The sequence below is a fragment of the Vitis vinifera genome, chromosome 15 (assembly GCF_030704535.1).
Source record: "Vitis vinifera cultivar Pinot Noir 40024 chromosome 15, ASM3070453v1".
Taxonomy (NCBI): domain Eukaryota; kingdom Viridiplantae; phylum Streptophyta; class Magnoliopsida; order Vitales; family Vitaceae; genus Vitis; species Vitis vinifera.
In genome coordinates, this window is record NC_081819.1 from 18,940,358 (window position 1) to 19,061,710 (window position 121,353).

At 35.4% G+C, this 121,353-nt stretch overlaps 21 protein-coding genes, 1 long non-coding RNA gene and 2 other non-coding genes across 52 annotated transcripts; 15 read left to right on the forward strand and 9 right to left on the reverse strand.

Annotated features, from left to right (window-relative positions):
• Window positions 1-2,220: 2,220 nt before the first annotated feature.
• LOC100264212 (uncharacterized) lies at window positions 2,221-10,505 on the forward strand. Of its 3 annotated transcripts, none has more exons than XM_010663282.3 (14): window positions 2,221-2,492; window positions 2,567-2,882; window positions 4,682-4,773; window positions 4,886-4,905; window positions 5,038-5,278; window positions 5,411-5,506; window positions 5,608-5,723; window positions 5,851-5,931; window positions 6,387-6,510; window positions 7,041-7,090; window positions 8,060-8,150; window positions 8,972-9,007; window positions 9,314-9,411; window positions 10,116-10,505. In XM_010663282.3, exons 2-14 carry the CDS (start codon window positions 2,569-2,571, stop codon window positions 10,230-10,232), a joined length of 1,476 nt encoding a protein of 491 aa, XP_010661584.1. In that variant the 5' UTR covers window positions 2,221-2,492; window positions 2,567-2,568; the 3' UTR covers window positions 10,233-10,505. The 3 variants fall into 3 exon arrangements, with proteins under 3 accessions (XP_010661584.1, XP_059599135.1, XP_059599136.1); XM_059743152.1 differs by lacking the exon at window positions 10,116-10,505 and having other exon boundaries at window positions 2,275-2,371; window positions 2,442-2,492; window positions 9,314-9,832; XM_059743153.1 differs by lacking the exon at window positions 10,116-10,505 and having other exon boundaries at window positions 2,436-2,492; window positions 9,314-9,832.
• Window positions 10,506-10,969: 464 nt separating this feature from the next.
• On the forward strand, window positions 10,970-14,610 carry LOC100265961 (serine/threonine-protein kinase Aurora-3). Its single transcript, XM_002270426.5, has 6 exons — window positions 10,970-11,288; window positions 11,526-11,768; window positions 12,185-12,280; window positions 13,743-13,957; window positions 14,058-14,130; window positions 14,221-14,610. Exons 1-6 carry the CDS (start codon window positions 11,172-11,174, stop codon window positions 14,320-14,322), a joined length of 846 nt encoding a protein of 281 aa, XP_002270462.1. The 5' UTR covers window positions 10,970-11,171; the 3' UTR covers window positions 14,323-14,610.
• Window positions 14,611-15,215: 605 nt separating this feature from the next.
• Window positions 15,216-15,289, forward strand: TRNAV-AAC (transfer RNA valine (anticodon AAC)). Its single transcript has one exon. It is a non-coding gene; the product is annotated as a tRNA-Val (tRNA).
• A 1,179-nt stretch (window positions 15,290-16,468) lies between these two features.
• On the reverse strand, window positions 16,469-20,851 carry LOC100242152 (growth-regulating factor 3). 4 transcript variants are annotated; one of them, XM_019225619.2, is made up of 4 exons: window positions 20,726-20,851; window positions 20,002-20,262; window positions 18,721-19,458; window positions 16,469-17,148 (listed from the first exon to the last, which is right to left on the reverse strand). In XM_019225619.2, exons 2-4 carry the CDS (start codon window positions 20,108-20,110, stop codon window positions 16,787-16,789), a joined length of 1,209 nt encoding a protein of 402 aa, XP_019081164.1. In that variant the 5' UTR covers window positions 20,111-20,262; window positions 20,726-20,851; the 3' UTR covers window positions 16,469-16,786. The 4 variants fall into 4 exon arrangements, with proteins under 4 accessions (XP_019081164.1, XP_010661582.1, XP_010661583.1 ...); XM_010663280.3 differs by having other exon boundaries at window positions 20,363-20,745; XM_010663281.3 differs by lacking the exon at window positions 20,726-20,851 and adding an exon at window positions 20,384-20,718.
• Window positions 20,852-22,168: 1,317 nt separating this feature from the next.
• LOC100243647 (fasciclin-like arabinogalactan protein 10) lies at window positions 22,169-23,752 on the forward strand. The gene has a single exon (XM_002270390.5). The coding sequence runs from the start codon at window positions 22,237-22,239 to the stop codon at window positions 23,485-23,487; it is 1,251 nt and encodes a 416-aa protein (XP_002270426.2). The 5' UTR covers window positions 22,169-22,236; the 3' UTR covers window positions 23,488-23,752.
• Window positions 23,753-28,386: 4,634 nt separating this feature from the next.
• Window positions 28,387-34,510, forward strand: LOC100254117 (uncharacterized). Its single transcript, XM_002270306.4, has 7 exons — window positions 28,387-28,752; window positions 29,525-29,973; window positions 31,824-31,938; window positions 32,447-33,118; window positions 33,436-33,513; window positions 33,814-33,924; window positions 34,165-34,510. The coding sequence occupies exons 1-7, from the start codon at window positions 28,444-28,446 to the stop codon at window positions 34,435-34,437; spliced, it is 2,007 nt and encodes a 668-aa protein (XP_002270342.1). The 5' UTR covers window positions 28,387-28,443; the 3' UTR covers window positions 34,438-34,510.
• Window positions 34,511-34,838: 328 nt separating this feature from the next.
• On the reverse strand, window positions 34,839-36,694 carry LOC100259238 (uncharacterized). The gene is made up of 4 exons (XM_002270270.4): window positions 36,373-36,694; window positions 35,720-35,956; window positions 35,419-35,636; window positions 34,839-35,281 (listed from the first exon to the last, which is right to left on the reverse strand). Exons 1-4 carry the CDS (start codon window positions 36,520-36,522, stop codon window positions 35,062-35,064), a joined length of 825 nt encoding a protein of 274 aa, XP_002270306.1. The 5' UTR covers window positions 36,523-36,694; the 3' UTR covers window positions 34,839-35,061.
• A 648-nt stretch (window positions 36,695-37,342) lies between these two features.
• LOC100247290 (peptidyl-prolyl cis-trans isomerase CYP18-1) lies at window positions 37,343-40,193 on the forward strand. The gene is made up of 5 exons (XM_002274547.4): window positions 37,343-37,453; window positions 37,548-37,622; window positions 38,618-38,779; window positions 39,260-39,418; window positions 39,913-40,193. Exons 1-5 carry the CDS (start codon window positions 37,451-37,453, stop codon window positions 39,994-39,996), a joined length of 483 nt encoding a protein of 160 aa, XP_002274583.1. The 5' UTR covers window positions 37,343-37,450; the 3' UTR covers window positions 39,997-40,193.
• A 107-nt stretch (window positions 40,194-40,300) lies between these two features.
• On the forward strand, window positions 40,301-45,690 carry LOC100264412 (ribosomal RNA small subunit methyltransferase, chloroplastic). Its single transcript, XM_002270238.5, has 10 exons — window positions 40,301-40,917; window positions 41,149-41,298; window positions 41,872-41,928; window positions 42,440-42,538; window positions 43,032-43,127; window positions 43,842-43,926; window positions 44,410-44,462; window positions 44,731-44,814; window positions 45,122-45,232; window positions 45,312-45,690. Exons 1-10 carry the CDS (start codon window positions 40,711-40,713, stop codon window positions 45,375-45,377), a joined length of 1,008 nt encoding a protein of 335 aa, XP_002270274.1. The 5' UTR covers window positions 40,301-40,710; the 3' UTR covers window positions 45,378-45,690.
• Window positions 45,642-46,260, reverse strand: LOC100242127 (uncharacterized). The gene has a single exon (XM_002270199.5). It carries the CDS (start codon window positions 46,258-46,260, stop codon window positions 45,835-45,837), a length of 426 nt encoding a protein of 141 aa, XP_002270235.1. The 3' UTR covers window positions 45,642-45,834.
• Window positions 46,261-46,739: 479 nt separating this feature from the next.
• LOC100252411 (protein-ribulosamine 3-kinase, chloroplastic) lies at window positions 46,740-50,535 on the reverse strand. Its single transcript, XM_002274407.5, has 9 exons — window positions 50,322-50,535; window positions 49,348-49,501; window positions 49,151-49,241; window positions 48,983-49,057; window positions 48,823-48,911; window positions 48,605-48,723; window positions 47,857-47,997; window positions 47,180-47,256; window positions 46,740-47,030 (listed from the first exon to the last, which is right to left on the reverse strand). Exons 1-9 carry the CDS (start codon window positions 50,419-50,421, stop codon window positions 46,884-46,886), a joined length of 993 nt encoding a protein of 330 aa, XP_002274443.1. The 5' UTR covers window positions 50,422-50,535; the 3' UTR covers window positions 46,740-46,883.
• A 2,635-nt stretch (window positions 50,536-53,170) lies between these two features.
• On the forward strand, window positions 53,171-55,506 carry LOC104881889 (uncharacterized). Its single transcript, XM_010663398.1, has 2 exons — window positions 53,171-53,526; window positions 53,616-55,506. The coding sequence occupies exons 1-2, from the start codon at window positions 53,171-53,173 to the stop codon at window positions 55,504-55,506; spliced, it is 2,247 nt and encodes a 748-aa protein (XP_010661700.1).
• Window positions 55,507-61,991: 6,485 nt separating this feature from the next.
• LOC100262644 (pentatricopeptide repeat-containing protein At2g29760, chloroplastic) lies at window positions 61,992-64,055 on the forward strand. The gene has a single exon (XM_019225559.1). The coding sequence runs from the start codon at window positions 61,992-61,994 to the stop codon at window positions 64,053-64,055; it is 2,064 nt and encodes a 687-aa protein (XP_019081104.1).
• Window positions 64,056-64,268: 213 nt separating this feature from the next.
• LOC100267800 (RING-H2 finger protein ATL38) lies at window positions 64,269-67,259 on the reverse strand. The gene is made up of 3 exons (XM_002270022.5): window positions 66,364-67,259; window positions 65,586-65,683; window positions 64,269-65,039 (listed from the first exon to the last, which is right to left on the reverse strand). Exons 1-3 carry the CDS (start codon window positions 66,517-66,519, stop codon window positions 64,688-64,690), a joined length of 606 nt encoding a protein of 201 aa, XP_002270058.1. The 5' UTR covers window positions 66,520-67,259; the 3' UTR covers window positions 64,269-64,687.
• A 4,164-nt stretch (window positions 67,260-71,423) lies between these two features.
• LOC100257538 (xyloglucan endotransglucosylase/hydrolase protein 19) lies at window positions 71,424-77,291 on the reverse strand. 6 transcript variants are annotated; one of them, XM_059743105.1, is made up of 3 exons: window positions 77,194-77,281; window positions 73,629-73,978; window positions 71,424-72,368 (listed from the first exon to the last, which is right to left on the reverse strand). In XM_059743105.1, exon 3 carries the CDS (start codon window positions 72,274-72,276, stop codon window positions 71,650-71,652), a length of 627 nt encoding a protein of 208 aa, XP_059599088.1. In that variant the 5' UTR covers window positions 72,277-72,368; window positions 73,629-73,978; window positions 77,194-77,281; the 3' UTR covers window positions 71,424-71,649. The 6 variants fall into 6 exon arrangements, with proteins under 6 accessions (XP_059599088.1, XP_059599086.1, XP_059599087.1 ...); XM_059743103.1 differs by having other exon boundaries at window positions 71,424-72,418; XM_059743104.1 differs by lacking the exon at window positions 77,194-77,281 and adding an exon at window positions 74,354-74,450.
• LOC104881869 (ethylene-responsive transcription factor RAP2-13) lies at window positions 74,527-75,342 on the forward strand. The gene has a single exon (XM_019225560.1). The coding sequence runs from the start codon at window positions 74,527-74,529 to the stop codon at window positions 75,340-75,342; it is 816 nt and encodes a 271-aa protein (XP_019081105.1).
• A 2,978-nt stretch (window positions 77,292-80,269) lies between the features above and the next one.
• LOC100262670 (serine/arginine-rich splicing factor RS41) lies at window positions 80,270-85,362 on the forward strand. Of its 3 annotated transcripts, none has more exons than XM_010663276.3 (6): window positions 80,270-80,476; window positions 81,903-83,446; window positions 83,662-83,774; window positions 84,049-84,284; window positions 84,601-84,867; window positions 85,014-85,362. In XM_010663276.3, exons 2-6 carry the CDS (start codon window positions 83,422-83,424, stop codon window positions 85,048-85,050), a joined length of 678 nt encoding a protein of 225 aa, XP_010661578.1. In that variant the 5' UTR covers window positions 80,270-80,476; window positions 81,903-83,421; the 3' UTR covers window positions 85,051-85,362. The 3 variants fall into 3 exon arrangements, with proteins under 3 accessions (XP_010661578.1, XP_002273751.1, XP_010661580.1); XM_002273715.5 differs by having other exon boundaries at window positions 80,274-80,476; window positions 81,903-82,045; XM_010663278.3 differs by lacking the exon at window positions 80,270-80,476 and having other exon boundaries at window positions 81,930-82,045; window positions 83,204-83,446.
• On the forward strand, window positions 81,443-81,516 carry TRNAV-CAC (transfer RNA valine (anticodon CAC)). The gene has a single exon. It is a non-coding gene; the product is annotated as a tRNA-Val (tRNA).
• Window positions 85,363-87,423: 2,061 nt separating the features above from the next.
• Window positions 87,424-91,127, forward strand: LOC100250612 (vacuolar protein 8). 10 transcript variants are annotated; one of them, XM_010663269.3, is made up of 4 exons: window positions 87,424-87,657; window positions 87,935-88,027; window positions 88,243-88,311; window positions 89,230-91,127. In XM_010663269.3, exon 4 carries the CDS (start codon window positions 89,275-89,277, stop codon window positions 90,955-90,957), a length of 1,683 nt encoding a protein of 560 aa, XP_010661571.1. In that variant the 5' UTR covers window positions 87,424-87,657; window positions 87,935-88,027; window positions 88,243-88,311; window positions 89,230-89,274; the 3' UTR covers window positions 90,958-91,127. The 10 variants fall into 10 exon arrangements, with proteins under 10 accessions (XP_010661571.1, XP_010661572.1, XP_010661573.1 ...); XM_059743128.1 differs by having other exon boundaries at window positions 87,531-87,636; XM_059743130.1 differs by having other exon boundaries at window positions 87,537-87,657; window positions 88,240-88,311; window positions 89,245-91,127.
• Window positions 91,128-94,193: 3,066 nt separating this feature from the next.
• Window positions 94,194-98,489, forward strand: LOC100267827 (peroxisomal membrane protein 11C). Of its 2 annotated transcripts, none has more exons than XM_010663265.3 (8): window positions 94,194-94,575; window positions 96,564-96,773; window positions 97,013-97,087; window positions 97,168-97,242; window positions 97,347-97,427; window positions 97,552-97,626; window positions 97,736-97,909; window positions 98,258-98,489. In XM_010663265.3, exons 2-8 carry the CDS (start codon window positions 96,582-96,584, stop codon window positions 98,291-98,293), a joined length of 708 nt encoding a protein of 235 aa, XP_010661567.1. In that variant the 5' UTR covers window positions 94,194-94,575; window positions 96,564-96,581; the 3' UTR covers window positions 98,294-98,489. The 2 variants fall into 2 exon arrangements, with proteins under 2 accessions (XP_010661567.1, XP_002273596.1); XM_002273560.4 differs by having other exon boundaries at window positions 94,415-94,687.
• Window positions 98,490-98,552: 63 nt separating this feature from the next.
• LOC104881868 (probable transcriptional regulator SLK2) lies at window positions 98,553-105,731 on the forward strand. Of its 2 annotated transcripts, none has more exons than XM_059743127.1 (9): window positions 98,553-98,693; window positions 101,551-102,252; window positions 102,798-102,957; window positions 103,104-103,315; window positions 103,407-103,475; window positions 103,574-103,674; window positions 103,975-104,041; window positions 104,170-104,239; window positions 104,423-105,731. In XM_059743127.1, exons 2-9 carry the CDS (start codon window positions 101,617-101,619, stop codon window positions 105,298-105,300), a joined length of 2,193 nt encoding a protein of 730 aa, XP_059599110.1. In that variant the 5' UTR covers window positions 98,553-98,693; window positions 101,551-101,616; the 3' UTR covers window positions 105,301-105,731. The 2 variants fall into 2 exon arrangements, with proteins under 2 accessions (XP_059599110.1, XP_010661569.1); XM_010663267.3 differs by having other exon boundaries at window positions 103,978-104,041.
• LOC132255201 (uncharacterized) lies at window positions 104,216-106,191 on the reverse strand. Its single transcript, XR_009467838.1, has 2 exons — window positions 105,743-106,191; window positions 104,216-105,663 (listed from the first exon to the last, which is right to left on the reverse strand). It is a non-coding gene; the product is annotated as an uncharacterized LOC132255201 (long non-coding RNA).
• Window positions 106,192-107,078: 887 nt separating this feature from the next.
• LOC100245516 (F-box protein At4g00755) lies at window positions 107,079-112,597 on the reverse strand. 6 transcript variants are annotated; one of them, XM_010663263.3, is made up of 7 exons: window positions 112,350-112,486; window positions 111,571-111,625; window positions 111,292-111,474; window positions 110,164-110,580; window positions 109,825-110,060; window positions 108,909-109,027; window positions 107,079-107,454 (listed from the first exon to the last, which is right to left on the reverse strand). In XM_010663263.3, the coding sequence occupies exons 3-7, from the start codon at window positions 111,416-111,418 to the stop codon at window positions 107,163-107,165; spliced, it is 1,191 nt and encodes a 396-aa protein (XP_010661565.1). In that variant the 5' UTR covers window positions 111,419-111,474; window positions 111,571-111,625; window positions 112,350-112,486; the 3' UTR covers window positions 107,079-107,162. The 6 variants fall into 6 exon arrangements, with proteins under 6 accessions (XP_010661565.1, XP_010661566.1, XP_059599114.1 ...); XM_010663264.3 differs by having other exon boundaries at window positions 111,571-111,621; window positions 112,350-112,457; XM_059743131.1 differs by lacking the exon at window positions 112,350-112,486 and adding an exon at window positions 112,214-112,322.
• Window positions 112,598-117,532: 4,935 nt separating this feature from the next.
• On the reverse strand, window positions 117,533-121,146 carry LOC100243753 (F-box protein PP2-A13). Its single transcript, XM_002269797.4, has 3 exons — window positions 120,618-121,146; window positions 120,073-120,191; window positions 117,533-118,302 (listed from the first exon to the last, which is right to left on the reverse strand). Exons 1-3 carry the CDS (start codon window positions 120,942-120,944, stop codon window positions 117,879-117,881), a joined length of 870 nt encoding a protein of 289 aa, XP_002269833.1. The 5' UTR covers window positions 120,945-121,146; the 3' UTR covers window positions 117,533-117,878.
• Window positions 121,147-121,353: the final 207 nt, after the last annotated feature.

A 121,353-nucleotide genomic window follows, 5' to 3' on the forward strand; every position in this document is an offset into this window, starting at 1 on the left:
TGCCATTAGAGCACATATTTTGGCTCCAATCAGCAAGCATTGTTTAAATCTCTGAAATCCACACAAACACGGATATGCCCATTCTTTTTCTTAATTGGAACGATGTTCGCAATCCATGTCGGGTACTTTACCTCTCTAATGAAACCAACTTCAATCAATTTTTCAATTTCAGTTTCTATTTGCGAAACAAGTTCTAGTTGACATCGTCTTTGGGCTTGCTTAATCAATCGGACACCATGCTTTACCATGAGTTGATGTACTGCAACTTTTGGATCAAGACCTGTCATTTCTTTGTATGACCATGCAAAGACATCTTTATAATCGAGTAACAACTCAAAATAATTTTTCTCTTCAAAGGAACTTAGAAGCATACTTACATAGATTGGCCTTGGGTTTTCATTTGTTCCTAAATTGAGCTCTTTTAACTCATCTACATTAGTTTGCCCCCCCCCCCCCCCCCCCCCCCTCCTCGTCTTCCCCTGGTTCATCTTCTGAAAATTCTGAATTAGAGTCAACTTGCACTGTGACATGGTAGCTAATGCACATCAAACTTTCTTCAATATCTTTAGGGCATCCCTTGTTTGACTGTTTGGTGATCACGATGGTACGTCGTTTTACTTTTAACAAACCATTAGTACAAATTTCCCAAGTTGAATGGCGTTTCATCCTTGATGGGATTAAACTTCTTGTCTTTGCATCCTCCTTTAGTTCAATACACTGTTTCTTAATGGGATTTCATCACCATGACCTTCGGGGTAGAGTCTCAATCCTTTGCTATATTGACCTTTGTAGGATATGTGCTAAATTCCATTTTACTTGGTTAAAATCGCCCAACCTAGTGAACACTGAAGCTTGTGTAATTAGAGCTTCAATCCGATCAAATACTGAAATTCGAGGAAGAGAATTTTACCCATTACTCTCTTCCATATCTTTTACAATGATATGTTGTGTACTTGCCTTAGTCTTCTTAGTCTTAGCTAAAATTTTGATAGGCTTGAAAGGTACAAACCCTAAACCTGCCCTAGAAGGTTTGACTACATACCCTTGTTGTTTCAATTTCTTTTGAGTTTCGTTAAGGCCATGCATCTTTTCACCTGTAGTCTCGAGGCTAAGTTCTCCTTATCGTGATGACAAAGTGAAGTCATACCCTGCCTTGGCTAATCACTTATAAGCCTTAGGGTTGAACCCCTCATCTATTATTTTACCGGGAAAGAAGTCTTGCTTTGTTTGATCTCTTGAGGATTTGACGAATTTTTGTGTCTCATCCCTAGAGATAAGTTGTAAGTTTAGAAAGGGAATGGTCGCATCTTCCTTTAAGACCTGAAGGTCCCCATTTTCCAATCTTCAAGGTTGTACTTCGTTTTTGTCTTCTATGAAAGGTGGTTAACCCTCACTTCGTTGAAATCTTGGGATGTACCTAAACATTAGGGAAGTAGTGACAATCATCAAGTCCGGTGTCGATTTTTTTGAGGATTTCTTTTTTTCTTCAATTCAAGTCATCACTGGTTGTGAAATTTCCTCTTCTAATGTCGACTTACACTGCTCAACTTTCCCTTAAGTTTAGCTTTCCCAATGGAGAGAATGATCGTAGGAAGAACTTCCTCCGTAGCATCATTTTCTATGTAAAATTTAGTGTCAGTAAAATAAGACTTGACTTCTGTAAATGGCTTAGTATCAACCTCTACTTTCTTAAAAAATATATTTATCTTTATATAAAAATAAAATAATAGATAATATAATTAAATTTAATATTTTTTTAATTATTTTAAAATTATATAAATGGAATATTAGTATATAGAAGAATATAAATTATAAGTATTATAAAATATTAAGAGTTCGTTTGATAATGATTTTAAGAAGCGTTTTTAATTTTTCTAACATTTGAAAACTTGTATTTTTCAAATATTATAAAAATTAAAAATAGTTACTAGAATCACTGCTAAACACATTCTAAATTAGGTTCAAGTTAACCTATCAAAATCAAACCGTAGTTTAAGTTCATGTTAAAAAAACCTAACTCAAATATAACCCGAATATTAAAAATACTTGTCGAAGTTATTTTAAGTACGTAGCTAAGCTCGGTTGTTGGCACATTCCACTAAATCACGTCAATTATAGCATTAGAAAAATGGAAATTAGTGAGGTACAAATGTTATATGGATTGAACCTTTGGTAAGTTAGTCAAATCTAAGAAAAGATTGAAAATCATAATCCTATGATTTATCGAGGAATATGTTTTTTTATTTTAAAAGCAAGAAACGAAATTAGAACTATGTGAAAGTTCCCGTCTTTCTTTTGCTACCTCCAGAACATCAGGCGGGCATTTCTCCAATAACGTGTTTGGATCTATCCTGGAGGGAGTAAAGCAATGGTCTGATAAAAACTGGTGAAAATCCAGCCAGGCTTTTTCTCAGGACTGATTTCGTAGTTTTCACTTTCAGGGAATCCCAGTGATCAAAGCGCCGGAAAATTCTCACGTTTTCTGGAAAATGGTAGGAAAATCTCTCTCTAATTGTCTTTCTCTTTGTCTTTCAGTTTCTCAACTTTGTCTTCAATTTTGTCTCAGTCATGAGTTTCCTCAAAGGCATCATTGATTCTCTGGGCTCCATCTTCTCTGATTCTACTTCTCCGGACGAGGCTCAGTCAAGCCCTAATTTTTCCGATAATGGGGCGATGGACGGCGTCGTCGGAACTGGCGTTTCGAACCAGCGGATTGCGTATAAGCTAAAAGGCTATTACGATTTGGCGACGGAGGAAATTGCCAAGGCTGTTAGGGCAGAAGAGTGGGGTTTGGTCGATGATGCAATTGTTCATTACAAGAATGCGCAGCGTATATTGATCGAAGCCAGTTCGACTAGTACACCTTCTTTTATCAGTTCTAGGTAATGAGAAATTTACATGAATTGATGTATTGTTCCTGCCCTTTTTTCTTTTGCAAATTATTTAGCTTGTACGGTTCTCTTGTATCTGTTATTTCGATAGTAAGATATTTGGATTGGTGTGAATTGATGAATGTAGACTGGGCTGAAGCACCTTCCTTCATCAGCTCTGGTAGTTAAAATTTGACATGAATTGATGGGTTATTTGTGTTCTATTGCAAATTTATGTGGTTTTTGTGAATTGAACTTCTAAGGTTTGATGAAATATTCCGTTTTGAACATGCATTCATATTTTGTTGGAGAATCACAAAATTTACACGAAGAATTAAACCAAAGTGGTTTGATCAGTCTCCCCATTTTCATCAGGTCTACATATTAAAAAAAAAAAAAAATTGATGCAAATTATTGAATTTTCGTACTTTGTTGCATAGCTATGCGGTTGATGATTTGACTTAGTGATTCTTTTTTTTTTTTTTATAAGTAAAGCAAATTGTACTAAAACAGAGGCGATAAGCTACAAAGCATACAGGGGGTATACAAAGCAACTAACACCTCTCAAAACAAAAAGAAGACTAACAGAGCCTCACCACCCCTTAATTGGACGCTAGCCACTCCAAGAACCCTATGAGGGATAGACATGCCTCTCCAATATACAATCTAGCCCAACTCCATAAATCACAAACAAAAGAATTCTTAAGCTTTTGAATATCTAACACTCCCACCCTAAAAGCAAGTCTATTTCTCTCCTTCCAAACCGTCCAAAAAATACACAATGGTATGGATTTCCATATCTTTTTCCTTTTCTTCCCCACAAAAGGGCCCCTCCAGCTAGTTAAGACCTCTTTTACAGTTTCTGGAAAGACCCACTACACACCTGATAACCCAAGGACAATATTCCAAAGAACTCTGACCACTATACAGTGAATAAGTATATGATTTGACTTAGTGATTCTTGGTACTTGAGCATGATGGAAAATTGAATGGTGGGTGATCTTTCAGTTTGAATTTCAAGTTTTTGTTATGCGGAGTGCAGTGTGATCCCTTTTCTTTCTTTCTTTCTTTCTTTTTTTTTTTTTGGGTTTTGATGGATTGGGATTAGTAATTGCTATCATGTAGTAAAATTAAGAACAAAGAGGTGTGTTCTTTTGAATTGAATTCATCCTACATAATGTTGGTAGAGTGTTATATCTTGATTTAAAATTTTGTGATTTTGATGTATTGAGCCTGGTGATTGTTGTTATGTATGATTAAAGAGAAAGATATGGTGTGTAATCTTTTAATCAGGTTTCAAGTTTTTCAAATGTGGGCCAGAGCATCAAATTTTAGCACAAGGTCTTTCCATTTTGGAGAATTAAACTCAGTTTCTGAGTTAATGGCAAGTTATCATTCAATTTGAATTTCGTATTAGTTGGGCAATTCAACTTTGTCCAGCATTGCAATTTTCTTAGAGACAAGAAAATGCATTAACTTGGGAATGTTGGTGATCATGTGGGTTCAACCTGGTCCTTATTGTTAACACCTACACACTTTACCAATTTAGCAAGTTTTCTTTAGCAAGAGCAAAATGTTAAGAAGAAATCCTCCAAACATGCATATATGAATGTTTTTGTGGTGAATCCTTCTAGTTATCGTATTCTATGAAGCTTGGATTGAATTTTTGAAAGTGAATTTACTTTTTTTCCTTGATGCTGGATCTAGTTCCTACAAGAATAGGAAAGGAGAATAAAATTTGGAATTTATGATTGTATGGAGTTAAAGTTAGTGGTCTAATTCCAAACTCTGTTTTATTTCTCTCATGACAGTGAACAAGAGAAGGTGAAATCTTATCGTCAAAAGATATCAAAATGGCAGGGTCAAGTTGCAGAGAGACTTGAAATTTTAATCAGGCGAGCAGGTTCAACACTCGTGCTGATGCAACTTTATTACCTTTATTGTTTTTTAACAGTAATATGGATTTTAGAAGAGTGCTTATATTTTCTATTGTTACTATCTTTCTCTCTCTCTAGGTGGCACATCCACAAACAAGGTATGGACTAATCTGAATAAAGTGTAAGTGTGAATATTACATTTCTTATGAGTATTTCTGTGATTTAAGCGGTAAAACGCTGATTGATTGTAAATTTTCTGTTCCTGTGTGATCTATGTTGTTACTGTGCAGAACACCTTAGCTGACACAAAACCTGCTACAACTTCTTCAACAAAATCTAATGCTAGAACAGATGTATTACAAAAGTCTCCACTTACCAATAGGCGCAGCCCCATTATGAGGAGTCAGTCAGATAAAGTTGTAAGCTCAAAACCTGTACAAGAATCTGGTCATGGCTATGATGCAAAATTGGTTGAAATGATAAACACTGTGATTGTGGACAGAAGTCCTTCTGTTAAATGGGATGATGTTGGTTAGAAACTATACCATATTTTCTTTTTACTTTTTGTTTTTGTTTTTTACTTTTATGTTCCTTTTTATTTTCAATTTTATGGATTAGAATTACAAACTTACTCATCCAATTTTGTTTTCTCCTTCTGGGCAGCTGGTCTTGAAAAGGCAAAGCAGGCATTATTGGAAATGGTTATTCTACCAACTAAAAGAAAAGACCTGTTCACTGGCCTTAGAAGGCCTGCTAGAGGTGATGTTTTGGAAGGCTATTGCCTTCATTAAAACAACATTGTAGTACTGTAGCATTGTAAGATCTTATTTCATGAAAAACCTTCTGGATTTTTTTAACAGGTCTACTTCTCTTTGGTCCACCTGGTAATGGAAAGACCATGCTTGCCAAGGCTGTTGCTTCAGAGTCAGCGGCAACATTTTTTAATGTTTCTGCATCTTCCCTTACATCAAAGTGGGTATGTGTCTGCCCTCAGTGTATCCGTTTTTTTTTTTTTTTTTTTTTTTTTCTAATAGGGTTATTATTTTGATGTTTTTCTAACCCGGTTGAAGGAATTCTAATAAGTTTCCCTTAAACTGAAATAGGTGGGAGAGGGTGAAAAACTTGTCCGGACTCTGTTCATGGTTGCTATTTCCAGGCAACCATCAGTGATTTTCATGGATGAAGTACGCTACTCTTGTAAACTCCATTATGAAGGATGATCTAAAACATGCCGTGCATCATTTGTTTTCTATGAGTTTATTCTGCTCGGATGTATGCTATTGTTGCATGTCAAAGTAAATTCTTAATTTGAAAAATGAATTACAACATTCAAATATAACTTCTTTTCCTACAGCTGTTGGTGAATCTAACTTCAATCTTATGTTATAACCATCATTAAGTTAGGGTAAAATTTGTCTATTTCACATTCAGCTACTTTTTGTGTACTTATCACCACAAAAGTGCCACCATCATTACTCCTAGTTCTTATTTTTCTACTCTATCCATAGTCCAACCAGGATTCAAGGCATTGTTGTTGGGCTGATTCTCCTTTTCTTATAGTTCTTTCTTCATTTGTTGTTTATATTTGCATTTTTGATTTGCAACATGCAGAATAATTTTGTTCTTTTCTTGCCAATAGATTGATAGCATTATGTCAACAAGGATGACAAACGAGAACGAGGCAAGCAGGAGGTTGAAGTCAGAGTTTCTGGTACAGTTTGATGGGGTCACTTCTAATCCTGATGATCTTGTAATTGTAATTGGTGAGCTTACTTCTTAACAAGGGTCATCCCAATTATAAAGGATCAGCTACTTGGATGGATGAATTCTTTTTGCAATTTTGCTCAGTATAGGACCACACATTGCAACTTTACAGGCTATGGTCTCATTTCTCACAGTAATGACCTCCTTATTACAACAATGTTTGGAGTGGGATGGTTGTTTGAATTTATTGTTTTTTTCCTTTTTTTTCCCCCATTTTTCTGTCTCTTTTTTTTTTTTTTTTCATTTTTTCTTTTCTTTTTGGTTGGGATGAGGAAGGGGATTAGGTTGGCCTAATTAAAGAACAAAAACCTATTAAGGGTGTATTTCAAGTAAGCAAAGTTTGTCTCCACTATACCCCACAAATGTCTGAAACCTTTGTGAAAACTCTTAACAGAACAAGGAAATGAGACCTGTTTTTCATTTCCTGTATGTGGCACTAAGAAAATTGTGCTCGAGTATATTAACATAATATGCTGGAGTAAATAGCCATTTCATTTTGTAAATTTACCCCATTTCTATGTTAATGCAGGTGCAACTAATAAACCACAAGAATTGGATGATGCAGTTCTTAGGAGATTGGTTAGTATTTGTTGTTTTAACTGCTGCAGCTTACTTGTTTAGGAACTTGAATTATGAATACTGGTAGAAACTGCCACCAGGATGTATTTTTATGGTTCAAGCGAAATTGTGGTAGTGATACAAATATGCTATTGCAATTGGACAGACATTCAATTTGATTCAGTATACTGTCTTTTGTAAATTTCTTTCATTTTTTTTCATCATGGCATCAATGTTTTTCCTCCTGATGCAACCGCCTAGGTTCCAATTGTGTCCAAGATTGCCAAATGCCTTACTTATTATAAATATGAGCCTGGGCATTCACATGAGACACACCAATGACACTACCCTAATATTGCCTGCAGAATGCCAAAGCAGTTAGTCTTTGTTGGATTAGAGGTAGATAGAGGGAATGCCAATTTCATTTCAGTCTTACTTGAAGCCATCAGCTGAATCCAGTTTCTTTTCCAAATTGGACCATGTCAATTGGATGAGTTGGTAAGGCATATGTCGCACCTAATTGTTGGGTGCCCAACCACCTTGCCCTGATAAAAAGCCTAGGCACCTGAGAGAGACACCTTCATTGTTATGACTCTGTATTTGCTGAGTTGGCCATGTACTCATGGTTTTTTGAAAGATTTTAATACAGAAGCCAAATTGGTTTGATCAATTTTTTTCTTCTGTTGGTGGGGGAATGGGGAGGCTCCCACTCCAAACCATTGCCATCTGAGCCAGCTTTAGGAGCAATGCGGAAGCAAGAATATGGCAATGACTTAATTTATATGTTTAAAATGGATTTGTCATTTTCTCTCTCTGCTTTTTTCCTTTGTTTGAAATTTTTTATATTGTTGACAAAAATCCTAGTGAAGTTTTAATATTGAATTGCCCTTCCGATCATTCTTAATTTGGGAGCTGTATCAAGGCTTTCTTGTCTCAAGTTGTTTTTATAGTTACCTTAGTGACACAGTTTCATGTGATACCCTGAACCAGGTAAAGAGAATATACGTACCATTACCAGATGAAAATGTCAGGAGGCTTCTTCTAAAACACAAACTTAAAGGCCAAGCATTTTCCTTACCTGGTAAGAATTTTTTTTTTTTTTTCCATGACTTATATTTGATATATGTTGTTTTAATAGGATTAATCTAGTATCATTTGGTATACATTAAAAATAATAATAATAAAGAATGAAAAATAAATTCAAAAAAAAAAAAAAAAAAGACATGTTCCTTTTCAGTTCTCACACTCATATTTGGATTCTACTGTTGGTTTGGGTGTGTCTGGGTGTCTGATCCTTCTAATCCCAGGATTTAGGACACAGGGACACAACAATAAGTACTGAGTAGGCAATATATCTCTTTTCCTTTTCAAATTGGAAGTTGTTCCTTGTGTTTTTGAAATGTCTAGGGGATGATTTTTCTTGCGTTCTTTATAAAGAGAGGATATTGAAAATTGTCAGTTGGCAGCTCATTTGGACATTGCTTGCTCAACTGTTTTCTTCACATCATCTTGCTCTTCATTCTGTGTATACAAACAAAATGCAGATAAGAAAAGGACAAAGAGCCATGGATGTGTAGAGTAAAAAAATCAAAGACACAAACTAGAAACTACTTACAAGAATCTACAAAAGAAAAAACCAGACAACTATAGTCAAGTGAAGAAGCCAGCTTAGTTGGGGCTCTTGAATTTCACACCTCCCAGACAACTGCTTTTCAGTTGTAAAAGGATTTCTTGGGGTATTATTGGATGTACTGAACATTTTTCCCTTTTTCTTGCATGGCTGAAGTCTTTTGTCAATGCATCTTCCACACATCTTTATTGTACTAGATTGCATGTTGGATGAGGTTTATTATGATTTTGACTTTGGTGGAATAACAATCTAGTTCTCATTTTCTTCAACAGGTGGAGATCTAGAAAGACTTGTGCAGGAGACAGAAGGTAAGATAATTGCCAGTTCCTTAGCTCCTGGAATAGAGTGCTGATTGATTGGGAATGATTATAGATGATTCAATTCAATGGTGAACCATCAATCTTTAAAACCAAGTCACATGGTGTTTTACTCCTTTGGTCAATTCATGCAGTGGTTACAGGCTTTCAGCCAGTTACTTATGCCACTAGGACTCATAATAAAAGTAGCCAGAGTCATTGCTCATAGCGAATATGTTTTTAACACAAACCAGGCCTTGATCAACACTTTCACGAACCAATTTTTGTTCTTGTCTAAATATATGGTATTGTATATAGGATATTCTGGAAGTGATCTACAAGCCTTGTGTGAAGAAGCTGCGATGATGCCAATTAGAGAGCTGGGTACAAATATTCTGACTGTCAAAGCTAATCAGGTATCCCATCTAGAAATTGTTGCTTGCCATTTTGTGAATCTGTTACTGACTTTTCGTCTCATGGAAATGATGCTGCTTTTGTGTGTTAAGGGAAAACTAAGATATGCTACAGTTTCCCTGCTTGGTTCTATTTTTGTGTACCTGTTTTTTTCCAATGCAATTTATCAAGATCAAATACCATGAAACCTTTGCCCCACTGTTGCTTTTATTTTCCACTTGTCATGTAGTTCCTAACACCACAACATCTTTAACTTCTAGTGTCAAAATTGATGGGTATATTTTGTGAAGTATTAAATTTTGATTTTTTACTTCTGAAGTTTTCCTCACCCTTATTCACATAGGCCAGTGGCCACCATGATCACCAAAATCAACTTGAAATGAAATTATATGTTAAGATCTCAAAACTCCCAGATAAACCAGGCTCAGAGAACCTAGTGAATGGGGTGGGATAAATTTTCATTGGACATCCAACTCTCTTCTTAAATTTCAAAATCAAAGAATAGGAGTCTGTTCTTTGATTGGATTTATATGAACTCTGACTCGATAAAAGCTTTTTCATTTGCAACACATGCATCTGAGGTTACTTCCACTTTTCAGAAGATCAATTTCAGCCTCACACTCTAAACATAAATGCCAGGAACATTTTTGTGTAGAATTCATTTGGAAGGTTCTTTGACATGGTATGCTGTATGTTGTTTGACCAGGTAAGGCCACTAAGATATGGAGATTTTCAGAAGGCAATGACTGTTATTAGACCCAGCTTACAGAAAGGCAAGTGGCAAGAGCTTGAAGACTGGAACCAGGAATTTGGCTCCAATTAAACGCCTGCTACGACTTGAACTGGCTTGTAATGTGTTTCAAAGCAAGCCTTGTTCGTTTGGCTGCTGACAGCCGAGAAAAAACCAATCCAATAAATAAATAAAATGCAAAAAAAAAAAAGGAAAAAAGAAAAAAAGCAGCAGGTGTAAATGTCTCACCACCGTACAACCTAAGCCCTCTCCCAAGCTCAAACTTCAGTGTAGCTGTGTAATATATGACTTTTATATATTTGATTTAAACTGATGGGAATAGATGAAAGGCCTTTCCCTTTTTTCTTTTTCTTTTTCTTTTTTCTTTTTTTTTTCCAAAAAATTAGGAATTCGATAAGTCTTTTTTTTTTAATTAGCCATTAAATGGACTTATCTTCCAAAAATCATGTGTTTTTTTTACTATATTATTGAAAATACAAGTAAAAGGATTCTTTTGATTCGTATCAAAATACTAAATTTATCATAGTAAAAATGTTTCCAATAAAAAGTGAAGTGGATATGGTTAAGCATTCGAAGAGTTTGGCAGTGGGAATGGAAATGAGAATGGCAGTGGGAATGAGGTGAATTATATTGAAGAGAGGAATTAAAATACCATTGAAAATTAGATTTAATTTTTATAATAATGAATTTTTTTTTGTTATTCGTATTCATATTTTATAAAATAATCCAAATATATTTATGAATGGAATGGAATATATTTTCCCATTTCATTAAATAAAAAAAAAGGGGGAGGGGGCTAAATTTAAATAAGAGAAATGAAGAATTTTAGTGCTGACGTGGCATTGAAAAAGAGATGAAGCCGTTGGAGGAGTTAGCAACCGGCTGTGCCGGTCAGACCACCCTTAAATCCCATGAACTTTCAAAAAAACAGAGGTTCCCTCCCAAATCTCCTTCTTCGTACCTTCTCTCTGGATTTGAATTCCCATCTCTCGGATTCTCCCAGGAACAAAAATGCGTGAAGAACCCTCTCAAAAACAGCAGAAACAATGGTCTTTAGACGACTTCGAGATCGGAAAACCTCTCGGCAGAGGCAAATTCGGCAGAGTCTATCTCGCCCGAGAAATCAAGGTATTTTCCACTTCCAAAACCTACCCTTGCTTTTTACCACAAATTTTCTTGCCAACCAAACGGAAAATGAAGTTGTCTTTTCTTTTCTTTTTTTTGGTCCCCTGATTTTACCTATCCCAATTTTCCCGTTCTCAAATGGTCCCGATCCGCTTTTTCCAGAGATTTAAATGTTACAATAGGTTGCGGTTGAGAATTCTGCTGTAGAATTAGTCATTTCTAATTTGATTTGGTTTGCAGAGCAAGTATGTAGTGGCATTAAAGGTGATATTCAAGGCGCAGATTGAGAAGTACAGGCTTCATCACCAGCTGAAGAGAGAGATGGAGATTCAGACCAGTCTTTGTCACCCAAACGTACTGCGTCTCTATGGTTGGTTTCATGATTCCGAGAGAATCTTTTTGATTCTTGAATACTGTTATGGGGGAGAGCTCTATAGGGAGTTAAGGAAGACTGGTTATCTCACTGAAAAGCAAGCCGCCACGGTCTGACAATGATCCCTATCTCTATATGTTTATGTTTAAATTTACCTAGTGTTTGGTTACTGAGAAAAGGCCGGAAATTAAAAACCAGGGATTTTTGTTAATTGGGACCTAGGAAAATACAATGTCCACTGAAAGCCTAAATCAAATGTGTCGCCTCAAAGCATTGGAAAACATTAGGGTTTAGGTCCCAAGTTTATTTTCTTTTCTTCTCTACAGATTTTTCGGTGACAAAATAGGTGTATGAAGCTTAATCGAGTGGAGGATGCTGTTTTCTTTGGTCCCAATCACTTTAACTACAAATCCAATATCATAATTCAAATCATCTTCTCCATACATTTTCTAGGCCATCAAATGAGGCTAGAGTTTTTCAGCTATATTCTATTTTGGGTTAATGACTTCTTTTCTGTCAAATTTAGTACATTGCAAGCCTCACACAAGCATTAGCATACTGCCATGAGAAGCATGTGATTCACAGGGATATCAAGCCTGAGAATTTGTTGCTAGATCACGAGGTACGCTCGTGAATTCTACTTCTTGTCTTTTCCCTACTAATTGGAACTGGTTATTTTTAGCTTATGAAATTTAAAATTATATATCTTAGTTTTGATGGATGATAAAGTGAATGATGCTATGCTTCAATAAAAATGGTCTGTATCTTGGTCCATAAATGGGTGAATATTCAAAGCATTTTATTTCTGGCCTAATTCAGTTTTCTCCATATTCTGGTTCTTATGCAAGTAGAGTCGGTTTCAGATTCTTTTCTGTTTGGTAAGCCTGAATTTTTCAAAATTCCTCAGTTCTCCATCTAAAATTTCAGCCATTTTCTATTTTCTAGACTAATATACTACTATGGTTAAATTTTATTGAATACAGTCAGAACTTTACAAAAAGAAAGCAGCTGCTCATATATGTCTTAGAGCCCGTTTGGGAGTAATTTTGATTAAAGTGATTTTACTTTGTGGTGCTTTTTATGATTCTCTGGGTTTTTAAAAGTGATTTCCAGAAGTTTGCTAAACACCTAACTTCTGCAAGGAAACACTTCCAAGAAGCTGCTCATATATGTCTTAGAGCCCATTTGAGAGTAATTTTGATTAAAGTGATTTTACTTTGTGGTGCTTTTTTATGATTCTCTGGGTTTTTAAAAGTGATTTCCAAAAGTTTGCTAAACACCTAACTTCTGCAAGGAAACACTTCCAAGCATTAGGAAGCACTTCTAACTCTCTCTCAAAGTTGTTCTTAAATGGGCTCTTGGTTTGCTCCAAATTTAATTGGCACGTATACTAAATTTTGAATTAATCCTATCTTTTGCCTAAATTTGGTAAATTTTGCAATTACACCACATGTTTGTATCTTATAGAAAAAAACTACACCCTGTTTGTATAACTTCATTTGGGGATTATTTGCATTTAGCTTCTGTTTATACAATTTTGGCTGCAGAAATCATACAAAGGCTGTGGTTTTTTCTTCATTATACAAATAAAGCAATTGTTTTTCTTTATTTCCATGTAAGGAAATGAGAGATGGCATAGGAAAATTTTCATCATACTTTATGTTTGTTGTTTGTGAGAAATAGTTTGGGGTGGTACCACAGTTTCAATTACTCAATGTCAAGATTCACTGCTGTTGTCCAATCCTCAGCTGTGATTTCAGATGCAGGCTGTCGAAAACAGAAAACATCCTCTTCTAGGATATTTTCTGTTATCTGATTTTGCAGCAACTAAACATTTTGAAATTAAAAAGTGCTGCTCTGTTAGCATTTTGGAAATGCTTGCATTGCATTTGAGTGCCTAAACCATGTCATTTCCGCTTCTTAAAGCAAGAAAGCTACTCATAATATACTAACCAATGATGTAACAATTTAGTTTGCAAAACCTACACCTACATTACCGCTTTGTTTATCCAAAAGTTCAAAATATATTAATGAATTTTGTGCTTGAAATCAAGTAATTCTCCATCATTCTTTTACATTTGCAGGGTCGACTGAAAATTGCGGACTTTGGATGGTCTGTACAATCAACAAACAAGAGACGAACCATGTGTGGAACTTTGGACTATCTTGCACCAGAAATGGTGGAGAACAAAGCTCATGACTATGCAGTTGATAACTGGACTCTGGGAATCCTATGTTATGAGTTCCTGTATGGTGTCCCTCCATTTGAGGCAGAAAGCCAGAGTGATACATTTAAACGGTGAGGGAAGGATATCTATTTTGCATCATTTATCATGGATTAGGATATAGATTAAACTGGCTCGAACATAGATAATGAAATAAGTTGGAGTTGTACACAGGATAATGAAGGTTGACCTGAGCTTCCCTTCCAACCCCCATGTCTCAGCCGAAGCTAAAAATCTCATTAGCCGGGTAAGTTTGGTCATGAACATCTACATATATGTTTATGGATAAAAAGAGATTTAATAACCATTATAATAACGAATGTGGAGATTTGTGCAGCTTCTGGTGAAGGATTCTTCAAAAAGGCTCTCTCTTCAGAAGATCATGGAGCATCCTTGGATAATCAAGAATGCAAATCCTACGGGTACCTGCAACAAATAGCAGCATAGTTTCATGCTACATCTAACAGTATAAACATTTTGGTAAAACAAAGCTTTTTTTCAGATCACTGTAACCTGCAATCCTCATTGTATCCAACATCTGCACAAAGATCAAGAGGCATTGGATTTGTTAATTCTGAAATCCAACCTTTAGTTTATTGTATAACTCTACTCTTAGCTGCAACTTCCCTTTTTTCTTCCTTTCTGTTCATAGAAGGCTGCAACTTTGGATTGCATTTATAAACCTTAATGGTTAAAACCATTACTGGGAAGCATTTTTCCCTCTCCACCTTTCTTTTCAATCTAAAGTTCTGTGAAAACCATATTGCTGTGCTCTGTGGTATGAAGAAGTGAAAAGCCAAATATGTAGAGATACAAAGGCTTAAATTCATGATAGAATGTGCCTAGTAGTAGACATCTGAATTGGAAGAATTGATTAAATTTTCCCATATTTTAGCAGGATGAGTGGATTCTTGAACGAGGGCTTCTGCCATTCAGCTCAAAACTGAAATATTTTCCAAGAGAATTTCATGCTGTGGAAACATTAGTCTTCCCATCAGGGAGGTACAAAGCATTGCTGATATAAGAATCCATCACAATAACTTCCCACTTTTCTATATTCAATTGGTCAGTTCCTGGCTTCCAACCAAAATTTTGAGCAGTCTTTTTACTTGGCTCAAGTCCCTTTTGAGAAACAATCTTGTGGCCACTTCTTATAAATTTTGTTATTGTGTTAAAAAAAATGTGAAGTAAATAAAATTATTTTCCATTCATAATCCTCCCCAAACCGGTTCGAGCTTCTTTCAAACCCACCCTGATAGTGGTGGATACAAAAACACTCGCCTCATGTCATCCAATATTTCTTTACATAAAGTTCTCAGTTCAAGTCTCAACGGTGTCGTGGTGTAGTTGGTTATCACGTCAGTCTAACACACTGAAGGTCTCCGGTTCAAGTCCGGGCGACGCCAATTTCTTCTTTTGCTACATTACGCTTGTGCATCCAATACTGTTTTTCTCATTTTACATACATTCTTTCGCCTACAAAGAGAGTCGATATCCATCATATCCTTACTCTCTTACTCTCTTCTATGACAATAACTTCAGGTTTGAATCCATCAAGAAAATATCTCAACATTGTTTACACATCTTTAGATTCAATGATGTTTTCACCTAAGTTGTAACTTACACTATGTCACTAGGCTTAACATACTCGTTCATCTCCATTTTATCCTTTCAAACCAAGAGGTCAACATTTGTATCTCGTCCAAACTCACCACAAAAACATCCTCATGTGTGATAGTTAAAATATCTTGAGTCTTTTTAGACTCACAATTTAGAAAATACACTAAACCGCCTGCCTGGGTATTATTGATTTCATTGATCTTATTGTCAATTTTAACCTATTCTTAATTAGGTTTAATTTCACTGGTGAATCTACCAGTGTCATCTACAGGACAGGCATTGATGATAATCACCCAAATTCCACCACATTCCATATTTATTCATCTTACACTTTTAGAAAGACCTGCCAAATGGGCCCATGGATTTTTCTATAATTAAAAATCCAAAATCCATTGGCAATGCACTCACTCTAAAGCCTTCAGGTAGAGCCATGAGAAGTGAGAACGATGAACTCTAGCCATAAGCATGGAGGGATGGCGAAGCTGCAGGCTTCTACCGGCACATACTGCAACAGCTGATGAAAACACCACATTCCAAATCATACTTCAGCTTCTGTAAATTCCACTCTCAATCAAACCTTTGAGATACAATTTTGCAACAAGAGAAACTCATGATGATTACAGATGGAAGAAGAAGCATTAGGGGTCTTGTTTAGAAGAAAACATAGATTGCTTCTTAAATAAGAAGCTGTATTTAGGAAATAATAGGGATAAAAGGAAATATATTACATTAAAATTACTAATCCTGATGTTTAGAAGGGAGGGAATTTGGATAAGGACATAAGATTGAAAATTCTCCTTCTATTTCCCTTATGATGAGCAGCCCCTTCACTGGACACAAAAAGGCGGTTTTTCGTATGTCCTGTCTTTAATACCACAGATCCAAGGGGTTACAGAAGCTTTTGATAAACACAGCCAGCAGAAGTCAAAAGAAAGAGCATGAATCACCTTTCGAAAAAGGGTGTGTGAAGCAAAATGAAGCTGAGGCTCATATAGAAGGAAGCAATGGCATATATATACAAAACAAACATGAGATTTAAGCAGAACAAAATCAACATTTTCAAAGGATATATAGTGCCCACAAAAATGTCTTTCCCCATTAAAAGAACCAAAAAAAAATATGAAAGAAACCCTATTTTCCATGTTCAGGACAACCCCATCAGAAACTGGTCTCAGAACCAAGGGTAAAACCAAGAAGGGGGGCAAAAGGAAAATACCAAGGAGGTTCAGTATTCCACTCAGCATATTATGGCAAGAGCCCAACATCTATGAAAGGTTACTAGTTTAATTGGTGATTGTGGTTTCGCTGCTGCTGCTGGCAGTAGGACTTTCTCCGTCATGGGATATTGTTTGGGGATTTGCTGGGATTGAGATGGAGAGATTGGTGTTCAAATTTATGGAAATGCGAGTTTTGTTGGGTATGGTAGGGGGACGGCAATTACTATGAATGGCAGCTGAAACTGCAACTGATTGAGAGACTCCAACATGTTTTTTGGCACCTCTGTGCATGTGCCGGACACAATATTTCTGATCAGGCACAACATCCCTGCTACATCGCCATTTCTTCCCATCTGTTCTTCTGCATCTCCCCGGTTCAGGTTCTGCATAGTTTCTGTAATCGAAGCATGAGCTACTGCAACCCATAACTGGAAACAATAACAAGCAGCAAACAAACCCCATTACTCATTCTCACAAGAACCCAACATCACAAATGAAATCAGTTAAAAAGAGCTCTACTATTCAACTTAAATTCTCACTAAGAAATCTAACAGACAACATCAGAAAGAAATATCTGAATGTCCCAACTGGTTGTCGGAGGGACAGGAAAGAGGAGAGATCTTTTAATATCATCACAATTCAACCCATAAGTCTTAAATTTCAAAATTCCGTTCTTTGCAGAAAAATATGGAGCATAAAAGTGGGTAGGGAAAGCACCTCAAATCTCTTCCAAAGATTTATAGAAAGCAAGAGAGAACAGAGAAAATGAAATTAGCACATGCACATTAGTGACAACCAAGCATATTACTCGATTAGTATGAATAATGGGTGTCAAAGCAGAAGAATCCAAACATATAAATTTGACATCATTTAAATACAACAATCATTCTTAAAATAAATGTTATGGACTAAGGAGTCAACCATTCCAATTGTGAATGTATGGTTCATCAACCATATACCCTGCCAATCCAAATTTAAAATCAAAACCTAAATTCTATGCTAAATAAGCATGATTTTAAAAACTTGTGTATTGAGTTATAACTAGAAGTTTACAGAGCATATTCAAACAACACAGAATATTTGGTGCAAAGACCCATTAGGTCCATGGACACCAACCCTAACTTGTATCTGTTTTAAGAAACCTCAGGTAGTAATTATCAGACCTATTGGCGACAGACAGTCTGCTCTTGCAAACAAAATTAAGGCTCAAAGCCGCAGAAATAGCGTACATACTACCTGCCAAGTAATTACTTCTCAGACTCCACGCGTGCAAGTAGTGCAACAGCCAAAATTACAACATGGTGGTGGTATAGGCTACAAAAAAATTCCTTATTTTGGTTGGCTATGTAAATTTCCTATGCTTTTCAAGTCTTAGTCAAGCCTGAAATAGCGCTTTTCTGTGCACTGTACTCATACAATTTTTACAAAAAAAAATCAGCATTTATTTTATATCATAAAATCAATGATCAAAATCTCTTAACAGGACCCAAAATGCATAAACAAAAGCATATAACTTGATCATGATGCAAGGTTATCTGTTTGGACAAAAATCATTTTGATCTTCCAGTACAAAATATTCAATCAACCAAAACAATGGACTTCCACTAGAGCGTAACTAACTAAAATGCATCACTTCTACAAGGTAAGAAAATAAAATTCCAGTTTACCTTTTAGCATTCCATGACCAATCATTTCAGGAAAAGAAAGCCAGGAAGATATGCTAAAAACATATTCACTGAAAAGATAAAATGACATCCTCAACGAGGTAAGATCATCGAAGATCAAGATATCCCTTCAAATGGTAAAGGGAGATCAGGTTATTCCTACCATGCCATCTTCTGATGACTAAAACAACCCCTCAAGACCTTGAAAATTGTTCTTCAAACATACGGTGTGAAGAGTGTGTGTGTGTGTGCACGCGTGCGTATGCATATTTGTGTTTGCGTGTCTGTGAGTGAAACTTTGAAATGAGAATCGCTCTTCAGTCTTACTGGTCTCACCTTGAAGAACACTCTTAGGGGAGAAGTCCAATCCTGGAGACACATTACTACCAACATTATTGTCGTTTCCATTGTTTCTGCTTCTGTTGATGTTGTCACTGGCACGGTTGCGACCATTTTCCTCATCCATGTTATCAGTTCTTTTCCTTTTGCTGTTGTTGTTGGAGGTGGTGGAAACAGCCATGTTCATAATGGTGGTAAAGTCTTTGCTGTCATTAGCATTGTCACTGCTTTCATTCTTGGTAATGGCTGCTAAGGCCAATGACGTAGTGTTGAAGTTTTTGTTGCCATTAAAGTAGTTCCTTTCTTTGTCGCTAATGGCAGCGGCAGTGGTAGCAGAGGTCTGTTTATTTCCACTAAAATTGGTCTCTCTTTGATTATTGTTGTTGTTGGTGGTGGTGGTGGTGGTGGCAGTGTTATTGCCAGTGCTGGTATTATTGGAAGAGGGGGCCATGAGTTGAAGACTTAGGGGGACTGCAATGGTGAGATCGGTTTTTGAATTCTCGGACTCCATACTCGAATTGAAGGTTGGTCTTGTAACATGAGAAGCAATTGCAGGAGCTTCCACAGGCTTTCTTGAACGCTGGCGGCCACGGTGCATGTGCCGCTCACAGTACTTCTGGTCTGGAACCACATCCTTACTGCACCTCCATTTCTTCCCATCTGTTCTCCTACACCTTCCTGGTTCAGGATCCATGACGTTCCTATAATCAAATCCCTGAGGACTGAAACCTATGACTGAATAGAAAAGGGAAGGCAAATCAAATTTCTGAACCAATTCAGTAGAATCAAACTGGAATCAATCTATTGATGTAAAAAATAAAATAAAATAAAATAAAACTCATCTTAAATTTAAAGACTTACAAATGTAATCTGATCCCAAAAGCAGAACCCAGGAAAAAGAATATCAAATAAATCCAGAGTAACAAAGCTTAGTCATCCTACTTGGCTAAAACCCTTCTCAAATTCCAAGAGTCATGAACATAAACCCATTTTTCAAAATACAAAACCACAACAAATTTTCTCAAATAAATGCACAGAAGCAGACACAAATAAAACTAATTAGTATAAAATCATCTCAAAACACAAAATTAGATATCATGGCTTCTCAGATAAATTCCCAGAAAAAAAATCGAACTCAATCTAATAAACATAAATCAATATCAAATTTCAACCCAAAAACCCAAAAACAACAAAAAAGACGCGACCCTAACCGGCTAAAATCATTCTTTAAAAAAAAATAAGCCAGAAGACTTACAAAAACCTCGCAATTTGACTTACAACTTGGATATTGCTTATAAATCCCACCGTCAGTGGACCCAAAAGAGCTTGCCACACTCTTCCAAATTGGAAGAACAAGATGAACAGGAACAGGGAGACCAGCTACCATGTACTTCGAAATGAGAGATTGCTGCTCAAGCTCACGCAACTGTGCAGGCGTGAACCCAGACTTTCCTTGCTTGATCACAGTGCTCTGCCCAGACCCAACACCAATCCCAAGACCAAGCTTAATCGATGGTGATGCCGTGTCCCAGCTCGTCCCTGCAAACCCGCCAAAAAAAAAAAAAAATCAAATCAAATCAAATCAAACGAACGAATACTCACAAACAATCAAGACCCACGGAGAGCCAAAATAGAGAACCCGAGTCTCCAGAAGCAATACACCGAAGCGGTTGTGCCTCCATTCTCGCATGGGTCTCAGGAACAGACTAAAAACCAAAGCTACTGTCGTTTTATAGAAAGATAGTATGCGTTTGAGAGAGAGAGAGAGTGGGTTGCAGCTGCAGAAACATCAAAAACAGATCTGAAACCACTGAGAGAGAGAGAGAACGAGGGGAACTATAAAGAAGGAGAGAGTGACAAGCGAAATGAAACTGATATTGCAAAAGTGTTTTTCAAAAGTGTTTTTGAAAAGCAAAAAAACAAAAAACACACTCAAATGAGACTGGTCATTTCTAGAGCGAGAAAACAGTCTAGGCAGAGATTAAAGTGTGTGATGTCGGACCTCTCTGACACGCCCCTCAGCCTTTTCGGCAGTCTCGGCAGGCGAAATTCAGATGAAATGCGTGCTCCCCTCTTTCACTTTCCTCCCCTCTGCTCATCCGTGGCTCACACGGCGCTCTGAGGTGGCGAGTGGCACTTGTTCTTCACGCGTCTTGTCAGTGTGCTTGTCTGGCATGATCTGACACGTCACCCCCTTCAGTTACGTGGGCCCCGATTATCTACCATGCATTAGGTGGAGCCCTGTTTCGGACTGCCACTGACAGGTGCGCTACTGTTGCGTCAGAAAAGTGTCTGCTTCTGACCCCCTGTTTAACGCTTCTCTCTGACGGGTTGGGCCGAAGATGAACCCAAGCCCAAGCCTAAAACCGTGCTGGGGTTCAGTTGGGCAATGCTTCCTTCGAGCCCCGGCCCAAACTTTCCACACAAGACCAGCCGACTTGTGCTGAACCTGAAAATCAGCCCATTTTTAACGTTGTTTACAATAGTGCACGTGTAAAGACAGAAATAGCCCAAAAAGAAAAGAAAATGAGTCCAAAAGACTTGCACTATAAGACTAATGAGATATGTTATGTAATTTTTATATATGCTCTGAAAACATATTGCCATGCCACGTCAGATTTCAAAGCTACACTAAGAAGGTAAGAGAGCTGATGGTCAATGAATATGAAAACTTGTCTCTTTAACTTCCAAGTTAACATGCTCTTACTATTATCCTCATGTTCCAGTTTTGTAACAAGTCAGCAAGTGATGATCTATCTGGCTTTGGTCCAGCCGAGCATTCGAGCTCAATGAGCTGTAATTCTATAAGCCAGCTAAGTCCCATCATCTTTCAAAGGTGAAAATAATTTATAAACTGAATAAGTTATTTAATTGATTTGTCCACAAAGACACAGGCAAGATTAATAATTCCTCTATAAATTTAAGAAGCATATGGGCGGTTGACGAATCTAGGACAACTCATGTTGAAATATTATTCTCGGTGTATAGCAGGCCTCAAATCTAGAGCCCAATTCTATTCATTCTAATCCTGCAGAATTGGGCCTACTTTAATTAGGCCCAAAAGGCAAAAGTCAAAGCACCAGGTCAAAGACTCAAAGGCAGCAAAACAATCATCGTATTCTGTAAGCACGAAGTTACATAAACCAGGGTTGGTTTGAGCCTGGACGCATGAGTTAACAACCGTTATTAAACCCAAGTAACCGTTACTTGAAAATCAAGCCGTTAAGTTGTAAAAAAACATAAAAAGGTGAGGGGCATCATCGTAATTTAACGTAAAAGGAATGGTGTATGCCAATGCCAGAGTGCCACTGAGTCACCTACCTTTAGATTTCCAGCTGTGACAAAAAAATGCTGCTTCTCACATGGCCCCTCCAACCGCTAACTATGGTTAACTTTACTCCACTGCTGTAACCATAGTTACCCCCAAATCTCTCTTTTAACTCCTATGTCCTTCTCCCATTTCTTCACTCTCTCTCCCTCACCCACAGCTCTGCCAAGTTGCTAACGTCCACCATGGGTGCATTACACCTCCTCGTCTTGGCTCTCTCCACGCTCGCCGTTTCCGTCAGAGCTCACAATATTACCGATATGCTCTCTCCCTTCCCGGAGTACAGCCTCTACAACAGCTACCTCAGCCAAACTAAGCTTGCCGACGAGATCAACAGTCGCCAAACACTCACCTGCCTTGTCCTCAACAATGCCGCTATGTCTGCGCTGGCCGGGAAACACCCCCTCTCCGTCATCAAAAAGGCTCTCATGCTCCTCGTGGTTTTGGACTACTACGACGGCAAAAAGCTCCACGAAATCTCCGATGGCACCACTCTTTCCACCACTCTCTACCAAACCACCGGTAATGCTCCTGGTAATCTTGGTTTTGTAAACATTACAGATCTGAAAGGTGGCAAGGTCGGTTTCGGCTCGGCGGCTCCCGGCTCCAAGCTTGACTCGAGTTACACGAAGAGTGTTAAGCAGATCCCGTACAATATCTCGGTTCTTGAGATCAGCGCGCCGATCATTGCGCCGGGGCTTCTGACGGCTCCGGCTCCGTCGGCTTCTGATGTGAACATTACGGGTTTGCTTGAGAAAGCTGGATGCAAGACGTTTGCGTCGTTGCTTGTGTCGACTGGTGTGATCAAGATCTATGAGTCAGCGGTGGAGAAAGGTTTAACTGTTTTCGCGCCTAATGATGAGGCTTTCAAAGCTGATGGTGTGCCTGATCTGACCAAGCTCACCAATGCTGAGCTGGTGACGCTTTTGCAGTATCATGCTGTCGCTGCATACAGTCCGATAGGGTCGTTGAAGACTAGCAAAGATCCGATCAGCACGCTTGCAACTAGCGGCGCAGGGAAGTACGATCTGACAGTGTCCACCGCCGGAGATTCCGTTACCCTGAAGACCGGCGTGGACTCGTCCAGAGTAGCCGACACCGTGCTTGACGCTACGCCACTCTGCCTCTTCACCGTTGACAACTTACTCCTCCCGACCGAGTTGTTCGGAAAATCTCCATCTCCGGCACCTGCACCGGAACCAGTGTCATCCCCCTCCCCAACTCCAGCGGTCTCTCCAAGCCCGTCACCAGCTGCCGAAGCACCTACACCCGTCTCCTCCCCTCCAGCTCCACCGATGGAGTCGCCGGAAGGCTCTCCGTCAGATGCCCCTGCTGAATCAGAAAACAGCACGACGGACAAATCGGCCGTCGACGTCACCGCTCCGGCAGTGTTGAAACTACTCGCCACGGTCATTTTCACGGTTCTGTTGTCCTGAATAGTAATTTCCTTGGATTGTTAATTTATTTCACTTTATTTTTCCACGGTTTTCCCTTTTTCTTACTTTCAGCTTGGGTAGAGAGTTTTTTGTTCTTTTGTTTTTAATTTATTTTCAACAATATTTATGGTTGGGGTGGGGTGCAGCGATGAAGCTGCGCATTTTAGCAGCACAGGGCAGTGGAAATGATAGTGAGGACAGTGGACACAGGGGTTGTTGATTGTATTTGTTCAGCTTTTTTTCTATGAGAAACATGTTGTTATTATCGGGTGTTTCGCACTGTATTATTTTAATCCAAAATTTTCTTGGATATAGCCATGATGGGTGGAAACCAAGGGCGTGGATTGCAGGATCTGACAGGAGCCATGTGATGGCATGTGGACCACCGTTTTCCCCACTCGCATTCAGTGGCAGCCATCTATGGATTAAACAGCGTTCATTTTCTCCGCGTAGCCACTTATTTTGGCCAGTGATAATGGCTTCTTCTTTCTTTTAAAAAAAAAAATTGTCGGTGAGGACAGAGAATGCCCAAAGATTCTTGTCTTTAAAATGTGGTGTTATGCTTATAAATAGAAATTAAAACCATGAATGGTCTAGATTGGAGGAGACCTCCAAATCATGTATTAACGAGAAGTCACTGGAACCTTCCCGAACAAAAGACCTCAATTGAAACGGACGAGTTTGTGAGAAAACTAAATAAAATCAGAGTGTGGAGGTGGAGTCCAGTTATTATTACCTGGCATTTATTAGGTTTTGGCCTCTCCCTCTGGTTTTTGCTATGTGGTCCACCTAATAACACTGGGTGATGAATCGAGGTGTTCTTGATTTGGAACATACAAGCTGGGCCAACTGAAAATAAATTTGCTCACATCCATCCAAAATATTTATATTTATTAGGAAATTGTTAGGTCACGGATTTATGGTCAAATCCAACCATGAATTAAGCTACAATATATAAGATCAAGATAGAAAATAAATGGACTCAAGGTATTATTCAATAAGATGAAAGTAGGGTACCAAATGATAAGATCAAATTGCATACATGTGATTATTTTTATTTTTCAATGGGTGCCAAATAATAAAATCTAAGTTATTCAACTATAGTGTAAATACATTGATTAAGGTATAAATAAATGATACCAAAATAAATAAATTCAATTGGACCAAAATATAAATGAGGTACAAAATATTTTTTTTGTTTTGATAAATAAAGAGTTTAAATTGAATTAAGAAGAGCTATCAAAAGAGCCGTTGCAACAGTGAACTAGAAACAAATCTCCTTTGACCATCAAGATCTGAATAAAGGAAAAATAAAATAATGTCTTAAACAAGTACCCGATCATTCAAAAAAAACTTATTAAAATCGATAGATAATCATCTATAAACAATTTAAACTCTCACTAAAGATATTAAATAAAATCCTTTTTGACCTATGCAAATAAAAAAACTTCATTATCGAATATAATTTTGTTTCTTATCTTCCGAAACCATTCAGAATAAACACGAAAAGTTTGTTCTTCAAACCTTCTTATGTTTTTTGTCCACAAAAAAGCTATATCACTCCGATAGAGTCTTTGTAATTTATGAAGATAACGCCTAAGATATCCAAAAAGTATAAAAAGTAATTCTCATAAAACCCTTATTTTTTCACAACGAAGAGGATATGATCATTGTGATATTAAGTATAATGAACCTTACTAATGTGAGGAGGCTATGAGTTGGAACCCATTAGTAAAAATAGAATTCTATGATTTTGAAAACAAAATCTACCCATTGTTTTGGATCACCGACAAGGTATAAAAAAGATATATAAATTTAAACTCCTTCATTAAATATGAAAAAATCCCTCAAAACTATTGACCTAATTGGCTTGGTTTCAACCACAGAACCTTGTTGACCCTCAAAATTCTATAAAACCCATTTCCCAAACATTAAAAAAAACAGAGACTTGGACATGGGAATATTCCAAAAGGAATAAGCAATTCATCTGCATATAAATAGATATGACCAATGACAAAACTCTGTTTGTATGATAATGGTGTCTGGCTTTGCCACAGTTGGATCCCACTACCAGGATCATGGTAGGGCATATCTCAAAGTGTGTGGTGTGTAATGGATATTTGGGTTTATCTTCAAGTCAAATTTCGAAATAGAGTTACTAGAAACCATCAAGTGCAGCTTCAAATTCAAGGAAAATGCTAAGCTAGTTCCTAGAAAAAGAAGTGGAGCTTCAAATTCAAGGAAAATGTTAGAAATGTCGTATCTATAAAACAAAATATTCGATGGTGGAATATGGGTACAAACTTAACTCCATTCACCACTACGACACGAACCCACATATTTTTCATGGATTTTGATTGATTATTAACGAGTTTTTGTTGATGTCGAGTCAACTGGATTCAGATCCGTCCAATTTCATTGGAGTTTGATGAACTTTTTCCCTACACAGAAGGATGGTCGGGGCATGCCCCTCTAAAGCTTAAGTCATAAATCAACGAGGATAACTCTAATTATTTTTAGGGAGAAAATGAGTGTATGTGTATACCTTGTTCGTGCTTCTTAAGGGGTTTATATAGAGTTGATAGCACTGTTATTATCTTTCTTGTAATGATGATTGCCCGGCAAAAATCGAGCCTTGATAGGACAATCAATGTCGTTATTGTGGCGCATATTGGGCAATCACATCTAGTAAGGGCGACTAATTGGTGTCATTTGTTGACCGTCATGCCAAAATCTCGAATTGTGTAGCTGACTGTCCTTTTAGTTTGTCAATGTTTGAGATTGTGTGTAACAATTAATTAACATTGACTTTTGGATGTAAATGACGTCTAGTCCGCCGCTTAGACGTCAGGCGTTTAGGCTGTCACTCAAACATCAGGCATCTAGTCCGACGCTCAAACATCAGGCATCTAAACTGACGCTCAAATATCAGGTGCGGTTGACCACGTATGACATAAATCTTGAAGACTTAACTGGATTGATTTACCTGTTTGACAGATCCAGCTAGTTTGGTCTGTCCATTCCGTCTGACATTGTGGAAGAAGGAAAATTTCTCACTTCTGGTGCCAAATGAAACTTATCTTGGTTTAGACAAAGTGATCCCAGATGGGTTATATGTTTGCCTTAGTCAACCAAAGAGTCTTGAGTCTGAGAATGACACATGGAGGGAAGCCCCGCAATTTTGATCAACACATATAACCTGTTTAATAAACAAATAATTTTTGAATCAATATGCATAATATGAATTCAACCATTTAATAATTTTATTATTAACTTAATTATATATTTAAATTATTTAATTCATATTTGATTCATTTTAAATTTGCTTTTAAATAAATATGTTAATTAAATTATAAACATGTTTTATCGAAAAATTAATCATATAAACATATATAAACCTAACTCGATTAAGATGACTTGATTATTAAATAAATAATACGACGTATTATTTCTTTAATAATTAAGTAATATTTAAGTATATGTTTTTTATACAATTATTATTCAGTTGGGTTTAAGTTGAGTTATATAATAAAATACCTAAACTTTGACACAACATGAAACACACGATCCACCAACACGAATTGTCACCATATTACAAATGAATAGAATTAAGATATAAAGATGCAAATAAATAAAATTAAGATATAAATAATAAAACCTACAAATGGATAAGTTTACTTTGGTTTAGTGTTTTTTTTTTCTTTCAGTTTCTCAATTTGACGGTGGCATTGGCTGTGTGATGAATCAGATGGGAACTGGAAAGGGGTAATTTGGATTGAGGCCGAATTTGGGATTTTACTTCAAAAAATAAAATAAAATAAAATTGCAAGGCAAAATAATTTAAAAATAAATAAAAAATGCCAACTCGTTTATTTTAAATAAAATTTATTTTAATACAAATTTAAAATATTTAAAATTCGGTGACAATAATTACCCAGTGAACTCTCCGTCTGAAAGTCCTATACAATCTATCCTATACAATATTTGCTTTCTTAAAACAGAAAAAATAAAGCATGCTTGTTGAGTATTTTTGAAAACGGTTTAAAATATAATTTTTGACAACAGTTTTTGAAAATAATTCTTTAATCTTTAGTAAAACAAAAATCGATTTAGAAACATAAATATTTTTAAATATATTTTAAAAATAATTTTTATATCTAATATTTTATTTTTTATCATTCAAAAAGATGTTTTATACTATTCCGTCACAGTCTTTTTAGTTTATATTAATTATTTGTTAAAAATAAAAATGTATTTTATTTTATTTTAAAAAATATAATTTGAAACACTAAAAGAAAGAATAACTTGTTGGAAAAAGTATTGTAATTTTTATATAATATATAAGAAGTTTTTTAGACTTTCTTAGGTTGATAATGATTTTTAAATATTATCTTTTCAAATTTGGAGTATTATCAAATTTTTACTATCTTAAATTTTAAATTTTTAAAAGTAATTACTTAATATTTTGATAAATGCACGTTTTAACCCTTATGAGTTCATAATTTTATCAAAATTTTCCCTTGAAAATGATAAATAAAAAGGGTAGGGATGGTATATAATAAAACCTCGGTAAAATATTTAAAAAAAATATTTTTAAGAGAATCATAATATTTTTTTTAGAAAATATTATAAGTGAATTTTTATTTTTTTTAAATTTTACTAAATATTTTATTTTTTTTAAATACTTTTTATGATAAAAGCATTTTTTTAATGATTAAAAGTAATAGTAATTTTACTAATTTATATATAAATTAAAATGATTCTTTGAAATTTATCTAAAAATGATAATCACTTTTAAAATTTATTTAAAAAAATTTTAATTAATTTTTTTAAAATAAAATTGGAAATGATTTTTAAAGAGGAATTTAAAGCGACGTCGTTTAAATTCTATTCATCTAGGCAACTACTCGAGAGTCAAGAGGCAAAAAAGCAAAGCATAGCCGCAAGGGGACGTCGATGGCAATGGCGAAGGGCAATCAACAGCAAGAGAAACGACACCGTTCCATCTTCGACCTTCCTACAACCTTCTTGTACTCCTGTCGTCTCCTTCCTTCTTCTTCTTCTTCGTCGTATTCTGCAAATCTTTTTTCAGAAACGAAGGCTGCGTCTCCAAGCTCAACTCTCGAAACCCTAGACGAGTCCAAGAAGTTGGAGCACAGTGCTAATACTTCTCTGTCCAGATGGTCCTGCAACACCTGCAAGTCCGAGTTCGACTCCCTCCAAGACCAACGCTCCCATTTCAAATCCGATGTTCATCGGTTCAATGTAAGAACTCTGCGTTTCTGTCCCCAAATTTTGATTTTTGCCATCATAACAATGGAAAAGTCTAGGTTTAGATGCGTTTTCAATAATGGACGGTGGCGCTCTCGTTCTCCTATTGCTCAATTGAGCTCATTGGCTGCAATGTTTCCTGTAAAATCTTATAATTTGACTAAGATTTTGTTTATAAAACCAGGGGCTCATGCGTGCAACACTCGGAATGGAAAGCAAAAATTGGAATTTTGGAATTGTGAAATTATGTTCAATTATTTAGATTTATGATGGTGAATTGTAAAGTTTTTGTCTTCGTTGATCCTGAATTCGAAAATCATTTTTTTTTTTTTTTTATAGATTTTGATGCTTTATTTATTTTATTTTTGCTAAAGCTTCTGTCTTTTTGTAATGAATGAAAAACCATGATACACTGTTCTTATTTATTCAAATATCTGAATGAAAAAACTGATATATCTATCGCTCTTTTGGGCATGTTTTGTAAGATAGTTGCAAAGTTTAAGAGTTGAACTGATTTTATTCTATCAGAAGTGTCAGTCCCAGAAGTTGCACTGAATTACTGTATTGTCAGAGAAGCAAGTCTGAGACTGTGTAACGAGAGTGTCATTGTTCTTACATTTATTAAGAACATTTAACTATTATGTGTAAGCTAGGTCCATCTTGAAGTTTTAGATAAAAAAATTTCCTGTTTCTGACCAAGCAAACAGTTTCATTGTTGTTTCCCCAATCATTTTCATTGCATTTATTTGTTAATATATTTTCTCAGGTAAAGTTGAGCATCGCCGGAAAGGGTATTGTGAAAGAGGAAGACTTTGATGAGCTAACTGCAGATACTTTGTTCAAAGACTATGATATATCGAGTATATCAGGATCAGAAGATGAAGTTGACAAGAGATGTTGGGCCCAGAATGACATGCACAAGGGTTCAGATGACAATGTTAAACGAAAGCTATTTATTCAGCTTCAGACAGGGGAGAAAGTTTCACTTTGGAAGTGTTTAGTTTTGGATGAATCTGAAAATATTTCATATGAGAACGACCCTGGTTGTTGCATGCCATGTTTGAAAGAGAGTGATGTGATTGAGAAGTTGAAAACTGTGATCCACGAGCCTAGGGATAATACCCATTTGAGGGTTGTGTTGCTTGCTAGTGGTGGGCATTTTGCTGGCTGTGTCTTTGATGGTAACTCTGTTGTGGCTCACAGAACATTCCACAGGTTAGTGTTCCTCTTTACTTGATTCAATCATCCAAATAAGGGTAATGGAGATAAAAAGGTGAACTGTATCACCATCAACTTTATCACCATCTGATTTTTCTTCATTTCCAGTGGTCATCGCAGGGTAATAGTGTAATACCTCCTGTTATTTAGTATTCCTAAATTTAGCACTATACCACTGATTTTCCATTTTCTAGAGTTGACTGGGTTTCTTTTCTGCCTTTTTTTTTCTTTTCCTAATGAAGTCACTGATATACGTAGTTGGGTATCTTTTAATGAAGGACCTTCAGTGGTCATTGGCAACATCATATGCAATTCTGTGATCGAGATGTTAGACCTGTGTATAATTTCATGATTTATGCGTTACCAATACCAAGTGATAGATAATATTTAGAATTGTTATAATAATTTCTTCTTAATTATTTATTTATTCTTTTGATCCTTATGATATCTTTCATCCTTATTTTTCAATTATCTAGTCTTATCCAAATGCGCAGGAATTTGAACTGATACCCAGAAAAGTAGATAGGTCTGAATTTGAACATGATTCTATCTACTACCTTGAGCTGACTTGGCACAATTGGGAATCACAACCACAGCATTGGGATTTGGAGTCTGTTAAGTTTGCCTTGGACCTAGTGGGGATAGCATTTCCTAAAATTGATTTAATGTTGAGCAGTCCAATCATTTGAACACACACATATACATGTAGTATGGCATCCATCTTCCTTTAACAACATTGAGGAACTACCAAATCTGGTCAAACTATCGTCAATTATATTCATATTGACATTGGCTACCTCCAAGAGGATTAGGTCTTCTGATCAAAAAAAAAAAAAAAGAGGATTAGGTCTTGAAATAGTACATCTTGACATTGGCTACTTACAAGAGGATCAAGTCTTGATCTGTGTGCTATTTCACTCTTTCAGGGATGTTTGCTTACAATTTAATTGTCTCATGCAGCAAGTGAGAGAGTAGTGAGAAAATATTCTTCAAAAAGAAAAGAAATCTGGTTATGTTATATTGGAACTTGGTCATATGGTAGTTCCTAACTAGGATTATGTATTGATGGTCCATCTTTGTGCTTAGTTGGGAACTTCTTCTTCTTTTTAAAAGCGAGTCTGAATTGGGTGACTATGTTTTACCAAATTACAAGGCGTGCTAAATTGATTTCACAGTCACCTTTGGGTGGCTTGCTTTCTCTCTCCTAAAAGCAGTAGCTTACAGGTCAGACCCAGAAATAAATGACATATTTTTCCCATTCTCTGTGCAATAGCAATATTGGTAGAGTAAACGGGTTTTCCGCTTGTGTAACTATGATGAAAGTGAAAGAATATTTTAATTTTTTAATGGAAGAAAAATCCAAAAATGTCATTTTAAAAGTTAAGATATAGAGCTTTTGAAGATCTCTTTACTTGTTTGCAATCATACAAACAACGGATGTACTGTTAATCAGTTTCCAACAGTTGTTTCATGCACAATTTTACAGATCAAAATTTATACTTCATTACATATATTATATATCCAATTTTGGCCCATGAAATTGCTTCTAACTAATCTATCAAAACTAAACAAAAGAATATAAAGAGAGAATCCTCAAACCTGTATGGTTTGTAGTTAACTTCATGCCCACTAGTTCTAATTGTGGTGCTCTATGTAGAGGTGGCCAAAATCATATAATGTTTTTCATTATAGTAGGTATGCGTTATCATCTTTTCAAGTGTTTATCTTTGCGTGGAAGTGAATAGAATTTATTCAAGCCTGACTTCAATTGCCAATTTTGAAAAATTATTGGATGCATCTGATGTTTTCTCTTTGGGTATGGGTCAACTTTTTTTGTTATCATGTAGATATGTCGTAAGGGCCAAGGCTGGTAAAAAGCAGTCATCAAAAGATGCAGGTGGCAGGGCTGCACATTCTGCTGGAGCTTCACTTCGCAGATATAACGAACTCGCTCTGAAGAAGGTATTCAATATTTGGTGGTTCAACTTGTTTGCAATAGACTTGTCAAACTATTTACTTTTGTTGTTTCATGAATAATTTCATTTTGATTTTTAGCAGGTATGCCTGTTTGTGAATGAAATTTAGATGTTCTACTGAATTAACCTAATTGTAGTTTGGTGATAATTATCACATGAGGAAAGATATGGTCTAATACTTCAAAAACGCTTCAGTTCACCTCGCAGGCCCCCATTTCCACTTACATTTGTTCTCACACTGTCATGCTAGCATGTATTTGCTTAAACTGCTAAAATATGTATGGATACATCTGCTGTTGAATGTGCGATATTCTACTGAGACATTATCATGTCTATACCATTTATTTTCCATTATGTTAACAATAGCCATCTTTTACAATTACCTTAGTTGTACAGCAGCAAATTTTTAAGTTTGGTACCATGTGTGTAATATTTAAATTAATTTTCCCGATCTTTTACTGCTGGCTTATTTATATATCTCACTAATATTCTAGGAAATTCAAGAATTACTTGCTTCTTGGAGGCCTTATTTTGAGGCTTCCTCCTGCATCTTCATTTATGCTCCTTCAAACAATCGTCAACTGCTTTTTAATGGGGAAAAGGCGTATTTCAGTAACCAGACTGCTGCTCGAAATGTTCCATTGACTGTTCGAAGGCCTACATTCAAGGAAGCCCAGCGTATATATAACCAATTGACACAAGTTGCCTATGATATGGATGAGACGGAATCTCCAGAAAGCATCAAAGATGATTCACTTTTAAGGTTAAGCACTATTAGCATCAACAGCCCAGAGTCCAGCAAGGTGGGCACAGAGGACAACTTGGAGAGAAGGGTAGCCACTGAAGCATGTTCAAGTAACAAAAAATCTGATGACATGCCCATATCAAGTGAGAGTGAGCATGAATTTACTGGTTCATCAACACCTTTACATGAAGCAGCAAAGTCTGGAGATTGTCATAAAGTCTTGGAACTCCTAGAGCAGGGTTTGGATCCTTGCATTATAGATGAAAGGGGGAGGACCCCATATATGCTGACAACTGAGAAGGAAGTCAGGAATACTTTTAGACGGTTCATGGCCTCCAACCTGGACAAGTGGGATTGGCATGCTGCAAGAGTGCCCAGTGCATTGACAAAGGAAATGGAGGAATCTCAAGCAGCTAAGCAGGTATAGCTGATATGCTTTTTAATGATTCATATATGAAGATTATCTTGGCATCTGAATTAGTTGCAAATGTCATGTTACTTTGTCATTTCTATATGTCCCTTGCATGCATAAAATTCTTGTTACTTGATGAGGTTTCAATAGGTTCTATCTGTACAAGTTATATACTTTTTGAGCCCTTGCTTTCTTAGATTGATATCCTTGTATTTATCTTCTCAATTGAGAGGTGCTTTTTCCATGGCTTCCTTGATTGTTATATTTGTTGATTAGTATTTTTTGTTGATTTTAAAATTGATGATAGGTCTTCTTTTCCTTATCAGGCAGATAAAGATGCAAAGAGGAAAGCAAGATCAAAAGAGCTGAAGAAACTGCGGAAAGCAAAAGAAAAGAAGGCTCAGGTGCACATTCTTCAGTCTTTGTCCTAATATTTTATCGTGTTGTTCATAGAAAGCTTCTGTTCTTATCAATAGTGACTTGCTGCTACTGGATTAGGCTATAGCTTTACCATGAATCTATTTTAAGAGAGAATTGTTTTAGTGTGAGTGAGTGATTTATTAACAAAAGTCAAAAAGGAGAATGTAACTTTTGATGATTATATCAATTAATATATCTTGTCTTCCAACATAATTCATTATTAGAGGGTCAAACTATATACTGCATTTCTCATTAATCTTATCACCTCTGTTTTTTATATGCAGGCTCAGGCTGCCTTAGCCCAGAATTCCTCAACAGTTTCAGAGAATCAAGGAGCTAAGCTGGTTTCAGTTCTCAAGGGACAGCCTCAATCTAGTAGCACCATATCCAGAGAGGTTAGATTTTTTTAATTTTAATTTTATTTATTTATTTTTGAGTAATGACCTTGCTGAGTGTGTTTCACCAATCTCTCACTTTATTTTGACTTTCTACTTTTAATGGGGAGCAAAGTTCTGCTTGAGCTAGTGCTTGCTCAGCTAATTGCCTCCCATGTTGTGATCATTTTGGATCTCAACTAAAATAAAGAATTTGAGGTCACCTTTAATTTGAGGTCAACTTTTTTGTTCTTCATTCAGGAGGAACTGAAGAGAGCAGCTACTGCTGAGAGGGAAAAGAGAGCAGCAGCTGCTGAGAGGAGAATAGCAGCAGCTGCATCCCTCAATGCTCAAGGGCCTGGTACAACCATTGGACCAAGTAGTTCACAACCAAAAAGTGGGATAGCATCTGACATAAACTGCTCCTACTGTTATGCATCATTAGCTGGTAAAATCCCGTTTCACAGGTATAATTACAAATATTGCAGCACAACATGCATGCATGTACACAAAGAGATACTTGAGGATGGATAAAAGAAAAAAACACTTCCAATATATGTACACATTTTTTATTTTTCAATTCATGGATTTTTCTCTTGGTGTTAAATCTACTTATTCCAAGGTGTTTAATTTAATCATGCATTTTTTTTTTTGTTTCATTTTCACATACAAATACTGCCGGCCTTGTTTGGAAAAAATCGTTCCACCAAACTCTCACATCGTCTCTGAACCTTAACTTTTATTAATAGTTTGGTTATTTATTGAGCTCATAACTTTCTTGTTTAGTTATAATATTTTCTTGATTGCTATGATGTTTGAAGGACATTTATCATTGGTTACTTCATGCATTGTTGGAATGGGCATGACTGTTCCTGTGATAACTTATTGCAACTAAAAAACTTATAAGTGATATGATGAGAACATGGGCAAAACTATATTGTAAATCCAGTTGTTGGACAACATTTTTATTGCTATATGATCTCCTTGTTATCTCCATCCAAAACACGATACATGAATATGTGTTTGTTACCTATAGACATGTTTACTATCCAGATGAATGATATGCCTGTCCTGTTAGACATGGAACTTGATTGGCTGATCAGCCCCAAGTACCATGAACCGGGTGTAGGTAAAAACTGAACCTAGTGAGTTCTATATCTATTGTGCTGGATCCTCTTCCCTTTGTGCCTCTGCCTGTTGTACCTCTGCCCCTTTTAGTTGTTTAACCTCTCCATCCTCTAGCCTTTTGATTTGCCTTCCAATGATCAGCATAGCAGTATAGCTTGAACAGAACCCAATACTATCGATGATGATCTGCAACAGTGAAATGGGGTGCTGATCCTTTGCCCCATCTGCCAAGTTCCTCATCAAAATCCCACTGAGAAATACACAAGATCAAGTTATAATGACACAATTTGCATATACATAGTTATTCCAGGCTCTGTTTCTGTAAGGTTTTGAACAAAAACATTCATTAACAAATTGGAACCCTAGGGTAAAAAGAAGAGGTCCAACCTGTAGATTGCAGCAAAAATATCAGGCACCACTCCGACCAATGACCCTACCAGGTAAGCACTGTACTTGATGTTGGTGGCACTAGCAATATAGTTGAACATTCGGTATGGAAATGGTGAAATTCTAATGAAGACAACAGTACAAAACTGTCGAAACCAATTTCCTTGGAAGGCTAGTCTTACAATGGAAGCGTCTTTTGGAATTCTAAACCACAATCTCTGATCAAAACAAAACAACGAATCAATATATGTTACTTGTATGATGAGAGAGTGACATGAAATAGAAACAGAGCAGTACTGACTCGGATCTTAGAGCGGAAGGGATAAGCAATGAAATATGGTAATGTCACGCCCACAGCTATCCCAGGTATGATTATTAGGAACCCCAGCTCATACCCAAAAACAATTCCGGCAATCCACAAGGATGGCGTAGATTCCAGAAGAGCAGCAGGGAACAATGCCAAAGAAGCAAATATCGCCGCTGCTAGCTCTAAAGGACTGAAATTTACCGCAAGCCATTTGATAAGTGGGTTTACATTCTGCAAACGATAATGGACGAATGGCTATTGCTTCCTGGACACGAACGAAGGAACATGTTTGAAGCAATTTACTTATCTCTCTTGAATCCTTCTCGATAGATGCAGGTATTCAAGAATGTATCTTGCAAAGAAGTACTTGTATTTATCCATGAAATTTTCAAAGCAATCTTGTAAATAAAAAAAGTATAAATGTTGGAGAAATTTACTTTTCTTGAATGATAAGAGTACTCGAGAATGGATCATATACAGAAAAGAAACGTATTTCCATTAATTTTTTTTTCAGAGGCAATCGATCATTCTCATTTCTTGAAAAGATTTTCAACAGAGAAAATATTTAGGAGCGAGAAATCGTTTTCCATTTTTTTGTTTTTCCTCCATTTTCCCGGGAACCAAACAAAAGAAGAAGGGTGGATTACCTTGGAAAAGGATATGAGGGCAGACCATTTGATGACGAGGAAGAGCAAAAGGGCGACGAAAGTGAGGAGCGATATTGGACCACCAGCAGGAGTATCTGGAACTGGTAGGTTTTGGATGCACAGAATCTTGGTGCACTCGGGGCCCACCATCGTGGGGGCCGTCTTCTACCAATCTCCCGTAGGGTCCGAAATCGGGCATGGGCTCCTCGTCCATTTCAGTCTTCGTCTGCTAAACGGCGTCGTATCAATCTTCTGTTTTCGACTCGTTGGAAAGCTCCGTGGAATGGTGGAATGAAATTTGGTTACTCCGTGGGCTCGTTCATGGTGGGACCCACCTATTTATAAATAAATAAATTATGGTCGATGCTATTTTTGTAATTTCCCATCATTATTTCAATTTTATTCTTTCTTTTGGTTATTTCTCTTTTATAAAAAAAATGCTAAAAATTTAACAAGATTTGGGCTGTTTGATGTTGGAAAGATGAGGAAAAATATATCAAAAAGAAAATAGAGGGAATAAAGAGGAAAAATATAGAATTAGAGGATGTTCGTATTGTAATTTACTTTTGAGTTTTATTCATTTATTTATAATTTATTATAAATTTTTAATTGAATAGAAAAAAGTTAAAATGTTTAATTTTTTTCTAAATAAAAAATAATATATTGACTTTTTTTTTTTTTTAATGTTTAATACAAATAAAATATTATAAAAGTAAATAATTTAATGTTTTACGTTATTATTTAATTTTAAATTCTATTTAAAATTAAGTAAAAAATTAAATAAAAGACATTTAAATAGCAACTTTTCCATGAAAAAAATCCTTTCATGTTGGTAAGAAAAAGTTTGATCTATAGAAAACATCGGTGAAAGATAAAAAAAATTCCAATATGAATGAATAATTATTTTTATTTTATTTTTAATTAATTTAATTCAAAAATGAAATTTTGAGTTGTAGAGAATCTTATTTACACGAAAGTTATAGAAATGTTGGAAAATTTGTATATATATATTACAAGAACATGAAATAGTACCCCCTGTTTCTAATAACCTACGGTTCTCAGCGGCACGCAAGAGAAAATGGTTTGTTTAGTTTTCATTGTGGCATTTCATCGAACACCTTTTCTCTCACGAATCGAAGCTTGGAATTCACGGGTCATTCACTTTCTTTTTGCAGTCGGTGACTCTGCATACCAACCTCGGTGACATCAAATGCGAGATCTCTTGCGACGAGGTCTCTAAAACGGCCGAGGTTAGCACTCGTTACCCCAGTAGACTCAAGCCTTTGGAATGTGTGGTTAACTCTGTGTAAACTCGAAAATCATGTATTGGTTGTGTTTGGGAACATACCCAAATTTAGTTTTGATTTCAGTCGTGCCTTCTGTTGGTGGGCTTGAATTGGAGTAGGGCTTTAATGCAAGCGTGTTGATGGAAGAGGAATCTTTTTGCCTTGGCACACATATTGAAAGGGGCAGCATCATCGATGAAAAGGATCAAGCCTCCTACCCACATGATAAAAATTTTACCCCTGTTTCTAGATTATAGCAGAGAAAAATGTGATTGAAACCCTTACAAGGAAAGAGATTCGCAAAGGAATATTTTTGTATGGCAAGCTTAGATTGGACTATAGATCAATTCACCACCGTATATAGATTCATAAACCAGTGCAATATCAGCTTTGTTTAGCCTGTGAGCTCTGTTTTGGTGTTTGAATGAAAGTTGGATTGATGCAGCTTCCTAGAAGCATAAATTCTTCTAACCTCTAGTAGCCCCTTTTTTTTTATAATCCCAACTATTCCTTTTAATTTATGAGTTATTTCTGTTTCTTTGCTTGCCACCAAGGCACCAACACAAATGAAATTGGTTTTCTTAGCCACTGCCTAACCACGGAGATGAAATTATACACATATATTTTTTTTATTTGTGCTGCTCGTGAACTATGTTTACTGAAATTGCTTACTGGTGTTTTCTAGTATTGTGTTCTAAACTGGGTTTATTTTTAGAAATACACATCGATTTGACCATCACTTTTGTTCAGGAATGAGTATTTATGTTTATGATGCATGTGACTGATTGTTTTTAATTATATTCTATCAACTTTTGAATGGATTTTGGAGTATTAGCCAAGAGGTTGTTATTATTGTAATTTTTGTTAGATTGTTAGAGTCTGTTCTTTTGAGCCTGTGTTGTTATTGTTTTTGTGACAATATGCTGTGTTCTAATAGTTTTGTGCTTTTATTTGGATAGAATTTTTTGGCACTCTGTGCTAGTGGCTATTATGATGGAACCATATTTCATCGAAATATTAAAGGTTTTATGATCCAAGGTGGAGACCCAACAGGTACAGGCAAAGGGGGGACCAGCATATGGGGAAAGAAGTTCAATGATGAGATACGAGAGTCTCTCAAGGTAATTTAATATAATGCATGAAGAATTCTCAGACTATAATTATCTTCTTTTACTAATCAGAATGTGTGTATATATATATATATATGCCTTCCCAAGAAGGCAAAGGTGGGAATAGTTTGATCTACCAATTGAAATTTCAGGCTCAAGCTGGGCACAGGCCTCTTTCTATGGTTGGGGTGTCCATCCCCCTTCATTTTCTCTTTTTTGCTGGCTGCAAATTAGAACGGCCCGAAAAATAATTCTCCTAAAGTAGTCCGTGTATACTAAGACTATCATGCTTCTAAGACTGTTTACAAATTATCAAATCCATATTATGCTGGGTGGAGCTTGATTCTGCTTGGCTGATCCACAGGCATAGTTCTTGTTATGTCTTAAATGGCCAAATTTTCATAATATGCTCTATTGGGTAATTGTAGGCTAGAAACATTTTATTCTAATCATGATACCAATGGCTGCCCTTTTCTCCCTTCTTTTTTCCAGCACAATGCAAGGGGAATATTATCAATGGCTAATAGTGGCCCCAATACTAATGGAAGCCAGTTCTTCATAACGTATGCTAAGCAGCCACATTTGAATGGATTGTACACTGTGTTTGGAAGAGTGATTCATGGATTTGAAGTCCTTGATATCATGGAGAAGGTACATTTCTGTGCTCTTAAGGTCAATTATCCGTTTCTTTTGTGGTTGAGAATCACTGTGCCTCTGTGTGTGTGTGGTTGAGGGGGGTGGGGTGAGAGGAATAATGGGTGACTTAAAGGAAACCAAGGGTGTAAATTTGGTTTTCACACCTTGAAGAGTAGGAACTTGGTATCTCTTTATATGGGAGCTGATTGTGAAAAAATCCCTTGTTTATGGGTGGCTTCCAAATGGGATGATGTTGGATTTTTTTTTAAATGATGAGCGTGTTTTAGATTGGTGGGCAGGATATTTTGAGGGGGGCATAGTCGATTATAGCACCAGAAAAGAAGACATAGAATAGGTGCTTTCTCAAATGCTGCCTAAAATTTTCTGAATGAGTTGATTTCTGCAAAGCGTTCTTACCATACAGGGCTCTATGCAAGCTGCTCGTTTCTGTTGAACCTTTTTTTTTTTAATCAAATATACTGTTAAATAATGTTTTTTGGTTTGTGCAGACTCAAACTGGAGCTGGGGATCGGCCTCTTGCAGAGATCAGGCTCAATCGAGTGACAATACATGCTAATCCACTTGCTGGCTAGGTTTAGTTCACTGCATTTCTGGGTTGTAAGCATGTGAACCAGGGTGGTCTCAGAACCTCTGTATCTATAATCCAGTGATTTTAGGACCAAACTCCTGGCTACAGGCTCTCTGTAATTTTCCTTTTTCCTCTTTGAAATATGCAGCTGAAAACATGAAAACCAAAAAAGAAAGAAGGAAAATTATATTATTGTGATCACTAGCAGAATTATGTGTATGGCAGCAGTTTTGTTTCTTACCAGGGAGAATTTGAAGAATGCAAATGGTAATTTCAACTGTGAATTTTTTGCCACACAAGTGTGGGACAGTGGGACCCCTCCCCCCAAAACGTTGGTCCTGTTTTACTACCACACTCAATATTGAATGGATAATTTTGGAATTATACTTGTGATTTTCTTCCTGTGCCCATTGAAATATAGATCTTTTAATTTTCCCCTCTGATTGAAAAATGACCTCAATTTGGTTTCTCATTTGCTATGTGAAATGACTAATAAGGCCACCATATGGAATTGGTCGTTTGCAAGAGACCATTTTGGAACACATGGAATTGGATACACTTCTCCGTGGTGTAGCATGACCAACCGGTAGTGATTTTGAAATCCTTCTCCTTTTGCTTCTACGACGTCGTTTTCCTCAGCTTCGTCCTTCAACCAATATATGCATACATATAAACTGGTGGCAGTCCTAACGGCAACTCTTCAAAATAACGTCTGGAAATGCCTTCCCTTCTGCTGCATCATCTCCCGCCAACTCCACTTTCCACAACCATCAAAATCAGGTCTCATCCAAAACCTTCATCCCTCGTGCAAGGTAGCACCCGAACTCCCCTGTGTATAACGTGCGCCCGAAGCCAAGATGATTACCACGCCACGCTCGATGCTCTCAACTCCAAAGGCCGCACTCCCAGAAAATCTCTCGGCCAGGTTCTTCCCTCTATTCGTTAACTTTATCAGAAAACGTTTTCAAGGATTTGTTTTTCACTTGGACTCCACTGAGGCCTTTCATCGAATAGTTAACCGGCTTCTGGGAAACTTTTCCGTTACACAAGTACAGTGCTATAAATAGTGCCCACTAGTTGGGTTGTTGTTATTGAATTTTAGCTTGGTGTTCATCGTATGCATTGTCTTCTTTCTTACGGTGCCGTGGTTTTGCAGCATTACATGTTGAATTCTTCCATAAATGAGCAACTTGCTGACACTGCGGATATTAGGGATGGTGATGTGATCCTTGAGATTGGACCCGGAACTGGTTCTTTGACTAATGTTCTTCTAGATGCGGGTGCAACTGTTCTTGCAATTGAGAAGGTTGGTTTCGACTGCATTACCTGTACTCTGTTGATTAATCTGGAAATAGTATCAAATCATTGTCTCTAGAACGAGAAATTGATGATCTTTTTCAGTATATGATATTGTGAGAGGCATGTTATCATTTGTTGATAAGCAGAGTACTTGAACGAACAGAGTCTCAAGTTTTCTTTCCTAGTTTTTCATGCCATTTCAGTACAAGGAAAAGTAACCATTTCATAGATTGTTTAGTATATCAAGTCATAAATAATCAGCTTAATTTGACAGGGTTTTAACTTTTAATTGTTCTTGAATGTTTCTTTCAGAACAGCTAAAAGGTTTTTCCATTAATGCGGCAATTATGTGGAATGATTTGATGCAGAATCTGACAGCATGTTCATTTGGAACTGCATTTAATTCAACTCCTTATGAAAATATCATCTCTAATTTATTATACAAATGAAATCTCATAATATGTAGAGTTGTTTGAATTTTGTGCCTTACAAGCAAGCATGAAAGGTAACGATAATCATTATTTCCTGTGCTCCTTTTTTATATCTAGGACTAATGTTATGCTTATCGTATGAGCTGTAGGATGCACACATGGCCGCACTTGTGAGAGAAAGGTTTGCAGTTACAGACCGTCTCAAGGTAAGCTATATTTTGGCAATAAATCTCTTTAAAATAAAACTTGTATTTTGTGGCTAGTTTTTTGTTCTCAGAAATTTTTGTTTGATTTTTTTTTTTTTTTGAGTCTAAAATTATCTTCATAGACTTCATTTTTGGGAGAACTATTCTTGCTTTTAAAAGAAAATATTGATTTGCAAGAAGGGAACAAAAGCAGCAAACGCTTTGCTATTGTAACTTCTGACATGCTACTTAAACGATAAAAGGACAGCATCTCTATCACCAGTTGTTTCTTATAGGTTAACATGTTATTCTTTTTCATCATTGTTATCTATCCGGCACTGATATGCTTTCATATTATGTATTATCTTGTAACCTTAAATAAATTTCCTTGGGCAAACTTACATTGTTTGATGGACTACTACCATAGACATATATATTTGATTTATTTATATTAAAGCGTGTCGTCTTGTTCTTTTGACCATTACATTGTGAATGATGTCCTAATTTCTGATATTTTCAATTGGAACTGTAGGTTTTGCAAGAGGACTTCATGAAATGCCATATTCACCCTCATTTGTTCTCATTGTTGGAAAGCAAAAAAGCAAAGAACAAAGAATCAAGATATGCAAAAGTGAGAACTCTACACCATGTACTTAAGCTGTCTGAGTCATTTGCATTGTACTGTCCTCATGAATATGATCTCCAGCTGCCCACTGGAATCAATGCACTTTTCACAGTACATAAATTAAAAAGATCTGTAGAAACTTGGCGAGAGTAGCCGTTACTGTGTCTGACATGCATCAGATGCATACACTACTCAGACACAAAATAGAGAGATAGGAATTTGTTGTACAAACTGCACTACTTGACATCTATGAGATCCTATGTTTAAATGTCCACGAATTTGAATACTGTTAATGTGGTCATACATATTGAAGTTTTATGATATTTTCTTGAATTGATTGGGTACTGCCTCAGATGTACTTTTAATGACTACATAAGCATTGGTATGTAATTATATGGTAATAAATTCATTAGGAATTTGTATCTTTGATGAATGTTGTCTCCTCCTCTCCCCATGGTCATAATATCCTAAAATGGTAGTATGCATTGCTTATTTGCAGGTAGTCTCCAATATACCTTTTAATATAAGCACGGATGTAGTAAAAATACTTCTTCCCATGGGGGACATCTTTTCAGAGGTTGTTCTCTTACTTCAGGTTGGTAATGTTGCCTCACTGATGTTGACTTTCTAATTTCTACATGTTTTACCCATGTAATTGCTACTAATTTATTTCTTTGTTAACATTGTTCAGTATCAAATTTTAGTGTCCTACCAAAAGTCAATATGATTTTTGTCTTTCTGTGGTTGATGATTTTAAGATTGGCAATATGTAACATCTTCAAGGATTTTAAGAATCCTCACACTAGAGCCATCAAATAAAAAAAAGTACCTCCATTGGACAAAGACACACAGGAATGTAAGCAAGTGAAGTACATTGAATCCTAATCTTACATAAGTTAGCTTCAACAAATACAATGAATCCTAATTCTATATAAGTTTGTTTCAACATTTTCAGAATGAGGCCTTCAAATGCTTTCACATCTTTTCTGGATGAATAAGACTTAAATTTCAAGATATGATTTGCTTTATTTGTCGCTTATTGTTCAGATAAATAAATTTGCAGATGCTGGTAGATCTCAGAATATTTGTACCATGAAACCCCTCTTAATGTTTCAGTTTCATGCATATGTCACTTGTTGTAATTTAGCCCAGTATTAAAGACTTAAAAGTTAAAACTACAAATGATCATAGTTCCTGAAATACTTGTTTCATCAAACAGACCGCTGTATGATAATGAATCTCTGCCAAATGTCATTTAATTGTTTTTTGTTTTTTGGGGTGTCATTATAATGAAGAAATATTTTTACAGGATGAGACAGCTTTGCGGTTGGTCGAAGCATCTTTGCGGACACAAGAGTACCGTCCCATAAATATTTTTGTTAATTTTTATTCAGGTGAGGGTTTCTTAGAAACATAAATTTCCATATCAGTGTAGAAATATGTATTCTGCAAATACACCGCATTTTTGGTGACTAGTCCTTTTTGGATTTTATTGATAGCTTGAGTAGGCTTCAGGGCTTGTTGGGGGATTATTAGTTTGTTTTGTTCCTTGGTTTTTTGGGTCTATTGTGCTTCTTGTATACTTCCCCAATACCAAGGTTCTCCCCCTCTTTGTGCTAGGTGCCTGTTAATATTATCTTATTCTCCTATAAAGATTTTAAGCCATGTGGTGAATTACAGAAAAGGCCCAACCTAGGTTCTGATTAATCACAGTGCCTATGTACATTATTCTTGTGTTTTATATTTTTGCAGCTTATGGTGTCAAGTTCTTTAGATGTGCTTTTATTTTTAATTTGGTACTAATCCCATAATATATGTCACAGTTGCAGTCAAACTTCTTTATGACTGGTTTCTCAGTTTGTGATTTTCCTTTTCAGATCCTGAATACAAATTTAAGGTCCCTAGGACAAATTTTTTCCCCCAACCTAATGTAAGTGATTGATTTTTACACTTAGACATGGGCTTTGCAGTATTGAATTTGCATTTTGCTATTGACTTCACACGAGCTTTCTATTTTTACAATGAAATGAAGATGGCAATTGTGATAGTGAACTTTCTTTTCATGCATAATTTGGCGTTAAAAACTCTGTACTAAGAGACTAGAATGGCATCCATGTTCTACTCAAAGACAAATATAAAGCTTTCTTCCAATGCTCAAAGGAATGGAGATGGAGCTAATCCTTTATATGCTTCTGTAGGTTGATGCAGCTGTTGTTGTATTCAAGCTGAAGCAAGCGGTGGACTATCCACCGGTTTCCTCCATTAAAAGTTTCTTCTCACTGGTAGTTGAGATTTCTAATGCTTGCTTTACTATACCTTGTCCAGACTGTTATCATTTTTTATTGGAAATTTATGTTTTCTACATAGCTTCTTGCTTGTGTAAATATGACGCATTTGTGCATTGTGTCTTAAGAGAGAATCCCACCTTTCAATGTAAATTCATTTAACTGCATTAGTTTTTTTTCATGAAAGAATGCTGCAAAGCAGAATCTCCATTACATTGATTCTGAATCAATTTTTTTTTTTTTTTTATCCTTTCATTTTTGCTTCTTTTTTTCACCTGTAACAAGCCTTGGCCAATGGATTCAGGTTAATTCAGCATTCAATGGAAAACGAAAGATGTTGCGGAGATCACTTCAGCACATATGCACATCCATTGAGATTGAAGAGGCTCTCAGAAATGTTGGCCTTCCAGCTACAGTAAGTATGCATATCCAATTATTTGGTACTCCATTGCCGTATTTCCTGGGTTTTACCAACTCTTGTTGATCTCATGCAGTCTAGACCCGAAGAGCTTACCTTAGATGATTTCGTGAGGTTGCATAATTTAATTGTAAAAACCTAGTCCTTCCAACCTCCTCCTCAGAAGGCCAACTTCATGCTTACTCCCAGAACACCATCTCAGTCCCTGATCTTCATCACTTATGATTCAGACCAGGAACTCAACAAAGAAAAGAAATCCTACAATCTCCAGATGGGAAAAACCCCAAGTGAAGTGAATTATCCTCTGGAAGCAGAAACAACATTTGGGGTGTCACTGCCATGTTCAACCAGTTGGAATGACTAAAGAAACTATTAAGGATAAGTTATTGTAATATTAATTACAGACTGGAATCAACCCAATTTGGGTTAATGAATTCATTGATGTTCTTATTCAATCCAGGTATTCTACAACCAACAAAACACAGCTTGAACTCAATTATTTCAATAATCATTCTCAATTCGTTTGTACTAACAATGTAAGTATCAAAAACTCCCCTGTTTTGCTCTGTTTTTGTCCTCTGTTTTCATTCTCTCAAGTCTCAACCGTGAAACTGATACACAAGATCCAGAGCCTTCAACCTTGATTCCCTGGCGTCGAACCCGGCAACCTCTGCCGCATACTTCCTGGGCTCTGCCACAGATGATGGCGACAGCGGTCTCTTCCGTCTCTTGTTTTGAATATAACAATCCCTCATTCGCTCCTCAACTTTGTCAATTGGGTCCTTTGAAGTCACCTCTGTTTCGTCTTCCCATTCATCACCCACCTGCATCGGCTCCGGCGGCGGCGGCGGCGGTGGCTGGGAGGGGAGGGAGAGGAAGGAGGAAAGGCGTTGGTGGGCGTGGTGGAGGGAGGAGTAGATGTGATGGAGGTGGGTGGGGTCTGCGGTGGTGGGGAGTTGCTTTGCCATTAGGGTTGCTTGCTCTAGTGCTTGTACAAGCTCTGTTAATGGCTCAGCCTCGGCCATTATTTCTCTTTCTCTCTCTCTCTCTCCCTCCCTCCCTACAAAGCATATGTATGTGTAAAAACCCTTTGGTTTCTCTCTCTCTAGAATCTTTGTATCTGTTTCTAGGTTTTCTGATACTAGGCAGAGTAGCTGAATTGGCAGCGGCTACCCCTACATGGTCACCCTCATGTGGGCCTGGTCCCTTCTTTTTCCATTTTTATTTTCTCGGGAAAATGGCAAGGAAAGTTATATCCATAGTACTTCTACTTCAATGGTGTTTGTTGCCCATTACATAAAAAACATCTTCCAAATATCTTGGGGATAATAAATCCTGAGACAATTCCATTTTTTCTATCCTAATTTTACCCAATAATTTAGATTTTATCATTCTTTTTTTCGGGTGCCTTAAACTTTTCCTTCAATTATTTTAAGTCAAATTTCTGGAAAAATATTTATAAAAAAAAAAAAAAGAAACCCAAATCTTGGAATGAAAATAGTCATGAAGGTGCAACCAAAAAAATGAAAATTGCCATGATAGCAGAATTTACAGAGCTTGTAGAAGCAGCAAAGTGTATAAATTCGAAGGAAAAGAATACAGGCGAGAAGCAGAGAGATGAATTAGGAGGGGAGAAGAGGTAAGAGGCTTAGATGTTGAAGATCCGGAGATAATCATCAATTATGGACATGGCAGAAGACCTGTAGCCTGATCCAAATAGATTATAATGGTTCAAGTAATGATACAACATGTACACATCTCTCCTCTTCTCGAACCCTGCTTGTTTTGGCATCACCTACATTATAAAATTTCATAACAAATTACTCCCAAAAGAAACCATCTAACAATCCCACAATCGACAGGTTGGTTTGGAGTTTGGATTAGCAATAGATGACTTTCTTTTCATCTTTCTAACTTATGATTGTTTAGATATCATGACCATACCTCAAAATAAGCATTGTAGAAAGATCCTCCAAAGCCAGCACACCATGACATTCCGAATTCTGCCTCATTATGTCCATCTAATTCAAGAAAAGGGCAACGGAAAATCAGCACACAACTATGAAAATTGCAACATTTTTCTCTCCGATTTCGTCATGTTGAATTTTTCCATCAATATTTCCATCATCAAGTTCTGGGTTATGCATAGGAGTGGTAATTCAAATTGGTTGGTCTGTCAGTCGTATGACTCACTTGATCTATTTTTTCAAGATCAAATTTTAAATAAGTCGTTGGTCTGTCAGTCGTATGACTCACTTGATCTATTTTTTCAAGATCAAATTTTAAATAAGTCGAATGCGAGTTAAATAGGTTATGACTATAATAATCATCATGATTATTAAGTAGGTTAATTTAGGTCAAATTCGTGTTATGCACCCAAAACTAACTTTTTATCAAACGGGTTATGCAGGTTGATACAAATTTAACCTAAACACGATACTACGAAAAATGTATCAAGGTCGAGTTATGTTGGTGAATCGTATCAAGCTTTGCCACCTTTAGCCATGCAGTTGCTAACTTAACATGGATGAACTTAATAGCTAAAAGAAAATTTGAGTATTCTAAATATAAATCATCTGGGCACAAAATGATAGAGCAAATCCCAACCAACTTGGACTTACAGTAACATGCTGGGTCAAGTATAACAGGCTCTCCATTCTTGTCAGAGCTGATATTACCACTCCATAAGTCTCCATGAAGCAAGCAAGGTTCTATCTCCACATTTTCAAAAAGCCGCCCCAGATTCTTCATCAGTTTTTCTCCTGTTGAGCAAAGCGATCCAGGGATCAAATACGGTGCCTAGTTAATAAATTTAAATACAAATCCTTAATTTGTATTTTAAAAATCACATAACCATTGCATTCAGACATAATATCTTAATATTACTGATAGCTTATTAGGAAGATGCCCTTTTAATTAAATAGCCCAAAAAAGTCGGTCTCGTGACTATTTTAGACTCCTCATGATTAACACTTAATAGTCCATATGATTCCAAGAAGGCAGACAAAAAGAGAAGTAAAATGGAATCCTACAAACATTTGGTTTTGGTATGCACTTCTCTTAATAAGAGTTCTACAAAACGATAAAAGCAAAGACGAGAGGTAGTCATTTTATAGATTTATCAATCAGGCAATGAAGCATGTAATGCTCCTTTCAGTCACTATGCCAATCAAAATGAGAATTGTGCCTTGATCAAGTACATATGCAGAACTCCAAACACGAAATCTAGTTTGATATTATTCATTTATAACAAAAACATTTTCCAGGTCAATTTAATCAGTTTGATAATTTTTGTAGAATAAGATGAAAGAAGAAGGAAAACCATGAGCTAAATGATTTGAAAATAAAATTATTATTAAAAAGACGAACCTTTTGCATAGATGGTCGAATCTCCATACTGGTCTAATGCCAATTTCAGCTGATAACCCAATCTATGCTCTGCATAAAACTTGACCCAATCTGATGTCCAAGTGTTTATCTGAGGAGTGCTGCAAAGCAAGACATAAAGAAAATTTTCTCAATGAACTTACTGCCTTTCCACAGAGACAAAGAGTGGGATGACGACAACGATGATTTAAAGATGATACCTGCCTATGGTATTATCAACATCAAACCCAAATCCTTTTTCAGATTTTCCAGCTTTATGCATTTCAGCAAGCTTCCTCCCTAAAACAGCCTGATAACCAATAACAGTTATAGCAAATTGTTATCACCATAATAATGTCAAGAAAATTTGTCGAACCTCACCTGATCGCCTCTAGATCTACCAAATTCAATAAATTCCATAATGATGTAAGAGCCACCGGTTGGTAGTGGTCCAACCTGCAAGGAGTAGCAACTAGTCCACTTACATTTTTCTGTCAGCTATGTAGATATATCAGGATGAATAGATCTAGTGACCCCCAAACTTCTCACCTTAAATGGCCTTGGTACACGGATTGATTTGGTCTCATACATAGCACCAAGACCAAGAGCCTCCCCCTCAAACATTGATGGCCCGATACTCCTGTGGTTCAATGGTATGAAATCTCAAATCAGTTAAAATAGCACTTGTACCAGTAAATCCCCAGAAAGCAGAACGGACTTTTGTACGTGTTAGGATAACCAAATACCTGTTTGTTTTAACGAAGAAAGAACCAGCATCAGTGTCATAACGACTAGCAAGATTAATGCAACCACCACCAACAGGACTAATCCTTGTAATCTGAGTTGCCTTTCCTTCTGATAGAATCCATTCACGGATTGGATCTTCACCCAATGCTGCCACTGCCAATATACCAAAATTATATAAATATATTGACAAAATTCAAATAGAAGTTCCTTCAATCAAAATGTAAAGCACAAAAATACAGCTAAAAACCCATATGATGAACAAAATCTAGGTATCAAAATTCCTGAAACCTGACAGATCAGCTTAATTCCAGTTCAACTTCATGAGAGTCCCAACAGGAGTTTCTAGAACAGAATGCAAAGCTCACTAACCAAATTAATGACTCGACATTGCCTAACAGCCATGAACCAGGTCCCACCATCAATCAGTAAATGGAAAGATTCAAAAAGCTCATTCAAGCACTGGATCAATGATGAGTAATTGAACCTACTAAAGCTCAAATTAAGCTACTATAGAAAGTGATTTCTAAGGGATAGACATCACAAAAGTGCACAATGCCATCAAATAAAAAAAGGGTAACCTCTCATGTCATCATGCTCCCTTATGGTTCAATCTAAGTTACAAAAGAGTGATTTCACATGCCCTATAAAAAGAGAACATCAAATTGGACAATGGATAATTTCCTCCATAACAGCTCAAACCCTATAAAATAATGAACCCACATGCAGCTTGACATCAGAGAGGCTCATAAGAATATCAAACAAAAGGGGGCAATCTTTTCAACCCATGATTAGGTTCCATTACAGCTGAACCAAGATATAAAGGAGTGATTACACATACAAATAGACATCAAAGAAGCTAAGAAAAACATCTGATGGGGTAATCCCCTAAACCCCTTTATCACTCATACCACATCTAAATTCAGTGTCTGAAAACCTCAATTCAAGGAACTGCGAATATCCATCATATACTCACTGACAAACGGCTTGGTTTTGGGGAAGGACAATGAAGGAAACCAAGGCAGAGAAGGGAAGCAACAGCCGGAGGAGACGAGACCCACGTGTGCAGCCACCATTATCCTTCTCCACCTTTTCTTTGCCCCCCACAGAGACCACACCGCCTCCCTGGCTCGCCTCTGTCGTGGCGACTATCTACTGGTTTCCATTTCTTTACCCAACATTCTCTTTTTTCCTCATTTGATTCCAAAGCTAAAAATTATTTTAAAATTTTAAGAAAATAAATAATTTAAAAAATAAAATAAATTCATATTTTGGTGCATAAAAATAATTATTAATGTTTTTCTAATTTGAATTTGGGAGAATTACCCTTAAGGGTAGGCTGGAGGAAAAAATGACCAGGGTGGGTAAATTTGATAATTATTGTAAAGGGTAAGGTAAAATTATGATAATTCCTCCAAATGCCTTATTTTGTTTAAATGTCAATACTACCCTTAATAAGTGAAAAGCAACAGAAAATAAAAAAGAGTTTATTCTCCATTTCTTTAACCTACCTGGAGCCGAGTTGTAGAAGAAAAAGAGGAAAGGAAAAAGGTGCGCACTTCAGGTCATTCTCTGCAACCGATACACAAAACTTGTTTTTTTTTTTGTGAATCTAGCAAGAAATCCATTAAAGGTCAGTTTTTTTTTTTTTAATACAAAAAAAAACGTCAGTTTATGGAAAAATAAATAAATAATTTAAAAATCGGATTGAATGAAGGAAAAGTTAATAATTTTAACAATGTAGTTGTAAGATATTAGATCTGAAATATTGAATGAGGTTTTGAGAAAGAAATTACATTTTTTTTTAAATGTTTTTTAAATTTATTATTTTGAATTTTTTTATATTATTTAGGTCATATTGAAGATGTGTTTTTATTTTTAATTTATTTTCTGGGTGGGTTGTTTGATATGATTATTATTGATTTCCATTGAAAAGGTTTGCATTTTAGTTTTGTTGTTAAGACTTTTTGACATGATTGAAGAAAAAATGTTCTCAGTTGTTTCATGCTTGTTTGGGACCACTTTGTTTGTGTATTTATAAACATATTTAGATTGTCATTGAAAACTGAAATCCCCTTTGTACGAGACCACTTTGTCTTTTATTATGAATTTGTTAAAGAGTTAAGATCACTATATTTTTGTTATAAATTTGTTACCTTTTTGTATAAGTATTATTTTGGTATGATGAGTCGAATGCCTAGTAATTTGAAGGTTGTGTAAAAAAACCATTATTTCAGTTATAAAGTATAAGTACAATACAAATGCAATATAGTTACAATGAAAAAATATTAACATTATGATACATTACAATATACCAAAATGACAAAATATTGAATTATTTTTTACTGAATTGGCATTTCTAGGCTATCATGTTGTATTCCTATCATAAAGCATCCTTGCAAGCCAAAATTATAAAAAAAAACAACAACAAAAATACACTATTGTAATTTCAATACATGAAGTTGTTGATGATAATCCAATGATGGATAAAAAAAAATCTATAAAATTAAATTTTTTTATATAAAAATATAGAGGTATAATAAAAATACAGTACAATTACAATACAAATACAATAACATTACAATACATTACGATAAGGTAAAATTTTGAAAATGTCAAATTTCTTATGAAACTGGGCAATTATGGGTTCTTTGGCATCCCTAACATGTATAATATACAACAAATATTGTTATTTATTATATAAAATATGTCTCAATTGATTATAATTTTCATTTGTTTATTTTGTATTCGTTGTAAAATTTTCATTGATTGTAATATTGTGAAATAGTTGTTGATGATAATCCAATGATGGATAAAAAAAATCTATAAAATTAATTTTTTTATATAAAAATATAGAGGTATAATAAAAATACAGTACAATTACAATACAAATACAATAACATTGCGATACATTACGATAAGGTAAAATTTTGAAAATGTCAAATTTCTTATGAAACTGGGCAATTATGGGTCCTTTGGCATATCCCTAACATGTATAATATACAACAAATATTGTTATTTATTATATAAAATATGTCTCTCAATTGATTATAATTTTCATTTGTTTATTTTGTATTCGTTGTAAAATTTTCATTGATTGTAATATTGTGAAATAGTTGTTGATGATAATCCAATGATGGATAAAAAAAAAATCTATAAAATTAATTTTTTTTATATTAAAATATAGAGGTATAATAAAAATACATTACAATTACAATACAAATACAATAACATTACGATACATTACGATAAGATAAATTTTTGAAAATGTCAAATTTCTTATGAAACTGAGCAATTATGGGTTCTTTGGTATATCCCTAACATGTATAATATACAACAAATATTGTTATTTATTATATAAAATATGTCTCTCAATTGATTATAATTTTCATTTGTTTATTTTGTATTCGTTGTAAAATTTTCATTGATTGTAATATTGTGAAATAGTTGTTGATGATAATCCAATGATGGATAAAAAAAAAAAATCTATAAAATTAATTTTTTTATATAAAAATATAGAGGTATAATAAAAATACATTACAATTACAATACAAATACAATAACATTACGATACATTACGATAAGGTAAAATTTTGAAAATGTCAAATTTCTTATGAAACTAGGCAATTATGGGTTCTTTGGCATATCCCTAACATGTATAATATACAACAAATATTGTTATTTATTATATAAAATATGTCTCTCAATTGATTATAATTTTCATTTGTTTATTTTGTATTCGTTGTAAAATTTTCATTGATTGTAATATTGTGAAATAGATTGATTTGATTGTCGATGAAAGAAGACGTACTTCTGAATTGGTAAATGGACTTGGAAAATTCCATTTATGGCTACCTTCATGAAGGAGGGGAGATTGTACCTAAGGAGGATAAACAAATACAATACAAGGGTGGACAACAAAAAGGCATGTACATTGGACAAAGGATGTCATATGCTGAATTTGTTTCAAAGGCATGTGAACGGTTGGATATTAATTCAAATGGATATACATTTCATTACACCCTTGAGTTTGATCCATCTGCACTTCAACAGTTGGATGATGATGAGGACATGCATATGATGTTATCCCATAGTTATGATTATGCTCGTATTTATGTATTAAAACGGACTCGAAGAGTAGAAGTTGAAGGAGGTATAGTCAATGTGCAAAATGATTATTGGTAAGTGATATATCTTGTATTAGTTGTCATTAATTCCATGATGCAAAGTGCTTTTAATATTAATTAACTGAGTGTGCTATAATATGCAGTCACAATAGTACGGAGGAAATACACAATTCAGTTGCATCATGTCAAGTAAACAATGAGTCTAATTTAGGACTTTCTCAAGGCTTCATGTCCAGATGTGCAGAAACTGAAGTTATACCACATGATTTAAGTCTTTGTCCTCAACCTATTATTGGGAGTGGGCATAGTTTTCCTAATGCAGATGAATTTAGAAATGCATTATATACGATGTCATTAGTTGGTAGATTTCAATACAAATTCAAAAAGAACTCTCCAAAGCGAATATATGTGTGTTGTTTAGTGGATGGGTGCCCTTGGAGAATAACTGCTAATTCAGTAGGCACAACCAAAATTTTGAAGGTTAACATCTTCATTGATGTACACAATCATTGTGCAAATGTTGAGTGTTCAAGCCAACCTTCAATGCGGGGAAGGAGAGGTGCTCGTGTCATAGAGCAAGTAATAAGGGCAACCCCTCAGTATTTGCCCCGTCAAATTTGCAAAGACTTCAGGAGTCGGTATGGTGTTTCATTGAGTTATAAGCAAGCTTGGACATACAAAGAAATGGCAAAAGAGAGAATATATGGTCTTCCAGAAAACTCATATATGTTGTTGCCATGGTTATGTCAGAGATTGGTAGACATTAATCCAGGGACGATTGCTGAATATAGCACACAAGATGGGCATTTTTGGCAATTGTTCATTGCACATTCTTTTTCAATTCAAGGGTTTTTAATGGGTTGTCGACCTGTTATTGCAATTGACTCAACTCATTTGAGTGGACCGTATAGGGGCTCTTTATTTTCTACAACAGCTTATGATGCTGATGATGGCATGTTCCCAATTGCATTTGGTGTTGTAAGTTCAGAAAACTATGAGGATTGGCTATGGTTTTTGCAGAAATTGAAGGGCATACTTCAAGATAAAGAGGTAGTCATAATATCAGATAGGCATCAAGCAATCCTTCGTAGTGTTTCTCAACTTTTTGGAGTAGAAAATCATGCATATTGTTATCGTCATGTGAAAGAAAATTTTAGTAGCTATGTGACGAAACATAGTATGAAGGGAAAAAAATGTAAAATGGATGCATTTTTGCTACTTGATAATGTTGCGTATGCTAGGTTGGATGATGATTATGTTGTAGCCATGGAAAAATTAAAGACATATAACAGTGACCTAGCGAAGTGGGTTGAAGAGAACAGTCCACAACATTGGGCAATGTCAAAGTTTGCCAAAAAACGATGGGATAAGATGACAACTAATCTTGCTGAATCATTCAATGCTTGGCTGAAGGAGGAACGTCATTACACAATTTTCAACTTAGTAATGACACATATGGATAAGTTTGCTCATCTAGCATGTGATCATATGGGTTCTATAGAAAATTGGAAAGCTGCAATTGGCCCAAAGACCGAGGAAAAGTTGTTGGAAAACATTATAAAGAGTGGGTCATTGCCTGTATATCCCTATGTTGGTGGTGTGTTTAAGGTATTCAATATGAAAGTATATGTAGACGTGAATTTGAGAGAGCGTACATGTACTTGTAAGGCTTGGCAAATGGCCGGAATACCTTGTGAGCATGCATGTGCAGCAATACGCCAGATGAAACAAGATGTTTATGAATATGTTGACTCATATTTCAAGCTTCCAATGCAAGAGTTGATATATTCTGGACACTTCAATTCAATTCCAAATCACAACATGCCTATAGTTGATGTTGATGGATGTGTTCGTGATGCTCAAGGTCGCTTATATCCTTCACTTAAACCTCCATGCTCAAAACGACCACCTGGAAGGCCTCGACACCGTCGAATAGAGTCTCAATTTAGTTCAAAAAGGCTTATCTTCTGTTCACGATGTCAAGTTGCAGGCCATAATCGAGCTTCATGCAAAAATCCATTACCCGCTCCATGATTCTAGTGTTATGCTTGTTTGGTGACATGCTACTTTTTATCTTATTTTGATTGTGATGATATGTGTGGTTTATGAAATTAGAATCTGTAAGAATTTGTTTTGGAACTTACTTATTTACTTGATTGTCATGACAAAGATGTTTGTATTACATATGCCACTATTTTAGACTTATGATCTTATCATTATTTAGGGTGGTTTGTAACCATGTTTTTAATGTTATTTTGAAGATCATTATTGACTTTGTACATGTTCATTACATTTGTTTAACTTGTTTTCCATTGAAATACAGGTTACATCATGGCATCTTCAAGTGCTTCATTAACAGGTGTGGCTCCCAACTACATCTAAAAATTAAGAGAACCATACTTCTTCACGAATCATTTGTACAGTAGGCACGCTCCTCCTTAGAATTCCACCACCCTAAATGAAAAGCATAAAAACTGACGTTAGATTAACTTGAACGGAAATATCTGATTTGTTTATGCAATAAAACACATTTACGAATACAACATTTTACCATAAACATGCAAGTCTTCTCTAATTTTTTGTTTCATATTTGTTCCTTATTAAGGTTCCATTCTTCACCAAAAAGATAAAAAATGATTAAGACAACAAACAAAGCAGATGTACATAAAGACACGTGTGTGCATATCACTGAATGCACATACTTGAAGAATGCAACATTGCAAACACATATCAGCACAACTAGTTGCTCTCAAGAGGCTTTATGCCATTGTGTAAGATTCTGGTGCAGATATCAGCCAAGTTACACCCCTCAATAGGCTTTGAGAAAAGCCTTGTTATTTTTATTTTCATGTTCCCAGGGCAGCTTTTCCATTTATGAATGGGGTTCCATCACATGTGATTTTTCTTCATGAGGAGCTTCTAGGCCGTCAGTTAAGAAGTGATCCTTACTTCATTCTTGCTTAAATAGTAGGCAGTCATATTTTGAGTTAGAATTTTAATATTTTTTCTCAAAGAACCTTGCCACTGACAAGAATAGGGCAACAAATTCTAATCACTAAAATTTGCACACAAAAAGGTCCTTTGGTCAAACTAAGCCTTGCCCTAGGTAGTAGATTGGTGCAACCAAAGCAAGTAACAATAAAATAAAAAGGTATGATCTCTCAGATATTTTATGTTGATAGAGAAATACCATCCAAAAATTACATGTAGCATAAAATGAAGTTGCAGAACCTACCAGACCATACTGAAAAATCCGTTTCAATGCTTCTTCCAGATGTTGTTCATCCCCATAACGATATCTTATAACATCATTCCTGACCTAGTTAAAGTAACCAAAGTAATAAAAAAATTGTTCATAAAACAATAAAGTATATTGTTCACACATTGAAATAATTGAGGCAAAAATCAGCTACATAAGAATATGCATTTACATGTAGATAATATTGACAAGAATATTGTCCATCTCATGAGGGCAGTCAGTACACAATGGATCTATTTAAGCTGGATCATATAACAAAACATCTTATGTTCATCCTCTAGTAACTCTATATACAGATTAAAACTGCAGCAGCACATATACCATACAATAATTACTGGCAGTGGGGCTTCTCCACTTGCCATGCAGTGTTATCAGGATAATAAGGAATTTCTTAGCCCTGTATAACCTGCAAGAACTTACTCCATAGTTTCCATTAGTCAACCCAAAAAGGGTTTCACATATTACATGCCTAAACTGGAATATAATTTAAATATTAGTGATATCATAGCTAATATAACAGGGAAGGTAATTGTAAAAGTTATTCTGAAACATTCTCTACCCCAAAATAACCTAATCATATCTCCTAGATTTTACAAGGATAAGGTGTACCACAGTTCACTATGTTACATGACCACTCTCCTCAACAAGCAGTGGCCTAATTTGAGAGACTACAGAATCAGGGGTACTGCAAGGCCTTTCATTGTCAGTTGGTGAGGACCAAGAACCCTTTATTGCCAGTTCACCCTTTTCCTTTTTTCTTTTCATTTTTGTTATTTTAGTAACCTGTCACAGAACCTCAATATATGAAATATTGACAAATTTGCATATTGAATAATGCTCAAAAAGGGTTTGTGAAAAAAATTGATGAGACAGGGCTTTGTTAAGCCAAGTCAAGTTGTACATATTTTATACATCTCCACTTTTGCCTTCTGTATTACAAAATATAATATGGTCAGCCCAACAACTGAATTTTTCATCAGTTTCCTTGAGTAGATACCATGAAACAAAGGGGTAGCATATAGAAATTATCATCATATTTATAAAAACAATACTAGCGAAGATTGCTAAATGAAAGTGCAAGGATATTCTTGATGACAAAAGAAAATAAAAAAGGGACTGATGTGCAGTTCTTAAAGAATAAAAATTTCATTCCATGCATAGAGATCCAATCCTGCTAAGATGCTATCAAATGTTCTTGGCTTGAAAGAGCACTTAAATAGAAGGAGTTTAATACAAAAGGAATGACCCCAAAATGTTTTAAAAAGAATAGTTCTCGAGAGAAAAAAACAAAATTTTATGAGATTCTGTAATGAAAGAAAACTTACCAGGAGACTTTGTAATAAAAAGAATCTATAATAGATAAAAATTTCTTCAAACACATGAAAATTCAACCCTTTCTAGGATGATGTCAAATTTTCTTGGGTCAAAAAAGAGGATTAGAGGATTTATGCTGAAGGAGTTCACTTACCAAAAGCAACCAACAGAATGATTACATAAATCAGTTTCATAAGAGAAGATATCTGAGATTTTATACAGTGAAAGGAGTTTTCAAGGGAAACAACCAGTTGATTTAAAAGTAAATAAATTTCATGAATGAAATTACTATCTGAGATTTTCAATGAGAGAAAATGAGTCAATTCCAAGAACATTACCTGTCTAAGAATTGGGGTGGCACTTGTTTCTCTTAACTTTTGAGCATCTGAGTAAGTCAAGCATGGAACTAGTTTCAGTTCTGCATACTGCAAAACAGTAAAAGGGCTATGCCATCATGCATGTGGAAAAAAAAAAAAGCATAATTTGATTTCCATCACCATTAAACTAAAGAACTCAGTGGTGTACCACTTTTACGACAGAAGATCTAACACCAACCTGGAAAGGAAAGCCAGTGAACTACATGGAATGCAGGCCAAATGGGAAAACAAAAAGAAGAAAAAAGTTAAGTCTCCAAATGGAGAAAATAGCTTAAACAGCATGACAGGTGGTTAGATCAACGCAACTGGTGAAAATTGAGATTTTAAAAATACAATATGTCATCTGGTTGGAATAATAAATTCAATGCAAATGAAGAAAATGCATCTCATGAGGATAATGGATCCAGTTGGAGCAAAAAATGGGGTGGTGGTAAAGCGACTAGTGAAAGTGGGGAAAAACATAGCAAATCCAGTGATTGGAGTAATCCAAATGCTTCCAACAAGGATATGTCATCTGGTTGGAATAATAAATTCAATGCAAATGAAGAAACTGGTGGGACTGGAGATCATGATGGTGGTTGGAATAAAAGAAAAGCTCCTGGTGAACATCAAAAAACACCATGGAAAACTAATGAGAGTAATTTGGATGGAAACCCCTCCTCTGGTTTTCAGGGCCAAGATGGTTGGGGTACTCCAAAACCTCCACAAGATAAATCCTCTAGTTGGAATCATAAATCCATTGATAATGAAAAAGATGGTGATGGTAAAGATCAAGGAGATAGCAATGCTCCCTAGAGGGAAGATAACAAAAGAAAGTTTGAAGCGCTGCCCCATTGTGTATTTTGTGGACTTTGTGGAAAGAGAAAAACTGAAGAGCATTTGAAAATACAAAACAATTGGTTCACTTTTTGAAGAGTTCATTTGTGATTAATCTATTGTCTTGGGGTTAGGATGTACATAGCATAAGGAATTCTGTCCTCATTCGAGTTTGTAGATTGGCTAGGTCTAATTAAGGGAGGGAGCATTATTTTCCCTTGTTTTGGCTATGCCTTTTGCTTTGTGTATAGCCCTTTTCATTAATAAATTCTGTCTTTTGCTTACTTATCAAAAAGCCAAAATAAGCAAAATCAGATTCAACATGAACCATCTACTCAGAAGCTACAATCTATGACACTACAACAACCATAAAACAAGAAATATTTACAGATTACAATATAAACTAACTTTGTCATCGATATTATATAACATGTATAGCCTCAATTTCCAGACATCTTCCATACAGTCCAGAGAAAATCAAGAAGAAATTTACAGCTAGCTTTGGAAATTCTGGACCAATATTTTCCTGCTAATACAAGAGTATAATTTAGCATAATCACAGTCAAAATAACATTTGCATGCTCAATGATGCACCATACAAGAAGCATATAAAACATCTCCATACATGTTTTAACCAGACCAGAAGCATGAAGAATAGGAAGAAATTAAGAGCCAATATTTCCAATTCCAACATGAATATGATGATAAATAAATACCCACATTCCTCTGAGCTAAATTCACAGGCATGAGAGTATCCATCCATTGCAGCACTATCGAAACAATACATCAAAAAACAAACGTTTGAATATAGCTCACCTGCATAGGAAAAAACTGGTCTGATTTGAAGAGCTAAGATTCCAAATTCAAAGCTATTATGACAATTAATTAACGCCCACATTCCTTTAGGCCATTAAAATCGAAACCCTAGAATTCCTTGCATGTTATGATGTTAACCAAGAAATGCATCATACGACAAACACACATCAATATTTCACTGTATTTTTTCACACACACGTAAAGAAGCCAAGCCAAAAACCAGACCTAATCTTTCAAATTTTAGCATGATTATGACTATTAATCAACACCCACGTTTTATCATTACAACAAAGCCACAACTCGATAAATTATTTCAAAAAAAATGCACTATAAACACACATGAATCTGACATTTGAATGCATTTTCCCCTAAAAAAAACCAAGCAAAAATTGACAGCCAGCATTTGAAATTCAACTTATTAGGCTAATTAATCAATGCCCGTATAAAGAAATTATGTAAATAGAACAAACAAGGATATATTAAGAATTAGCAAGGATGCATCATACGACAAACAGTCAATAGCTGGTGCCCAAGCTGAGGCCTGGGATAAACAAGGATCAGGTTGGAATAGAGGAACAAGTACAGGAAGTGGAAGCATGACAAGAGATGGGGCTGAAACTTGGAATCAATCGAAGGCCCCTGATGGAGCTCAATCATCTGCTTGGAATCAAACAAAAAATTCAAAAGAAGGAACTAACAATTTTAAGGAAGCGACTGATTCATGGGGTAAAGCTGCAGCAAATTCTTGGGGCAAAAAACGTGATCTCACACAAAAACCCAAATACCCGATACCCACATTCTTTGTAATCTCAAACAAAATCAGTAGCCTAGAAATCTTTTCTCAAAAATGAACTCAAACAAAAAAACACCCAAACAACTCCTCTAACAGAGCCTTGAAACTCAATATTCTAAGACGCCAATTTCTTTTCTTTCCTTACCTTTTTCCCACCACCCAAGCAAAGCACAAAACCACTCTCAGCCAAAGAAAAGCCTTGCAATCGCCCACCGTTTGGTTCCTGAGAAAACGAAAAGCAAAACAAAAGAAAAACAGACCCAAACCCCAAGTTTATTTCTTTTTTTCCCAAATTTTCTCAGCAACCAAACAGACCCAAACCCAAAACACTTAGGGCAAAGCATGAAATAAGCAGAATTTGGAAGGCTTTGTGAGGCCTTTACCTTGGACTAGTGGGGCTTTTGTGCAGATCCAGCCTCTGGAAGGTTCTTCACCTCAGGCAGCGGCCTTCGAGACCAATCCGGATTTTCTGTTTGGGTTGGATAAAGGGCTCGCTCCGCCTCCCCCTGTGAAATTGCAGGATCCAACGCCTCCACCCACGGTTCCAGATGTGCTTCCCAAGGATTATTCAGTGTGATCGGATCCAGGATCGGAGGATCGCCATGTTGTTGGAGATCCAGTGGTGTCCCCTGCGGACTTCCAGAGGCAGATCCAAATGGAACAATCGTATGGTTACAATGGCTGGTTCAATGGTCAAATTGAGGGTAAATTAGTCTAATAAAAATATAAGGTCTTCAAAAGAATTATCAAATTTACCCATTCTCATTGGTCATTTTTTCCACATCCTACCCTTATGGGTAATTCTCCCTTTGAATTTTGAACTACATCCAAGTAATAAATATTTTGAAAGTAAATCCTATATACTACTTTAAAGATGCGACAAATGAAATGACAGCTTCCATAAATAATTATCAATTTTTTTAATATGTTAATAAAATCGTAAAAATATCTAAGGTACATCGGACAGCAGGATTCGATCCAAATGGGTAAATTCAAAATCACAGAAGTTGCTTTGAATGACTTGGGGGTGTTTGGGCAATGAGAATAATTGGGAACATTTTCTCACTTGCAGGAAAACAGCAGAAAAGTGTAACGTAAGCACTCTAGGAAAGAACCAACAAGAACATTGTTTGTGTGATGTCTGATGATCAAACCCTCTTCGAAATGTACGAAACTCATCTCCGTGGATTTTCTCAAGACCCACTGCACATCAATCTCCAAAACCAAGCAAGCCCACGCACTCCTCCTCCGAACCCACCTCTTGCACAACCCCCTCTTCTCAAGCAAGCTCATCTCTTTCCTGGCCCTTTCCCATTCTGGCGACCTCAACTATGCCCGAAAACTCTTCACCCAGATGCAAAACCCGGACCCATTCATCTGTAACACCATGATCAGGGGCTACGCAAGAAGCCAAAATCCCTATGAAGCCGTGTCTTTGTACTATTTCATGGTTGAGCGCGGCGTTCCTGTGGACAATTACACATACCCATTTGTTTTGGCGGCCTGTGCTCGCTTGGGGGCTGTGAAATTGGGTCGGAGGTTTCACTGTGAGGTTTTGAAAAATGGGTTCGGGTCAGATTTGTTTGTTATCAATGCATTGATTCAGTTTTACCATAACTGTGGGTCCTTTGGGTGTGCTTGCGACGTGTTTGATGAAAGTACTGTCAGAGATGTGGTGACTTGGAATATAATGATAAATGCGCATCTTAATAAAGGGCTGTCTGAAAAAGCTTTTGATTTGTTAGACGAAATGACGAAATTGGATAATTTAAGGCCGGATGAGGTGACAATGGTCAGCTTGGTTCCGGCTTGTGCACAATTGGGGAACTTGGAAAGAGGAAAATTTCTTCATTCTTACTCAAAAGAGCTTGGTTTAGACGAGAATCTTAGGGTAAACAATGCAATTTTGGATATGTATTGTAAATGTGATGACATAGAATCAGCACAAGAGGTTTTTAATAGGATACGGGAGAAAGATGTTTTGTCCTGGACCAGCATGTTGTCAGGGTTGGCCAAGTCAGGTTATTTCCAAGAGGCACTAGCTTTGTTCCAGAAGATGCAGCTGAATAAGATTGAGCTAGATGAAATCACACTTGTGGGCGTGCTTTCTGCCTGTGCTCAGACAGGAGCACTGGACCAAGGCAAGTATATCCATCTCTTAATAGATAAATTTGAAATAAATTGTGACCTTGTGCTTGAAACCGCTCTTGTTGATATGTATGCTAAGTGTGGATCCATAGATTTGGCTCTACAAGTCTTTAGGAGGATGAGAGTGAGGAATGTTTTCACATGGAATGCACTGATAGGAGGGTTGGCAATGCATGGTCATGGCGAAGATGCAATATCCTTATTCGATCAGATGGAACACGACAAACTAATGCCAGATGATGTTACATTCATCGCTCTATTATGTGCTTGCAGCCATGCAGGATTGGTTGATGAGGGTCTTGCCATGTTTCAGGCCATGAAGAATAAGTTTCAGATTGAGCCAAGGATGGAACACTATGGATGTGTGGTGGACTTGCTTTGCCGAGCCAGGAAGGTGGATGATGCATTGGCCTTCATTGAGAATATGCCCATCAAAGCTAACTCTGTCTTGTGGGCTACTCTTCTTGGAGCTTGTAGGAGTGGCGGCCATTTTGATCTTGCAGAGAAGATCGGTAGAAGGGTGATTGAGTTGGAGCCTGATTCTTGCGGGCGCTATGTGATGCTGTCGAATCTCTATGCAGGTGTCAGCCAGTGGGATCACGCCTTAAAATTAAGGAAGCAGATGAAAAACAAAGGAATCGAGAAAACCCCAGGTTGTAGTTGGATAGAGTTGAATGGCATGATTCACCAGTTTGTAGCAGGTGATAGATCACACCTTCAAACAGAACAGATTTATGCTATGATTGAAGAGATGACCCGAAGGGTCAACTTGGATGGAGGCCATGTACCGGGCACTGCAAATGTCTTGTTCGATATAGAGGAGGAAGAGAAAGAGCATTCTCTGTTCCTCCATAGTGAAAAACTGGCCATTGCCTTGGGGTTGATCAGCACTCCAAGCGGTTCACCAATTCGAATCGTTAAGAACCTCCGTGTCTGTAATGACTGTCATTCTTTTCTGAAGGTGACTTCCAAGGTTTATAATCGAGAGATAGTTGCAAGGGATCGGAGCCGATTTCACCATTTTAAAGAGGGTTCTTGCTCCTGCATGGACTTCTGGTAAATTTTGGTTGACAACTTTTGTGACTTCTGCTGTAAAACAACTCCATGAGTGGTACTTAATTTGTACATGTACCAAATCATTTTTTTTTCCCTGCTAAATAATACAGTTACTTCCTGATAAGATCAAATCAGAATCTGGGAAGCTTCTATTAAAAGTCCAAGTTCTTGAGGACGAATTTCATAAAGGGAAGAATGATGCATGAAAGAATGAATGTGAGATGTAACTGAATCTTCGTATCATACTCAGAAACTATACAATAATTTTGGAAACAGTCTGAAACCATTTACAGTATTCAGGAACATTAAAATACAGGACTAAACTAGCTAAACGCAGCAGCAAAATGTCAATTATAATTTAAGTTTCTATTTGAAAGATTTCAGAATTCTGAGAACTTTGTCAGAGTGATTCAGAAGCATCTCTAATCACTAGCATACAACAAAGGAAAATCTAGGGTGCAAATAAGGTAGAAGAATCCCATTTTCTACACCTTGAGGACTCAGAATCCCATTTTTAACCTTTCGCATTGATCGCCGATGGATCATGACTCACTCATTACATATTCGCTTGAAGCATTGCTCTCAAGAAGCAAAGGCATATAAGCCCTCTGAAACAGGTCAATTTCTTTGCCTTGATCATCGTCTTGCTCCTTCTTCTCCAGATTGTGCAGGCTCTGGATATCCAGGTATGGATTCATGGTGCACTTGGTTAGTTCCATTCTCCACTGAACGCTCTGGCCCAGGAAGTAGCCACTGATGAGAACGATCTACAGAAATCTCAGGACTGTCAACAGATTGGGCCGTGTCAAATGCTTCTGGCCTCACGTGTTTTGTTTCAAAAGAGTCTTGTAACGAGAGCCGGCAGACTGGGCAAGTAGACTGTTTTCTTAGCCATACATCAATGCAAGAGAGATGAAAGTTGTGTCCACATTTGGGCATGATTCTCAATACCTCTTTCTCTTGATACTCACCCAAACATATTGAACACCTGCAGGAGTAAAAGGACAACCAAATCACATCCAAGACCAACAAGACCTTAGAAATCGCGTTAATTTTAACTAGGGATCAAATGGACAAAAAGAAAACACCAAACATCTCAATTGGGTTTCACCAATTCAATCAACATCCATTAATCCGAGATCCAATGAATGAATAATCACAAGCAATAAATTATACCAATTCAGTTGACATTCATTAATCTTCAATCCAGGAAACAAAACAGATTTGGGGCGGCACTTGCATAAGAACACAGATGTACACAAGATGACAAAACAATAACAACAAATACCAATCTGATAAAGATGTGTGAATTGCACAACTAATGCCCAAAGGCAGGTACCTCAAACCTGCCATTTTTATGGGGTTTGATCCCTGGGCATAAATCTCTGAAGCTGATGAACTCCAAAACCTAATAAAACCCCATGTTACACCAAGTCCCAGACTTCCAAAAGCTGAGAGGACAATGTGTTACATTAAGTTATTAACAGAGATTCAAAGTTTCTTCAATCAGTAGTAAAAAGGAGGCTACACTTACTGTGCATCTTCCACAGAACTAAAAGCCTCCCGGTTGAACTTCATTGTTGGGATTGCAGCAACCATAACAGGTTCAAGGCCACTAATCCGATGCTCTGGCTGGCAGAAAAACAAGAACATTCAATTCCAAAGCTCAAAATTTTTTATAGATAAAGCAAAATATCTGCAGCAGGAAGGAAGATTGCAGATGCAATTCAAAAAGAAGATTATCTTATGAAGCCACCCATCATAAATCATGAAGGGAAGAACAACCCCAAATCGATATTAATGGTGAAGAGGAACTAAACCTCTACAAATTGGATTAGACATGGGCACATCTTCACAGATTTTGCAGTTTTATTCTCTTTTGTGCAGTTGCATTGTGAGTGTGTTTCACAACAATGCCTTACCATTAAAATTTTCTAATTCATTTCTACCCCATCAAAGCAATTTGAACTACAGCCTCCCACAACTAAATCCAGGAACAATAACAATTGACATGAAATCCAGAAGAAAGGTGTGGTCAATCATATTATAAGTCTACAAAAGAAAGAAACACACCATGCCTGAACCAAGTGAAAACTTTCACCAAAGCTACCAAGAAAGAATTGAGGAGCATGCTTAAATTTCAATCCTTGAAATAGACCCGCAAAGTTAGAGAATTACAGGATCATTTGGGAACTTCCATCAAACACAGCTCCCCATGGGATAAACCAGAGATCCAACAATTGTCAGAATCAACCCAGATCAGCTATTCTTACCAAAGAAGAGAACACCCAGTACAGAGAATGGAATAATACCTGTTCAAGATCGATCCTAGAGTCAATTTCGAACATCTGCCGCGACTCGACCCCTCGGAGCCTCCCACATATCAATCTTGTGCATACAAACACAATAAAAGTGGCACTCATCCCAAACCCAATAACAGTAGTAATCAAATTCATCCCACCCAACATCTCCAACCCCAGTTCCCACTCCTCAAAGCCTATTCACAAAACCAAGAAACACCCAGGAGTCTAAATCTATAAATCTACAAAGAATATGAAAGTAAAAACAAAGAAAACAGTAACTGCAACACAAGGTAGATCGAGAAATGGGGCGCTGGTTCTTCAAAAAGCGAGAACACCCACAGCTGCCGCAACAACAACAAACAGCAAAAGTAGAAAAAAAAAAAATCAAAGAAAAGAAACAAAACCCAGATCAAGTTTGTTGAAGAAATGGGAACTGAGAATTCCCAGATTCAGGAAAACCAATCAAAACCCAAAATTCACAAACTACCCATCTGGAATCCTAATCGCTTTGGGTGGACTCAAAGTTATTACTGGAGGGGCCATGAACGGATGGTGTGGATCAAGGAAGGAGACAGTTCGTTTTCTTGCTCTTTGGAAGGGTATTCGCGGGGTCCACAGGCGAAGGGACCCACAAAAATTGTGGGGTTCTGATCAGACGGTTGACAGGGGGTGTGGGTTTTGGCGGCAAAAGGGGTTCAACGGTAAAAAAAAAGTGGATTTTGTAGGATTGTGGATTGTTGAGGATGATGACGCTGATGTTTTCCGGGTGCCGAGAATCTCTCTCTTTTTCTCAGAGAGAGAGATGTGGGTTTGCTTTTGCATCTCCTAGTCTCATTCTTCTCAACCTTACTGCTTCTGGATAAGACTCAGTCCTCTCTCTGTGTCTCATCTTCAATTATTGACTTTGTTTATTGAAGTGAGTGAGTTTTCTCCGTTAGTGGTTTTGGTCTAAATTGTACTTGATGCCTCTTCAGATACTTTTGACTTCCTTGTCCCCATACTTCCTTTACAAGAAAAGAAAATGAAAGGAAATTTTCTACAAGATTTCTTTTGGCTACTCCAAATATGAAATATTAATTTATTTATTTTTTAATATGGATGCTGTTCTTGTTTGAAAACCTCAAACAAGTCGAAATAAGTATTTATGATTTTCTTCCCTTTTGATAGAAAAGCCTGAAGCACCTTGATGGGTATATCAACTTCCTCCATTTTTCTGTCAAATAAATACATTTTGAATTAAATAATGTTTAATTTGTTAATGATTCTAATAATTTTTAAAAAAATATATATTAAAATTAAAAATATAAAAATTAATCTCAAGATTTCCCAAACTAAAATTGATTCTAAATAATAATTTAAGTTTTTCTTTTCCATAAAATTTTAATTTTTCTGAATTTTCTCAAATTTAATAGTTGGATTCATTAGTAATTTTTAAAAATGATTTGAAATTAAAAATTAAATATCAAATTTGTTTTGAACCAAAGCTAGGAGGGTTATGTCAAATTTTCTACTAAATGTAATATATATTTGAAATTTTCCATTAGCAAACTAACTTCAAATTAAATAAAATTTGATGTGTTGAATTCTTTAGCAAGCCTAATAATTTTTAAAAATAATTTGAAACTTAGAATTAAGTCCTCACTACCATAATTTGCTAGATAGAGTGGTCAAAAGATGTATCTGTAATGAAAATTGATATCATAATTTTGATTTACTTATATATTTTAAAAATAAATTATAATTGTTTTAATAATTTATTTTAAATAAGATATTGTTAATTTTCATTTTCTAAAATTTTATTATTTATATTCAATAAAAATAAATTTATTACTTTATTAAAATATTAATATGCATACTTTATAATTTTTATTAAAATATTATTACTTAATTTAAAAATATATGATTTATGTTGTTTCACCAATGTCACTATTTTTAAATTGTAGTATTATATTAATTACTTTAAAATATTCTCCTAGTTTGTATTTAGTTTTTTATTATTTAATATTTATTTTAAGTTAAATAGGAATTTTGTGTAAAATTTTAAAATATTATAATTCATTCTTAATTCTAAAAAAAATTACCATTTATTTTTATTAAATAATATGATTTTAATATTTATTGAAGAATTTGATAAATTGAGAAATGTTTGGGTTTATTAAGTATCTGGAAAGGGTATTTTTGGAATTAAAGGTAAATCACTGTTGCAAGAGAAATTATTTCAAGCAGGAAAAATGGTGGAAAATTTTGAAAAATGGCTTTTGTTCAAGTTCAACAGAGAATATGGCAAGAAAATGTGAGGAGTGGGGCATGGTTCAAGGGGCTTGAAGACATTGTTTTCCCCTCTTTTTTATCACTTTTTCATTTATTTTCTAGAAAATAGTGTTTTTTAAGTTATTTTTTAAAAATTGTATTAGAAAATAATTATACAAATATAAAAAATAATCAAAAATAAAATTTATTTTTAAGAAATATTTAAAAATATTAAAACAAGTTGACAATATTTTAAATCCCCAGACATACTTTTGATAGGAAAACAATTTTTGAAAAATATTCCCTAGCATCCCTTAATTTCCTTTGCCAGCTAAAAGGAAGAATTCTTGCATCTGTGACAGAGTACTTGTTCCATCATTAATATTCTTGTCTCAGTATCAATCTTTCTCTTCATTTTTGGTAAACCCCACCTCCTTTTCTTCTCCCTTTCTTGGAATATTTTGTGGAAAAGGAAAGAGAAAAAAAAGAAAGGGGAAAAGCCTTTTGTTTTGGGTATAAAGGCTCTCAACCATCTTGCAATTTACAAGATCAGAGTCTAGAGAAGAATCCATGATGGAGCCAGTTTGATGTATGACATAGCATTTGCCCTATTGGCAGTGAGAAGAACACAGAACCTGATAAAAACAAGTGTCCCATAAATAATCCATGATGGCTTGAGAATAAGCCCAAATCCAAGTTTCAAACCCTGCCTGGAAGATAAATCAATCTAGTATTCTTGAAAAACACTTCAGTTATGACATATGAACCCCTTGAATCGCTTGAAATAGTAGAGATAAAGAAGAAGCTAAAACAACCTCAATCCATTTGATTTCCATGGAAATATAAGAACAGAAATCTAAATTCAAAATCTTTTAGAACCCTTCCTGTTTTCCTACACCTCCTCAACAGTCATATTGTAAGATTTTTAGTGCATTAGGGCAACAGAATATTCAGAGACTCACCAGCATTCCAGCATGTTTACTGGTTCCCTTGGCTGCGACGGCATGAGGATTTTCATCTTTGATCCAATCAACTAATTCATTTTGTTAATTGAATATAAGTAAATCCAAGTGAAAAGGGTCCTAATAATTTCCTTCATTTCAAGAAAACATGGCAAACATTTGAAAGCATACCAAGTTTGATAGTATGAAATAAAGCAGGTGGAGTAGCCGAGATCTGATTAGATTTTACATTTAGTTTAGGTTGCTAGGTAATCAAACAAACTGACACGAAAATAATCTACGTCTTTTGATATATATAAAACAGGAAAAAAAAAAAATCAAGTAACTATTAGTCAATCAGGGCTATCTCTATGATTCAAAAAGAAGTTAGATCCAAACAAGCAAAGCTATCTCTATGATTCAAAAAGAAGTTAGATTCAAACAAGCATAGCTCCCTCTATGACTCCCATTTTTGAAAAGACGGGAAATAATATTAAAGAAAAGGAGATAAAGCAATGTACATCCTAGCTGAAGTATGGACACTAGCATTATCAATCAAAATCCATGTAAGCTTAGAAGGGAACTCACTATATAAAAAAAAATCTCAGAAGTTTTATAACAGTGAAATGTGATACAAGTTAAAAAGCACCATGTATTTTGTAGTGAAGGTTATAGATTTTGGTTTTTGGTTTAAACTTCTGGTCGCCTATGATTCGAACATAAGGTATATTGTAGTCAAAGTTACAAGTCAAAGTTACAAATTTTACAACTTCGTCTCATAAAAGTTTAGAAACCAACAAAAGTTACAAGCTAACTTGTAGAAAAATAAACCTAAATATATAAACAACTGCTGTTCACCAAAGGCCTAGATGATGAAGAAATTTGATTATACTTACTCCATAATGATCCAAAAGGCATGTTTGCAAACAAGAATTCAGGGCCCTTGACAACTTCAACCCTAGTCAAAACAAGATGGAACCACCAACTGATTTGTCCTACTTTACAATCCTTTATTCTTTCCATACCAATCACATTGATCCGAGATATTCCAAATAAAATTTATAATACTTTGGATTATAGTATAATTTCCAAAAAGAGCCTTTCCATATTTTTTAGTAATTATAAATTGATAATCAATTCGATAAGCATAGGATCAGAATAGATGCTACGAAAGGAATATTTATAGCCTTACCAGGTGAATTAATTCTACAAAAAGATAAGTGGGTGGATCAACAAAGCTGGCCAACCATTAAGAGCTTGGCCTGCCCTCCTGGTGAATTCCTGACAACAATATCTACCTGAAACAAACTGCCTCAAAACCAAAACTATGATGAGAAAATTTCTCAAAACACGATCATTAATTTCCCAAGTTATTCAGGATACAAGGTATGTAGTGTTGTTTTGTTATTTCCATAGGAAATCAATATCAAAACAGCCACATCTAATACATGTTAGGAAATGCCACCAAACCACTTAGTAGGACGAATGATCCATTCACTTTTTGCTTCTTATAAATGAATTAAACCTCAATACTTTGACACATGTTGGTGCATCAAATTCAATTCTGCTCTCAAGATCAACACAGAACTACGCATCCATCTTTCCAATGTTAGGTTCCCTTTTAGTACTCAACCAACTAAACGCAAAGGTCAAAAGAAAGCGATGGAACACCAATTCTTCATCACAACATCTATTCTATTATTTCTATTTCTTCACTTTCCTTACCTTCATCATTGGGAACCACTATATGGAATACAATTTCTTATAGATTAGTTTATCAAAGAAACAATAGAAAAGCACACACACCAAGCTACAAAATTTCAACAGAATTGAGAAGTACAATTAAAGGCATTTAGATAATTCTCACCAAACATTTAATTTGAGTACAAGAAATGGACATTTTATTCAATCAAGTGGCAAACAAAACAACAAAAACCAACCAAACCCAGAAAATCCAAACCAACCAACAACATTCCACTGGAAGATAATCCAATTATTAGAGAACAGAATCTCAACAAGGGAAAAGGAAAAGAAACAAGTGATTCTGCCAAATTCTCACATACCGACCTCACCAAATCAAGAAACCGTGTCACAAATCGCCAGCTTACTCCACAGCAGTTCCAACTGGTACATTTACATTCTTGTAGAGGCAAATATAGGGTGCATCACACCCCACATAAGGCCCAGTCCACCTCCCTTCATCAATGTAGCTAGCATCCCAAACTGAGGCATACAGAAACATGGGTTTCTGTGGAAACCCTTCTCCATCAGCTCTCACCACCGACCTAATTACTTTCCCATCAATCAACCATTGGATCAAATCTGGACCCCACTTGATGACATACTCGTGAAACCCATCAGAACAGTCGAAACCCAGATCGTGTATAGCTTCTCTGTTTCCAGTCCCCGCAGTGTAGTAATTTGTCTGCACGATTCGCTTGTCTTTGCCCAAGAATTCGAAGTCAATTTCGTCTTGGGACTTGTCGCCTTCGAGAGAGGACAGATAGATGTTGAAGTTGAGGCCGCTGGTGTTGCCTTTGGGGCACTGGATGAGGGAGCTAAAGGTGCCGTATTGGAAACGGGTGGTGGAGCGCCACCGCGAGCCGCCGCGGTGGTCAAAGGTGAGGGTGATGGTGGAGGATTCCGGGGAATGGGTGCATGATTCGGGACAGTAGTCGACGGCAATGAACTTTAGGGGTTGGGCCTCGTGGTGGAGAGAAGGATCCGCCATTGGAGTTGCAGAGAATGGGAGGACAGATTATTTTGGTCAACGAAACGTGGAAAGACTCTCAGATCAGATGACGTCGATTCACATCTTGCTTTCTGATTGGTTTTTCAATTAATCAAACGACCGTCGATTCACATCTTGCTTCCTGATTGGTTTTCTTAATTGATTAATTGTGGTATGATTAAAGTAAATGCAAATGGATGTTCCGTTAAAAACAAGAAAGATGTCTTTTCCATCTCTTCTATTATATCAATTTTCTTTTCCAATATAACATGAAGAAATGTCAGATATAATAAGCTCCTTAATATTAGGAAATTTTCATAATTTTTTTAAAATTTAAAATTACATATTTAACTTTAATAAAATTTTAAAAATCATTTTTATTTAAATTTAAAAAATTAAATAATTATTAACTAGGATTTGATATATGCTTCTTTTAAAAACTTTTTTTTTTTTCTACAATTCCATATTCCACGATCAAGATGGGATGTAAATTGTAGTTTGCAATGGAATCCGGGAAGGGCTAAGGACTTGAGTTCTTCTTAGACGATTGGACTAAATGGGCTTCTAATTCCCATCCAAAGGACAAACAAAGGCACATGGACTTCCAGTAGAGGCCCATAATATTGGGCTTTGGATTTACTGGGCATGTTTCGTGTAAATCGAGGAAAACAGACGAAGCATCTTTATCCACTAAACAAGCACGAGAGGATGATTAGTTGTTTTCCCTTTTGTTCTTTATTCAGTGGCATATGTTATAAAATAGGAGCATAAAAGACTGCTGACTGGTAAGGGAGCCAAGCAACATTGACTCATTTCAAGTTCTTGGAGTTTCTGAGGTTGGTGACCGAGTCGCCTCACCTCAATAACAACGATTTCCGGTATCGAAAAGCTTCATCTGCAACCCAACATTAGTAAATGGACAAGGGTATAGAATAGCTATGCGAATGAGGAGGGTCAACTACGAGGCAAAATGAGCAGAATCCTAGAGCATTTGCAAGCTACATATGAAACAAACACATTGTTTTTCTACACCCCATTGGCCCCCCACCTGTTGTCAATCTCTATTTTACCATTAATCTAGGCCAGAGGCCGAGTAATAGACATGTGCCGCGTGCAATTCCACAATGTGTTTTGAGCCCAAAATCCCTATCATGAGACGACAAATCTCTCATTTCCACACCTAGAGGAATGGAAGTGCTGGGAATCTTCAAGGCCGCAGTTCATCGACTATGGTCCTAATCCAAGGGCCACCTTAACGATTGGACTGGAAGTTTTCTCCCTAAACTACCCTCGAGTTATCAACTAACCCGCATTGTGATGTATGAGAAATATTGTAGAATTTGTTCACTTACAGTGGCAGGTTGGTCTCCGCAATGCAACCAACACAAAGGACACGGTACGGAGCTTGAGCCCACAAATCATTCTTTCTCCAATTGCTAAACTCCAATGGCTACCTCTGCGTCACTACCAATTAAACTAACTTTCCCGCCGGATTTAAAATTCGGATCCAACGTTCCATATCCGCTCTTCATTCACAAGCAGACAAACTTGAACCGCCTTTCCTTTGTCGCCTCCTTGCTGTTACTTTCCCCACTTAAGCCGTCTGGCTTGGGATGAAGTCACAACTTTGGAGCTGACTGGCTGTGGCATTAGCTTCCAAGGAATCGCTTTAGATAAGCTTGGGTTACTTCTGAAACTTCACCTGTGTCAATACAAACTCATGCATAAATGACATTTTTATAACCCAACATATTTGGTATAAATTTTTGGTACAGATTTTCTGATAAGTAGAATTCAAGCCATTGAAATTTGCCCATGAGATTTTAAGTCTTTTCTTGTTTTTTTCTTTTTCTTTTCTTCTTCTTCTTCTGTTTTATTTTTCCTTTTTTTTTTTTGTTAATGGTCAGTTTTACATGCATTTTCTGTTTATTACTGAGCAGAATAATTACCTTTACATTTCACTAGCTGATAAGGAAATCAAGCCTAGCTGAGGGGGTTAGCAAGGACATCACGCATCAGAATGAAGATAGAAAATTTAATAGGAAAAAAACAAACAAATAATGGAGAAGAGATATACCTTATATTCATTAATTAAACTTGGAATCATTCTATTTATAGTGCCAGATCAGTACCACCAATGCTTATCTGTGCATCATATGCAGTCATAGAATTTATTACTCCTACCGATCTTCATTGAACCAGGAAAGTCCATCACAGCTTGACCTAGCTCTTCTTGTGACTTTGGCCGTAATGGCATCCACCAAAACTACTTCTGCAGCCACCTCTACAACCAACACCATGGCACAACCAAGCAAACCAGCGGTTCGTAGATTTGTAGGTGTTCGACAAAGACCTTCAGGAAGATGGGTTGCAGAAATTAAGGACTCATCACAACGGGTAAGACTATGGCTAGGAACGTATGATACCCCTGAAGAAGCAGCTCGGGCTTATGACGAAGCTGCCAGAGCTCTACGAGGGGAGAATGCCAGAACCAACTTTGCGCCAGTTAATCCCAATTCATACCAATCGGGTTCCTCCCCTTCTAAGGGTGGGTTCGTGTCAGAATCTGAGGAGCGGAATGGGCTCAGCTTCTCTTCCTTGAAAGCCAAACTTAGCAAGAACTTGCAAAGTATCATGGCTAGGACATCAGATAATAAATCATCTAAAAGCAGAGTAAGTGATCACTTCACTTTCGCTAGCATATTCCACTCAAGGAGTTACCATTACCAAAGCCCTGTTGACATGAAGAGTATGGAGAAGGTGGTGCAACCAAGCATCATTGTCCCACATGTTGCAGATGAGCCCTCGTGGGAAAGCTCAAGTGTGTCAGATTGTAGTACGGAATGGGTTGGATTCCGGCAACATGGATTGGATTCTGATGGATCAGATATTGGAGAGATTTCTGCTAGCGAACAAGGGTTTGTTGATCAAATGATGGGGTGGATAGATAGTCCAGAGTTGAGCATCAGCACGAGTGAAGTCTCAAGGAGTAAAAGGTTCAAGGTCTCTTCTTCTGTGGTGGTTCCCCCAACCTTTAGTGGCTCTCCATATAATGGTGAGAACTAATGATGTGCTGTTATGGAAGTTAATAAATTTTGTGCTATGTAATGAATTAAGCTTCAGCCCAAAGGGTGTCTGAAGCCACAAGAAGTTATTGTTTTCGAGTGATGATGAAGATAAACTCCTGAAAGTATGTGTACGGTGTACCACACAAAAACACAGTGAGAGATAAAACAACAACAAGGTGTCCAATAAGATGATCAAGTTTGGTGCATGATGACTCTGTCAAACTTCAATAACAGTTCTTGTTCTCTCCAGTAAGCTGATGTGGATTAAAGATTTGGTTAATGCAACATGAAGACTTCTACTATGTGTGAAGTACATACCTAATGTGTGTGAAGTACATATATTTACGTGGAATGATAGTACAAAAGTTTGGAATGTATATGATAATAAAAAGGGTGCATTTAATTGCTTCCTAGTTCATGAGAAGTTGTCCCTTATGCATTTTTAATATGCTCACTAGTTACATTGATCTCAACAGCCTGTAGCAATCAACACTTTCTTTTACTCTAGGTAATATAGAATGAAAAGCTAGATACTTTGATATGCTTGAGATAAACATGTAATCCCTTGGAGTGAACTATAGCCATCCTCAAGATTTACTTTAATTTCACATCAGATGCTCTCTATTTTTCAGTATGCATAGGGCTTGGGACTTCTCGATTTTTCAATTGACTCAGCCTGTAACCTAAAACAACATAGTTCAAAGTTATGCCTTTGGATTATGTCCCCCATCATAGTCCATTGGGTTCTTCGGCAAGGTTTCTATATTTTATGGAAGAGATCACTGCCTATGTCTTGGCCTCTAGCACTAGCAGCTCTTTGCTATTTGAATAGGAAATATTCTATTGGGGTGATTTTCAGTGCACGTTCAGGACCATTGTTTTTTGCTCCTTGACCGTGTAACAACAGGAAGTTCAAGGAGTGAAATCCCGGAAAGATGATCAATTCAATAGTAGTCTCGGACAGGCGCCACCCTTGTAAGCTTAGGACGAATACTACCCAACCAAGAGGAAGAGGAAGAAGACAAGGAGTTCAAAATCAAGAGAGCAGAAACAAGATGAGAGAAAGGGACATACAAAGAAAGCAAAATACTATACTTCTTGTCACTTTGGTACATTGGATTTTTCATAAGATCCACGAGACAACCAGTCACCATCATATTTCTTTAGCGAAACTAATCAAGGGTTTGGCGTTTGTCAAAGATATTTTATTTCCTAAGAGGAATCTAGACCTGAGCAGTGAGGCATTTGTTAACATCTTCTTCAAAACACTGCAAGACACAACTAAGATGGTTCAGGTTTCAGATGAGACATTTAGCAGGTCGAATGCCACAATAAAGTTCACTAATTCCTATAACAATTTCTGACACTTTTAGCAGAATCCAAGAAAGGGAATGCAAGTAGAATGCTATATTGAAAATTTACCTGTAATTTTGCCAACTACATAAATCAGTAGCAATCTTTCCTAAACCACACATCCAATCGAAGTGGTGAGTTTCAATTTTTTTAGAGCAGTGAAATTAAATTATTTAAGACTTTATTGCTAACTGGGGCAGAAAACCATTTCTTCTCAGCATATTACGGCTCAATCGTTCCCAATCTCCCTCTAACCTCCGTTTGGCTGCCGATAAAATTGAGGAAAAGAAAATGAAATTTTTAAATATTCCGGTTGGCAGAAAACTGACCTCGATTTAGTACTAGTTCGCCTCAATAGAATGGAGACTCTTGTTTTCATGGATGCTAAACTAAAAACGTACATATTTGTAAAAGATTCAATGGTTCAATTCCTGTTCTCTTCTTTTCTCGGCAACCAAACAAGTTGTAAACACGGGGACCAAAGAGGAATATTTACCTGTATTTGGGGCGTGGGCATCACCACCAATAAACCCTAGACTAACCCACTTCTTTCTCCAAGGGATGCATTTTTCGTTGGGTGGTAGAGGAAGTTGACCACCGAATATAGAAAACCTTTACCGTATAATAAAACGCTCCGTTTTGTGCCCATTCTGTGGAAAAGCACTTTTTGGTTCGGAGCTGTTTGTCCGTTTCGTCACCACCTTTTCTCCGTTTATGGTCGGGCCATCCATACACGTGATGTGAAATTTTGTAAAACCCCGTTAGCCACCATCAATAATGTCATTTCTAATTAGCTTCCTATAAGTAAAGGACAAGCGTATTTGTAACAAGATGTATTTGAATGGTTTTTTCGAGCATATCCCTTCGAAATTTAAATTAATTTATGAAAAGAGAAAACAATAGTTTTCTTAAAAAGCATTTTTTACATTGAAAAATTTGATGTCAAATGACTTTTTATTTTGATAAATAATGGTTTTTTTGGCTTAAAGTCGCATATTTTATGTTCAAGATTGTTTTTAATGTAACGATTCGAAACATTTATTACTTGTACAATTAATATAAATGTGGTTTGAATGGCCCCTTGTCCGTTTGATACTTTGGTGGAAAATGGATTTATACCTAGATAAATGTGGGGTCCACAAATTATAAGAATGATATATAATGAAATTTTATAAATACGCAAAACTAAGTATTATAAAATAAAGTCAAATTATAATCAAACAAGTTAATTCATGTTAGGGTCAAAAGAGAATAAGGTAATATATATTTCGTCATTGACAATATTTTATAAAGGAAGATAAATTGTTGTACTCCCTCTAAATTCTTTGAATTAGTGAAATCAAAGCTCATAATGTGAAATTAAATGTTCTAATTTGACCTATAAATACATATGTTTTTCTTTAATATCAACATTTAAGAAAAATAAGAAGAGAAGATTTTGAAAAGTTTGACTTGAATAATAAGAGTTTATATTTGATTATACGATTTAAAAACAGTTTTTTATTTTTAAAAACAAGAAATTGTTTTTATAATTTTTTAATACTGTTTGGTTGTTATTTTTTATAAACAGTCTTTAAAAACAAAGTAAAAATAATAATAACTTTTGGAATATTTATTATTTATTGATTATATTATTAATTTAATATGTATTTTTTGTATTTAATAGTATATATTAAATCATTTCCTCATGCGACTGAGATAAGCTATAACAATATAGTTATTCATGTCACGAGCTTATAATAATACCGTTTAAAATATATTGTAATGATGTGATTTAAAAGAATAGATTATGAAATAATTTATTATAAAAGTATTATTTAAGCCTTTTTCATTTTCAATAATTATAAGTTTTTTTGGTTTTGATTTAAATTTTAAAAATTAAAAAATAGTTTAATTGTTGAACTAAACCAAATAAAACCCAAACAATTAAATTATTAAATTAAATTTCAATTAGTTTGGTTCTTAATGGAAAAAAAACCCAATTGATTTTAAATTTATTATTTTTGTTAAATCAAAATTCAATTAGTCTAGTTTGTAATAAAGAATAAAAATCAAGGAAAAAAAATGAGTTTCAACACACCCCTATAAAAATAATCATAAAATAGGAATCTTTAAAAAATAACTCAGGTTTAATGTACTCATCGATTAAATATGGTATTTAGAATGTTCAAATATAGTATTTTAATAGTGTAGTACTTTAAATTAAAAAGCGCATGACATGCTAATTATTTTTAAATTGTTACTTAAAAATTATATTTTATAAATTAAGGTTTTTATTTTATGGTTTTTTTCGTACAATTGTATCTAAATACACTTTTCCCAAATAAACACCGATGAAATCCCTTTGATTTTATTTTAAATTATCATTTAGAATATTTTCATTGTCATATTACTAATTTAATATTTATATTAATATTAAGGTGGTATTTGGAAATGATTTTTGTTTTCTATTTTTAAGAATTGAAATTAATAAGAACTCTCAAATAATTAGTGGAGATTTATATTAAAAAGATAATAATTTTTATAATTATTTAAAAAATTGAAGTATCAACAAATTATTACTAACTCAAATTTTAAAAATTCGTATAATAATTCTTAGATCCCGTTTGACAATATTTTTTAAAGTGTTTTTTTATTATAAAAACAATTAAAAGAGGTTTTTGCGGTGTAAAATAGGTATTTGAAAATATTTTGAAAAAAACTTTTAAAAATTTATAAAAAAACACTTGAAGTATTTTTTAAATAAGCAATTGGGACATGTTTTTTTAAAAAAATATTTGAAATTTTTTCATATATTCATAAAATATCATTTATTGCTATCATCAGTTGCCGTTTCACTCTTCGTTTTCCTTTTATTATCCTCTTCCTCTTTCATTTCATTTTCATAAAAATAAGTTTTTGAGTTTTTTTAATAACATAATTACTTATACTTTTTTAAAATAAAAGTTTTTGGTTTATTATAATAATTTACTTTTTAATAAATATTTGTTTTAGTAATTTATTATTTATTAAAAATAGTTTTGTAGTTATATGATATATTATTAAAAATATTACTTAAATCATTTTTTCAGATTATCATAAAAATATTTTTCACATAAGTTCCGTAAAATAAAACATTTTCGATAAAAACCACCGTCATTGGAAGCAATGCCAAATGGGCTCTTAATGACATTAGGTATATGTCTCTTTTATTTTTGGTTTTTTTTTATAAATAATTTTATATCTTATGTAGAAGATACTTTAACACTTATTTAGACATACTTTATGCTTTTGATTTTAAAAACCATAAAATAATTTAAATAGGTCAATATGGATTAAATGGTTTAAAAATATAATTAGGTTAATATTGAAATTATTAAATAAGTGAATATGAGTAAAATTCGTATCATGCAGACTTACTTCAAAATAACCCATTTATTAAAGAGTTATGCAGTTCGATACAATTTGACCCAAACCAATTTATATTGGATCCAAATCCGCAAAAAACGTGTTGGTTTTCTATCACGTTAGGGAAAATAGGCAAACATTGTAGTAGGTATAAGTTATAATCCATCCTAAGTTCCTAACAACTATAACGACGCCGTTTTGACGGATCAACGTATTCATGGATCACTTGTTGCCGGTCAGTTTCACCTTTCCAACCCTCCAATTGTCCCCTAAAAACTATGGTCTCGAAACGGCGTCGTTTAGGAAGTTTGGAATCTTTGGATTTACATAGACGTTGCTGATCTCCAAAACCCTCATTCCGGAGTTGGTCGTTCCGCTGGAAAGCTTCAAAGGTAACATCGCCTTCTATCCATCTGAAAATTCTCAGATCTTTTATTGTAATATTTTCTTGGTGCTATGATCTGCTGCATCCAATTCAGTTTCTCATCATCTTCGCTGCAAATCTTCTAACTGATGAATACCGATCTCTCTCTCTTTTTTCTTTTTTTCCTGATTTTGCTAACTACAGATCTGATTTTGCCTTTGAAAGCACTAATTTTGGTTCTGAAAAATCAGTTATCGAATGAATTAGTTTCTGATTCCGACACCAGTTCAATTTTTTGGTTCCTGAATCGAGAAAGTACTTGGAAAATGGCAATCAAATGGTGCTTTAATTTATTTGTGGTATTTGAGCTTTAGAGATGCTTTTCCTGCCTTTTAATGTGACATAGGTTGATGTTGTTGTAGTGTAATCAGAGCCTTAGGGTTCTCTTTGTTACAGATCTGCTTCTGCTTTCTGTAAGTTTTAGGTTTGATCTTTATTATCTCTGAGAATCCATAACAGGAGATTAGGATTTATTAATTGGAGAACTATTAAATTTTAAAGTGGAAGGGAGCATGTGGTCTGCCAATGAAGTCGGAAAAAAGGAGTGGATGACTGTTGGAGTATGCTTTTACCATTTCTTCATAGTCCTTTATTTATTTTTTTAATGGGTTTCTTCATAGTCCTTTATATAGGTGTATTTTTTGGAGGTTCTGAATTGAATTCAACAAAACTAGATCCTGGCTTAAATAGGTAGTGTAGTATTTCTAACACTTGAAAATATTTAGCTTTTAAGTATTAAAAATGTTAAAAACACTTCCTAAAATCACTGTTAAACGTACTTTAGTTAGATTTCTGTTATTCTAGTTATCATAGGCTGAGGACAAACTCAGATAACTGTTTTCAATTTTACCAAATGTCCAGAACTTATTCCTAGTTTTGATCTCTATTTATTTGTCTTTTGAATTCTTTATTTGCTGACATGTTATCTTAACTTGTCTGGGTGGTGTAGTTGGTTATCACGCTAGTGTCACACACTGGAGGTCCCTGGTTTGAATCTGGGCTCAGACATTTGCATTAATTTTACCCGTTAAAAAAAATAAAATTGTTGACATGTTATCGTAAAATGAGTGGGGAATTTCATGACAGTTAGCTGTACCTCAAAGCGTAGAGCTCATACTGTGAGAAGGCAAAATGCTTTGCTTCTGCTTTGCTCTTTTAAAATTGGCATTTTATCCATTACATGCATATATGTTCATGTGGATGCATGATGTGTGTGCTTTCTTAAGATAGCTATTCTAAGACAGAAATAAGTAATAATTTCATGGCTCAATTTTGTTAAGCATTGACATGCCTGTTTAGCATTGATGGTTGGTTATCTTCTAATAGCCTGACTGAACACTTGTTTGACAAGGTTTTTGTCTGCCTTTTGTTTTGGTTTTGTTTTTACATTAAAGGATCAAGAGAGATTGTCTTGTTGGGAACTCAAGGAATATGAAGCCCATCTTTTGTGGCAACCTTGAGTATGATGCACGTCAGTCTGATGTTGAGCGACTGTTCAGAAGATATGGGAAGGTTGATAGGGTGGATCTGAAGTCCGGTTAGTTGTTTTGCTGCTTGAGTTAGTTTTTCCTTTTACTTTAAATCCTGTAAAAGTTTTGTTGTTTCAAATTGATAGTTGTCTTGTCCTTCATTACCATATCAGTGTCTATTGGCTACCTTTAAATCTTGGTTTTTGTCATTACTTTTGTCATTTACTGTGGTTGGATGTCGAAGCCACCTATGGCAGCAAGCTGTTACAATTAGAAGCATCAACCAGCTCTTGGTTTCGGCTAATGGTTTTAGTAATGTTCAATTTTGGATTTATGAGCGTATGGTTTCAGCATTAAGGAACGATCATGATTTTGCAGTAATGTAGAAAATCTTGGACTGGTTTGTGAATGAAGTGTCGTTTTATGACACCTTATGTTGAGATACTTTGTGTTGAGAAGAACTGAACATTATTATACATGCGTATAACATCTGGTGGTCCCTACTAGATAGAAGTTCATAATAGAATGCAGATTATAAGATTCTGCAGTGGGTCCTACAGGGACAAAGCAATTCAACATGGGATTGATGCCCTCGTACAAATGTGGGAGCTTTCTACTTTCTCTGGTTCCTCCGTTGCATGGCTGCAACATTGTTCAGACTACACGACACAGCAATTAAAGTGCCTTCTCTTGTTGAGTCCTAATGGGGTTTCAGGATATAGCTAATAAAGGGGAAATTATCATGTACAACCATTGAAAAAATAATCTTTTTAAAACGAACTCATTGACCCTTTTTCCTATCAGTTAGACCACATGAAGATGAAAAATTCCAGTTACATTTATTTTCTTAATTCTGTCTGTCGATCAGTGACCTTTTTGTGGTGAAAAAAATAAAATTGTTTTGCTCCTAAAACAGCATTGCAGATATGCCCTGTTGTTGTCAATGGAAGGACTAAAATGCTCATATAATTTGTGCTCTCCCTCGTGGCTGTGGATTTTGAATATACCTTGAAATTTGCATCTAATTTCATCCTTTTCAGCATAGATGTTAAGGAACATACTATCTGGCAGCCGCTATGGAGAGGTCTGAGCTAATAGTTAAAAGGGTCAACATGTTTTTTGAAATAATTAATCTTTAAATGGTTGTATCTGTCATTTTCCCTTTAAGACAACAACTCTTTTGTTGAAGCATAAAACCCCCATACTCAACAATTTCTTTGACGCAGGATTACTTGGAATGCCCATGCTCTTATTGGATGGATGGGCCCTTCTGCATTTCTTTTCTAGCATTTGCCCAGACTTCGCCTTCCTGTGTTTTTCTGGAAGAACCAATCTGATCTGCAATGGCACTACCATCCTACATTCCCTGAGACACCATTGCCTTTTCATTCCTCATGACCTTTGCTCAGTCCTCAATTTCCGACATGTTTCAACATAGAAATCAATGCTGATCTCGCAGCCAGTGGCAGGTGTTGTGTTCACTTCTTGATAGGATTTTTTTATTTTTTTTATTTTTCCTTTTAAAAATTTCTTTTCCATTTTGGACCTGTCAACATTATCTTCTACCGCACAATGTCCTCAGTGAGAGAATTCTTAACTCAGCCCTTTTTTTTTTCTCTTTAAGAAATATGTTTGTAAAAATAAATTTGTTCTTCTCTGGTTCCTTACCATTCTGGTTTTGTAGGATTTGCTTTTGTTTATATGGATGATGAACGAGATGCAGAGGATGCAATTCGAAGACTTGACAGGACAGTATTTGGCAGAAAGGGGCGTCAACTTCGTGTTGAATGGACAAAGGTGAGTTTGGGGATGATTTGCAGTGCTTTAGAGGCCACAGAAACTTTGCATATTGTCTATAACAATTATTGCATATCTAGGCATGCACAGGCACAAGATTCAGAGCAAGACTTTCTTTTGATATTTCACTTCTAAATTCCATTTTAGCTGATGGATTTTGTTTGAACTGTAACCAAATGGATTGACTACATTTTACATGTTATCAAAGATTCCCCTCCGTAATTTTTAATCTGATTTTTCTATTGATGTAATCCAACAAAATTCTGTCTTGCAGCAAGAACGAGGGATTAGAAGGCCTGGTGGTTCAAGAAAATCTTCAGCTAATATGAAACCCTCAAAAACCTTGTTTGTGATTAATTTTGATCCAATTCATACTCGGACCAGGGATCTGGAGAGGCACTTTGACCTATATGGGAAAATATTGAACATAAGGATCAGAAGGAATTTTGCATTCATTCAGTTTGAATCACAGGAGGATGCCACCAAAGCATTGGATGCAACAAACATGAGGTTTAATTCTCTTAATCTATTTCAACTAATTTTATTTTGGACCTAACTTTTTTTAGGTTTAATTTCCTTAAGCATTGGATGTGACAAACTTCAAGAATGAACTCTCTTGCAAATGCTAAACTGCGACACTAAGTTTTTTTTATTATAATCCTACTTAACAGATCAAATACAATTTCCATGTTGAAGATCTGGGCCATAGTGTTCCACTTAGTTCTTCCAACAAATCTCTGAACTTGATGAATCCTGCTTCTGCTTCCAAAAGCATGGCAAACCTGATTTATATTAACTGTGGTTTATATTTAATTCTGATGTGCAGCAAGTTCATGGATCGGGTTATTTCAGTAGAATATGCGGCTCGAGATGATGATGATGATAGAAGAAATGGGTATAGCCCTGAAAGAAGAGGACGTGACATGTCTCCTGATAGGAGAAGTCATGATCGAGGGCGATCCCCAAGTCCATACCATAGGGATAGGGCTAGCCCAGACTATGGGCATGGAGCAAACGCAAATTCCAGGTCTGAACCGCGAGGAAGCCCTAACTATGACAGAGATGAAAGCCCAGTCAATGAGAGATACCACAGGTTAATATTATGTCCAAATACAGCTCATCTTGGATTCTTGGTCCTGCTTTTGTTCATTTTTTTTTTAATGTTTTGACCTTTCATTTATCATAAGTACATTAAAATTTTACTAACTTCTCTTTTTTTTTTTATATCTTCTGATGCAGCCGATCACCCCCACCACGTGAAAGATCCCGATCTTGAGAAGACACAGAAGGGGGGCTCCAGGGTGACTGATTAGTGGGACATTTCTGTCCTTAAAACTTTGTTACGGCCTCTGATTTTCAGGGCCTGGTTGTTCAACTCATATACGTGTCCTAATGACGATCATTAAGATTTTGAACTGTGACACGCTTCTGAACTTGTAGGTGTGATGTTTCTTGTATTAGTTCTGGTTCCTTGAACTTTCATTCTCCATGTTTTGAATCCTTAAGGGTTTTGAGATTTCATTATTTTAAAGTTTAAGAACAATCGTCTTAGGAGGCTCAGTGGCTGAATTGAAATTTTCTTCTACAAGGGTCTCCCTCTTTGTTGATTTGAACCCACTTTTCTTGTGGTATCCCACACGCAGCATTGGTTTGTGCTGTTACACTGTCAAAGAAGTGTTTATCTACTTCGGATAATTAGTTTGTCGTACCTCTTGAAACAGAACTGTGATTCAAAATTTGTGTATGCCGACAAAAAGGAAACATGAACGCACAGCCACGTTATCCATGTTTTAGCAGTGAATAGGGACAATAGGGAAATAAGGGTTGACAATAGGTTTAGAAGACTGTCATTTTAAAGGGCTGCTTTCAATTACATTAAGGTTAATTTCACCTACCTTTTTTGAACATTTGAATTTACACAATAATATTTCTGTTCCTTTTGGATTTTTGGAAAAAAACAGAGGTGTTTCATCCATGACTCAAAAAAGGTAGAGAAAGGTCAATTTTTGTTCCATTTTAAAGGCGCATAGAGACAAAATGTAGCGAGTCCAAGGGAGAAGAGAGGAAACAAGAAAAGACCAAAACGTGAAAATATCAATGAAATGATATTGAAAACCCAACGACCTTTTTGGGTTCGTATGCAGAGGCGCTGCCGACAGCCTCACAGCCTGGCTGCGTGAAGCCAAAGGCAAAAGCTTTACGCTTTAAGCTTTAAGCCTTTTAGGCTTTTAGCCTCTGGCCTTCTGCACCCCCACGCCCATGCGTCTTGATTACCTCCCTTACGCCCCCATTTCAAATCCATCATTCTCAAATTATGTCGAATTTTACTAACGTGGGCCAAGTCAAACCCCCTCCCAATGGCTAATGTTTGAGTTGAACTTCAACCTATGGTTTTTGTTAATACCGAAATTAGCATCACCGACGTGTTAGTTTTTACATATAAAAAGAAAAAGGAGAAAAGTGGCGGGGAGTTCGAGATCCGACAAAAATAAGGCAAAAAAAAAAAAAAATTGACATAATTTGATGGGTACTGAATACCAATTTCATTTATTATTTGGATTGTGAGACCAAATATGTCCCACTAATAAATTGATTCATCTCATCCATCTCCTCTCTATTCATGGGCTTTTGGGTTGGGCTCTAAATCAAAGAGGTAATTTATTTTTATTTTTTACTTTAATCCTCAATAATTACCAACTTTGGCAACATATGCCACGTTTTTGGTGGGTAAAAAAAAAAAATTGACACCCCTAAATTTTGTTTGGTCTTAGAGTTAATCAATCCATTGGATTATAGACTTTGGATTGATTTTGTGAAATGGAAAAAATATATGTTTTTACATTTAAAATTATTATGAAAGTATTTTTTAAATTTTATATTAAATTCTAAATTTCTTTTTTGGATATATATATATATATATATATATATATATATATATATATATATTTTTTTTTTTTTTAAATTTTTAAAAATAATAAAAAATAATGATTTTATCAACTTTACAACCTCAAAATTTTAAAATTTCTATTTTTATATAGAAGTTTATGATTTTAAAAACAAAAGATATTATTGAATGTTATGAATAAAAAATCATTTTAATTATAATTATTTAAAAATGAGTTGCTTGATATTTACACTTCAACTTTTTTTTTTCTTTTTTTTAATGTAAGGCAAAAAATTATAAAAGAAATTAATTATTTAAAAAAATTTAAAATATTGAAATCATTATTATTCCGAATCCTTTTTCATCATTCACTATCATTGAAAAACGTTGAATGAATGGAAACAAAAACAATAAAAATTGATTCAATCAATGAAAACATATAAAAAAATTAATATACGAGAATTCAAAAATTCAAAATATGGGAGTCGTCACAACGATTCCAAAAACACAAGTGGCAATTTCGAGATTTTAGAACCACTTCAAGTGCATTTCCGTAATTCACAGCCCTGCAACTACTTCTCTGTCTTGTCTGTTTCTTTTCCACGTGGCTCCCCAATCGACCGTTGATGCAACTTTCAAAAAGGCGGTGCCGTACATTTTCATCACACGTGGCCTGAACTCGCCACGTCACCTCCTCGGTAACGCAAAAGGATCGAAAAAAGCACATTCAAATTTCACCCAATCCCAACGGTCGGGTTTTCTGACTCCACCTGATTTACAGCCGTCTGATCCATAATCATGCTCGATATTTAAGCACTCAGTCTCTCTCTACAGCCCGCTCTTTCTCTCTCTACCAGTCAGACAGTAAAATTATAGGCTGTTTTCAGAGGGAATCTGACCACGGACGGACCCTACTCACATTGAAAGAGGAGAGATAGAGAGAGAGAGAGCTCTAGAGCGAGAGAGAAGAAGAAGAAGGTTTGAATTTTGATTGCCAGGGTTAGTTTCAAATGCTTTTGAATCTGTCTTCTAGCGTTAAAGCTCGAATGCCTTCTGGGTTTTGCCAACCAATGTCTTCTCATCAGAGATTTTCCTGTTTTCTTGTTTTTAAATGTTTTTGACCGTTTAATGTCTCCTTCCCATTTTTTGGACGGACCAACATAGTTTCTGGGCTCTCTTCATTTTCTCTAGAAATATTTCTGGGTTTCTCTTGTTCTCTAGCAATATTTGTGGGTTTCTCTCGTTCTCTAAAAAAAAAATATTCTTGGGTTTACAGTGTTCAGAAAGGGATACTGTTTTGCGGAACAAGCTATTGTGTTTGCTTTGTGGGGAAAAAGGGACAAGCTTCTTGTGTTTCTGAGGCTTAAAGGTTGGTCATTGAAGCTGTTCTTGCTTTGCTTTCTTTGATCCCTACTTCAGCTTAAAAAAAAAAGTTCTTTTTTTTTTTCCTCTTTTCCCCCTTTTCTTTGGACTATCAGGGTTTTGCTTATTTTCATTTCACTATCATCTGGATGCTTAACAGAGAGAAATCTATCTCATTGGGAGGTTTTTTGTTGTTTTGTTTTTGTGGTTACTTTACAGCAGAGTGGCATCGTTTGGTGGCTGTGAAAAGTTGGGTGCTTTGAATGTGATAGAAGGACCAAGTAATTTGAGGTATTTTGACTAATTTTTCATATTTATTGCACTCAAATTTCTTATTATTTTTTGTGGGGGTGGTCCATTGACTCCATTTTGATGAATTTTAATACACTCCATAGGAATCCAACTGTAGATAGAGACTCCTATCTTCTCTTCAAAGAAAAGTCTCTCTCTATCTCTCTCCGTGAAATACCAGCTTTATTTATGGACTTAAAAAAATGAGAATACAGCTGAGAATCAATCTCACCCTTGTCTCTCCTACAGATCTCAGCCTTTGGATTAGATCAGGTCCAAGTTAACAACCCCTGTAGAGTGAATTTGCTTACCTTATTCCACTATCATTAATTATGATCACATTCTTGAAAAGTAAAGTTGCAGTCTTGAAATGACTTCACCAAAATGCCCTCCATGGTCCCCCATAATACCCTTCATTTGATGGCCGTTCATCGTTTCATTTCATATGTAAAAAGGGTGTTTTGGTATTTTTAGAAGTATTTGGGCGATGGTTCCTTAATTGGACGGCCTGGTATTACCTGTAAAATAAATTCTCTCACTTTCATAAGCAATTATTGTGGTTTAAATACCTCTGTGCTTTTTAAAATTTTTGAAATTTGTTTTTAAACTTCATATGCATGGAATGATCATAGCTTTGTACAGGACTTGTGGGGCATATTTAGGTACTTCAATATTGCTGGTCGCTTCTTGTTTTCAGCAAATGGGCTTTCTTTGATCTTACAAGATTCTAGAACTCTAGATTTTGGGCCATATGTCTTTTATTATTGTTCTTTTCTTATCGTTTTTGGGTTTTTAATTTATCTTTGATGATTGCAACTGCTCCACTGCTTTTGATTTTATATGGAAAATTCACTTGTTTTCTACACCTCTCTCATTTGGGTCGTCATTTGAATGTTTGGTTTCCCTGAATATCATCAGCTCTTTCTGCCTCAGCCATCAATTTGACCCACCCATACAGAAATCATGGTAGAAGATGGCGGAGATGAGTTTTTGGCTGATAACCAATCAGCAGATAAGTTGTTAGCTCGTGCGCAAGAGCTCGTTCCAGTGGCTCTTGATAATTCCAGGGAGGTTAAGGGGTTCCTGGGTAGATGGAAGATGATAATTTCGAAGTTGGAGCAGATCCCATCATGCTTGTCAGACTTGTCGAGCCATCCTTGCTTCTCGAAGAACACACTCTGTAAGGAGCAATTGCAGGCAGTATTGAGGACTTTGAAAGAAACAATTGAATTGGCGGAGCTATGCATTAAGGAGAAATATGAAGGGAAGCTTCGGATGCAGAGTGATCTTGATGGATTGATTGGGAAATTGGATTTGAATTTGCGGGACTGTGGGCTCTTGGTGAAGACTGGGGTGCTCGGTGAGGCTATGATGCCTTTAACTGTGGCTGGTTCATCAGCAGAACCAGAGGCTGGCACTCATTCCAATATAAGGGAGTTTCTTGCCCGCCTTCAGATCGGGCACTTGGAGGCCAAGCATAAAGCTCTTGACAGCCTTGTTGAAGTAATGAAAGAGGATGAGAAGAATGTGTTGGCTGTTCTGGGACGTAGCAACATCGCTGCTTTGGTTCAATTACTCACTGCAACTTCCCCTCGAATCCGGGAGAAGACAGTAACTGTCATATGCTCACTTGCAGAATCAGGGAGTTGTGAGAATTGGCTTGTTTCGGAAGGTGTTCTTCCACCTCTGATAAGGCTTGTTGAGTCTGGTAGTGCTGTCGGTAAAGAGAAGGCCACAATTTCGCTCCAGAGATTATCAATGTCAGCTGAAACAGCCCGTTCAATTGTTGGGCATGGTGGGGTTCGCCCGCTGATTGAGATCTGTCAAACCAGTGATTCTGTCTCACAAGCTGCAGCTGCTAGCACCTTGAAGAATTTATCGGTTGTACCAGAGGTTCGACAGACCCTCGCTGAAGAAGGGATTATAAAGGTTATGATCAATCTCCTTGATTGTGGAATATTATTAGGATCTAAAGAATATGCTGCAGAATGCTTGCAGAACCTCACTGCAAGCAATGAAAACCTTCGAAGGTCTGTTATCACTGAGGGTGGAGTTCGGAGCCTGTTGGCTTACCTAGACGGTCCCTTGCCCCAAGAATCTGCAGTTGGGGCATTAAGGAATTTGGTGGGCTCAGTTTCTATGGAAGTTTTGGTTTCTCTTGGTTTCCTTCCCCGTTTGGTTCATGTACTTAAATCTGGATCCTTGGGCGCACAGCAAGCTGCTGCATCAGCCATCTGTCGGGTTTGCAGCTCAACAGAAATGAAGAAACTGGTAGGTGAAGCAGGGTGCATTCCTCTGCTTGTGAAGATGCTGGAGGCCAAGACAAACAGTGTAAGAGAGGTTGCTTCACAGGCACTTTCAGGCCTGGTGGCCATTTCACAGAATTGCAAAGAAGTTAAGAGGGGTGATAAAAGTGTGCCAAATTTGGTCCAGTTGCTTGACCCAAGTCCACAAAACACTGCAAAAAAGTATGCCGTTTCCTGCCTCGCAGCTCTCTCTTCAAGTAAGAAATGTAAGAAGCTCATGATCTCATATGGAGCAATTGGGTATCTCAAGAAGCTTAATGAGATGGACATTCCTGGTGCCAAGAAGCTACTTGAGCGATTGGAAAGGGGGAAACTGAGAAGTTTGTTCACCAGAAAATAGAGAGAGATGCAAATGTGTTGTATAATGAAGTATTTTTTTCCCCTCCTATGATCAATGTTTCATTGTCTGTATGAAACAAAGTAATTAATGATTTGATATGGAGTATGCGTAAGCTTGCTAATCTATGAAATCGATGTCTCGTCATTTCTAATATATGTATATATTCTCCATGTTTCTCTGCTCTTCATTTCCTTTATTTTTGCTGCTTGGGGGACTCTCATAAAATCAAACATCTGTCTTCTGATCGATGTACCATTTCAATTACCCTGTGTATGGTTTCCAGTTGAGCAACAAGCAACAATTTTTTGCATGCTTCCTATGTTTCTCAAGCTAGAAAGAGAGTCGGTTTCCTGTGCCCGTCCTGTGTACTTTTTCTGAGATGCTCTTGCAAGTGGCTCCAGCATCAGTGGCAAGGTAAGATGGAAAGGATTTATTCAGTTTCGGTTCCGGCAATCCCATATTGATAATGTTGCCATTGTCCTTTTGTTTTGGTAGGTGAAATGGAATCAAAGTCTGTGAAAAGTAGGGTTTGATGCTGCAGAACTACAATGGAAGGTATTTCTAATTCCTTCAAAATGCTACTTTCGGGTCTTTTATATGTTGTTGTCTTGAATGCTTACCGGGGAGTGGTATGGAAAGTGTCTTTAAAGTTCTGGATTCCCAAAATCTGTGATGTTTTCTCTACCTCTTACCATGAGTTTGAATTTGCTGAAAATGCTGGATTCTTTTGACTGTTACATTTAGGTTAATACCCTGAGAAAGGAAAAGAGAAGAGTCATCAGCCTTGGACGGTTAGGTAGAAGATACTTAAATCAAAGAAAAAGATAGTCTCCAACTTTCCCACTAAGTAGACAACAGCCATTTCATTTGCTTAGAAACCAAAAAATTATGGTAAGGATTAGAAGAATTCGAAAATGGAAAACAACATAAGACATGAGGTCTGGAACTGATGGTTGGGTCTCGTAACCATTGTCTTTACATCTCCATGCTGATTTCGAGCTGACAGTGTTTTTATCTTCTCATGAATTCATCAATTGTTTCATAGCAGAGATAAGACGAACTGGGGACGGTTGGTTGTTGAGGATTGTCAAAACATGGATATGTTATTAGTTTTAGTTTGGTGGGTTTTGGAGGTTTATGCAGATTAAATCATTCCACAGTATTCTTTTCTAAGCTTCTTGGATGAGTAGGATTCTGGTAAGCCATGAATGACATCATTTCATTTCTTTTTTTTTTTCCCCTTGTAACTGTGATGATCTCTTACTCAAACCCATCTGAATGGTTTGAATCTGAAGCTCTCTACAATTTCCTCATACTCTGGAAATGGTGATGAAGTTTTTAGATTTCTATTTTCCTCCTATGCAGCCAAATATCAGCAGTGAGCTGAAAAACCAACATGATGTCATTGAAGATAGTGTTTGTTATGCAGCATTCAGGTATGGAATGCTTCATTTTCCCAGGGTTCTAGAATCAATTTTGTTGGGATATTTTGTGGGTTTTTGTTTATAAAAATAAATAATAATAATAATTTCTATATAAAATATAATAACTCTCTTATACTAAGTTATGTTAAGTCTTTAAAATTTTTAAAATTTTATATCTCAATTTTTAAAACAGTTTTAGAAAATTATCATATTTTTAGAGTAAGTCTTTAAAGACTTAAAGAATTTTTGTGATTTTTTGTTTTTAAAAATAGAAAAAAAATTGTATATGATAAATTTATTTATTTTTTATCAATTTTTTATGTTACTTATTTTGCAAAATAATTTTTTTATCATAAAATTAAATTTATGGTTAAAAAAGAATAATTAAATAATATTAAAAATTTTATTTATGAATTTTAAATATTTAATCATGTTAAATTTAAGAAAAATTACATATTATTTTAATATCTAATATTAAAATGTAATATAATTTTTATTTTAAACAAATATTAGACATTGAAAAAAATGTATATTTATATTTTATATTTTATTTATTTTACAAACTAAATATAATTATAATATAACATATCCAAATTGCATATATTATTTGAGAATTTCATGTCCATTAAATATAATATTGTAATATATGCATATCATTGGTAATGTGATATGATATTTTTGGATATACATAGTATCTTAAGTCAATTCATTGTAATATTATAGTATTAAAAATACCATTGAAAAAAAAATCACATATTTGACAAAATTTAGAAGACACCTTTAGGTCTATTTAAGATGAATTTTAGAAGCATAAAACCCTTTTTAAAACTTAATAACAACTTTCATGTTAGTTTGATTAATTTTGTTTAAATAACTTATGACTTAATATGAAATCTTAGAAAATGTTGCGTTGTGTTGGGAATTTATTTTGACTTATATAATAAGTTTTTTTATATTTAATAAAAAATTTATAAAAAAATATTGTTTTTTAAAAATGGCGACTTAGATTGAAAAATTAGTTAGTTATAATGCGTTTGAACATGTTTTTACTTGAAGTGTTTTTAATAAAAGTGTTTTTAAGAAAATCATCTATTAAGAGCTCGTTAGGATAGTGATTTTTGAAAACACTACACTTGAAATTTTTCATCATTTAAGTATTAAAAATATTTTTTATAATTACTTTCAAACATATTTTAAGAGTCCGTCCGTTTGATAATGATTCTTAGAAGTATTTTTAATATTTCTAATATGTGAAATTTTTTATTTTTCAAACATGAAAAATGTTAAAAAGATAAGAAAACATTAAAAGTGATTTTTTAGATTTTTAAAAGTTTCCAAACATTTAATACTTTTTCAAAAACAAAAATTGGAGATATGCAAATACTAAGAAAATGCCTTCAAACAATAAAATTTTTGCATGAAAAGTTAGATTTTTGTTGTCTTGTATTTAACACTAAGAATTATTATATGGGTTATTTGATTTAAAGGGGTTATTGAAAAACTAATTTTAAAACAAAAAATAATAAAAAAAATGGAGAAAAAAAGTTGAAAAAAAAATTTATTATATATTGTTTTAAACTTATTTTATTATTTTTTAAATTTTTATATAAAATCTAAATAATTAAAAAATCATAATTTTTTAATTATTTAGATTTTATATATATATATATATTTCCGTAATAAAATCAAATATAATATTAATTGTGGTTGCATCCAATGGGCCAGGGCACGTGTAAGCGTAACTGATTTGGCTCGAACTTCCAAACAAGAGGTAAACTACTTATTATAAAAAAATACACCATAAAGTATTCTAGCATTCTCTTCTGACCGTCGGATTGAATTAGATGGTGGTAATAATAAGAAGTGCAGGCCCGCAGGATGAGACTAGGCTGACGTGTGATGTTTATCCATATGCGATATGATCTGGACTCAATAGTCATGGTGGTGACCTGAGTACTCTCGCAACCAACCAGACCCCAAAGGAAATTAAAGTATATATAAATTTTTTCCTTAAAATGAATTATGGAATTTGTGTTTGTTTTGTATCGGGAAAAAAGAGAGGACCAAACACGCCCTTATCAGGGTCTATCAAAGAAAGGAGGAAGAGTCTGCTAAGAGACAGAGAAGTGCTTAGCTGAGACCTGAGGCTCTCTCTGGTTGTGGCTTTCGAGGCATCATCTAGGCACTCTTTTCGGTACTCCTCCCTCTCTCTCTCTCTCTTAAATCCCTTTCTCTACGATTCTTTCTCTATTTCTCTTTTTCTGCGTTTTGGGAATTCTTTCGAACCCTAATTTTTTTATCATCAGGTGTGCATGAAAAGCGATCTTTTTGCCATCGTTGTCTGTTTTTGAATCTGTCGTGAATAGGATTTGATGTTGTTCATTTTTATTTTGGGGTAATCCTTGTGTGAAAGATTTGATTATTTGATTGGTTTTCTTCATTTCAGGTGGAATTGGCTGATTAAGTTTTGCATAAATTGATGCATTCGTTAATTTTACTGTTATATTTTTAGCGGCTGTTTGCTGCTGGGAAAATGGAAGAGATGAAATTGAAATTAAATTTTGGGGTCTTGTGTTTTATTTTGTGTTGGTTTTGAGAAAAAAAAAGGTTAATCATCTAAGCCCAACTGTTGTATTAGCGGTTGAGAAGGGTTGAATGATGAAATAGCTGAGAGTTAAAATTTAAATTCCTTCACTTACGATGAAACAGAGTGGTGGCGGCTTGAGACAGGGTTTTTGTTGAAAATTTTCTTCTTCTTCTTCTTTCTTTTATTTTTATTTTTATTTTTTATTTTTTTATTTAATATTTGTGTTTTCTCCTATGTTGCTGTTTCAATTTGTCTTTGAACAAAGTGACGGTGTCTGGGTTCCTCCTTTTTATTATTATTATTTTTTAAAATTCTAAGATTCTGAATTGAACTGAGATGAGTAATATGTTTTCCTTGCGAATTAGCATGACACCTAGAAAGAATGAGGGTTGTTGAGATGATGTTTGCTAATTGAACATGTTTGAGTGGTAATACTAGAAAAGGTGGAATAAGAAACAATCGGATTCTGAAGGAGTTAAGAGGTGGGATCAATTCAAGGTAATGATGCAGGAAAGTATCTAACATGATGTGGTCATTTGCATTGGAGACCGTCTGATGCACCAATAAAAAAAAGTGGTTTGATTTAGATTGAAGGAGGGATGAGAGTAGAGGAAGCCCAAGAACAGCATAAGTTAACATGGGGAGAAAACACATGATTTCATTTGATTTAACGGAGTATGCCTTTAGCAGAGCCAAATGGCAATGGGGGATTTGTGTATCCAAGCTGAAATAGTTGGGATTTAAGGATTTTCTGAGTTGGGTAATAGTCAATTTCATTGATTTGTTGTCAATCTTTGGGGGCACTGTTGGAGAGAGTAAAATTGCAGATAGCTTGAACATCGTGCTCATGTATGATGGTATATTTGTACTTTGGCAAACTTCTATTTACTTCAAGTTTTCATGAATAGCTGAGTTTGATCTAGAAAATGGATCAATGTGGTGTGTGTTGCACCAGTACACTGAAATGTGGCATGATGGAGTAGGTTCATTTAGAGTATTTATTTAGAATACAATAAACAATCTCAAATAAAAGATCAGTTTGCTTTTTCCATTAGTAAAAAGTGGATTAATAAAACATTTTATTTAAAATGCAACTGTCTGTTCTATTATATTTCAATTTGTTACTTTTGATATATTTTACTTCTCAAAATGATTGTGAAGGAGAGTGATTCTTTTGATTGTTAGTTATGTTGTGGGAATGGGAGTAAACCATGATTTGGAATATGTTATTTGGACCATAAATAACTAGGCTATTAGCATTTTTTCTGTACCCTGCTTTGTCTAATGCTGCAGTTTGAATTGCATGGAACTATTGCTTACTCTTATTAAGAGTAGCTTTGATTGTATATCTGATTTTGGCAACAAGTTGACTTCGTGCTAGCTTCATTTGATTTGGACAATAAATATCATTTTATTTATTGGCGAGAAAGCATGATTTTTCATTTGGTTCTTATTTTAATTTTTTACTGTTGTTGCTTTGGTCAATGTAATTTTTTCTACATGTGTATTTTGTTTGTTTAATGTGACATTATAACCTCATTATGTTATTTTTTTGCTTTTCTCTTGAAATGAAGGCTGATGTTTTGACTTAGCAGGTGAATTTAGGTTAAAAGATGAGTACTCTGGATGCAACTCGAGCAGAACTCGGTCTTGTAATTTTGTATTTGAACAAAGCTGAAGCTAGGGACAAGATATGCAGGGCAATACAATATGGTTCGAAATTTTTGAGTGATGGACAGCCTGGTACTGCCCAAAATGTTGACAAATCAACCAGCTTGGCACGGAAAGTTTTCCGTCTTTTTAAGGTTGGGTGATACCGTACATTGTGGTGTAAAACTTTGATCTATATACATGCGTGTGTGTATACATACATACATATATATATATATATATATATTACCCTTGTCTCCTGTTTCTGTTGGCTTCTCCATTGTATACATGAGCATAGGGGGCACCCTTAGTGCATTAAAAAAAAAATCTGATGTTGAACTTGCATTAAATCATTATTATTCTAACGTTTTATGTTTCATCCTTCTGATTGCAGTTTGTCAATGACCTACATGCTCTTATTAGTCCAGCTCCTCAAGGGACTCCTCTTCCACTTGTTTTGTTGGGAAAGGTAAATTTTTGCTGATTAAATGTTTCTTTAACAATCTTCTGATTCTTTTTGTGTCTTTCTAAACATTGTGTTTGTTGCAGTCCAAAAATGCGTTATTATCCACTTTCTTGTTTCTTGATCAAATCGTGTGGCTTGGTAGGTCAGGCATCTATAAGGTTCGTTTTGCACCTCGCTTAGCTAATTTCATACATTCTTTAAATTGGTTTCTGTGAGAAATATTCTCCAGAAGAGACTTGAAGCATTTGTTGATTGTAACTAGAACAAAGAACGAGCTGAGCAAATTGGCAGGATATCTCTTTTCTGTTGGATGGGTTCATCAATTTGCGCAACCTTGGTTGAGGTTTGTTGTTTTCAAACTTTTCTCAACAATTAAACTTGTGTATGCTAATTTTTCTCCCTGATTTCTTTTCCTAGTTTTTGATATTTTATTTTGATGTGTTCCCCCTCCCCCCTCTTTATTTCAGCTTGGGGAACTTGGAAGGCTTTCTGCATCAATGAAGAAGTTAGAGAAGGAGCTTAAGGGTAGTGATAAATATCAAGTATGTTTACTGTATGCTCTTATGGTTGGTAGACTAGAAAAGTTTTTCCTTCCTTCCTTTCACTTCTATTGTGCATTGATCATCTATGGTCTTGGTATTATGACACCAGAATGAGCAGTACCGCAGTAAACTCAAAAAATCAAATGCTCGGTCACTGGCCTTAGTTAAAGCAGTTATGGATACAGTGGTTGCTGTTGGGCTGCTTCAATTGGCACCAAAGAAAGTTACTCCTCGTGTGACAGGGGGCTTTGGATTTGTTAGCTCCCTCATCTCTTGCTATCAGGTGCTTGCCAGTCCTATGCCACTAATCTTTATATAATACCCCCTTTACTTTCATTCTGATTAGGTATTGCATAGTCAGTGTATTAAATATGATATCAGTAGACAAAAAAAATGCATAAAGCTCAATTAAAAAAATAAAATCTCAAAATGAAAAAGATGGATTCAACAGTGTATTTTAAGTGGGGAAAAGGCAAGGCACGATAACCTTTTCACTCATCCTACTTTTCCTAGAAAATGGATGGGGCTGTGGGGTAGCATTAGGCTTTTAATTTTCATTGCAAATCATGGGTGAGAATGAAAATTTTTGGGGCTTTTTGCTAATAAGACTACTTGTGTTTCTGTTATGCAGCTGCTTCCCTCACCACCAAAATCCAAGACATCCTGAAGGATTAAAGCCAAATCTGCAGGAAGCAGGCTTCATTGTCATTAAATAATCAGTGCTTTGGTAGGTGTCAATTTCCGAATTAGTTGGGACACATTGGAATTTATCCTAAATGTAGCACCTCTGTTATCACAGTTGATTATTCTGCTTCCCCTCTCCAGTAGTAATAATATACAAGCAAAAACTCCTTTTGTTATCATATTTCACTATTAGCAGGTGTTGTTACCCAGCCCATTGTTTTTCTCTCATGCAATAATTCCAATGGATTTCACTTGTTACTGGGTTTTTACATTCCAGGAGAATGGAGACTGTTACTGGGTTTTCTGCTTCGATCAGTGAATAAATGAATTGTTTCTGGAATTCAATGTGAGCGCACAGAGAATGATTTGATTGGTAGTTTCAGGTTGGCATATACTCATCTATTTCTTTTAGAATATACAGTCTCCTTTGCAAATGTAGGCGAATTAATTAATTGGGCTAAAATAATGTAAACTAAATAAAAAATAACAAAGGAGCTATTTTGTGAGGAAGGTATGCATGATCCAGATAAAAGGAAGTTAAGCAAATATTTTGCAAGGGAAGAAGAGGCCGAATCTGATCTGTTTCCAGGAAACCAAACTAGTATGTTACATGACTGTCGGGGTTGTGACTTGTGAGAAGCTTGGGGATGGAGAGGAACCTAGAGTGGGCTCCTTTGGACACTAGGGGGATAACGGGAGGAATCTTGTTCATGTGGGACTCCAAGGTTTTGGAGCAGTTGAGCATGGAAGCGGGTTCCTTCTCCATTTCTCTTCCTTGGCCTCAATTACAGAGAGAAGGGAGATGTGGGAGGAGCTCGTCTCAGTTAGAGCCCTGGTGCTTAGGAGGTGACTTCAATGTGGTATGCTTTTTAGTTGAAAAATGGAATTATAGTTGGATGTCTTCAACGATGTAGTTTTTGGGTTTCATAGATGAGTTTGACTTGGTGGATAACGGTTAGATTGTTTTGTATTCTCTGTTGATTGGGGGACCATTTTTTAGGTGTAGCTCCACAATTGTTGCCAAGGCCAGTTTCCGACCATCATCCTATTTCCCTAGTGTGTGGGGGAGAAAGAAAAGGTAAAATCTGAAAATATATGGTTAAAGGTGGAAGGATTTGAGGATTTGATTAAGAATCGGTAACAAAAGTATGAATTTAGGGTTAGTATAATATAACATTTTTTTTTTTTTTACTTAATTCTAAATGGAATTTAAAACGAAATGCAAATAAAATAGCGTTTAATAGTATTAAGTATTCTTTTGTTTATTTTTTTAATAATTTATTTTTATTAAGTATTAAAAAGTAAAAAGAAAAAGTTAATAAATTAATTTTACTATGATAATAAAGTTAAAATATTTTATTTTTGCTATTCGATACAAAATTTAAAAAATAAATAATAAATGAATAAAAAGTTAAAAATAAATAACTTAAAATTGAAAAGTAAATTATTTTAAGTAAAAAGTTAAAAAATCATATTGAGATTGTTTTTAAATTTTTTATAAATTTAAAATACATTCAAATTTAAATGCAATCCGAGTCTACTAGCTTGTCCCTGTAGACCAGCTTATCCAAATTTCCATACGATTTCTATACTGTCTCTCACCTGTCAGACCCGGCAACTCTCCTCCTGGCCAACTTCATTCTTCCAAAATTTTAATACACAAAGTATTTTAATCTTTATAGATAAAGTAGTCTTTGCTACCCATAAATGATCGGCTTTTGGAGGATGTTGACATCCTTAGTCATTCCTGCAGACGGCGCTAACAGTTTTCTTATCTAAATTTTCTTCCATTTTTCTTTCCGTTCGTTTGTTTGATGAGAAAATTTGCAATAATGAAAATTAAATAATTTTATATTTTATTCCGCTTTTGTTCCAAATGATTAAAACCTTGCCAAACAAGTCAAATAATTTAGGTCTGCGTTTTCTATCTCGATTTTGTTCTTGGATTGATATGGATATTGATTTAGTGTTTTGTTAAGTTAAATTGATTATAATTTAAATAACTAATCATTTTTTCCTTTTTTTTTAATTTCTGATTTATGATTTTAGTGATTTTTAGTTATATTAATACTACGAAGTTAAGTTTATGTTATATAAGTATTAAAATGAATGTTAGAGAATTTGATAAATTTAAAATATTACTTCATTTTTTTTCTTCCTTCTTTTCTCGACATCCAAACAAAAGAAAATATGGTGTGGTTTTTTTTTTCTTTTTAGTCAAGTGATGTTATTAAGCAATTTTTAAGTCAAAAATTAAATTAAGAGTAAAATTATTCTTCCCGTTGAACCGTCATTTAAATAATTCATCATAATTAAAAATAAAATCATTTTAATATTTTTTTTAAAATAATTTAAAAAATTCATAATCAGTCTTTTACATCATGACGTGGCATATTATATAATTTTTTTATATTAAAAAAAGGCAAATAAAATTAAAAATATGAAAGAGTTTTTATGAATTGGAAGTCTAAATGCTTATAAATTACAACAACTACATTAGAATGGATTCAAAATCAACTTATTATTCCACTAAAACAAATAATCACATCAAAAATTAAATCCAATAAGGGCCTAACATGTGTCCCTACACCAAGTTTCTATTTGGTCTTCTACCCGCCACATTTAGTAATTCCCCTTCCCTAAACTTACACTTATATAAGAGTTTCGTTCTTCCAAAATTTTAGTAACCAAGTCTTATATCTTTAGAGGTTAGTTTCTCTTAAGTCTTATCTAAATTTTGTTTTATTTTCCTTCCCGTTTGTTTGTTTGATGAGAAAATTTGAAAAAGTGAGAAAAATAAATTCAAATTTCATGCTTTATACTTTTTTTGTTGGTTACAAATAGTGTTAAACCAAGTCTTATATCTTTAGAGGTTAGTTTCTCTTTAAGTCTTATCTAAATTTTGTTTTATTTTCCTTTCCGTTTGTTTGTTTGATGAGAAAATTTGAAATAGTGAGAAAAATAAATTCAAATTTCATGCTTTATACTTTTTTTTTTTGGTTCCAAATAGTGTTAATCTTGCCGAACAAATCGAATAATTTAGGTTTGAGTTCTCTACTTTTTCTTCTTCGTCGATCAAAGTAGATTTTTTTTTTTTTTTTTTTTTGAGTTTTTCAACCTTGTAATCGTTTTTTTTAGTTGTTTTTACGTGATTTTGATTTGAAATGAATAGTGATTTTTTAAAAATAATAATAATAATAATTTTTTTGCATTCCTTGTCAATCTGATCTATGAAATCAGTTTTTCGGGTGACGATGCTTCTGCAACGAGCTTGAAAGTTTCAGTCTTTTACTCTTCTTCCTCGATATGGAGACGAAACCTCACCGCTTCCAACAGAACCCCGACAATCCCCCACCTTCTCCGTTACCACCTCGTCCCTCCCCTGAAGCAAACAATAATGTAGCCCCGACGCAGCCGGCACAGCAGCAGAACCTGAAAAGACCCTCAGAATCAAACCGGGTTTCCGTCACTACTGGCATTCCGCCCTTACCCAACTCCTCCAATAATTCAGGAAGAAAGCGAAGAACCAAGAAATCTAAATCCACGCAACAAGATATTTTACTCCAGCCGCAATACGCGCCGCAAATTCCGCAAAATCGGTTGCTGCTGCAGCAGCAGCAGGATCAGTTGCGACAGATGCAGCAAAATCAGTTGCTGCTGCAGCAGCAGGAACAGTTGCGACAAATGCAGCAAAATCAGTTGCTGTTACAGCGGCAGGAACAGTTGCGACAGATGCAGCAAAATCAGTTGCTGCTGCAGCAGCGGCGGTTGTCGCCACAGCCCATGCAGCAAAGGCAGTGGCCCCAGCCACAGCCCCAACAGCAACGCAGCCCACAGATGATGCAGCAGTATATGAGGCAAAGTAACATGCAACGAAATCAGGGACATTCGTACTCAGATTTTCTGATGGAGGTCATGCACTATCAATGGGCAAAGCCACAGGTGAGTTTATATATGGTTTATTTCTACACAATTTTGCTTTGGATTATATTCAATCTTTACCTAATACAGAATCCATTATTCGTCTTATGTTTCTTGATATAATATAAGTTTTAATTATTTTTTGTTGTTGAATAGTAATTTTTTATATTTATCGAAAAAACATCATTAATCAAGTGATGAGGTGTGATGTCCCGAATAATAAAAAAGAAAATTTCTAGTGCTAAATATATGTAGATGATGGGTTTTAAAACTATGAGACCCCTTGGACCTAGAGTAGATAATATCTATACGATTAGGCATAGGTTTTTATGTCTCATCTCATTGTATTTTGATTCATTTATTATTCGTCACCTGTGAAATTAGCGGGAAAGATAATAAATTTAAAAAAAAATGAAAAAGAAAAACTATTAACGATCATTTTCCCCTTGCAAAACAATATTTTTGTTTCCTAAAGAAAAAGGAGAAAAGGGGTGAACTCTAGGAAATTCACCAACTCATCCTTCACATAATATGTATCTAACATGGTTGCTGTTGTGTGTTTATAGAACAATAGCACTGGATTTTGGAGGCAATATGTAGCCAAATACTATGACTCGAAAGCTAAGGAGAGGTTGTGCCTATCAAAGTGCAACGATAATGGAATATGTTTCTGGGATGATACAAAGCGGTGTAGTCTTTGTGGTTGGAAACCAGAAAGAGTCTTTGGTAAGCATTTGTTAATTTCTTCTGTAAATTGTAACCAATTTGTGTAGTTAGAATTTTAAACCATGTATATATATATGTTGACTGGAATTGGTTTAGTTTGATGTCACTTCAAGTATATGATTTGTTTCTCGTCTTTCCACTAATAGAGGTGAGTTTTGAAGAGCTCCCGGAGAGACTTAGAGTCAAATTTGAGATAATGGAGGGTGAACGACTGGATATGGGCGTGGCAGAGGAACATAAAACAGTGCCTGGTTTAACAATTTTGCTGTGTCCAAAAGCAACTCAACGAAGCATATATGGACGAGAAAGTGTTGTTCATGAGGGACTACTTCGAATTGGAATTACTGATCAATGGAAGGTATAGTGTCATATTTTACAAGGGTATGTTGTATGTGTGATTGGTATGTAATTGTGAGTTCTAATACCTTGACTTCATATTGTTGTTGTAGATATTGTCTTGGGAGTTTTGTGTCAGCCAAAGAGAAGCGTTTGTGTCATTCCCACCACTCTCCTTTCGGGTACCAACTGTACTTTGCTTTCTTTTAAAAATGTTACAAACACTTGGCAGCTAGCACTTGGGAACTTGAACTCATAGAAGGCATGCTTTCTTCTACAGGGGAACAACTGGCTTGGGATAGGAGAAATGCTTCGGAGGCCTGAAGCTAAAAATGTACCAGCTGAGAGCCCAGAAGAAGGTTTACAAAGACACAACCACATGTTGGTCAGCCTATCCATAACTGCGCTTGCTTTCCTTTTTCTGCTGGCAAACTTTATTTCATTAGATGAGGCTGTATCACATTGAAGATTGCTGATATTTTTTCATGCATGTGAAATTAGTAGAATGCATTCCACAGTCAATAATGCATTAGATAACCTTAATGGGGATGGAGTGTGGAGGATTCAAACTTAATATAAACCAATAATATGCCTCCATGGTCACCTGCCTGGTCAATCATGCTTTGAAGAGTCTGTTATCTTTGAGGCATATTTACTGTTCTTGTGGTGTTTGATTTATAGCAGGGTACAGGACACGTTCCAAACGGGTAATAACTTGGACTTTTCGGAAAATTGCCCATGCCCCAAGGTAAAATCTGGTCATGTTTGTTTGTTTGCTTGGCCCTTTTTATTTTTTGAACCTAAGTGTTACTCTATATAACAATATTTTGTGTTGCATTGTCCTCGTGTTTATGTGATTTCTAAAATTGTTAACAGGTAGAGAAGGCTTGTGATAGCGTGGAAGGCTTTATGGATTTCAGCATGCAGAGAAAACTCGATCCAATTGGTATGATGCCACTACTTTTAATGTTTGAATATTCTTGTGTAACTCAGTTTGAGCACAAGATGTTTTTGTAATTTGCTTCAAGGAATGATGTTGGTTAATATAAGGTTTGCCCCTTCCTTGAGCTTTCCACTCGTTCTTTTTGAGCCTTCAAGTAGCAGAATTCATTCTTTCATTGTACTGCAGGCTTGCAGGATTCCAGTCGACCATGCCCTGGAGCTGGACTTCAGAGGCAAGAGATGCTGATGGCAAAGCACCAAGCTAATGCTCAAGGGCAGCAGATCAACCATATCACCATGAATAGTACGAAGGCAATACATCCCAGTCCAAGCAGCTATGGTAGTAGTAACTACTACAGGGTCATTGGTGGGCAGAATGCAAATCGGATTCCGGGGAAAGCTGTCTCCATTGATGTTGACAACATTCAAACTGCAGCCTTGCCACTTGATTCTAGGGAAACACGTCTGATAAGGAATCCTGCAGCCAACCTCCGGACACCTCGCCCTGAAGAACAGCTGATCAGCCACAGTACCATGAATAACCCGCAGGCAACAAATATCGGTCAAAGCAGCCACATGATCACCGGTGGACAGAATGCAAATGGGATTCCAGGGAATGGGGTCGCCAGTGGTATGGGTATTACTCAATCCGCAGCCGCTTTACCAGTTGAGTCTGGGGAAACAGGCCTGATTCCTAACCCTACAATGGAACTCCAGGTACAAGAGATGCCAGTAATGGAGCACCCCACTAGTGCTCAACGGCAGCTGACCGACAAGGACACCATGAATAGCCCGATGGTAATAAATGACCACATTTTCATCAATCAACAGAATGGAAATCAAATTGAAATGTTAGAGGGTTGTGTATTCGATGGTGTTGACATAACCGAAGCCACAGCCTTGGCAGATGAGGACATAGAAACATACCTGATTGACAATCCTGCAGCAGAATTCCCCACACAAGAGATGCAGGTGATGAACCACCAAGGCAGTGTGCAAGGGCAGGTTACCAACCACGACACCATGAACCATGAAACAATGTACCCTGATCAAGCAACAATATGAATAATGACTACCACATCATCATTGGTATGTGGGATGAAGATCGGACTGTAGAGAATAACACCACAGCGGAGTTACCAGAAAAATCTCGGTTGCTGGAAATAGCTAGGGTTTCAAGTCGATAAACCTACCTAGTTCCTCCAACCTACAGGCATACAAGAGTTTTTAGGTTTTCTTCTCGGGTTTTTCTAGTTTGTAAGTTTACAGTCATCGTCAAGACCTAGCAAAGCAGCCCAAACAGCTGCTATTTATAATGTTGTAGTGTTAATAATTTTTGTCAATAGCCTGGTGGCCTGATGGCATTGAGGAGCTTCCCTACTTGACCTCAAGTGCGATGTCATCCGCGGTCAAATATGTTGAGGTTCTCTGGACCAAAAACAAAAATTTAAATATTCTTTTTACATGAATATGATACAGCTATAGAGGTTCCATTCTCCAGTCTCACCTGCTGCTGTTCTATGACTGTGAACTGCAGTTTTAAAGTTCTCTCAACACATTATTATTGTGTCTCATTCTTGAAACAGCTTTACTGTGTTACTCCTCCAAATAGACTGCATATCACTTAATCTGTAATCACCCTTATATCAGAACAGTAGCATGATGGATGAGCAAGAAAAAACAGAGACATTGATAATTTGGTATTCTTGTTAAGATCTGCTTTGTGGTAAAGCAACTGAGCCGAGTTAAATCTCAGTCAGAGTTTAAGCAATCCAATCACTCTTTTGATTTTGGAAAAAATTATCTTTATCAATATACTGCTTCTTCTACACATTCATCTCCACTCCATAATGGAGAATAGCTAATAGCTAATAGTTAGGATTCATAAAAAAATCTATAATGACTCATGGGAGAAGCCATTCCCGCATCAAACACATAGATTTTTTTAACATCTAATTAGATCGGGTAATCATTCACATTAAGAACAGAAGCTCGTTGCTTTTTTTGTTTCCCTATAATTTAATTGTAGCCATTAAGGCTCTACCCATTTATTCACTCAAGCCAACTTTGAATTCATTTTGTTCTACTCTTAACAATTCAAACAAGGTTTTGTACCGATCTGGTAACAATGATATATTCTCAGAATTCTCCATTGATAATTGATACACATGCTGTTTTTTCCATTCATTCACTTTCAAGGATCAAAGGCTACAACTCGCCTGCATGAAGCTAGAATTGCTAGTACTTGCCATTCAGCCATATGGCAGTGAATTTGTTCCTGGGCCTTGTACACACCGCCCGTCACACTATGGGAGCTGGCCATGCCCGAAGTCATTACCTTAACCGCAAGGAGGGGGATGCTGAAGGCAAGGCTAGTGATTGGAGTGAAGTCATAATAAGGTAGTCGTACTGGAAGGTGCGGCTAGATCACCTCTTTTTCAAGGAGAGCTAATGCTTGTTGGGTATTTTGGTTTGACATTGCTTTACACCCAAAAAGAAGTGAGCTACGTTTGAGTTAACTTGGAGATGAAGTTCTTCTTTCGTTTCTCGACGGTGAAGACCAAGCTCATGAACTTATCATCCTAGGTTGGAACAAGTTGATAGGATCCCCTTTTTTATGTCCCCATGTCCCTCCCGTGTGGTGACATGGGGGCGAAAAAAGGAAAGAGAGGGATGGGGTTTCTCTTGCTTTTGGCATAGTGGGCCCCCACTGCATCGGACAACAATAAAGAGGCTAAAAACTAGATATGAGAAAGCATAAAAGTTCGGATGGATTTTCCGGGCACATGACCAAACTCTTTAACTTAGACATATTGTCCAGTGGATTAGCATACAAAAAAAACTACAACTGAGAACTGTTCACTTTATTTCATATATGATATATGATACTATATAGGTTAACAATTCTGCAACACAAAACAGAAAAACTAGGTGGGTTCAGGTTCATGCTGCTGAGATCCAGGATCATCAGATTCATCTTGCTGCCTGATACGCTGAAAAAGGTGTGGCATCCTTCCAAAAGCCCTGAGAGGACCCTGCATCAAACCTCCACGGAGAAGAGGCAACCTAGGTATTAAAACTGGCTGAGCCCTATGGTGGCGTATGCGTATTGGGGAAAGATTTGGAAAGTACTTCAACACAATCTTCCCAGAAGGTTCAAGGATTTCAATGTCAAATCCAGGAAAAAGCCTCCCGCCAATCACTTCAACATGTGACACACTACAATATTCCAACAAGGGTAGTCTAATTAAATGATGATCTTGATGGCTAACAAAATTGGCAGAAAGTAAACAATCCACTCTTTGAAACACAAGAATGGTCACTGGATTATAAGTATCAATCATATTATATCATGCCAATATCTCAATAATAGTAGCATACAGACATTACAATGACATAGCATATGTTCATGTTAATTCATGGATTGACAGTTATCATCAGTCGCAGACTCACACTGTATTATCATGCCAATATGTCAACAATAATAGCACACCGACATTACTAGGATAGCATATATTCGTGTTCACTAATGCATTCCTTTCCCGGATTTCATTACCCACTGAAACAAATAGATCCTGATCTTGAGCATGTGCAGACTGATCCGCATTAGATGGGTTTCAGTTAATCAAAATAAATGCTCATATTAGACTTCGTATATCTATATTGATCAGGGATATTTCTTCCTTTCCTGTGCATTGTTCTGAAAAGAGGAAAAGAAGAAAAAGGATGACTTCATATGACCCTCCTGCTCTTATATGAAAAGAGGAAAAGAAGAAAAAAGGAAGCAGAATCCATAATCACCAAAACCATCTCTAGTTAGCAAAAGCCATGCACTTTTACTGAAGTTGCACTGACATGGCACGGTACCATGGTTGTATTCCTAAATGTTCATTGGACACCTACAGTACCTCAGCAGAGCGATTTCAAGCTGGAATCCAGCGTGAAATTCTTTTAAGTCCCTGTTTACTAAAAGCGAGAGGATTTAGACACAGACTGATGCTAGTGACGTAAATTCTCATCCATTTTCCAAAAAAATGCCCTAAGACAGCTGCACATGGCTCTGTGGTTTATTCGTTTATCTATTTTTTACATGGCAAGTATGCAAAAGAAGAAATGTGAACTCAGGCAGGGACTTGAATTAATGGTACAGTACAAAAAGAAAAGATTCCATTCCAAGTCTGGCAGTATGATAGAGAAAGATTCAAATCAATATAATAAGTATGCTGTCAAGTATAATAGGTAATATAACAGAAACACAAAGACATATCAAACCTACCAAAGGAAAAAGCAACCTGCATTGATAAGTGATATTTTTAGACCAACTATATAAGGCAAAAGATACTTCATATAGGTGATCAAAAGCATGTCAAATAGGTTCCATCAGTTTTTCTTCTCATTGGAACCTGTTCAATCTGATAAACGGCAGCCAACTCACCCAATCTAACTCATGTTGAGAAAAACTAAAAGAAAATGTGCATACATTTTGGCCAGCACATAAAACCATGCATGGCACTAAAGATCATGTGGCATATGGTGGGAAAGCAAAATATGGAACTTATTCTAAGCATGGTCATATGGTTGATGTGTGTTCATAGCTTAATGAATGTTCCAAGGGAAAATTGCATGTGAGTACTAAACTATATTAACAAAGAACAAGAGAGCATGGAACCAACCATATATAGAACAAGCCATCCATTTCTTGTCTCTGAACCCTACCCAACAGCTCAATCTGCACAATTCCACCAAAGCAGAGTACAGGCTTTGGTAGCTTGAACTTCTGCAAGCGATTTTCCTGTTCATAGAGAAGTCATTTCAGCAGTGAACTATTTTAAGCTGAGGCTTAGAGCAAGAAAATAAAGATAGAATTGCTTTAACATTCAGATAGATGATACAGGAAACGATCCTCACAGATAGAACTTGATAAATTATGATAAAATGTTCCAAGTACTGGGAAGGCATTTTGTTTTCCCAGATTGATTTTGAAATTCCAATTTTTAGGTCAATCACATCAACCCAACTATATTTTACATTGAGTCAGTTGCGAAGATCTGAGATAACATTACACCAACATCATTGGTCATGTAGTTTGCTTGAAGCCGCAAAGACCAAGAGATTGTTGGTCCAGCATTCAAAAGATCTCAGAACTGAATGGAAGGTGGTTTTTGCCCAAAAAAAAAAAAGGAAAAGAAAAAAATCATTTCATGCTGCAATCAACAAAACAACTCAGAACTTTTATTTTATAATGTATTTATTTATTTGGTGGAGGGTGGAGTGGGGGGAAGTACATTTTTTAGGTGTCGGTAGGGGTAGAGGTAGGAGAGAGGAGGAGCAGAAAGTCAAATGAGAGGATTGAGGTGGAGGTATAACCAGGGATGGCGAAACAATGCAAGGCAGAGGTAGAACAAGGGATAGCCAATTAAGGCCCATTACAGATTTCAGTGCTTCTCCAGCTTAAGCCCATTAAGCCACAATATCATGCCATGATGCCTCACATTCTTTCTTGACCACCTTTCTTCACTCTCAAAGATACAAAATAACAGTTGAAAGAATAGTGTGAGAAACCCGGGTATTTGTTGTATGATAACCCACCTGAGCCATTGGGAACTCTTGTGAAGTCCAAGTCCATATGAACCCATCCTCAGGAGCTTCCTGATGTAGAATATCCACAGGTTGAGCCATTGAAAACCCTTCTGAAGTGTCAGTCCGTATGTTCCTTTGAATAGCTTTCTGGAGCAAAATATCCAGAGGAGAAGGGGACTTGGGATGACCAACTCGGAATCGTACAGATTTGGCCGCATATATAGGATCACCTGGCTGAAAAAACGCTGGGAGAAAAAAAGAAATGTCTCACCATCATCAATGCATAAAAAAGGTTAAGAACAAATTAAAAGCTTGAACAAGCAATTGTGAAAATATCAGATCAATAACCTTGGAAAGGTTGAACATTGATTTCAGTAATAAAACAAAAAACAGCATCCAATTTATAAACCAGTGTCTCAGGCACTGTATGATCCCTTTGTCCTTTACTAGACCAGTATGAAGCTCTAGGTCCAACTCTATCTCCTCGTTCTAGAGTATTAACAATGCTTTCAAATGGATAATTATCAGTGCTGGAAGCACAAACTGCATCTGCAATGCAACTTGTTGCTGGCAATGTTTTACACTGTCGAGCCAGAAAGGCAAAGGCTCTGTGCTCCGTCTCCAAACTTTCCCACTCTGCAGAATTGCAAGATCCGACATCTATAGGATTTCTCTGTCTATTGCCCCGTTCAACAACAGAGTCAACAGCAGATAATTGAGGAAACATTCTCAAGCACAGTTTCTTACAAAGTCCATTTGCAATCACTGCAGAACATAAACAACTGTATCAATTTTGGATATTTATATTGCCCCCTTTCATCATTAAACCATGAGCATTCATAGCACTAAGCAAGTCATATACACCAAAATTTTCCATAGATGCTGGAGTTATCAAATTAATACAAGAAAAACATAGGCAATGACTGGGGGGAAACAAGGATTGATTTAAACAGCCAGTTCAGTCTCACAGAACCATTTAGATCAGCAACATTTTTTTTTCTCTTGATAGTCAACAACATTATGAAGTTTCAAATTAGGAAGTAGAGACAGGCACATCCAGAAAAAGACAATGGAACATTATGTTTCATATCAAGAAAAACGCCACACCATTAAAGCATTGCTAAATGCATAATTAGTAGGAAAGAAAAGAGATAGAAAAAAGATATGAAAAAAAAAAACGAAACCTAGGACATGCATGGGAAACAGAAACGCATACAGATAATTTTCGTTCACCCAAGTCATGCAAAGACCGCAACAAAGAACTATACGGATGAGATCAGATACATCTTCAAACACATGAGAATCATCACTACCATGTCATGAAGTTTCAAATTAGAAAATAAATAGGTAAGTCCAAAAATGAAAATAAGCCAGAAAGCGACAACCATCCTGCAAGATTAAAATATAATTACACGCGTCTAAAAAAACATAGGACGTGAGTGGAAATTGAAATGCATATGAACCGTTTTAGCTCACCAAAGTTGTACCAAAAGCGCGACAAAGAGCTGACTCGAATGAAATCTGCAGGATCTCCCAAGCACATCAGAATCACCATTATCACATCAAAGTCAAGCCAATTAAAGCAGTCCTCACGAGTTTCCATCTTGATTAACAAGCAAGATGATAAGAAAACCCTGAGAGTCCTCCTCCCGAATCAACCTGATTTTACATTGTGAACAACATTAGGGCATCGCTGAGAAAAATTCAAACAACCTCAATAGAACGAATCCACAATCCAATCGTGCAAGACTCAACCTTCAAACACATTCCGAGTTTTCAAATTCAACTTCGAGTACATGCCAAAACCTTCCTACATGCGAATATATGCAAAAATCAAAATCATCAAAATCACCGAAGCTAATGGTATGCAAAAATTTTAACAAAAATGACCGCCAAACAAAACACGAATTATAGTCATGGGCCTTCATCGAAACCCTAATGCATGAACAAAAGGAAAAATCACCAAAGCTAGAAGCATGCATAAATTCTAGTGAAAGAGACATTGGTGTAAGTAAAATTTCACACACATACGAGCATACGAATGTATGAACAGGGAACACAGGGTATCTCGCCTGTGAAACACACGACACGCACAGTATATATAACTAAAATCATATATAAAATGACTGAAAATATTGAATCTAGTGTCAAAATCCACTTAACAAAAGAAAAAAAAAAATACAACCGATTTTACTGCTAAAAAAAGAAAAGAAAAGAAAAAGGGAGATTCAAACAATGAAGCACAGATATCACAGAAACAAATACTTTCTAGGAAAAAGAAAAATCAAACAAATTGCATGACGGATAGATAAAAATAAAATAAAATAAATTATTGATAAGAATAATCAAGAAATGCGACTAAAAAAAATTCAAAAAATTCTAATAAACGAATTCAAACCATTGAAAAACTAGTCGAAATGAAGAGGAAAAAATCTAATCAACAATCTTTTCTTTTTTTTTTGGTAGTGCAGAAAGCTTTAAAGAGAAAATTCTCGCAAAAGCTGTACAGGACACAATAAATCAGGGAATCTTACCTTTGTTGTCCGCCAAAGGTGAAAGCCTCAGGCGCTCAGCAAAACCCTAGGCGGAGAAAATTAACGGCGAAGATATGCTATACACACAAATGGTGGTGAAATGGAAGGGCAAATGCAGAGCCTTTTATAAAAAAAAAAAAAAAAAAATCTAATTTTATTATTATTATTATTATTATTTGTTTTACTTTCAATTTTTATGGCTCTAAGGCACACTGTCCGTACGGTAACTCTCATTTTCTGCCTTCCCTGTGATAGACGAATCTGCCTGATGTAGTGATATAGGCGATTAAGCGAGGACTCACCGTAAGGGCATGAGGGCGCAGGCGGTGGATCTTTGGGTGGACCCAAATGTGGGAGGTAAAAGTGGCGTTGGTGCTCTGAAGGAAAGCCACCTCATTTACGTGCATGCCGATGGGCTCACACATTGCACTTTTCGGTTGTATTTGCTGCTTCGTCCTTCTTTTTTTTTTTTTTTTTCTATATTTTATTTCTTACCATAAAAGGAAAAAAAAGCACATGCATATCAAAATTGTGTTTCTAGAGTATGACATTAAGTGCCACGATTTTAGGAATTTTTTAAGCTCACGTGTCACACTTAACAATTCAAGTCACTTAAGGTTGTTAAGTCAATCCTTTCGCAATTTTAGCTTGTTATCTTCTACACAACTTGATACATTGGATAAACAATGAAGATAATACTTAAAAGAAAAAGAAGTTTTGTAATGCACAAAAATATTTTAGGATAGTAGTGTTCGTGCCTTGATAAAATGAGATCACGTCTTATTTATAGGTATCCAAGAAACTCTTTGGATCTTACGAAGGTTCTGTTTTACCTTAAAATTCTTTATACAAAGGTTATGTATAACATTTGTATAGAAGTATTTTTGGAATTTTTTAGAATGCCTCTCACACTTCCCTTATCTTTTATCTTGTATAAAAATGTACAGATATCTTTAAGTTTATCTAAAATCCTTGATTCCTCATATGTGGTTAGGAAAAAAAATGCTAAAAAGAAGATGATTTTCTCATGTTTAATTTCAACATGAAAAATAAGAAAGAAAATAAAATATAATTAAAATTAATTGTAAATTTATATATTTTAAAATTATTTAATCTTTTAATAGATGATGAAAAATAAAATAAGTGAAATGAGTTTGAAGTAACATATAAAATATTTTATTAATTTTTAATCTATTTTTTATTTTTTATTTACTTTTTCTCTCATTTGATTTTTTCTCTTTATTTTCCTTTTTTCACATTTTTCGTCATATATTTTCGAGAATCAAACATAGCCCAAAGAAAAATTAAGATAAACAAGATTAAAATTAAGAGAACCAAACATAGCCTCATATTTTTTTATTGGATTTAAATTAGTTTTTAAGAAATGTATAAATTTTTGTAAACTATTACTATTATTATTACTGTTATTATTATTATTATTATTCTTAAAAAAAACATCATAAACAGGATTAGAAAGGATGGGTTAAGGGTTATCTCTCCTCTTATTATAAATGCTAACTTTTAGTGTTATTATCATTATGTTGAGATATTAGGAATGCTTTCTTTATATCATTCTTTCCTTATATCATTTAGTGTTGAGATATTAGGAATGTTTAGATATTAGGAAAGTTGAGATATTATGAATATTGAGATATTAGGAATATTGAGATACTAGGAATATTGAGATATTAGGAATATGTATTACCCATTTGGTGTCATTCGAGACCTGATACCTCTGATACGAGTCGAGTGTGTATTGTCTGTTTGGTGACATTTGGGACTCATACCTTAAATCATCTTAATTAAAATTAATTATTATCAATATTAGTATTATTATTCTTACACATATTCAAACTTGTTGTCCCAAATATAAGTGTTTAACGTATATTATCTTGTATTCCTTATTATAACCATTTCAGTTACCATATAAGCAATCTATATCTATAATTTAAAGGATGATTTTCGATTTGTTATGGAAAATAATTTAAATATAGTCTTAAACTTTTATTTTTTTATTCCTCCACTTTGAATTACCCAAAAATGGTTGTTAAATTCCAATCCATCTACTCTAGAAAAAATCTTTAAAATATCAAAACCTCCTAATGATGAAAATTTTGTTGTGTCAAAATTAAAAAAAGAAAAAAAAGAAAGGAAATGGTTGCCATCATGGGCCAAACATTCTTCATGGGTCCCATAACGAAAGGCCCAACTACCTTTCTAGCTTAAGAGGATATGTCTACCCTTCCACTTAATCCTATAGCCTTTGTAGAGGATCTAAAGGTCGCACTTGCGCCAACATTTCCGCTTACTCTTTTAAACTTTTTCCATCAAAAACCTCTTAAATGCTCCCAAACATATCTCTCTCACCTTATCAAGAAAATGATTGTATGGAGGAAAAAACATACTTAGTAAATACTTTTATGAGAATAAAGGAGATACATCAATGATTTGAAGATGAAGATAGAAGAGTAGGACAAACTATCGCTTGTTGGAAGGTAAGAAGGAAAAAGTGAATTTATAATTTATTTGATAATGATTTAGAAATCGTTTTTAATATTTTTAATAGTTAAAAATTATTATTAAAATGTTGTTTTTAAGTTTAAGAAAAGTTAAAAACATTTTTTTAAATTACTATCAAACAAGTTCATAATAGGACGGTTAAATTAACAACTAAGTAGATGTATTTAACACTTATTATAAGCTTTATTGTATACTTTTGCTCGATTGTTAAAACATATATTTGGGGTTTTTTTTTTAAAAACAACCATTTAAAGTGACTTTTTTTGTTATAAGATTATGTTTTATTAAAAAAAAAAAAATTGAAACTATATTTAGTAAGTGCATTTTTTTAGCGCAAATTCAAAAAATACCCTTTGAAATTGACTTTAGTACAAATTCAAAACTATAATTTGAAATTACGGTTTTTAATTTCTATAGAAGACGATACTTTCAAAATATAGCTTTAAACTAATTTTAAAAAACAAATGAATAGCTTTCAATAGTTATTTAAAAAAGATCTAAAATATAGAGAATTGGATTTTTTTTATTTATCATTATATCTAATTATGTAAGTTTATATTATTGTCTAAATTATTTCTAATTTTTCAAAGTAAAAAAACATGCTTTTATCCCCTTCAACTACCTTTATGTACCAAAAATTCTCAACTTGGGTTCACTTTCATTCCCTTCTTTTCCTTTTCCTTTTATTGATACATTTTCTTCTCGAAAAATTTGAGAAAAATGTAAAAGAGAAAAAAAAAGTATAAAAACAAGAAAAGATGAAGGAAAAAAAAAACGAATAAATTATTTTTATATGTTATTTGAAATTCATTTTATTTATTTTAATTTATCAATATAAAAATTAAATAATTTAAAAATATATAATATTTTTAATTATATTTAATTTTCTTGAATATTCTTCATAGAAATATTCAAATATAAAAATTAATTTCCTTGACATATTTTTTTTTTCTCCTTGATACCTTTTGAGAAACAAACATATAAAAATAATGGTCAAAGTAGTCTTTGAACCCACGTTATTAGCCTTTTCTACCTATATAATCATCATTATTCGTCAGGGTTTCTATTTTTTATTTTAGAGTAAAAATTCATAATTGGTGACTATGATTTTAAGGATTTTAAAAGTTATAGAAATAACCTTAAAATCACAATCACGGATCACAATTTTACAATTTTCTTTAAAACTATTTCTATTAATTATGATTTCAAAAATATTTTTAAATTATAATTAATAGTTGTAGTTCAAAATAAAATTATAAAATCATGGTTCATGACTATGATTTTACTTTTAAAGATATTTATGAAACTTTTACAACACCATCGTCATATTTTATACTAAAAAACACTCTAGAGTAAAAAAGATTACTTTTTGAGTGGGACAGTATTACTAGTTTGGACTTAAACTCAGCATATAACCTTAAAAGAGTCCTGACTTCACGACCATGTGGATGATGAACACGCTCGGCCTTGCAGCTCTCCCATCATTGACTACGTGGCCAAGCGTCATTGCTGGCTTAGCGTTACGCCATAGCTGCACAATGAGCTGTTCATTTTTTTTTTCTTTCTTAAAATGAAGAGAAGCAAAAAAAGTTAAGAGTTGGAATTAGATCTTCGAATGGGTCTGCTAGCTGGATGCATCAGAGTGGTACTAACTATATTATCCTCAAGAAGAAATACATATTCATCTCTTTGTATACTGTCTAGCTTTTCAGTTTTGGACGCCTCCTCCCTCCATATCTAACTTTCAAAGTTTGAACCTCTTCTTCATCTACAACCGACTAGGACTTGGCTTTGGTATGATGTGTTTTGGAATATGATTCTGCTAATGCAGCCGAAAAAATTCTTTATTCAATGCATGTAAAATAATATTTTTAGGATCAAAATAAATTAATTATTGATTTATTGATATATAAATATTTATTAATTTAAAAATAGTATTGTTTTTCTATATAATAGACATGTATGACTTATAAATTCAAAACCAATGGATGTGGTCAAAGGTATTAACTTCAAAGCTTATGAAACATGGTGTCGAAATTTAGAGCCTTAAAAGATTAAACAATATAATGCCTTCGAGAAAGAGTTGAATTAAGAAAAATAAAACTTAAAAAAAAATTAGTCAATACCGCATTAGAATATATATATATATATATATAAATTTTAAAATAAATATTATTTTATGTATTTATCAAAAAATTAAACACTCGTTAAATTTGTGAAAAAAAAAAATTATACTAAAATGATTAATAACATTTATTTGTTTCAGAAATCTTGATTTCTATGGGCAGTTTCAATGTTCATATGCTGGCAATGGATAGTTAGGGGTGAGATTTCAAAATAAACAATGTCATATGGAAGGAAAGTTAGATTGAAAATCCCAAAGTTGGCTTCAGACCCCCTACAATTATTTTTTTGTTGAGCATTCAGGGCTTGGTTTTTTCTCATGTCTGCATACAGTTCATCTCCAACACTTCCCGAACACCTTTGGTCAATAAACTTGTACTTGGAAAGTACTGTCCGAGGCAAAACCCCACTCCCCTCACATGCCTGTGTCATAGTTTTTCCACATTTGCAAGTGACCTAGACGGCTAGACCTCGAATGGTATGCTATTAACTAATTGTTCATGCACCATGGTGTCAATAGAGAAATAGAAAGAGACATCTGAACCACAAGGGCTTCCATAAATATAAAAGAATATCTATACACAAAGTTGCCACAAACTTGGAAGGGAAAAAGGCTTCCACATCTCACACTCTCTTATCACTTCAAACCACCCAATACAATGGCTTATGTTTCTAGGGATTTATATACAGCCAACATTTTATTGGTTTGACAGCAGAGGGAAGAACCAATCAAACTAGACAGTCTCCAAAACAAATCAAAATTAGAAGGGAAAAGAATATCCACATCACTTGAAAAACATCATGCCCCAAGAGCCAAACTGTATTGAATTTTGCTTTGGATCCTCTTTGGACTCTTGCTCTTCTACATTTTACAGTTCTTAGTGCCTACAAATGTTGTCTAACCTCTTTGCCTATACTCCAGGGGCATATCAAAACAGAGTCTACACAGACACCACCTTTTGTGTGAGTACAATCAATCTGTGTTGCTGAAAATTTGACCTTCATTGCTGTATCACCCTGCTCAACCACAAAATCTCCTACATGGTGATGGATCCAGTTTCCGGGATTTTCTAAATAGCACTTGGATACAGCATGTTGACCTTCTGATGTTGTTAGCTGGAACTTTACAGGTTTTATGTCCCAACCATGGATGTGTTCAGGATTACAGACACGGCGGCCCAGTCTCTTAGATGCCCTGCCAAGATGCAGTCTGAAGAACAGGCTATACGTTCCAGGGGGAAATCGGAATTCAAATTCTCCATCTACTTCAAACCACCAGGTCTGTTGAAGATATGCAACCGTCTGGAATCTGCATCCAAGAAAGTGGCACAATAAATCAAACATCTGGTTCCATGTCCCATTTGACAAATCTCTGAACACAGGAAACAAATTTTCATTGCTTAAGCATATGCAGTAACTTTCCCGATTTTTGGCCCTAAGTCTTGAGGGATAATAACTCAGAGAACAAAAGAAAAGAACTGTCCATCAGTTGACAACAGAGCAAAGAAATCAAGGAGAATGGATAAAACAAAATCTCAGCAATCATTTTCTCAACCAGAGACAACTTACAAATCAGTAAGCTTAGAATTCGAATCAGTCTCAAGCAAGCGAGTGTTTGTACTAATCATAACTTAACATGCTGAACACGAACACTAACAAGGAGCACCGATCAATTTCCATGACAATCATTTATTTGACAATATTTTTATATCATTTTCTTTTCAATGCAATATTTTTATGATAGAATAATAAAACACTAGCAATGAAGGTCCTACTTCCATTTGAAACACACTAACACCATATCATATAGTAAAGGATCATCCAGGCTGAAAATGGATAACGATATTAAAATAAAAAAATTCAGTAGTGAAAGAAAAAACAAAATCTAAAATAAGAAAATGACTTAGCAAAGCCTTTTAAAACCATAGATCATTTACTACATAAATCTATGAACTTATAGGGAAATAATGCTGACACTAATCTTTCTCAGCATTTACATCCTAAAATGCTACATATTGATCACAAACTTGATGATATATTGGCTTAGGAAAATCTCATATCCGTTACTGTATTTACAAAATCTTGATTTCTAAAGTGATTGTCACTTGATATCATAAGTTCAAATCCAATCCATTAGAATTAGTATACATGGTTCAACAGTGAAGGCTTCAAAATTTGGCTAGATGTACTATTGAATATACTATAGCTCATAAACTAAAAGAAACTTGGCCTGCTGGGCACAGTTGTGGCTTCTAGCGAAAAAACCTTCTTTGAAAAATTCTTCATAAAGAAGAGGTTTCTATTCAATATGAAAATAAAAAAATAAAAAAAATTGCAATCTCTAAATCATCTCATCCTAAATTATACTGAAAAGAACTTTTAGACATCAAACTTCTGTTTTAAAGCCCCTAGTTTGTAATCAAGTATTTTCAAAAACACTTTTAATAGTTAGATCAGAGCTTCTAATGACCTGTTTGATAGCTTTTGAGAAGGCAAAAACTCCTTTTTAAGCTCAACAGAAGCTTCAGCATCTGTTTGAGTAATTTTGTTAAAAAAGCTTATAGCTTTAGAAAAAAAAAATGAATGTGGAAGCCAGCAAAATGTTACTTCTTTTAAAATCTCTATTTTGGCTTTATACACAAATCTACTCCATGATTAATGAATATGATATATGATTTTGTCTTCAATTTCAGCTTCTAGCTAAGATGAAAAAACAAAAGCTATCCCAAATAGGAACAACAAAAAGCAGTGTCAACAGCAGCTCAGGGAAGGGTAAAAATTGGTCTAGAACAACAATAGAACTGAATCAAGTCATAATAAAACTGGTCTTGACACAATATAAAACAAATAAAGCTACTTTATTTTTTTTCCCACCTCAAAATCCAGAGATAAGGATGATTTACTTGTCTCAAACACATCAAATACTACTAATTCGATTCCAAGGCTCAAAATTGGTTAGGCAAGCCATTAAAGGAATTCAATCTCTAGGGTTTTGTGCCTTATCACACAATAAGAACCTTAAAAGAACGTTTCAATTCCAATTTTGGAACAAAAACCTATGTTGTGACAGATTTCTCACCTTGATTCCTCAGTTGGAATGTGATTCCAGTATCTTCGGTCATCGATGCCAGTAATTGTTAGTGCTTTTGATGAAATTGAAAAACAAACACCACCTGTTCTCTTATCCAGCCAAACTTCCTGAAATCGACCCAAAAAATCCCCGATCAATCAATAAAATTGAAACAAAATACAGCAAAAATTCTTACACAGAAAATATGTTTTCTTTCATTTCAAAAAGCAGAGCTCTGAACTCCAGTCAAAATGAAAGCAAGGAAACATTTTGAGAATCTGGCAAAAATTAAGAAAACAACGGTTAAATCTTATTTTCACTGTCTTGTTTTCTACTTTAATTTTTTTTTTCTTTGTAAACAAACAAGATTTGGAAGAGAACTTTCTGGAAACAAATTCTGCAAAAGCGTTATCCAAAAACAAAATTTTGTGAGTACCAACTCCAAAATACATTTTCATCATCAATTTTCACAATCTTTATTTCTAGAAAACAGAAAAAACACTATTTGAAAAAAATAAAAAACCTAAAATGAGAACAAATCGAGGGAGAGGTACCTTGGTGCCACCATCAAACGGATTAGGTCTACACAGCCTCGCATAAATGCCTTTCTTCCTCAAATTCATTGAAAACTCATCAAAAATCTTCAACTCCTGAATCAAAGACCGGTAATTTGGAGGCAACTTCGCTTCCCAGATGAAATCAGCAGCGGAGGCCCCGCGAAAGGCGCGGTTTAACCGCGCCAATTTGCAAATCTCCGGCGGATCAAGGTTCATCAGAACCAACGCCAAACAGCTCTCGGGAATGTCTCCAAGTTTGGGCCTAGACGGCGGATTGTTGTCACCGTCGGTGTCGGCGTCAATGCCGGAGATGTTGGCACCCATTGATGACTGGAATTGAAACCTAGGGGTGCGAAATTGAAGAAATAGCGGGGAGTTTCAGAAAGAGAAAATGTCTGAAATTCGGATGGGGCGGTTGATCATGTATACGGACACGTACGATCCAACGACGTCGTTTTGTGGAGAGGAAAAGTAGAGATAGAAGGAGAGTGTTTGGTTTTTCCGTTTCTGAGTTGGTGTTGTTGAAGGCTTGAAGCCTTGAGTCCTTGATGGTGATCTTATCCGGTACAATGTTTTGAGAGAAACCCTTTTCCTAAACGCTTTCAGGCGCGTGACGGACACGCACGCTCAATTTTATTACTATAAACTTTTTTAAAAATATATATAAAAAGTCAAATTATTTGACCCAAAAAATATTGTAAATTTAATAATTATATAGTTAAATAATTCTAAA

Coding starts and splice junctions, on each gene's coding strand:
- LOC100264212 (XM_059743152.1), top strand. CDS start 2,569: ATGAGTTTCCTCAAAGGCATCATTGATTCTCTGGGCTCCATCTTCTCT. Junction 4,906..5,037: donor GTGGCACATCCACAAACAAG/GTATGGACTAAT, acceptor GTTACTGTGCAG/AACACCTTAGCTGACACAAA. Junction 5,932..6,386: donor CAGTGATTTTCATGGATGAA/GTACGCTACTCT, acceptor TCTTGCCAATAG/ATTGATAGCATTATGTCAAC.
- LOC100265961 (XM_002270426.5), top strand. CDS start 11,172: ATGCGTGAAGAACCCTCTCAAAAACAGCAGAAACAATGGTCTTTAGAC. Junction 11,289..11,525: donor ATCTCGCCCGAGAAATCAAG/GTATTTTCCACT, acceptor TTTGGTTTGCAG/AGCAAGTATGTAGTGGCATT. Junction 12,281..13,742: donor ATTTGTTGCTAGATCACGAG/GTACGCTCGTGA, acceptor TTACATTTGCAG/GGTCGACTGAAAATTGCGGA.
- LOC100242152 (XM_010663280.3), bottom strand. CDS start 20,405: ATGGAGGCACAACCGCTTCGGTGTATTGCTTCTGGAGACTCGG. Junction 19,459..20,001: donor TTATAAGCAATATCCAAGTT/GTAAGTCAAATT, acceptor TTTTCTATTCAG/TCATAGGTTTCAGTCCTCAG. Junction 17,149..18,720: donor CCCTAAGAGTGTTCTTCAAG/GTGAGACCAGTA, acceptor TATTGTTTCCAG/TTATGGGTTGCAGTAGCTCA.
- LOC100243647 (XM_002270390.5), top strand. CDS start 22,237: ATGGGTGCATTACACCTCCTCGTCTTGGCTCTCTCCACGCTCGCCGTT.
- LOC100254117 (XM_002270306.4), top strand. CDS start 28,444: ATGGCAATGGCGAAGGGCAATCAACAGCAAGAGAAACGACACCGTTCC. Junction 28,753..29,524: donor CCGATGTTCATCGGTTCAAT/GTAAGAACTCTG, acceptor ATATTTTCTCAG/GTAAAGTTGAGCATCGCCGG. Junction 33,119..33,435: donor AATCTCAAGCAGCTAAGCAG/GTATAGCTGATA, acceptor TTTCCTTATCAG/GCAGATAAAGATGCAAAGAG.
- LOC100259238 (XM_002270270.4), bottom strand. CDS start 36,522: ATGGTGGGCCCCGAGTGCACCAAGATTCTGTGCATCCAAAACCTACCA. Junction 35,637..35,719: donor CCTTCCGCTCTAAGATCCGA/GTCAGTACTGCT, acceptor TGTTTTGATCAG/AGATTGTGGTTTAGAATTCC. Junction 35,282..35,418: donor ATTTTTGCTGCAATCTACAG/GTTGGACCTCTT, acceptor TGTATTTCTCAG/TGGGATTTTGATGAGGAACT.
- LOC100247290 (XM_002274547.4), top strand. Junction 37,623..38,617: donor AGGTCTCTAAAACGGCCGAG/GTTAGCACTCGT, acceptor TTATTTGGATAG/AATTTTTTGGCACTCTGTGC. Junction 39,419..39,912: donor TCCTTGATATCATGGAGAAG/GTACATTTCTGT, acceptor TGGTTTGTGCAG/ACTCAAACTGGAGCTGGGGA.
- LOC100264412 (XM_002270238.5), top strand. CDS start 40,711: ATGCCTTCCCTTCTGCTGCATCATCTCCCGCCAACTCCACTTTCCACA. Junction 42,539..43,031: donor AAGAATCAAGATATGCAAAA/GTGAGAACTCTA, acceptor GCTTATTTGCAG/GTAGTCTCCAATATACCTTT. Junction 43,128..43,841: donor AGGTTGTTCTCTTACTTCAG/GTTGGTAATGTT, acceptor ATATTTTTACAG/GATGAGACAGCTTTGCGGTT.
- LOC100242127 (XM_002270199.5), bottom strand. CDS start 46,260: ATGGCCGAGGCTGAGCCATTAACAGAGCTTGTACAAGCACTAGAGCAA.
- LOC100252411 (XM_002274407.5), bottom strand. CDS start 50,421: ATGGTGGCTGCACACGTGGGTCTCGTCTCCTCCGGCTGTTGCTTCCCT. Junction 48,912..48,982: donor GTAGATCTAGAGGCGATCAG/GTGAGGTTCGAC, acceptor ATTGGTTATCAG/GCTGTTTTAGGGAGGAAGCT. Junction 47,998..48,604: donor TTCGACCATCTATGCAAAAG/GTTCGTCTTTTT, acceptor TTTGCTCAACAG/GAGAAAAACTGATGAAGAAT.
- LOC104881889 (XM_010663398.1), top strand. CDS start 53,171: ATGGACTTGGAAAATTCCATTTATGGCTACCTTCATGAAGGAGGGGAG. Junction 53,527..53,615: donor AATGTGCAAAATGATTATTG/GTAAGTGATATA, acceptor TATAATATGCAG/TCACAATAGTACGGAGGAAA.
- LOC100262644 (XM_019225559.1), top strand. CDS start 61,992: ATGATCAAACCCTCTTCGAAATGTACGAAACTCATCTCCGTGGATTTT.
- LOC100267800 (XM_002270022.5), bottom strand. CDS start 66,519: ATGTTGGGTGGGATGAATTTGATTACTACTGTTATTGGGTTTGGGATG. Junction 65,684..66,363: donor CTAGGATCGATCTTGAACAG/GTATTATTCCAT, acceptor TTTTTCTGCCAG/CCAGAGCATCGGATTAGTGG. Junction 65,040..65,585: donor AGTTCTGTGGAAGATGCACA/GTAAGTGTAGCC, acceptor TTACTCCTGCAG/GTGTTCAATATGTTTGGGTG.
- LOC100257538 (XM_059743102.1), bottom strand. CDS start 72,276: ATGGCGGATCCTTCTCTCCACCACGAGGCCCAACCCCTAAAGTTCATT.
- LOC104881869 (XM_019225560.1), top strand. CDS start 74,527: ATGGCATCCACCAAAACTACTTCTGCAGCCACCTCTACAACCAACACC.
- LOC100262670 (XM_002273715.5), top strand. CDS start 81,940: ATGAAGCCCATCTTTTGTGGCAACCTTGAGTATGATGCACGTCAGTCT. Junction 82,046..83,661: donor TAGGGTGGATCTGAAGTCCG/GTTAGTTGTTTT, acceptor CTGGTTTTGTAG/GATTTGCTTTTGTTTATATG. Junction 83,775..84,048: donor TTCGTGTTGAATGGACAAAG/GTGAGTTTGGGG, acceptor TCTGTCTTGCAG/CAAGAACGAGGGATTAGAAG.
- LOC100250612 (XM_010663269.3), top strand. CDS start 89,275: ATGGTAGAAGATGGCGGAGATGAGTTTTTGGCTGATAACCAATCAGCA.
- LOC100267827 (XM_010663265.3), top strand. CDS start 96,582: ATGAGTACTCTGGATGCAACTCGAGCAGAACTCGGTCTTGTAATTTTG. Junction 97,627..97,735: donor AGGGTAGTGATAAATATCAA/GTATGTTTACTG, acceptor TTATGACACCAG/AATGAGCAGTACCGCAGTAA. Junction 97,910..98,257: donor CCCTCATCTCTTGCTATCAG/GTGCTTGCCAGT, acceptor TCTGTTATGCAG/CTGCTTCCCTCACCACCAAA.
- LOC104881868 (XM_059743127.1), top strand. CDS start 101,617: ATGGAGACGAAACCTCACCGCTTCCAACAGAACCCCGACAATCCCCCA. Junction 102,958..103,103: donor GAAACCAGAAAGAGTCTTTG/GTAAGCATTTGT, acceptor TTCCACTAATAG/AGGTGAGTTTTGAAGAGCTC. Junction 104,240..104,422: donor GAGAAAACTCGATCCAATTG/GTATGATGCCAC, acceptor ATTGTACTGCAG/GCTTGCAGGATTCCAGTCGA.
- LOC100245516 (XM_002273345.5), bottom strand. CDS start 111,418: ATGGAAACTCGTGAGGACTGCTTTAATTGGCTTGACTTTGATGTGATA. Junction 110,581..111,291: donor GCGCTTTTGGTACAACTTTG/GTGAGCTAAAAC, acceptor TATGTTCTGCAG/TGATTGCAAATGGACTTTGT. Junction 107,455..108,908: donor GATGGCTTGTTCTATATATG/GTTGGTTCCATG, acceptor GGAATATTGTAG/TGTGTCACATGTTGAAGTGA.
- LOC100243753 (XM_002269797.4), bottom strand. CDS start 120,944: ATGGGTGCCAACATCTCCGGCATTGACGCCGACACCGACGGTGACAAC. Junction 120,192..120,617: donor CGTTTGATGGTGGCACCAAG/GTACCTCTCCCT, acceptor GGTCGATTTCAG/GAAGTTTGGCTGGATAAGAG. Junction 118,303..120,072: donor ATTCCAACTGAGGAATCAAG/GTGAGAAATCTG, acceptor TCTTGGATGCAG/ATTCCAGACGGTTGCATATC.